This window comes from Siphateles boraxobius, unplaced genomic scaffold (assembly GCF_051911475.1).
Source record: "Siphateles boraxobius isolate OS27281-9 unplaced genomic scaffold, OSU_SipBor_1 104, whole genome shotgun sequence".
Taxonomy (NCBI): Eukaryota; Metazoa; Chordata; class Actinopteri; order Cypriniformes; family Leuciscidae; genus Siphateles; species Siphateles boraxobius.
The window spans coordinates 3,084,631-3,220,000 of record NW_027508705.1 but is presented as its reverse complement, the minus strand read 5'-3'; the positions used below and the strand labels follow the sequence as shown (position 1 = coordinate 3,220,000).

The 135,370-nt window shown below is 39.3% G+C and overlaps 4 protein-coding genes across 7 annotated transcripts in view; 1 reads left to right on the top strand and 3 right to left on the bottom strand.

Annotated features, from left to right (window-relative positions):
• The first annotated feature begins 3,499 nt into the window (after positions 1-3,499).
• prph2b (peripherin 2b (retinal degeneration, slow)) lies at positions 3,500-7,966 on the top strand. The gene is made up of 3 exons (XM_077247053.1): positions 3,500-4,474; positions 5,393-5,639; positions 6,778-7,966. Exons 1-3 carry the CDS (start codon positions 3,894-3,896, stop codon positions 6,976-6,978), a joined length of 1,029 nt encoding a protein of 342 aa, XP_077103168.1. The 5' UTR covers positions 3,500-3,893; the 3' UTR covers positions 6,979-7,966.
• A 6,227-nt stretch (positions 7,967-14,193) lies between these two features.
• Positions 14,194-67,860, bottom strand: ubr2 (ubiquitin protein ligase E3 component n-recognin 2). 3 transcript variants are annotated; one of them, XM_077247056.1, is made up of 47 exons: positions 67,648-67,860; positions 62,051-62,310; positions 60,030-60,108; positions 59,082-59,192; positions 57,948-58,078; positions 57,600-57,738; positions 57,434-57,496; positions 55,045-55,165; positions 53,553-53,660; positions 51,594-51,682; positions 48,826-48,924; positions 47,668-47,831; positions 47,215-47,314; positions 46,990-47,118; positions 46,715-46,898; positions 45,266-45,327; positions 45,069-45,179; positions 44,885-44,950; positions 44,302-44,424; positions 44,128-44,191; positions 43,910-44,034; positions 39,260-39,312; positions 39,077-39,179; positions 38,945-38,993; positions 34,488-34,642; positions 33,724-33,826; positions 33,460-33,569; positions 33,155-33,235; positions 31,507-31,688; positions 30,218-30,423; positions 30,039-30,132; positions 29,410-29,568; positions 27,010-27,101; positions 26,845-26,923; positions 26,581-26,729; positions 26,041-26,096; positions 25,788-25,884; positions 25,631-25,698; positions 24,409-24,544; positions 24,197-24,293; positions 22,252-22,382; positions 22,052-22,160; positions 21,885-21,941; positions 21,721-21,798; positions 21,432-21,602; positions 15,646-15,747; positions 14,194-15,563 (listed from the first exon to the last, which is right to left on the bottom strand). In XM_077247056.1, exons 1-47 carry the CDS (start codon positions 67,729-67,731, stop codon positions 15,422-15,424), a joined length of 5,271 nt encoding a protein of 1,756 aa, XP_077103171.1. In that variant the 5' UTR covers positions 67,732-67,860; the 3' UTR covers positions 14,194-15,421. The 3 variants fall into 3 exon arrangements, with proteins under 3 accessions (XP_077103171.1, XP_077103172.1, XP_077103173.1); XM_077247057.1 differs by lacking the exon at positions 48,826-48,924 and adding an exon at positions 49,008-49,106 and having other exon boundaries at positions 67,648-67,859; XM_077247058.1 differs by lacking the exon at positions 48,826-48,924 and adding an exon at positions 49,008-49,106 and having other exon boundaries at positions 33,460-33,563; positions 67,648-67,859.
• An 830-nt stretch (positions 67,861-68,690) lies between these two features.
• On the bottom strand, positions 68,691-87,388 carry LOC143754852 (transient receptor potential cation channel subfamily V member 5). 2 transcript variants are annotated; one of them, XM_077247069.1, is made up of 19 exons: positions 87,116-87,387; positions 86,852-86,990; positions 85,786-85,928; positions 85,607-85,693; positions 85,298-85,448; positions 84,479-84,640; positions 83,712-83,821; positions 82,720-82,848; positions 82,543-82,634; positions 82,350-82,461; positions 81,311-81,481; positions 76,488-76,558; positions 76,234-76,401; positions 74,275-74,393; positions 73,995-74,199; positions 69,675-69,885; positions 69,512-69,588; positions 69,229-69,398; positions 68,691-69,027 (listed from the first exon to the last, which is right to left on the bottom strand). In XM_077247069.1, exons 1-19 carry the CDS (start codon positions 87,182-87,184, stop codon positions 68,984-68,986), a joined length of 2,430 nt encoding a protein of 809 aa, XP_077103184.1. In that variant the 5' UTR covers positions 87,185-87,387; the 3' UTR covers positions 68,691-68,983. The 2 variants fall into 2 exon arrangements, with proteins under 2 accessions (XP_077103184.1, XP_077103185.1); XM_077247070.1 differs by lacking the exons at positions 85,298-85,448; positions 85,607-85,693; positions 85,786-85,928 and having other exon boundaries at positions 87,116-87,388.
• A 1,872-nt stretch (positions 87,389-89,260) lies between these two features.
• The window catches only part of prkn (parkin RBR E3 ubiquitin protein ligase), a 182,119-nt gene continuing 136,009 nt past the window's right edge, over positions 89,261-135,370 (bottom strand). Inside the window, exons 8-12 of the mRNA XM_077247072.1 lie at positions 105,198-105,259; positions 102,568-102,717; positions 92,032-92,118; positions 91,689-91,806; positions 89,261-89,567 (exon numbers count right to left, since the gene is read on the bottom strand). Of these exons, the coding sequence (XP_077103187.1) occupies positions 89,458-89,567; positions 91,689-91,806; positions 92,032-92,118; positions 102,568-102,717; positions 105,198-105,259 (527 nt within the window). The 3' untranslated portion in view covers positions 89,261-89,457. The remainder of the gene's footprint in view (positions 89,568-91,688; positions 91,807-92,031; positions 92,119-102,567; positions 102,718-105,197; positions 105,260-135,370) is intronic.

Here is a 135,370-nt window from a genome sequence, read left to right as displayed (position 1 = left end):
CTACTTTATGAAAGAAAAAAACTAAATAATTTACAGTAAGAAAAAGACAAGGGGCACAAAGAAAAAAAAACTAAATTAGAAAGAAACACAGGAAACACCCCTAAGTTGTGGTCTGTCTATATGCTTGCTAATTGATTACTGTATTCATGAGATGCACCTTTGAGTAATTTAGACAACTGGTTGATTGTTGGTTGAACTAACACTTTACATTCCTTCATGAGTGAGAGTCAATTTCACCTGCACGATTCATCAATTCACGTTTTTTTACAAAAGGTCTAATAGAATTGTGTAAAACTATGCTTGACAGTTATGACAAATAGTTCAACAATTTTGCATGTAATGGCTTATGCAAGGAACTAATGCTTAGATGTTTTTAGGGGTAAGATTATTCAACAGAGAACCATATACTATGTTTTGATCAACATGACATGAGCAATTGAAAATGTGGAAAAAAGCTGACACTTGTGCATTATCAATTGCAATATGTACAAAAGCAATTGCAATTTGTTCAAAGGAATAAGAAATTGCTTTAATGATGTGCACAAGTGACTAGATGATTTGGAATGTGTACAAGTAGTATCAAGAATTGCACTTTTGATCTAAGAAATGCACCAAAGCGACTGAGAAAAACTGTAAGGAAAAAGGCAGGTATATTTTTTACATACCAGAATTTAAAAAAAAAAATTAGAATTTGTAAAACATGTATTACATGAAAAATGCCAGGCAGGACTTCTGTGTTCATTTTGTAGTGAAACTGCAAAATGTAAAAAAACAATTTTTAAAAAAAATTGGTGTAACATTATATGAAGACCATGCTTACAATGAATTATAGCTCCATTTATATTTGTTTATGAGTATTACTTTTTTTATAAATATATTTAAAAAGACTAATTAAGACCTATACTGCATTATAAGAACAGCTATATACATTTATATTATTTTTATAATTACTTACAAGTCATGCATTTGGTTTTTCAGTGCGCATGCTCATAATCCATTATACACTGATTTATAAGTATTAATTAGTCAGTTGTATGGTTCCATGCAACCTGCATTGCTATAATATTATTATATTATAGGTACAATGACTTTTTACTTATTCAGATTTATTTATGTCAAATAAATGAATATATTGTTATTGATAGCCGTGTTATGTTCTTATAAAAACTTATTGTGAGTGATGATAATACAGTTACTAACCTCTATAAATGCATCATTAGGTGGCATTAAGTAAAGTGAAAACATAGGATGCAATTTAAAAAAAAAAACTGCAATAATAGATTTCAAAGTATAATTTTAAACTGATATAAGCAATACCAGGCATATGGCTGAGGTGACATTGATTTTAACAAATCAAAATTAGCAAACATTAGCCATTAAAAACATAATTGATAACTAATTGGTACAGCAAACAGGTATCTCTGGATATATTTTATATTTTTTTATATTATAAATCAGTGTATAATGGATTATGAGCATGCACATTGAAAAACCAAATGCATGACTTATAAGTAATTATAAAATAATATAAATGTAACTCTAACTGTTCTTATAAAGCAATATAGGTCTTAATGGGTCTTTATAAATATATTTAAAGATAAGTGTAAATGGGGCTATAATTCATAAGCATGAGTGTTTTTTTTTTCTTGAATCCCTATGAAAACAACGAATGGAGAAATATGTCCAGAACCAAGGCCACTGAAAAAGTTGGTGGTCGATGTTGTGCTCTATTCTCACAGCTTGCCAAAAGGTGTCATTACACACAGAGTTCACTTTACAGGATGTGTAGTAGTACAGCAGTATTACAGTAGTACAGTAGTACACAACAGCTTTGAACATGAACCTCTCATCTGCTGCAGTCATCACAACTATATACTACTCTGTCTGGAATCGAGAACAGATCAAAGCAATGTTCAATTTGAAAGAACACACAAGAGGTCATCACAAAAAGAAACAGAATATTATATTGAGCTCAGAATGCCCCACAATAATAACGGCCAACCAAGAGTTCCCTCCACACCAACAAATATGCACACTTGAGCCTCAATGTAAAAAGCTTCTCAATCTTCTCATTTCCTGGCATAGAAGCATTGCGTGCAATTCATCCAGTGCCTACGTGTCCTTCTAAATGGATTTGACAGTAAGTCACTCAAATCCTATCAGTCCCTGTAATCTTGTCACATGTGACCAACACACGCTAATTACAGGGGTGATGCCCAATTTGGTTGTCATATAGACATGGCTGCAAGGCAACTCTACAACTCAACCAATTATCTCTTAGCCCAAAGACAGGTCAAGTGCTCCTGCAAGAGACCCTATAAAATACTTGGGGTCAATCCACCAAAAGTCCTAATCTTCAGCCATTACCACCGAATGTTTAGGAATTTGATTCGGCTTAACCAAAGTGGCAAAGGACTTAAAGTTCACTACTAATTATAAGAGCTTGTGATTGCTGCAAATAGGTTTAGTAGCGAACATAGAAAGTTGATTTGCTCAAACTGTCAAATGAGATAATTGCTCTTTGACAAAGTACTTCGGATTGACTTAGGAGCCAAATCTGTCTGGACGGGTTATATGACTGGATCTCCCCATGATTTGTTGAGGAACAAAAAATAGCCAACTAGATAATGACATTAAAAACATGGCTTTTTCTCCTTTCATCATGTCAAAATCACTTCTGAAGGAAGAAGGAAAGCTGTCCATAACTTTGAAGTTGCTATGGGAGGATTGACCGGGGACAAGGATTATTAAATTACATGTCTGGGTGCTAATAATCTTAGGAGACCTGTCCAACTTCTGGTTTGGTTAGACAATAGGATAAACACATCGGTCACGTTTACCTGGCCTGTCTGGGGTCTATCATGGGAGCCAATCGCTCAGCTAAAGACATTTGTACATTTGGTTAGGTTACACTTAGCAGAAGTATCATGCACAGAAAAAGGTGCCTTCAAAAGTCTTTTCAATTATTTTTATAAATTAAATATTAAGAAAATGTTTGAACTACTGGTGCTTCAATCTAAAAAGTTTGAACATTTCACAACTATGATGAAGACTCAATATATTAACTTTTTGTAATGTTGTTTTTGTTTTCCGTTGCACTAGTAATGTGATTTGTGATGTGATACAAATTTATGTTGTATAATGTACCCTGGGAAATACATTTTTAACAAGAGGCGATTGAATAAGTAAATATATTTGTTATTGACACATGAGCTTGAAAATACAAACCACCCAGCGGTACATTTGAGCGTATTATCCAAACAAATCAGTGGTCTGAGTAGCCATATAAGGTACAAACAAAAGGCCTATCACACATGAATGCTTTGGTCTGAAGACTATCCAAAGATATCCCACAGCCCAGCAATACCAGCAGGTAAAAAAGGAAACTGATGCTAAAGTAACTAACCAATTACAGAGTAAGATAAAGGATTAGTCCTCGGCTCATCTGCAAATGGGATCAGTGCTGATTAGTGGGCTTTAGGATGACGTAGAGGAACTGGATTCTACAATCATACAGCTCCTCAGCAGGCCACCCCCTTCTGCCTGGAAGGGAACCATCAGCAAAAGCCACGTAGCCCCCCAGCAGGTCCATTTGGGTGGATTTATGAGAACTTCCAGAGGAAGAGGCCTCTGGTTGTCAACATTATGGACTCTCTTAAATTGTGGATGGTCAGAATGGGTATGAAGAGGGGAATCCTTGCTACAGCACGTTCTGCAGCCATACTTGATGACGGATTACTAAACTAAGCTTCTGGACTACAACGTTTCTGTTCAAGGTCTTCAAGAATTTCAACAAGGAAAAGAACACATCAAATCGTACAATAACAGGCAATCATACTGAAGAAGAATCCCTGTAAATATATCCTTTTGACTCATTAGATACCAAAAACAAAATGGCGTTGATGCGTATGAAATTTGACTTGGCCAAACGGGTCAAGCTTGCCCAAGGACTGTGGCTCCTGTACTGGCTCTCTGTCATGGCTGGAATCCTCATCTTCAGCATGGGGATCTTCTTCAAGATCGAGCTGCGCAAGAGAAGCGAGATTATGGATAACGATGAGAGTCATTTTGTGCCCAACCTGCTCATTCTGGTGGGAGTTGTGGCCTGTGGTGTCAACGCTTTTGGGGGAAAAGTGTGCCATGACTCCCTTGACACAGTCAAGTTCACCAAGTGGAAACCTCTATTGAAGATCTACATGTGTGGATGTGTGGTTTTCTGCATCGCCCTCTTTGTCACGGCTCTGCTGTGTTTCTTGATGCAGATCTCTCTGCACTTCGCCCTGGCTGAAGGCCTGAAGAATGGAATGAAGTACTACAAAGACACAGACACGCCAGGACGATGCTTCATGAAGAGAACGCTGGATATGACCCAAATTGAGTTCCGTTGCTGCGGCAACAACAACTACAAGGATTGGTTCGAGATCCAGTGGATTAGCAATCGCTACCTGGACTTCAGCAATGACGATGTTAAAGAGTGAGTACTGATATTTTTTTCCTAAAAAGCAAAATGTTTCAGTGAAAACGTAGATAAGAGGTGGCGAGGGATCTAAGTGGAAGAGATTCTGGATAATTTTTATTCAACTTCTTTTTTTTCAATGATTCATTATGATAGCGAGATGTATATCAAGTTAAGAGTTACTATATATGTAGACAAATTCAAAAGGTACAGGCATTAAACATATATGTCCAAGTATTAGGATAAAGTTAACAAGGCTGATGTTCAGTGGGATTGGGGGAAGTTATATCTTGTTCAAGGCAGCTAATCGGATAGAGATCAGCTGATGTATATATTATTGTCCTCCTCATGAAGCGCAACCCAGAAGGCGCTCTGTTGTGCAATAATTTACATAATAACCAAGGTAAAAGATAACACAAAAGTTCTAACGGAGACCTCTCACAGCAGACCCCCCGTAACCTGTAATATTGAATGCAAAAGGAATCAAATTTAAGGGGTTTGTTTTGAGAGATTCCTAAGTAGATAATTGGCAGGTTGGTTTAATAAAAAGGAAATGGGTAAAGGGGGCAAACGGGTCCATGGATTGGATAATCTGTCAGGATCCTATTCCAAAGTCCTTTAAAGCTTACTCTCCACAGCAATAATAACATTGTACAATCTATTGCCTCCCATGGAGTCTGCCCCCAATGTTGGCCACCCAAGGGGCTATCACCGTTTAGGTGATGCACGATCCCAAGGTTCATAAATCTAATTTAAAAAGTGGTGATGTTTTTATCATCAGATTGGAATTCTCATCTTTGTCCAGTAATCTCAAAGTTATTGTTTTGTTGAGATATGTTTCAAAGTCTGTCACTCCTGAAATCTTAAATGCCACACCCAAGAATATGGACCAATTAATGCCAGAGAGTTCTCAATCTTTTTTTTGGAATTTCTTAGCCGTGTCCAGAGCAACGTGGAAGGCAAATACTTGATGGAAAGCGTTCCCTTCAGCTGCTGCAACCCTGGCTCCCCTCGCCCCTGCATCCAGCATCACCTGTCCAACAACTCCGCTCACTACAGCTATGACCACCACACTGAGGAACTAAACATCTGGACCAGAGGTTGCCGTGAAGCCCTGGTGTCCTACTATGGAGGCATGATGAACAGTATTGGAGCTTTTGTGCTGCTGTTCATTATTTTGGAGGTGGGTATGGGAGAGGAACTGTAATCTTAAGTTGAACAGCTAACTCGTGGCCTTTGACGTAGTCTCTAGATTACACTCTTGGTGGGTAAAGAGTGTGTTGCTAGATTCTAAAGAGAGCTGCTAGATTATAAGGTCAGTTGGTGCGTAAAGAGTAATATAAATAGGTCTGAAAGAATCAGATTAATTAACTGCTTAATTTATTTAATTAACATTTTGTGTTAATGACATGACAAGGTATAACTGATCAACATTTAACATGTGGGAAGTTGACAAATAACATGAACTTGGCATAATCACATATTCATATTTTCCTCTTACAGAACTTGTCTACATTACTACTACAAAATACTATACAGTAATGCATACACAATTTAGTAGATATATATACTATTAGTACACAAGTTATTCGCCTAGTGGTTAAAAGAAATAATAAATACATGACCAGTGGTAAACTGTTAGCGAACATCCCAACCCTGCACACACTGCTGGGAGCAGCGTTTAGATGAATACATAAATATGTGCAGTGTGCTTTCCTCTTAATAACAAAATAATCAAACAACAAAAATAACAGTGGTGAGAAAACAGCAGTTAAGAAAGCATCCGTTCATAGCGATGTAGACATGTTTGCACAAGCTCTCCAGTCAAGTCACATCACATTTATTTATAACACTTCATACAATAGATTGATTTAAATCAAGCAGCTTTAAAGTATTAAACATAAAAATAAAAAAAGTGTCGCTTTACATTATCGTCACAGACCATTGGTAGTTCAAAGGCGTTTACTAGTCTGAGCAAATTTTTCAGAAATGTTCGCTTTGGAAAGCTGTTTCGAACTGCCAACAACTCCAAACGAACTTCGTTTTGGTCTGATTATGTTCTTAATGACTACACAACAGTTCATTCTTCAAATTTCGTGATTGTATAATGTAACGTGACACCAAATGCAAAAAATTTGTTCAAGAGGGTTAACCTTAGCTTGAACCGCAGGCTTAAGTCCTAGAATATTGATGCCAAACTGGATATTTCCTGGAAAAGTAGAGCTCAAGTGGATCGAAACATCAGAAGCACACAGCAATGATGCTGCTTTGAGCTTGTGTGGAACTTTCTAGAGATTTATTAACCTGAAATTTTGCTGCAGGCTGTGGTGACTGTCGGTTTGCAGTACCTGACTACTTCACTGGAAACCCTGGCAGACCCGGAGAATCCTGAGAGCGAAAGCGAGGGATGGCTGCTGGAAAAGAGTGTTAAGGAGACACTTTCTAGCATCATGACGAAGATCAAGTCCCTGTGTAAAGGCAACCAGGTACAGGAGGAAGATGCAGAAGCAGCTCCCACATAAAGCTGAGAGCCACGCCCCCTCCTGTCCCATCATGTCTGTAGCCACTCCCACTTTTGGGAGAAGGAACGCATGAAAGGTTGATTAAAATGTTCTCTCTTAAAAATATAGGTGTATATGCATACAGATAAGATCAATACACCTACAATTTAATGAGATTCCAACAGAAATGTGAATTTACACACTACAATGTAAATACAAATGTAACATAAATTAATGTTTATTTTATAATATTTTAAAAATTGAATATATCTGTACATGTCCGGATATTATTATCTAACCTTTTCTGATATTCCAACCAATCAAGCCTCACTTTCCACATTCATTTATAGTAGTTTCAAGTTTGACTCTCATATTTCCTATTTATTGGTTGAGCGGATGTTTAACCCGACAGCCTCACACATGCAAAAGCATATATTTGACCCTATAATATATTTTTCATCCTAAAGCCATTGTGTGCTATGAAATCAGAAATGACCTCTCTTGAAGGGGTCACATGGCAGCTTTTATCCGGCAGCTGAGGAAAAAGCGTTGAAAACAGTGGCACACACCTTGCTTTTTACACAACGCTGCCTTAGGTTGTCTGACAATCTTCAAAAGCATGTTGATGGTGATCTACTGGAAAGAACTCTGTAACAATGGGGAAACTCACGTTCGCCATTAATGTGTGTAGTTCTCGGGTTAAATATCTGCATCACTAGTTGAACAGATGTGAAAACAGGCTTTCTGCCGCAACTTGCACCATTTCAGAGCGTACAGCTGTGGGACAGTTACAGAAGTTGTCAAGAGTAACAAATGTAAAAGATTCTAGTCGATTGTGTGTGATTTGTTAAGTCAGACAACCCAATCAGTAGTTTTTTTTTTCATATTTTTGTGAATTTTTAATTTTCACATATACCTTTCTGTACATTTGACCTTGACTTTGCAGTAATGTCAGTTTTTGTGGATCGTGTAGGTAACTCCATTTGTGAGATAAAGATATTTAATGAGACTCAGCATTACTATGTGGTATTTTTTTTGCAAAATGCAATATATACTACAGCTTGTTCCTAATGCACACCTACCTGAACAGATGTGACTATTTGCTTCTGTTTAACTTTAGGCTTTAAATACTTAAAATACTTTAATATGAGGGGTGAATGAGGATTGAGGTAAGTGGCTGTAGAGCTGGTCACAGGTAAGAGACTTGGACAGTTGAATCCCAGCGGAAACAGCTTTACCTGATTGGATGAAGAGAAGGAAATGGTTTTCTCTAAATGGAAAAATACATTTTTCAGAAAAAGCTGAACACCCTTATTCTCAGAATTCCTTTAAGCAAAAAAACATGGATGGGAATTTTTCTTCAACATCAATATTTTAGATTAAAATATGTAAATATGTATAAAGGAAAGTGTATGGTTTAAAATTATTGTATGTCACAGAACTGAGACTGCTTTTAAATTACCCCTTTACATATATTATCTTAAAAATGTATGTCAAAATTATACTACACAAAATACCTGTAGTCAGTTTTAAGGCTAAAAAGTCATTAGAATTGACAAAAGCACTAAAATTGTCATAAATTAACTTGAAAATGTGTCTCTTCACCTCTTCGCTGCCTTACTTTCACTGTTGATGTGGTCCACAACGAAACTGTTCAATTAACACTGCTCTAGAATAGATATATTGTTGAATGTCACGAAACATATCAAGAACGTGTCATAATCAATATCCCAATCAAAAGGTATCTTTTCATTTTGTGTTAACACTTGAGTACGGGGAATACATTCACTATTAACGACGCCGTTTGCCTCAAGCCTAATCACTGCTTATTAATAGTTAGTAATGTAGTTGTTAAGTTTAGGTATTGGGTAGGATACAGGGATGCAGAATAAGGTCATGCAGAAAAAGGCATTAATATGTGCTTTATAAGTACTAATAGACAGCTAGAAAATATAGGCTACTACTAATACGCATGCTTAAGCAACTAGATTACCGTGAGAGATGGACCTTAAAATAAATTGTTACCCATTTTATTTTATTTTTTATCTAAAATGAGTAGCACCTGTTTTTGCACTTGGACTTTACTTTTTTTGCACTGAGATACAAATACTCAAATTAATCCATCCATCCAGAAGTAATGGGCATAGTTGTCAATTAAGTAAATTAACCAATTAAGTTAATAACAATTTCATATTAAGCTAAGTAAAATGGAGATTAAGAAGGGTGAAACAATTCTAACTTTGCATACAGGGAGAGCACTAAACCGAATATCTGTCATCTAGTATTTTCTCCAGGCCTGAAGTCCATAAACAGTGACTGGCTGGATAAAAGCTGTTAATCCGCTTTCTGGAGCAGCTTACCTTCTCAGGTGAAGCTCCGGCCGGGACAGTGCGTCTCTCACACGCCTAAACATCTGTGACACACAATTATCGCAGAAAAGTAGGCAGAAAAGAAATGTTATTATTGGGTAAGTTAAGGTTTTAGGCTGTAGAGCTGCATGCCTCCATGAAATTGAACTTTGGCTGCTGCTTAATTGCGTTTTAATTTCGTTCACGTTGTGCAGTCAGGGAAGTTCATGTGCTATCGGAAATGTCCTACTTACCACTTTAAGTCGTGATTACCAGCTCATCACATTCAAGTACTTTGTTGTCGGAAAGAACATGAATCATGGAGGACACAAGGTTTATTCTTGCCTATTTTCTGGGAAAAACTTATTAAAGCCAAAATGATATTTAGCGTCCCATTCCCTGATAAGCATTCACTGCGTTATTGCTGACAATTCTGAAATTTCGGTCAAATACAGGCTATTTTCGCTGTGTATAAGAGATTCAATATATACTTTAGATGATTATTTGTAGGCTAAATGTACTTTAACGACAAGAAAAGATCGACAATGTGTAGCTGTAGTGGGGGAAAAAACAAATAAAGCAGCAATCGTTCTCCCCGCCATGTTTAAAGTTTACGACGCACGCATCATGGGAACTCCTAGCTTCCCAGTGGTAAATAGACTTGGTTCATGAATTATGCCCAATATTTACCTAGGAAATTCGTATTTACGATAATTCCTATAGCACGTGAATGCGGTGGGGCAAACTGTCCAATCAGAATTAAGTATGCAAAGCATCAGGCAGCCAGTGGCGTTATTGCGGTCGACTGGTTTTAAATGGAGATGGTAATTTTTAATTTCTTCACACATAAGGTAAAACGTGATATTTGATATCAGGGTTCCCACTCTTTTTCAGCGATCATTTTCCAGGACTTTCCCAGTACATTTTCAATTTTACTATGGCAGGAATAAAAGACAAGGATCACGCGCTAAAGTGATATATTGCTCTCTAATCCTGAATCCGAAATCGCCCCATACACCCTCAGATAGGGCGCTATTTGAGGGGACAGCCATTTTGTAGTGCTGTCTGAAACCATAGTGGACGTTACTGAGTGCACTCATTCAATCCCACGTTGCACTGCAATAACGGGTGTACAACCGATGTAAGCTCAACAGCTGTCCGAATCGTTTTCTCACTCGTTTTCATTCACTCCTTCAAGTGAACAGTATTAGTAGACAAACAAAGAGAATAGTGAATGAGGGTTGAGGGGGCGATTTCGAATTCAGCCTAAAGGCCATTGCACAGTGCACTGAGTCCGAAATTTTTGTATGCGTTTTTTGTGATTCGGTGGCTCTGACCCAGCAAACACAGAACGTTCCCGAATGGTCCCATGAGGTTATTTTTTTGGGAACCAAACAAGAACGTTATAGGAACGTTCCATGTAGGTTATTTTTAGGTTCCATTTTTATAACGTAAGGAAAACGTTCCGGGAACGTTCCCCTAACGTTAAGGGAAGTTCTAGGAACGTTCTGGGAACCAAAAACTAACGTTCCCAGAACCTAAATTTGTTTGCTGGGGAATTGTCAAAACACCATTCAAACACCATTCAAACTGCTTGCTAAGGATGCGAAAAACGCAGAAAATCGAACCCGATCCGAATTTTTTTTATGACGAACGAAAGTTTCGGAGGCAGTGTGCATGCGTGATTGACATAACGTGAGGTTGATTTTTTTTTTTTTTACGTGCGAAAATTTCGGATGCGAAGCTCGGACTCAGTGTGCAATAGCCTTTAGTCTTTAACAAGTGTACAGTTTATTACCATGACTTAACTCTAAAATCAGTTTTTAATATGAGCTTTAATATGAGCTTTATATGATACATTATGACTATGGAAGCTTGTTTACGCCACAGAATAAAAAAGGTATTCTGACTTTTTTTCTTGCAATTGCGAGTTTACATAATTGTGATATAAACTCGCAACTGCAAGGTATAAAGTCAGAATTGCAAGATATAAGGCCCTATTTTAACGATCTAAGCACATGGTCTAAAGTGCAGGTTCACTTAGGGTAGCTAGTTTAACGACAGGTAAAATGGTTGGCGCTCCGGGCGCAAGGGTTGTACCTATTCCCTTAATGAGTAATTGATGTGTTTTATGCATAACATGCAATAAACCAATCAGAGTCTCATCTCCCATTCCCTTTAAAAGCCAGTTGCGCTCGCGCCGTGGCAAATTCGCTATTTACATTACGTAATTTGCAAGCAGGAAAACTGAACGCTTCTCTAGAGAGGAATCTTTTTATTTTTAATATTTAAAAATGTCTTCTGTGCTGCTGCCTTTTGTGTATAACTAACGCGCCCTTTGAATAATAAAACATTGTGAGATAAAAAGTTGCAATTACCTTTTTCATTTTTTATTCAGTGGCAGACACAAGTTACTATAGTTTATTGCCATTATTTAATTATAAAATCAGTTTTTAATATGAGCTCTTAATCATACATTATGACAAATTGTTCTTGTTACCAGTGTCAATATTATAGCAAAAAATATTGGAACTATTTGAATGTTTTATTTAAAGCTCCAGTCCATAACTTTTTTGGGTTAAAAATTATCCAAAATAAATTTGAGCAAGTATATAACCAGCCAGTGTTCAGAACTATCTGCTTGCCTTAGCTCGATTCAAAACTGTAAGCTTGTAATAATGTTTTTATTCCAGTGGTACTGGTGGACTTCCGCGGGAAATTCGAACATGTCTTTGCGTCATTGCGTCACATCCGTACACACAAAGAAGGTGTTTTGGCTAGTAGGCTATATTGTGTGTGAGGTTTGAGCAATATACTAATTGTTTTTGGCCAGTGATAATCTCTTTGTTCTCTGCTAAAGAAAAACCGAAGAACTATAAATATATATAAATATTTTCCAGGACAACAAGAAGATTTTCCGGACATTTTACATTTTCTCTAATTTTCCATGTGTTTTCCATGACTGGAAAGTTTATCAGTGATTTTCCATGTTTTCAAGGTTTTCCAGGACGAGTGGGAACCCTGGATATGTTTCCATTAAAATTCCCCCAGAATATACTTTGCACTCTCTGTGCCAAAAGGCCTATTCACACCAGGGAACTACAACAAAAGTAACTCATTGGTTTCAATAATTGTTTCAAATGGTGCTATCATGTCGAAAAGATCATATTTACAAACGCACAAAGTCATTGAACGCACATGAACACCACAAAGTGATAAATATGAGCCCTTATCTTATCTAGGAGTTGGGGGAGTGTCAGTGAGAAACGTGGTGAAATAGTATTTATATGCATTTAGCAGTCGACATTGTTAGGCTTTTTTTTAATTTACAACAAAATAAGCTAATTCCCTGCACAAAATATTATAGCCTTTAAATATATGTAACAGTAAATTTTATATGGCTTCATAAGTAGGCTAAATAAAACACGTTAAAAAGTAAAACACACCCGATGCACATTCTTGTTTCATGTAATTTTCTTAATTTAAAAACCTTGTGTAGTTAATTAAAGCAACACCAAGGGACTTTTCCTCTGCGGTCGCCCTACAGGTTGGAAGTGGAATTGTCCATTACCGCTGTCGTAAATAATTTAGCCTAGCGCAGCCTACTGTCGCACGCGCATGCTCTCTGTTTATCCAGCACCGGCTTTGGAATCAACAATGGCCACAGACAAGGTAGAGTATGATGCATGATTTTATGAAACACATCTCAGACGAAGAAAAACTATGTATGCCGTAAAGCAGTCGAATTTTGTAGTTCTTTTTGTGCTCCGGTTACTACCCGAAACCCGAAGTTACATAGTGCCAGTAAAAGCGATGCAGACGTGTCATTTAACCTATTCTAAGTCGATGTACCATCAAAAGGGTCTTGGAAATATATTATGAAGGTTGAAAAACTACATAGTGTGTCCTTAAGAGAAGGTTCACCACCATCTTGCTCTGACTGACTTCATAAACACGACTTCTCAACTCGTAAATACGAACTTCTCAGTAGGAGTTGAATGCACCATAATTCTCCGAGTCTACACCACATCTTTAATGATAATGACACAGAGGGACGATATAATTGGAATCACTTTGAGAAAGATTTTTCCAGTTGATGAAGGATAAAAACATTGACAGCAAATCAGAGTTCCCCCGACATTGAAGTCAGTGGTTCTCCATTTTGATGTTTATCCATGAACAAGAAACAAAAATGTTGGGCAGGACTTGAATCAGGACAGATCAACATATAATGACGTGCACAGATAATTCATTTATAATGGCCTGGTTTCACTGACAGGGCTTAGATTAAGCCAGGATTAAGCCTTAGTTAAATGAAGACATTCAAGTAGCTTTTATAAATGTGCCTTAGAAAACATTACTGGTTTACATCTTGAGACAAAACAACAGCATTGATATATTTTCAGATATACCAGTACAAGTTGCTTTCAGTTAAAACTGCTCAAACATGCATTTTAGACTGGGACTAGACTTAAGCCTTGTCTGTGAAACCAGGGGAATAAAAACGGCAATATTCTATGAAAAATATTAGCAGTTACCCTGCCAACCAGCTTAGGTTTATTTTGATTTTAAGTTATTGTTCAAACAATTAGTTTTGTGCATTCCGGTCATCCAAACCTGGACTAATACGACTCTGTAAGTCCAAGCAGTCAGAGCTCCAACTCTGCGTCTAATCTTCTTTCTAGCAGCGTTCCTGGATAAACAAGAGATTTGGACAGAACTAGAGCACAGCTGAGAAGAGCTGTAACCAGTAAAATGGGTCACACACACACAGTCCACGAAGCCTAACACTGGAACATACAGAACAAGAGCTTTACAACACACACATAACTCTTACATTGATGGTGCATCAGCTCATTCATCAATGCATTTTATGGATCACTTCAACACAGAGCTTTTTTTTTTCTTTTTCTTTATTTCATTAAGGTTTTACAATATAGTACAATGTACCCATTTATACAAGAATTCACAATATTAACAAGTCAGTTTGTGATGTAATACACTGCTGCAGCCACTGGAAGTGTCTCAGGAAATATGTTCACCACATTTGAACCAGGTGTTTCATCTGAATTGCACGAGGCATGAAAACTTGTATCTGAAAGAAGCATCGTGTGTTTTAATGTGTGTCTGCATCGCTGACAAATAAAACTTTCGATTCGGACTAAATCCTCAGGCCAAGGCCACTATAAAGAATGAACAGTCTGAAGGAGACCAAAGCTGAAACTGAATTAAGGATATGCAATTCTGCATCCATTACTGCTGAAAAAGAGTGCAGCAGTGTCAAGAAAGAAAATGTCCAAAATCACAACACCACACACGTCAAAATCATGTTTCAGAGTGGAATTGCATGATTCCATAGGTCAAGGTCGAATACAACAAACACCCGCGAGAAACACATAAATAACACGCTTCACGAAAGAAACAGAAACGAACAGTCTTGTAAAAACGGACCACCTTAGAAATCCACCATATTAGAAATATACCAACTAAACACCTGTACGTAAAAAACTCACTCAAGCAAACATACGTAACCCAGACAGACAGAAAGCAGGCATTCAAAGGACATACTCGTGCTCCTGGGTCTTCCTGGCGTTGGCTTGTATTGGATGAACATCGCTGAGCACATTAATTAGGTGGCCTTAACAAATGTATTGCAGCATTTGAGATGACGGGGCAGAGAAGATGCTCTGTCCTACAGGTGGCGCTATCCCTGCATGGGACATTTGTGCTTACTTGAAGGGCAGCACCACCATTCAATTCCTAAGCGATTCGAGAACTGTCTTGCCAAACCTATATATGTAACCAAAATACCTGGAAAATAATTTAATGTTACTTGAAGAAGAAATTAAATAGCATTCCTATGAAGAATATCTTTGTTGCGAAGGAACCCTTATTGTTAAGGTTCAATACCTTGGCTATGTGTCTCTTCAAATATGTATTTATATCATATTTAGAAGAAAAAAGGGAGCGAAAACCACACACCCCCACCCGCCCCCCCCAACAAAAAATGTCATGCATTCATCCTGTCAAAGGGGTGGAGGAAGAGCAAGAGGTCTTGGTGACGCCTTAGCAACCTCTAGCCCTGTGTGTTAAGTGTGAGAACACGTCATGTGACTTCACAGGTGCTGCCAGTCGATGCCCACCAGAGTCTGATTGGCCTCCTGGGCGTGGCCGATCTCCTCTGTGATGCTGTGCTGGCGCCACAGCTTCTGGATCTTTCTGTAGCGCTCTTGGCACAAGTGTAATGGGTTTCCTCGTCTAAGAGAGACAAAACAACACTTGATCTCACACAACTGTTAGAAATAACCAAATGTGTGAAAGATCAGAAGTAGAGGTGTACCTTAGCCCTTGGTCTGTTTCCCCATAGTCGTCCAGGTATGGGGGAGCATAAAAACAGCCCTTAGTTTTGCCAGCCAGGAACAGGACCTGACTTTCCCGCACCCTGACACACAAACATATACAAATTAAACCCTGCTGACAAATACAACGCAAAAAGCCACATTGTTGAGAGCTAAAGTGATCTGATCATGGGCATGAAAGGGAAAAATCCACCCAACTCCTTTTAATAAAATCTCCATAAATCCATAACAGCGTCTCAAAGCGAGCCATTGTGTCTATTGTATTGTCCATTAGGACAAGCCCCGCCCACGACTGCTGACGACTCTGCCCTATTAGCACAGATCCCACCGAGTGACTCGCACGGTCCATGTTTATATCCTCGCTAGAGATATGTCTCTGCTACGTTAACATTACAACTGTTCTGTTGTTGGCAGTAAAAATGAACATAAGATTCTCCATAAACTCCCAGCATCTGGGCCCCTGAGGACGCAATGGATTCATTTTATTTATGAAAGGAATGTGCCAAAGAACACAGGTCAATTTGTATAGTGCAAATCATTTTACGCTGGACTGCTTTGCAACAGGGGTCAGTGCAACGCAGTATTTGCAAAAAAACAATTATTTGGATCAAAGATGGATCAATACAAACTGTTCGTGATCCAACTTCATATCCAGAACACACAAGTATCACACTTTATATTTTATGAATGTTTGCAAATTGCCTTTCTGAAAGTGCTTGTCTCTGACTATTCGCAGACACCAGAGCTAGGTCTTTATTTTTAACCTGAAAACGCTCACCGTCAATAACTTATAAATGCACCCTTTTTATGCACAATTCAGTTTTGTTGTTGTCGGAGTCTCCGAAGCATGAGCTGTAAAGGCTCTGCCCTCTTCTGGAAAGGGGTCGGGGAGCAGCATTAAACAATAGATAACAGCATGTTTTTGCTCCCAACCAAGAAGGGGGATTTATGGTATGCTATAATAAATGATCTGTGGGGTATTTTGATCTGAAACTTCACAAACACATTCTGGAGACACATGAGACTTAAAGTACATCTTGTAAAAAGGGGCAAACTAGGTCCCCTTTAAAAGTCACAAAGTTCTAAAGTTTGTCCCATGTCAAATATAGCTATTGTACCTCCAAAGTCTGTAATGTGGCATATTTGAGTAAAGCAGCTAATAAAAAAAGGTGGACAGGACTTAAGAGCATACAAATTGGGTATTATATTGGAGAAGTCATTAAAGTAATTACATTTTGACCCAGCCCTGACAAATTTGTCACAATGAGACTTAGAATTTTAATTTCTTTAAAATAGAATTCAACGTGCAACCTCAGCGGCCATATATTGTGGCTATTTTACAATGGCTTTGAGCATGGCTTCCATTGTAATAGTCTGTTAAACTAGTTATGTGTCACGCATGTGTCTGTGTGGTCTGTCACCTTAAAGCAGTGGTCTCCAACATGGTGCCCGCGGGCACCTGGTAGCCCGCATGGAGTCTCTGAGTCGCCCGCCGAGCACGTTCTAAAAATAGCCTGAATTGTCTTTCATTTAGTTTTTTTTATTATTATTTATGATGATGGCATAAAATGAGAAAATAACTAATGGTAACCTTTCATATACCATTAAAACATAATAAAATAATTAAAAATATTTAGAATCTGCACGTCGAGCACGTTTAAAAAAAACGTAACGTAACTTCAGTGAGTTGAGGCGGTCGCGGGCAGACGGTAAATAGGCCTAGATAAGATAAATTGAACAATAAAAAAAAATAAAAAAAGATTAATTAGGGCTGACTATGCAGGTCATGCAAAAAAGAAGACTTATTATTTTAACGAGGAGTGGGAGACAGAATTCCTCTTCACTAATGTTAAAGATAAAGCTGTATGCTATGCCTCATCTGTGGAGCACGCATTGCGGTTGCCAATCGCAGGGGTCTCCAACACGTCGCTCGCGAGCTACCAGTAGCTCGTGGCCTGATTGGAGGTAGCTCACCAAGGGGGCATTCACATATCGCATCTTTTGCGCGCTCAAGTTCGTTATTTCAAATGTAGGAAGCTCATAATTGAAGCGACGCACTCATTTTTTCCATGCGCAGCAAGATGAAAAATCCATTAGCTACTAAAACTTCTTTGTCATTGTGGAGAGCGCAGTGCATGGTTGCATAGCAATGACAGACGCCACGGGAAAATCGGACTGAATTTTACTATTAATAATGAAAGATAAGCTAATGTGCATTGTGAACGTTAGTAATTTATCTTTTTTGACTCATTCTTTTTATAAAAATGATTTAAAGGCTGAAATATGCGAGCTTTTTATAAATCTTTTTTTGTCAAAACTTTATTTGAACTTGTAGGCTACATGTTATTAGATAACATGTCGCAAGACACTCCTTTAAAATCTGACCATTATTTTTAATGTTGTTATTTTGTTTATGTAAACAAAAAGTGCAAATGAATTCTAATTATATTTGTTATTTGCTGGTTTTCGACATAAACCTTGGTGAATGGATTTTATTGTGTAGTATTAGTACTTTTTGAACAGGATTCTGTGATAACTGATCATTTTGGTCACTATAATCATGAAATGAAATTTTTAGGCCATTTCATCTCTAGTTAAGATGCACTATAAAATCAACTATAATTATGTGTTTTTATAGTAATATGCAAAGTACAATTTTCTTTAAAAAAATTAATCTCTGATTCTGTTCTTTTCTCTGACATTTAAGGGTGACATATATAGGCCTACAAAAACTCTTTTAGGTCTAAAACAGTATAGATAGTTGTTATTATGAGAGTTATGAGACATTATTTAAGAGATTTAAGTATTGTATTAGCCTACATGAGTAGCTCTCGGCCACTATATTTTTTAAAAAGTAGCTCTCAAATGAAAAAAGGTTGGAGACCCCTGCCTTAAAGGGATAAAAAAGAAAATTACCTCATGATTTACTCACCCTCAAGCCATCCTAGGTGTATATGACATTCTTCTTTCAGACGAACACAATCAGAGTTATATTAAAAAATGTCCTGGCTAATCCAAGCTTTATAATGTCAGTGAATGTGAAGAAAAAAGTGCATCCATCCATCCATCATAAAAGTGCTCCACACGGCTCTGCGGGGGTTAATAAAGGCCTTCTGAAGCGAAGCTATGGGTTTGTGTCAGAAAAAAAGCTCAAGCTCCTCTTCTCATATCGAAATCCTCCGACATTACTCTTTAAAATGTTTTGTTTTAGACTTCTAATTTTTGACTGGTGTTTTGTTTTGCTCTATCCTCTGCACTTCCGTGTTCGTCAATGCGTCAGGTCAGGGGTCATGGCCCTTTCAGACAGGTCGCAGAATGCGCTGCGCTATGAAACCCATTTATTTCAATGGCTTTTGCACGCTGCGGTCAAAGTTCAAAATAATTCAACCTTCGCCGCTGCGCTCTGTGACGATTACCCGCGCGGCCAATAGAAACAGGTCATCAATCAAAAACGATGGACAGCTAGTACTGTGTGTGTCTGAATTTCCTCCTCTTCCTTGCTTCTCTCTTTCTTTTTCTCACTAGCAGGACTAGTGCTATAGCTCACATCTTAGCACGGGACAGATACTTAGTTTGCTTTGGTGCGGACCGAAAGGAGGAACAACAATCAAATAACTAGATGTATAGAACTCCCGCTAAAAATGTTTTGAAAACCCCGCCTACTTTGCTCTGGCCAGCGTAGCGCAAATCGCTTTGTATCTGAAGGGCTACACTGAACCCAGCGCCACGCATTCAGCGTCCTGTCTGAAAGGCGCTTCACTCTTTCGCCAAAAATCCCTTCGTACGGCCTTCTGCTGGAAGCTAGTTATTATAGCTAATAAAGTTTTAAATAAGGATATTTTTCTGACACAAACTCCTCGCTTCACTTCAGAAGGCCTTTATTAACCCTCCGGAGCTGTGTGGAGCACTTTAATAATGGATAGATGCACTTTTATGATGGATGGATGGACTTTTATGATGATGAATGCACTTTTATAATGATGGATGCACTTTTATTATGGATGGATGGATGAACTTTTATAATTGAGGGATGCACTTTTATGATGGATAGATACACTTTTATAATGGATGGGTGGACTTTTATGATGGATGCATTTTTATGATGGATGGATGGACTTTTATGATGGATGGATGCACTTTTATAATGGATGGACTTTTATGATGGATGGACTTTTATGATGGATGGATGGACTTTTATGATGGATTGATGCACTTTTATAATGGATGGATGGACTTTTATAATGGATGGATGGACTTTTGATGATGAATGCACTTTTATAATGGATGGATGCACTTTTATAATGGATGGATGGACTTTTATAATGGATGGATGGACTTTTGATGATGAATGCACTTTTATGATGGATGGATGCACTTTTATAATGGATGGATGCACTTTTATAATGGATGGATGCACTTTTATGATGGATTGATGCACTTTTATAATTGAGGGATGCACTTTTATAATGGATGGATGGACTTTTATAATGGATGGATGGACTTTTGATGATGAATGCACTTTTATAATGGATTGATGCACTTTTATAATGGATGGATGGACTTTTATAATGGATGGATGGACTTTTGATGATGAATGCACTTTTATGATGGATGGATGCACTTTTATAATGGATGGATGCACTTTTATAATGGATGGATGCACTTTTATAATGGATGGATGCACTTTTATGATGGATTGATGCACTTTTATAATTGAGGGATGCACTTTTATGATGGATAGATGCACTTTTATAATGGATGGGTGGACTTTTATGATGGATGCATTTTTATGATGGATGGATGGACTTTTATGATGGATGGATGCACTTTTATAATGGATGGACTTTTATGATGGATGGATGGACTTATATGATGGATGGATGCATTTTTATGATGGATGGATGGACTTTTATGATGGATGGATGCACTTTTATAATGGATGGACTTTTATAATGGATGGATGGACTTTTATAATGGATGGACTTTTATGATGGATGGATGCACTTATATGATGGATGGATGCATTTTTATGATGGATGGATGGACTTTTATGATGGATGGATGCACTTTTATAATGGATGGACTTTTATAATGGATGGATGGACTTTTATAATGGATGGATGGACTTTTGATGATGAATGCACTTTTATAATGGATGGATGCACTTTTATAATGGATGGATGCACTTTTATAATGGATAGATGCATTTTTATAATGGATAGATGCACTTTTATGGACTTCAAAACAGAAATGGCCATTCACTGCTATTAAAAAGCTTAGGAGAGCAAGGACACTTTTTAACATAACTCTGATTGTATTCTTCTCAAAGAAGTATGTCATATGCACCTAGGATGACTTGAGGGTGAGTAAATCAAGGGGTAATTTTAATATTTGGATGAACTATCCCTTTAAAGTCTTATAGTTTGTGATCCTCAATCGTTAAGTGTATGATCCCAGTTTTTCTCTGTACCCAATTACAAAGTCGACAAGTGATGGTGCAGTGTTTTAAAATCTGCTCCTATTTTAAAAGTCCTGTAGTGTATTTCAGCCTTAAGGCAACTCATTCCCTACACTATGCAATTCATGTGACTCCTAGCACTCTGTGCAGTCTCTTCTTACATAATAATAATAAATGCACATTCAGCCATTTAATTTTGCAATATAAACCTCAGGATCCCGAAGCAAAAGGCTTATCAAATAATAATCTTATTTATTAAATAATTGGCCCATTATATTGACAGGTTTTAATCGACATCCTTGCACAAACCTGAGGAAGATGCCGACACCGGCTCCACAGGCGAAAGTGTGTGCGGTGCACGCGCCCACGTCCTCTCCTTCCAGCTCGGTCTGACAGCAGTAACTCTGAGAGCACAGCATGGTCCCACACACCAGACACAGAGTAGGAGCGCGAGACTTATCCCCTCCAGATTTAGGACACCTAGACGCCGCCAGGATCAACAGAAGATCAATTATTTGACTTATGGAATCAGGACTGCATAGAGAACCGTCAGCTCTTAGTTATCGATCGCCTTTGATTTATAAGACACGTGACTCACGTGAAGCTGGAGGCCTGGTTAATCAGAGCACTGTAGTCGCACGGCAGCTCTATGAGATGATTGGACTCTCTGGGAAACCTAGAGCAGGATACGGGAGAATGAAACAGGTGAGCACTTGAATGTCATCTGCAGTGAACTGTTAAGTGTTGAGGTGCAGGACACACCTGATGAGAGCCACGCTGCTTTGAAGACCCTGCAGCACACCTGTGTGAGAGCACCATCTGCAGAGCACAACTAACAGTTATCACACCAGCATTCATTCAAGACACAGCACACATCTGGACAGTATGCCACAGTTTTCAGAGGTATTCATCTAGATATTGACAGTTACCCCTGCAGGAGAGTTTCCATGAGCTCCTGATTGTTGTAGTAGAGCTGTAACAGGTTGGAGGGCAGACACAGGTATCCACACAGAGCCTCCCATTCACCCACACCTAGAGCTGAAAACACAGTCATCATTAGAGATGGCACAAGGGCAGCGAGTAAAAGCAGTATCTGTGTGTAATGCCAAACGCAGTGCGATTCATTTACCATGTATCTCAGGTGGTGCTGGAGCTCCATTAAGATAGTGGAAGAACAGAGCGGTTGCCCTGAGATAAGGCAGGATTCCAGCTTTCACACAGTGCCACAGATGCCAGCCTGAGCTCACCTCACGCAAGCCACTGAAACACACACACACACACACACACACACACACACACACACACACACACACACACACACACACACACACACACACACACACACACACACACACACACACACCTTTTATATTAGGGTCGTGCAAGCTAGTCGGGTGAAAAACTTCATATTTCATTTTGCAATCAACAATCTCGGACAGTGACTACCTACATTTACATGCACCCTCATAAAGCGATTATAATTTGATTTAGGCAATATTGTGATGATACTTTACCTGACGTAAACAATACTTTGATCAAATTCATGCGATTAAGCTCATATTCGTAACAACCATTAGAGTAGTAAAACGTGGCGTATGCTGAATTTAATCGCAATAAACAGACACGTGAACACTTTAACCGCATCTATTCCACTCTGATCAAAGTGTGCACGTGAATTTTTGGGGTGTTGAAGAAATGGAGTTCATGTTGACTGTTGCACAACATGAATATAATGCAGTATATTGATGGTCAAAAAATTTAAATGGAGACATTTTAGGCACGTAACAAAGACAATGACTGAAGAATCCAGACAGGTACCAAAGAACCAGTGAACGAGCTTGGCCAGTAACACACCTACCGTACGTGAGTTCATCATTAGAGGTCTGATACCCGACCCAAGCCCAACAGCTCCCGAAAAACTCACGAGTTTCGGGTCGGGTTCGGGTTAATGTTTAATGAAAAGCCTCAGGTTTGTAACTAAGAAAAATTATATATGCTACACACATAGTTTGCATGCCGTACTGTGATCGTAAATATGAGCACGAAAGAGAGAAAGTACAGTGCGCAGTTTCAGCGCCACCGTCCTCCTCTGATTGCTGTGTTGTGACTGAAATAGTGCTCGCGGGAGTACAAGAGCAACACCATTTTGTAAAATGATATATGACAAAAAATTTTTTTTATTCAAATATCATTTTACAAAACTGTTTTGCACACTATTTCAGTTACAACACCGCGATCAGAGGAGGGTACGCAGAAACTGTAAACTGTCGATGCTGTTCTCTTCATAACTCGTACTGAAAAGGATATACATGTAAATAGTTGTGCAACTGTGCAGACTTTGTTTTGAAGTTTATTGTTTGAGTTCGAGTGGAATTTGTGACCTGTTCAACCACATCAAAGTTTCGCAATCAGGAAGTTTTTTCTTGTGTGCTGAGAGGGCCGCTGTGCCTTGGTGAAACAGTGTTTGTACATGTATATGCATTTAAATATCATTGCAAGCAATCATAAAATACAGCTTATTGAAAAAAAAAAAAAGTATTTATGTGAGAAACGGACCTCGGGTTCGGGCTTAAAATATAACCGTAATGGTTGGGTCGGGTTAAATGATTTCGGGTACGGGCCGGGTTCGGGCTTCAGTTTAAAGCCCATGCAGACCTCTATTCATCATCTGTGCTGTTCAGTGGGGTATGTGAATAATGCTGGTTAAAATTAACCAAAATAATGAAAATCATGTAAATGGAGTGAAAAGGGTTGCTCGTGTTATTTAAACATCTTACTACGATTAAGTCCTTACTCTGACTATTAGAAATTATTATAGTTATTGCTGAAAAATGTTGTCCTGGTGGAAACGGTGATGCATTTTTTTTCAGGATTCTATTATGAATATAAAGTCCTTTTGGAATAATGTCTTTACAGAACTGAACCAAAACTATGACCCCAGAACAGTGATCAAAAACAAACTGAGAATTTTGAACCATATGATTTCCAGAGACCATTTTAGACAGATTTCTTTATGATATAAAACCAAGTCAATCCCCAGATTTAACGGTGTGTGTGTGTGTGTGTGCTTTCACCTGCTCAGGTGTGTCCTGAGAGTGTTGTAGAGCATACACACTCGCTCTTCCTCCTCCCTCTCCGCTCCTCCACTCTCCTGCTCCATCCGCATCTCCTCTGATGGCACACAGGAGTCCGCAAACATGAATATACGTCCCAAAACACTCAGAATCATCTATGCAGTCTCTCTGGTCATGTTGCTGCTTGTGAAGGGGAAAGGTGAGCTTCTCACCTGGTACAGAGGTCAGAAGGATCTGGACTATGTGAGCAACAGTGACTAGGTGCAAGAAGTGCAGTTGTGCAGTGTCCTCGCTCAGCCCTGAGGAATCCAGACAGTGAACCGCTGGATAGGACAGCACCAAGCTTACCTGTCACACACACAAACTGGGGTCAAAGGTCATTCTGAACCAACTGACTGAGTATTAGGGCTGAATGATTAATTGCATTTGCGATAATATCGCGATATGATGAAATGCGATTTTGTAACCGCAAAAGCTGCGATTACACTGGTCACGTGACGCGCGAGAGAAAAGCAGTCTGCAGATCAAGCATCAACTTGGCACGCTACGCATAGGTCTGGCATACAGGAAAGAACAGTTTATTTTTTATGTATGTGATATTGTGTTATTTATTCTCTCTCCAACAATTCTGGATCTGGATCTGAAACAATTGAGTCTGAGCTTAGTTTTTAAACACAGATGCGTGATGACGCTGCGCGAGCTTTAGAAACAACTGTATTCTGATTGCTTTATTACAGCTTATCGTATGGGGGGAAATCACTCCAGCTCTTGAATGGAAAACGTTCAGAGAGGCTACTTTTAAATACTGAAAGCACTCTTTGTTTATTGCTTGTAATGTTTTTTTTTTTTTTCTCTATTTACTAGATTTTATATTTTGAAGCTATATTAGTTTATAGCCCATTTAAAATTCTTAACATGTAATTGGTTTAATTAAATGTGTTTATATATATATATATATATATATATATTACATATATATAAAGTATGTATTTACACATGTAATTAAATACATACTTTAAGTGTTATTAAGATTAATTAATAAGAAAAACATTAGATAGGATCATGAGCTGCCTGAAGATTCCCATCCCTACTGTACAATGATTTATTGCTTGACTTTGCGACTAATACAGAAGGTAAAGAACTTAAAAGTAATCGCATATTAAATCGCAATATTGGTTAAAAAACTCGCAATTACATTATTTTCCATAATCGTTCAGCCCTACTGAGTATGAGTAGGAACCTTTACACAGACCGTTTTTGCTGTAAAAAACAGTATTTTTATTGTTTAGAGGTGTGGACAGGATATGTGGTAAAATGCTACAGATTCACCAATTTGAGTTATTAAATTAGTAGAGATTGTATAAGGTTAGGGCACTGTGCAGTCTGACGCTTATGTGAATAGCAGATTCTGGGCAAAACTGGTCGTTTACCTACCAGCAAGTGGAACATGTCTATATCCAGAATGCATGGCGTATTCTCCACCCGAGGATCAGGAACAAGGGCTGAAGAAGCACAGATGTTCAAAAGAATGCAGTGAGGGGTTGTCACTCACTACTCGTTGTGGTTAGAGACTGTAACACTAATTCGTTACCTGCTAAGAGCCTGATAAAGTGATTCTGTACAGTGCTATGAGAGGAGGCTGTCCAGCAGGCGGAGCCAAACCGGGTCAGAGAAGTCAAACAGTCGTCCTGCATGCACAAAACATTTGGGTTATCAAAGAAATCAAAGTCAGGAGTAAAGAAGTCAAGATTAAAGAGCCCACTTGGATAGGCTAAACTATTAACTGATATTTATTACATGTTCAAATAACAAGCTTGAATAATTATTCAAATGTGTTTGATCACCTGTCTGCATGGTAAACTTCCAAACAAAGGCTTTTCTTCATCAACCAGCAATCTCTCTGTGTGGGAATGAAATGACAATCTGATTTTACTTTTAGCCCTCATAATTACATTAAAAAATTACAGGTGGAATTTAATCAGCAACTTATTAATGAGTGAGGGTATACATATTTCTCAGTTTTGGATGCTACGATGTCATTGCTACTTTTACACTTTTTATTGATAAAAAAAATTTTTATTTTACAAAATTTAGTCTCAGAAGTATGAAATATGGGAAACTTTAGCCTAATGCCTTGCCTAGTATTTTACCATAGTACTCTTAGATGTTTTAACTCTATAACCCGTAGAAAAAAGTCTGCATAGCATCATGTGTGAAGCCTTAGTTGATACCCAGTTTTTATTTTGTTTTGAATTTTGATTATGGATAATCTTTAAATAATAAAAATATAGAAAAAATGATGTGTAACTAAAAGATGGTTCACTTGCAAAGTACTGAAACAATGCATTAAAAAAAATTAAATAAAAATATATAGACTGACTGACCTATGGACTGAATGGTGTAGGCACAGCTGCCCCAGCACATGATTGGCACGCGGGGGTCCTGCTCATTTGGGTGCACTTTAAGACCCACTTTATATGTGGCTGTCCCAAACGTGGTCAACATCTCCTTTATGGTGCTTGAGTATGGGTTGCTGACAAATAGAAACATGCTTTATTATTGTTGTGTCTTTTGTTTGACTTAACAAGTAAAACCTTTTTGCTTGTATGAATGAACTATGGGTGACTGGTAGTGAAATGTGGTTTTACTTTGGAGTGTGGTCCAGTTTGAAGCCATCAGGTGGAGGATAGCTAATAACACCATCTGTATCATCAACACCTTCAGCGCCTGCAGACACACATTGATCATTTGGTTGCCTGTTAAGTCACTGACTCGATGAACAGCGGGCCGTTTTGAGGATTGGTGTTACTCACTGTTGGCCTTGCTCTTCCTGTGAGCAGAGATCAGGGCTTTCATCTGCTGAGAGGTGATGTTCAGCCACTGGCTCAGATCAGGTTGGTCAGAGCTGAAACAAACACAAGCACTCAATCAAACCCATCTGATGCCTTATATTTTGATAGAAAAGGGCAGAAATCATGCAATAAAATGTAGTCATGTTAGAAAAATGTTGGCGAAATTTTGCAGGAAAAAAAATGTTTATATATATATATATATTATTATATATATATATATTATTATATATTATATTCCTTGTTTATATTAGTTCAAATTTTTAATGTAAACGATAGTAGTTACCTCGACAAACTATACATCATTAAAAAGATCTAAGACTCAAGCTTCAGTTTTTGACATCGGTTTTATTATGAAAATCTTATAGTGGCAGTTAGGTCTTAATTTCTATCAGGAGTTATGAAAAAGAAAACAAGAGTAACCTTTAAAGGGTTAGCTCACATGAGCAGCGTCGGCCAATAATGAGCCGGCGTTCTGACGTCGAACCTGGAAGTGCTGCACTGTTTACTACGTGAACCGCTTAGGAGAATTACGTTGAAAAGATATTTTTGCGTTTGTGTTTTTGTACTTTTTTAATTACTTTGCATAATTTTTATGATTTTTTCTAATAAGTTTTATGACTTTTAGAAAACTATATAATGGACAGAACATGCACTTTTGAACAAGAGAACTCTAAGTTGTAATAATGTGTACTATTACACATGTAAGATGTTGCATTCCATTGGTCTTATTATACGAATTATATGAATTGGGATGCAGGGTGCGTCTCATTACCATGACATTTTTAAATCAATCAGTAGGACACCTGCACTTGCTTCCTTTTACAAAGAAGCGCAATTCACGGTTCAATGTTGGACGGCGCAAACCTCATCATCCTTCACCTGGAGCTGATTTCGGTAGGCTACTTGGTTTTCAAGGCAGTCAATTTTGAAAACCAAGCCCCGCACAGATAAACCTAAGTTGTGGTGGATTGGGAGAAGTAATTTAACTGAGGATATTCAGATATCACACTCAGCCAAAATGAAGGCAGAGAGCAAGAGTCAAATCAGCTCTCCCAGTTTCAGTTCCAGAGAAAGAACAAGTAGAGATTCACAAGCGCGCACATAATATCTGAGTGAGACCATGAGACCACTGTATATTTGCGAGCGCGCATCCAGTTTTGTGTGCAAGTAAAATAAATCCACCTGTGGGTGGAGAAACTCATACATGGATGCTCTATTGCGTTACAATAATGCGCTTTCGATATTTGTCATTAAAATAATGCCATAGAACTGGTCTACTCAAATGAACTTAAAAAAAAAAAAAGAGAAGTCAATCGTGTCGAAAGCTGCAATCATTTTTTATTATTATTATAGGTTATAACGAATGGAGAATGTTTTTCCGCTGTTTTTCGAACCCCCGAGCACCCACGGGATCGCAACTGCATCTGAACAAATGAGCTGAAATCCTCACTGAAGTAACGGCCGAATTCAGTCCTTCAACATGTTGAGCGACTGTGTTGATAAAAGGAGAGATATTTATCCCTGTCTCTTACACATAACAGCGAAGTTGGGTAACATGCAATATTTTTATTAATCAGCCGATCACACCAAAGATCCAATTAGCCAACAGATGCACTGAGATGTCTGACAGAGGCAAGGAGTCCTTTGCATCGATGTGTTCAACAAATTGAACCTGTCGAATATGTCTACAAGGCAAGACAACTGTGCTAACCACAGGGAGTCGTCCAGGTACCACGCAAGGTCAAACTTTGCATCAGCTCGAAATGCTCGACCTCTGGAGAGCCAGTGGGATTTTTTATGCAGAACGCATTTTTTTAAAATCATTTATGTAGTAAAATACACAGAGTACCCAAATGATGCCCTGCTTGTGTTTTTTTTCTTAAAAACAATTTGCACCCCCCTTGAGAACCACTGATTTAGTAAATGCTTTTATCTAAAATGACAAAGTAAGGTAAGGCCTTGCTCAAGGGAGCACTGGTTTTGAAGGCACCACCTCTATTGATAAATATAAAGGATGCACATTCATAATGTGCACTGTGTATTATAAAGTGCACTGGGTGCTTAGCATGTGGCGGTGTGAATTAAAATCAGTGCTGAGCTCATATGAGAGAGGCTTTTAGTCTCTTTATCATACAAAAGGATCAAAGGGATTGCCACATTTTCTACAGATGAGAGTATTACACAAACATGGTCCATAATCAGCCAATCTGCTCCTTTCATTTACTCATTCCCCTGTATGTGGCGTTAATCTGAGAGGTCATACTAGTTTATCAATTACGTGCACTCTGAGAGCTTTGTAAATTACAGTATTCATAAGTATTATACCGAATCAAAGATTGATCAGTGTGTTTGTTGCAGTACCTGCAGCTGGTCTTAGTAAGAGGCAGCAGTGGAATGACTGTGTTACTCAGACATTCGCAGAGTGGACACAAGAACTCTCCGTTCTCCACATCGTAACTCGTGTGCACACGTAGCCTCTGCTGCCTGCGCTGCTCTTTAGCCTGCACCGCTTCAAAATACCTGCAGGGGGAGACATTACACCGTTACAATGCAAAGGAATGATCCAATCATAAATGATGATAGTGACAAAAACACACACTTAAACTGACATTGTGGTTATTTTGTTTGGGGAGTGCATATGAATAGAAAATAAAAATATTTGTAAAAATCAGGAGGAAAAAAAAAGACTGTAGAGCTGAACAATTTTGAGAAAAAACTAAAAAATTTGGGTATTCACACTTAGGGGTACTCTTCAAAAGAACCAACTTAACCAAATAAAGTGAAAAGAGTAAAACAAACAGTGCTAGATGATCTAAAAAATCATAAAAAAGGGTGGAAACAATGTAATAATGACTAGAAAAAATACTCCTGGAAATGAGGCTGCTGAAAAAGAGGGCGTTTACGGTTACATTCTTTTGTCCCTATGATAGGAAGAGCACATTTTTTGGCATATGGAAGCATGCATACTTATTGTTCATGATGATTCTTACCGCTGCCAGCAGTGAGAGTGCATGATGTGTCCGCAGCTGCCGGTGTGTGTCCCGAACGACAGGTCAGGGTGCATGAACAGAGGGTCATACTTATCTATAGCACAAAAAACAATGGCATTCATCAACCCGAACATGTAGTACATAGTACAATGATTATGAACCAAAAACACAAGACATGCCTGGGTTGTGTGGAGGTCTCTTGCGGTTTTTGGACATGACGGTGGAGCGCTGGACAAAAGCAGCGAGCACCATTGCTTTGCCGTCAGCCCTGATTTCTTGCTCTTCCTGACACAAGATACACGTCACCACCTGCCTCCTCTCACTGCCACCCGCACGCCACCGCCGTGGGCCCACACACACCAGCACGCTATCACACGAGCTGGGGCTATGGAGCAAAGAGAGAGAAATTACAGGACGGCATCTGGAAACTAATATTTTATCCATGAGATTATGCAGTATGATGATGTGTTTGGATTATAAACGTTTCTTCCTTTGGTTTGCTTTTAGACCAGTATGTGGCGCTGTAATTCTGCCTCAGAGATACACTAAACAAGGAGAAGATAATTGGAAGCGTTTAATATTTGCTTTTAGGCCACATCCACACGAAGCCAGAGCTTTCCCTATCCAATCTTTTTTTCCCCTCGTACTACATTTTGTTTCGTAAACATGGCGTCGTCTGAAGAAATATATGCGTACACACGAAACCACTGAACCCGACTGAAAACGATGTGGTATACATGCCAGACCAGTATGTGGCGCTGTAATTCTGCCTCAGAGATACACTAAACAAGAAGAAGAAGATTTGAAGCGTGCGCGTAACCTTACGCGCTCTATACGAACCCAACACGACAGCGAGGTGAAGAGGAAGATTGCTCACCGTAGTAGCATAGGAGCAGAAGATTTTGCTTTAGTAAAGCTAATAGACTCAGTAGCTTCTGCAGCGCGATCACAAGCATACAGTCCGCCATTGTTGTTGCTGTTACGTGTGACGTACGGTGTGTGATTAATGCTGACACGAGGTGTGATGACATCATTGTTTCACAAAATGTATGGATTGGCCGTACACATGAAAACGCAAGGGTGTCGGTTTCATATTTATCCACTCTGGGACCCGGTTTAAAAAAAAAATAGCGTTTTCAGTGTCCCAAAACACCAGATCCGTCTCGACGAAAACCCAATACGATACAAAATGTATACGTATACACCTAATCATGTCTCTGTGTGGACAGGGCCTAATTAGGTATATTATATTCGCATTCTTTACTGTGGTAAAGTAAAAAAACGCCTATCTTATTACTTGCACGTCAAATTCTTTTTAACACAGTTTGTGCTTGTTATTAGACATGGTAATGCACGTCAAGATTATTTGAAAAGCGCGTTTCACACAAGAGAGAGAAATTAGAGGACGGCATCTGGAAACTAATGTTTGATCCATGAGATTCTGCAGCGTGATGATGTGCTTGTGTACCTGTGCTCCAGTGAGGAGGAGGTGGAGGGGTCGAGCTCATCCAGGCTCTGCTGGAACAACTCTTTGTTCTCGTTGATGAAGTGTCTTTGCATCTCTGACATCTGAGCCATGATCTTCTCCCTCCGGAGCCGTGCCATCTCTGCTTTCCTCTTCCGCTCCGCCTTATCCTTGTCCCGCACCGTCTACACATACACACAAATCCAGTGAGACAATACCTGCAACCTTACCGGGTCATGACTAGTGGTGCAACGGATCATCATTGATCCGTGATCCGTTCGGATCAATATCTTCGGTTCGGCACATGCGTGATCCGCGGATTGATTTATGAAAAAAAAAAAAGTTGTGCGCATATTCAATCCACACACAGCGTGATCATGGCGAACGGAGGAGCTTGAACGCCCCGCGTCATTTAAATCCCCTGTATGGGAGCATGTTGGCTTCCCTGTCAAATATAATGATGAAGGAAAGAGGTTAGTGGATAAAACCCGTGACGGTGTGTAGGCACTGTGGCAGCATGGCCACGCATTTGAAGCGACATCGCCCCGATGTTTCACTCACAGGAGTGAAAACGAAGGCTGCTCAACAACCGCTTATCACCGCGGCATTTAAGCAACCCCTTGTTGCACAATCAGAGCGGGCTAAAGCCATCACAAACGGCGTTCGCGCAGCACTACCCCTCGCTCGACCCTCTCTCTCTCGCGCGCACTCTCTCTCCCTCATATGAGGTGCCATCTACGGCTTAAATCAAACTTCATTCACGCACATATATATGAAACACTTGCATACACCTATACTAAGTAGTCAAACATGCATGTATACTGCTGAAAGCTCAAACAAATACAAATGAAATGCACAGACACAGCTAAAGTCGCTCACTCACGTACACGCAAACTTTACACACACGAGATGCGCGCACACGCAAACTCTCCACGCACATAATCATGAGAGACGCGCATACACACAAACTCGCGCACACACAAACTCTCCACGCACATACTCATATGAGACGAGCACACACACACAAACTCGCGCACAAACTCAATGAGACGCGAGCACACACACAAATTCTCCGCGAACATACTCATGAGACTCGAGCACACACACTAGCGCACATACTCATATGAGACGCATGCTCACACAGTACATGATGCATATGATTCTCAGTGTGAACATAAGTCACACATTGGTAAGTGCATTTTTTGTTAACAGAGAATGAGAGTCCATTGCTTTTATTGTTTTTGGTTTTGTTCATTTATTGCGGATATTTAAAATGTTTTCAGTGTTAAATAGTCTATAGAAATAAGTTTATTGATCTTTGAAAAGGTATACCTGCATTATTATGCCATTATCATTATTTTAGATGAAAATGGTCTCAGAACGACAATATTATCGTTTATTATCAATATTATCGTTTATCGCAATAATTTCTTGGACAATTTATCGTCCAGCAAAATTTGTTATCGAGAAAGGCCTAGCTATCAGTGTGTTTATAGGTGCAGACATGAGGCAATTTTTTTTTTTTTTTTTTTGCTGATCCGAAAAATGATCCGATCCGTGACTCTGATCCGGGAAACGATCCGAACCGTGAGTTTTTTGATCCGTTGCACCCCTAGTCATGACGCAAGTGTGTTGCGCTTCCTATGCTCACCTCCTCCTGACTGTGCCCTGAGCTGTCACTAGGCGGCGCACTGGCCGTGCACTCCCGTGTGGTCTTGATGGTGGCCACAGTCTGCAGATACACAATAAATATGAAAATATTTTATAGAAATTGAATATAATGAAATATATATATTGAAAATATTATATAATTTCTCGAAAATCCCTGCACCACTCTATTCCTTTGGCAATATTGCAAACATGCCATCTTTTGCTGGCCCCTAATGGAATGCGGAGTTGTTTAAACATTCATTCTAATGACAGGTGGTTTTGTAATGAGATTTGAATCAGCTTTACCTTGAGGATCCAGCGGATCATGTCCTTGTGCACCTCCAGATGAGGAGCGTTCTGCAGGGTTTCTAATAAAGCCAAGATACTGGGAGTGTTCGTAGGAGCCTCACCTGGTCCTACAAAGAAGAGATTTGTTCAGCTCATCTGTGTTGAGGTTCAGAGGTGCGTGTGTGTGTGTGTGTGTGTGTGTGTGTGTGTGTGTGTGTGTGTGTGTGTGTGTGTGTGTGTGTGTGTGTGTGTGTGGAGGAAGGATACAGAAGAAAGACATACTGGAGATTTTGAGGGTGAAGTTGAAGTTGGTATCGTTATCTTCTGCGCTGCTGATGAGATGCTGCTGTTCCTCCACCAGGCCCATGCCTATGAGATGCAGCACCTGCGGGACACATTCATGTAGAGCTCTGATTTGGATGGGTGATAAGAACAACGTTGAACATCATGGTACAAGTAAAATTATATCAAGAAAAAAATTATGTATTATTTAAGTATTAAGAAAACACATAATACTGTGATTTAAATTCTTTAAAAACCAAAAATTATGATTTTCATAATAGAGTTGTCAAAAAGACTTTCTGAAATTTTAAAACTGTGACGCTTTGAGCGCTGTTAAGCGGGATCGCAAACACCTCTGATTGGCCATTGCGTTCACACACTCATCGGAAATGTCTGTGATTGGCTACAATGATCAACGCACGGGAGCGTCTGAGAGCACACGGAAGTGTTTGAAAGCGTTTTAAAAAACAGGAGCGGGAGCGTTTGAAAGCACAAGCAGACGTCTATCAGCGGACCTGCTTTCAAACGCTCCGGTGTATCTGTGCAAGCGCTCGGTGAAGAGCGTCATTGATGTACATTTACAATGTTTTTGAAGCGCTGATGATTGTAGCCAATCACAGATATAGTTGATGAGCGTGTGTACACAATGGCCAATCAGAGGTGGTTACGATTCCACTCAAAGTTTGAAAATTTCAGCACTGACTTGGTACTTTTTGAAAACTCTAGTTGGTAATATGAGAGTGCTCCAGTTTGCGCAGACGTACCCTCTGAAGCATGGACTCAGACCAGTGTCCCCCGCTGGGCTCCATTGCCCACTGCAGCACAGCTCCCAGAATCCCTAGCAACTCGTCACACTGCAGCATGTTTACCAGACTAGCAAACAGCGGACAGAACCGAGGCAAAACTGGCGGAGGCAGAACTACAAGAAACAAACATGCAAATCAGTTTTGGGAACTGACATCACATATTGCCAGGGCTGCACGATTAATTGATATAAACCCGAAATTGTGACATGGCTTAGTGCGACTAACAAATCAAAGGCTGCCATTTTAAGTAAATAAATGTATGTGATGCATGTTTCAGAGTGAAGCGTGGCACTGCGTTCATTTACGCGTGAGCAGCTCATGACCCGCCAGTGTTTGCAGGAGTGCTGTTTAAATGGCTCGCTCTTATATAAAGTAGGGCTGCAACTAACGATTATTTTAATAATCGATTAATCTGACGATTATTTTTTCTATTAATCGGATAAAAAAAAAAACAGAAGGAAAAAAAGCATTCATTTCCAACCCTTTATTCAAAAACAGAACTGACAGTTCAAATTCACAGTGCAAAAGATCTTCAGAAAGTGCAGAAACAGGTCACTCCTTGAACATCCCTGAGCTGTTAAAGTAATAATAAAAAAATGGACTTACACAAAAAACAGACACATGTATGCTTTACATCTGCCAAATATATAGGCTTTTTTAAAATAGTGAACAAAAAGATGTATATTTTTTGTTAAAAGGGACCTGAGCTGTTAGAACAATAAATAATTTGATTTTAAAATGATTTGTTTGAACGTCAGAACTTGTTCTCTACACTTCACTCACAGACGCACACACTCACAAAGTCTCACACTAACAGACGCACACACTCACAAACTCACACACTCACAGACGCACACACTCAAAAAAATCTCACATTCACAGACGCACACATTCACAAACTCTCACACTCACAGACGCACACACTCACAAACTCTCACACTCACAGACGCACACACTCACGCACACACTCACAAACTCTCACACTCACAGACGCACACACTCACAAACTCTCACACTCACAGACGCACAAACTCACAGACTCTCACACTCAGACACACACACTCACAAACTCTCACACTCACAGAAGCACACACTCACAAACTCTCACACTCACAGAAGCACACACTCACAAACTCTCACACTCACAGACGCACACACTCACGCACACACTCACAAACTCTCACACTCACAGACGCACACACTCACAAACTCTCACACTCACAGACGCACAAACTCACAGACTCTCACACTCAGACACACACACTCACAAACTCTCACACTCACAGACGCACACACTCACAAACTCTCACACTCACAGACACACACACACTCACAAACTCTCACACTCACAGACGCACACACTCACAGGCTCTCACACTCACAGACACACACACACTCACAAACTCTCACACTCACAGACACACACACACTCACAAACTCTCACACTCACAGACGCACACACTCACAGGCTCTCACACTCACAGACACACACACACTCACAAACTCTCACACTCACAGACGCACACACTCACAAACTCACACTCACAGACACACACACTCAAACTCTCACACTCACGGACGCACAAACTCTCACACTCACAGACGCACACACTCAAACTCTCACAGACGCACACACTCACAGGCTCTCACACTCACAGACACACACACTCACAAACTCTCACACTCACAGACGCACACACTCACAAACTCACACTCACAGACACACACACACTCAAACTCTTACACTCACAGACGCACACACTCACAGACTCTCACACTCACAGATGCACACACTCAAACTCTCACACTCACAGACGCACACACTCACAAACTCTCACACTCACAGACACACACATTCACAAACTCACACTCACAGACGCACACACTCACAAACTCTCACACTCACAGACGCACACATTCACAAACTCTCATACTCACAGACGCACACACTCACAAACTCTCACACTCACAGATGCACACATTCACAAACTCTCACACTCACACTCACAGACGCACACACTCACAGGCTCTCACACTCACAGACACACACACTCACAAACTCTCACACTCACAGACGCACACACTCACAAACTCACACTCACAGACACACACACTCAAACTCTCACACTCACAGACACACACACTCACAGACTCTCACACTCACAGATGCACACACTCACAAACTCTCACACTCACAGACGCACACACTCACAAACTCTCACACTCACAGACGCACACACTCAAACGCTCACACTCACAGATGCACACAATCACAAACTCTCACACTCACAGACGCACACACTCAAACTCTCACACTCACAGATGCACACAATCACAAACTCACACACTCACAGACGCACACACTCACAAACGCACACACTCACAAACTCTCACACTCACAGACGCACACACTCACAGACGCACACAGACGCACACACTCACAGACGCACACACTCAAACTCTCACACTCACAGACGCACACACTCACAGACGCACACACTCACAGACACACACACACTCACAGACGCACACACTCAAACTCTCACACTCACAGACGCACACACTCACAGACGCACACACTCACAGACGCACACACTCACAGACGCACACACTCAAACTCTCACACTCACAGACGCACACACTCACAGACGCACACACTCACAGACGCACACACTCAAACTCTCACACTCACAGACGCACACACTCACAAACTTGTGTGTTGTTTTGTTTTTTGTCAAATATGTTGTAATCTTTAACAAAATGTTTGACATTATTTGACAAGCACATGCACACAAAAGACAAGTCTCGTGCAGTCGGATAATAGGTAATAATAATACCAAAAATAATAATTACAACAGAAGATAATATCTCTAGTCTATCCTAATATTAATTATAAATACAATGTATATAAAATATAAATACAATGGATTGACCACCTCATATGGTGTGTAAGGCCTATTTTGCAGCTCATCCATTCGGAGCACATAGTGAAGTTTCTCGGAGTCATTTAGAATGAAAAATTCAGTGCTGCAAATTGTGGAAAAAATATTCCTCTTGTAGTAGTACTTGGGACAGACAAGAAAGTGTTTTGATCTTCTGTCTATCTGATTGAAATCACAGTCTGCTAATTCAGTGTTAAAAATTTAATTGGTTTTATTTATTGTTGTCCATTAATCGAACTTCCATGCCTCTTAATAATTACATTCCTATGTACCAATTTACTAATGCTCGGACACACTCGGTCTCTCTCGCGCGCAAACACACTCTGTCTCTCTCGCGCGCAGACACACTCGGTATCTTTTGCACACTGTTGCTCGCGCGCTGACACACTCGGTCTATCTCGCGCGCAAACACACTCTGTCTCTCTCGCACGCAGACACACTTGGTATCTTTTGCACACTGTTGCTCGCGCGCTGACACACTCGGTCTGTCTCGCGCGCAGACACACTCGGTATCTTTTGCACACTGTTGCTCGCGCGCTGACACACTCGGTCTATCTCGCGCGCAAACACACTCGGTCTCTCTCGCACGCAGACACACTTGGTATCTTTTGCACACTGTTGCTCGCGCGCAGACACACTCGGTATCTTTTGCACACTGTTGCTCGCGCGCTGACACACTCGGTCTATCTCGCGCGCAAACACACTCGGTCTCTCTCGCACGCAGACACACTTGGTATCTTTTGCACACTGTTGCTCGCGCGCAAACACACTCGGTCTCTCTCGCACGCAGACACACTCGGTATCTTTTGCACACTGTTGCTCGCGCGCTGACACACTCGGTCTCTCTCGCGCGCAGAAACACTCAGTATCTTTTGCACACTGTTGCTCGCGCGCTGACACACTCGGTCTCTCTCGCGCGCAAACACACTCGGTCTCTCTCGCGCGCAAACACACTCGGTCTCTCTCGCGCGCAAACACACTCGGTCTCTCTCGCGCGCAAACACACTCGGTCTCTCTCGCGCGCAAACACACTCGGTATCTTTTGCACACTGTTGCTCGCGCGCTGACACACTCGGTCTGTCTCGCGCGCAGACACACTCGGTATCTTTTGCACACTGTTGCTCGCGCGCTGACACACTCGGTATCTTTTGCACACTGTTGCTCGCGCGCTGACACACTCGGTCTGTCTCGCGCGCAGACACACTCGGTATCTTTTGCACACTGTTGCTCGCCCTCTGACACACTCGGTCTCTCTCGCGCGCAGCGACCAGTCCGGCGCCTCATAGCTCTGCTCCGCGCTGAACACATTTTTTTATACTCAAACATCTCCGCGACTTATTGATAGTGGCGCGACACAACGAATCGATAATGAAATTCGTTGCCAACTATTTTAATAATCGATTTTAATCAATTTAATCGATTCGTTGTTGCAGCCCTAATATAAAGTGTTAATAGTATATAATATCATAGTACCTGAATCTTCCCCATTTTGCCTCTTTATCTTTCTCTGAGCCTCTTCAGCCTGAAAGGCAGAAAAAAAAATTAACATGGGTTTTCAACAATTGTTCTTTGTGAGTTTCAATTTCAAACATACATGCAGCGCACCTTAGACTGGTCAGCTCTGGAGTAATGGTGGAAATACAGGTTGAACATCTTAGCACACTCTGGCCTGAGTTTATAAAGTCCTCTTCCCGTCACACCAGGCTTCCTGCACAACACATTTCATTTAGGATTAGACACAGATCAATCTAATGCTTCGGATGAACATCTTTTATTCAGGACACTCACTTAAACAAAGCCACACTATCGATGACCCTCTCCATGCCAGTTTCCTTATTCTCCTGTGTGCAGATGACAGAAGCGTGAGGGGAATTCATTAGCACAAAGTACCACTAGGTGGCAGTCACATTAAAAAAAGATTTAAAAAATATAGCACTTTTTCCTTGACTATCATGCTTTGTGCATTTGTAAGTTGCTAAGTGAGCAAATAGATCTATTATACAGCTATTCTCTGCTCAAAGACCATGATTAGGGACAGGAATTGTACAGGATTTAATGATGGTTCCTGGTGGATTTAATGATACAGTGATTTTAGGTAGAAAGAACGGATGGCGCTTTAAAGCAATTTCTATCAGAATTAAACGGCTTTACACAGTTCTTGGAATATTGAGGTTAAAGGGATACAGGGTTCCCACTCTTTTTTAAGCTATAATTTTCCAGGACATTTTAAATTTTACTACAGTGGGAATAAAAGACTCACACCCTAAAATAATATATTGCTCTTTCCATACGTCTCCATTAAAAAATTTACAGTTTATGGTCATGACTTAACTATAAAATCAGTTTTTAATATGAGCTTTTAATTATACATTACAATAAATGGTTCTCTCGTTACCAATGTCAATACCATAGCAAAAATACGGTAGCCAAAACGCATCTTAATACAAGGTGTAAACAAAGCCTAAACATCATCATTCAAAACACTTCTCTCACATGTCAAAACTCAGCATCCCTGAACAAAGCACTTTCTGCTACTAATGTTAATAGTTTTGGCCCATACTCTTGGCTAAAAAAAAAAAAGGATGCATGGGAACCCTCGGAAGAATTCAGCCAAAAATTTAAATTATCTTATTTCTCACCCTCATGCCATCCCCATTGTAACATGACTTTCATTCTTCAGATGAACACAAAGTTAGATTCTTAGGAAAATATTCAATGTCTATGAGTGGCTGAAAGTGAATGGCTGCCACTCAAACCACACTCAGCGATGGTGACGATAATGAACACAACTCCAGTGGATGAATCAATGCCTTCTGAAGCCAAACAATAGGTGGAAGAATATAATATTCATATTAGGGATGGCGAAAACTATTTTCTTGACCCGACCACCGAGCCTCATTAGCCGGTTGAAACCGGTTAACCGATTAGTTTAAAATATGCCACGCTATATGAAATAACAGCCATTTCGAGCTGCGCCTGCAATTTCGCAACTCTCTGCCGCTCTGCCTCCCGCTCACTCACACTCACACACACACACACACACACACACACACACACACACACACACACACACACACACACACACACACACACACACACACACACACACACACACACACACACACACACACACAGACACAGACACACAGACACACACAGACACACACACACACAAACACACACACACACACGACGCCGCCCTTCCACTCACGTCACTTTTTTAAATCCCCTACAGCGCGAAACATGAGTCCCGCAAACGCGGCGCGAGGAGCTTGTATGTAATCGGAGGACAAATGGCTCCTTAGTTTCGAAATGGTTTGGGTACAAGGTGAATGCGTTGAAAATAAAGGCGCTAGTCTAGCGTTAGAAGCTCATTTGAAACATTGCCGTGGCTCATTTAAGAAAATGACAGCTCCGAAGAGACGCCGCTTTAGTTTGAGGTAGTGCTAACAATAATAAAGATAGATGATGATCATCATCACCTTATCTGTTACCACTGAAATGTAGATGTAATGTATTTCCAAATCTAAGCCTATCTTATGCGGAATGTTGCCTAATAGACTGCAACACGTTAAAACCAATGGATAAAACAGGCACCTTCAGAATGCGTGAAAGACGCACCGGCCAAGGCAGGTCTAACTCAATGTGTGCCTTCTAATAACGGACAGACCAAGTCGCGTTTTCAGGTGATACATCATAGATGATGTACTGTATTTAAGCCCTGTATCACACAAGTTGCAACTTACATCTGTATCATTCTTTTTGGTGAAATGGTCCCACACACTACGTTTCTTTGAACGCTTCATCCTGTCGTCCGCCCTGGCTCTAACCTCCAGTGTTTTAGCCTGTAGCCTTTACTTTTCGCAAACCTTGTGAGCACGCGAACCCAAACGCTGTGACCTCGCGCCAAATGTTTTTATTGTTTTATTAAGTACAAACAGGTGAGTTATGAAAAATTGAGTGTGAGGGATTTGTTCACTTCACACAAAAATATCCTGGAATGAGATGGCTAACTGTAGTAGCGTTTAGTCCACTGTCTATTAGGGTTGGGCGGTATTACGGTAATATCGTATACTGTGGGGTCTTAAAATAGCAATGGTATCAGTTTCAATACCGTCATTACCGGCACTTATATATAATATATAAATATAATTTATTCAATGCCTAAAAATGCTTATGTAGTTGTCATCAAGTGACAGTGTGGAGGAGAAAGAGAGAGAGAGAGAGAGAAGGGAGAGGCGGTAAATACTGACAAGGCAATTTGTAAATATTGCAATAAAAAAGGTGACCGCGAGAGATGGAAACACCTCTAACCTAATGTCACATCTCCGAAACAACCACCCACTCACTGCTGCGAGGATGCATTTTGCCCCGAGTTCATTAAATAAGTGCATTAGTTTATATTTTTTAAAATATAATAATGTTTGTTTTTTTTACGTTGATAATGAAAACTGAACAGCACGAGTAAGATGGGATCCATCGGGAGTCAGTCATTGACCACTTAATTAAGTTTCATTTTGTAAAAGGCCTTTCTTTAAAGTGAATTTCGTTTTGTATAAATTGTATCTTAATTTAACATTTTTTTTATCAACCAATTGCCTGGATTTAATAAATAAGAATCAAATATAGCAGACAACATAATCATGACATGATCGTGCGCGCCTCGGTCACTTGCATTGAAATCTCATCATAAATTAACCGAAACTCAGTGTATGTCTCACAGACATGACAGATAGGCCTATATCTAAATAAAGCTTGAAATTTCATTAAACGAAACAGTTCAAAACGAAAAGAAATAGGCCACTCGCTGATTATTTAATCCACGATGTGCATTTCTCTCTATGTGCGTTCATACGGAAATGGCGATCATCAAATTCATTAAACGAAACTATTCAAAACGAAAAGAAATAGGCTAGCCTACTCTCTGATTATGTAATACATGATGTGCATTTCTCTCTATCGTTCACTACGGAGATATCAATCGTCAATTTCTTTAAACGAAACAATTCAAAAGGAAAAGAAATATAGGCAGCATACTCTCTGATTAATCCATGATTTCTCTCTATAGGCGCGTTCACTACGGAGATATCAATCGTCAATTTCTTTAAACGAAACAATTCAAAACGAAAAGAAAAAGGCTAGCCTATACCTTCTGATTATGTAATCCGTGATTTGCATTTCTCTCTATATATGCGCGTTCACTAGGAGATGGCGATCGTCAACTTAATCTTTGCAGCACTGACAGAAAAGTTGTATTAATAAAAATCAATGGACGCGTGTCACCGGATTTACAAATGCACTTCTTGCTTGTTAATTTAATTTAAATTAATTAATAAAATGAATACTTTAATTGTCATAATAAAAATAATTAAATATTATTAAGTGTCCTATTTTTGCTCATTTATAAATAGTATTTATATCTACCACCCCCTCAGCACCTGGGTTAAAAAATTATTTGGCGCCACCATATTATAACGGCCCACGTATTAAAAATAGTCGAGTCTAAATAGGGCTCCGGCTCATATTACATTTAATGCCGTCAGCCGGGATCAGACACAACGTGCACAGGTTGGCCTTGATTTTTTTTTTTTTTTGCCCGATCTGGTATTCAGTTTCTGAACGGTGTAGGCACAAGCCAACAGTTTGGTGACGCTGTCTGAGCCTTATGTCATAATTTTTAATTCGTCACGGTAATACCGTATACCCCGGTAAAATAGGGAGGAGGTTTGACGGTATCAAAATGTGGATACCGCCCAAGCCTAATGTCTATAATAGCCTAATTTAGAGATCACTTTTTTTTTAACCGACTAACGACAACTTTGATCGGTAAAAGGTTGATACGGTCAACCGTCGGTCAAACCGAACTCGGTTAGCATCCCTAATTCATATTTTTAACTTTAAATCATCACTTTTGCCCTTTGTGAAGCATGTGTGCGAAGTGACTCTCCTCTGTGCTTCCGCATTAGTTCTTGGACGACCTTCACAATGCATTTACGTCATATTTCACAATGTTCCTCTCATGAATGCTCTTATGATAGTAGACTGGAAGCAATGATTTGAAGTAAAGTAAAATAGAATAAAATAAAAATATAAGACATTGATTCATTCACTGGGGTCATATGGATTACAGTCATGATCACCGTGTGTGGTTTTTCAAGCATCAAATGAGCGGCAGCCATTCATTTGCACTATATGGATTCAGAGATTAATTATTTTGTGTTCATCTGAAGAAAAGAGAAAATCATGTACACCTGGGATGGCATGAGGGTGAGTACTATCCCTTTAATACCTTCACAATTACTGCATCTTTTTTTGTTAAATTTCAAAGCCAACAATTGCTAAAAAACAAACAATGATAATAAAATGCAAGCAATTATAAGACAATAGCCAGCACTGCAATTATACCGGATACAAGTGAAGTCATGAGTGTTGTCTTACATTCTCAGGCAGGGCTTTGACCAGCTCACTGTGGGCCATGGGTCTAATGCATAACTGATGAACAATCTCTCTCCTTATCTCATCAGAGCTCTCCACCTGACCAACACCGGCAGTGTATCGCTCACCTGCAGAACAAAACATGAATGACTCTTTTTTTTTTTTTACTTTCTATGGTGTCTAATAAGCTCAATACACACCTAAAACAAATGATCACTCACCCACAATCATAATGACCAGGTGCAGCATCTCCTCAATTAGTGTGTTATTCTGCTGAACCACATCCTGACACAGAGAGTAACACACACATCATTGGCAACACAAGTGAGTGCAAGTAGAGAGAAATCAAGTGAAAAGAAAAGTAAAAGGGGAAAAAGAGGTTGAGGCAAGCGGACCTTGTTAGCGTTCTCCCTGCCGTATCTCTTTCTGCAGTCGGCTGAGCTGAAGATATGATAAAGCTCAAAACGGCTCAACACGATCATCAGGAAGTGGTTTGGATCCATCATTGAAGCTCCAGCCTAGATCCAAAACCATGAAACATGATCACTAAATTACAATGAATTCACCTTCTCAAAAGATTCTCATTACTCTAATCATACAAAAAAAAAAACGACAATGATTTTATTATTATTTAAATCAGCAGGAAGGCAGTAAAATAATGCACCATGATGTGCAAACACTACAATTTAAATAACAGTATTCCCACACTTTAAATTAATTTATCACCTTTCCACTGTTAATGTTAATTCATGAAAAGATGGGAACTTTATTTGTATTGTGACATTTTCAGCACATTACATTTACAAGCACATACATCTTCATTAATAAAATAATCCAATTACAATTTTTACCTTTTATATTATGTAAAAATATAATAAAGACTTATTTTATCTCTTTATTTTGGAAAGAAATATTCCCAGGACTTATAATGTATTGCTATAATTATAGCAATATTGCTATAATCTTGACTCTACTGACCTGAAGCATGATGAGGTCTTTATCAAACATCTCCACTCTACACTTCACGTTGTGATAATAATAGATCTGCAAAGACAATTCAAGAAAAAGTGTGATATTTATATGGAAATGCATTAACACTAACAATCACACAGTTAAAAAAAAAATGTCAAGAGAATTATAAAGAAACAAATAAGCTTCTTGCCTGATTGACCAAAGAGAAGCCATTTCTCCTCCACATCCCAGCATGCACCTGAGCACAGAGTACAAGGCAGCGGAGCGGGTGCTCGATCAGCATGGGTGGACTCAGTTCACTCTGTAGAAGACAAGAGAGGCCTCAGAAAGCGTTGAGAATGTTTGTGAAGAGCAAAAACTGACATAAATCAAAACTCCCAAACTCACCATTGGCAGCTGCTCGGGGAATCGATAGGCAGCCTCAGTTTTGCTCAGCAGAGCATGTAAACCTAATTGCAAGACAGAGCAAACTGAAGTTCAGTTGATATGTTGTATGTTTATCATCATCAACCACTTTTCAAGCAATTTCGGGAGAGAATCCTATATCCCGTACACACACAACAATAATGGGATTCAATAATCAAGGGATTCGCTCGATATTTATTTCCTAAACTGCAGCTTGTATAAGACCTTCCTATGGAAGCTTGTTTCTGCAACGGAATAAAAAAAATAAAAAAGGTAATAGCGACTTCTTTCACAATCTCAGAATTGAGAGACTAATGCTACGTTCCAGGCAGGTTCTTGAGCACGTAAATCATGACTTCAAACCACGACTCACAACTTTGCAGCGTTCCAGGCCACTCACGCCAAACTACCTGAGCGCAATATATACTTATTGTTTCAGAGACACATACAATTGTAATACATAATCATGTGTGTATTATTATATTATTATTAGACTATTATTATTTGACTGAAACGTTATATTGTCCTAAAGTGTATTCTCGCCGTGTGGGGGGGGGGGGGGGGGGGGGGGGTTTGCCATTGTTGTTTTGTATGGTTTCGCGGGCTATGTGACGTTAGAGCTCGTAACTGGGAGTACATCGATCTAGTACGAGTTCACGGGTGGGAAGTCACGGGTTTGACTGCCGTTCCAGTGAACTTTCACGGGTATAAGGTTGGAAAAACACGGGTTACAGGTTGCCTGGAACGCGGCATATATCTTGCAGTTCGGACTTAACTGGTGAGTTTATTTCACAACTCTGAGAAAAAAAGTCAGAATTGCGAGATATATTCGCAGTACTTTTTAAATCAAAATTGTGAGATATAAACTTGCAATTTTGAGTTACAAAGTCAGAATTGCAATTATATGTATCACGCAATTCTGACTTTATAACTCGCAATTATGAAAAAAAGTATAAATAGCTAAAAGTAAACTCGCAATTGCTAGAAAAAAAGTCTGAATTGTGAGCTTTATTATTTTTTTATTCTGTGGCTGAAACAAGCATCCATACCTTCCTGCACAATGGATTCTGCGGGAAACAATAGAGCTTATGTAGCCCCGCCCCTTTTCAGCACTGCACTCATTGTGTTTTGTCTTCAGGTTTGCATTCCCACAGCTTGAATGAAAGATCTTACGGATTTATGAATGAACCGCTCGTTTTAAAATCTTTCTGGTCTACTGACATTTGTTATGACATCATCTTCAACCATTACCATGCTCATGATAACTTTCGTTAACTCTACAATAAGAGAATCCACTTCACCTGCTAAATACTCTTCGACCGTGATGCCATAGAAATACACAGAGCTACCGCAAAAACAGAAGTTCAAAGACAAAATTCAAACGATATCTGTGCGCCAGTTTCTCTGGCGCATAAGCTCTTTAAGAGTCACCTGCTAAAAGCCGTGACACAGGCAGGTGTATGCTGACTTTCTCCTGAGAGACGCAGTAGCGGATGGTGTCAACGGAGTGGCCGCACATGCTGAGGGTTATGGGCTGTTCCCCATCTGTGAAACCACTGTGGCAGTGAGTCAGCGCGATCAGGCACTTCTTATAGGCTTCGATCAGCACTCTCTCCTGTACACGTGACAAACAACACACTTATATACAGGCTCAATCATGGTGCATTATGGGTACGAATGTGACTGTGTCTATAACATGCACTTACATCACTAGCACACCATTCCTGCATCATAGAGATGATATGTGTGAGCTTCATCTGTAAGGTGAACGCTGCCTCCCATTCTGGCTCCATCTCTATGTGTTGCCCCACCTGACGTACTACTGGGTCCATTCCCTGCAAAGAGGACACACACACACACGCACACCTGGTTTAATGCCCAATCTCAGTTACCCTAGACACACAACCCTAAGAACAGATTGCTTTAGTCACCTGCATGCATTTTAGCAACTCCAAGAAAGCATCAAATCCCTCCAGATACTTCTCCCTGAGTTGGTCACCCCACTCTGTTGGACGGCTTATCAGGACATACCTGCGTCCAAGAGAAATGCATTGCATCTCAAAAAATTGACATTTTAGACACAGATATAGCATAACTGTGTACGAAATCGTTCAAATGAGTGCAAAGCAGTGTACTGCAATGATCCAGTCTTATTTTCAAAGCCGAATTTTTCACAGAACAAGTAATGCATCTATATTCAGAACTCTCTTTAAGTCAATTAAACCTGGATTCATATTTGGTATGAAAACTTTCAAAGAAAAAAATAATTTATACTTATGTAAATTTAGGGATTGATGGTGCCAGGGATCTCTCATAGTCTGTTCTTGACCGTTTGATGTATATAACGGCAGGGAATTGCCACACACACACGCACGTGATCTTACTTGAGGTCGCCGATAAGGCTCTGGACTCGGCGGAACTTGAAGGCCTGTTGTGCGGTGTAGCGTTCAAACTGAAAGCGGCCCTGCAGGTCTCGGTGTCTGAGGTGGTCAACGAAGGTACGGATGATGGTGGTCATCAGGTTCTCTTCTGTGATCAGCATCCGCGCCTGAAAATATCAAATGCACCGTTCATTGCTGTATCTGACAAATCCGCTGGTGGTTTGGGAGGAATGCTGGTAATATATATATATATATATATATATATATACGAAATTCATATTATATGAAAATCCATTTTATTGAGAGGAGAAGGGACAGAAGAGAACAGAAAGACAAAGGCAAAGTAAATGAAGGAGAAAGGAGAATGAGAAAGAAGATGAGAAGGGGAATTGAAGAAGAAAAAGGAGGACAAAAAAAGAATTGACCAAAATGGTGATGATTATTTAGTGTCCATTTCGTTCACACAGCTGTAAACATGTTTGCTGTGTGGATGCTGGAGCTGGGTTAACATGATAATCCATAACTATAATTAATTATATGAATCAATTTCTCATTTTTAATCGATCTTCATTTTGATGAACCAAGATCTTTAGTCTATGCTGCATTCAGTTGATGTGTGAACAAAACTTTACTAAACATTATTTGTAGCACATCTAGCATTCATTAAATCCAATAAGCTTTGTGGCTTGATATGAAAAAGCACATTTTAAAACAAAATGCAAACAATAAATGAATAAACAAAACAAATGCAGCATGTGGACCGATCATCTCTTCCTCTTTACTACTAGTTATAGCACCAAATAAACTGGTTTACATAATACATTTCATTAAGTTGTACTGTATCTTTCAACTTATCTTCTTATTTTCATTCATGTTATTACAGCCATAAATATTTATCTTTCAACAACAAACTGGAGCAGAATCGCATACATGCTGATCTAAAAACTGCCTTATGTGGAATTTAAATGTATATATGTAAACAGAACTCTTTTTTTGAGTGTTGATAATCATTTCGGTGCACCGCTAGTAAAGAGGAAAGTGAAAATGAAATACGAAGATGGAAAGGGAACAGAAGAGTGAAAAGAAAAAGTGAAATGAGAGAAGAGACCCCAAACAAGCCCTCTTCCTCATGGCAGGCAGTCTCTCCTCACACGTACTCACCAAAGAAGGCACGGTGAACATTTGCACAGAGAGGTCAGTGACTGAGAACTCCCTGTCGTGGTCGTCTTTCACGTAGTCGCTCTGCAAGCGCTCATAGTTCTGCAGGTAGTGTCGGAGGAGGCGGAGGAGAGGAGAAAGAGGCAGAAGAGAGAGCAGAGGAGTGTGGGATTGATGGTACTCACCACAGTGGGGGCGGTGAAGAGCTGCACTGACAGAGAGGTCACTGACACTACACGCTCGTGATCGTCCTCCATAAAATCTGTCTGGAGGCGCTGGTAATTCTAAAGGAAGGGGGCACATTCACCTTCCGGGTCAGAGGTCAGGGGCCATCTGCAGTTCTGTCCCCCGACTCAGTTCTCAGCTCTGCGGCACATACGGCTTGAAGTTACACCGCGGCACAGGTCAAGCTTTGAGAACGGCACGTGTGGAGCCGGGGGACTGGAGTTAAAGCTGAACTTTGCACATTGGTTTATTAGTAGACTTTCTAGAGTTGTTTTTAATCTCTGTCAGTGACACCTGAGGAAGGGCCCTATGATTAACGTAATGTGGAAAACGCACACGGAATTGCAGAATCTAGTCATAAAAATGGAATTTACAGTAGAACACGGAATGTCACAGAATCTGGCAAATTGTGGATGACTAAATCAAAAGTGGGACTGTACACTTAAAAAAAGAGATACCACAATATGTTTAGTAGTGTTTGTGAATATTAAAGCACAAAAAGACACAAAAAGGTGTCTCACTATATAAGGACACTTAAAAGTCTCCAGGAATATCAGCCAAAATAAAAGTTTGGCTTAACGAAGAATGCATGACAAATATTTTACTATTGTACTGCAGAATGCACCTTTTAAAGTACCTAAAATAACAACATTATCAAAACTTTACTTTTAAGGAACATCACACATTTTTTTCTGAATGTTTTAATTTTAACAGTAAACCTTTGCTGTGGAACTCTATGTTTACCAACATACAAGAAATTGTTACATTTTAATTTGATTGCATCTTACGATTAATTAAATTGTTAATGTTTTATGATTTCATACGATAATTGATACTACATTTGTATTGAATCATGAACCCAGAAAAATTAAAACAGAATTTCTGGAGAAAAAGAAAAAAAAAGATTTTTATATATATAATTTATAATAATAATTACATAGGGCCAATTTTCATTTATAAGTAATGAAATTGTTCAATTTTTACGAATTTAATTGAGTAGACATGCCTTTTGATTATTACAGTTTGATTAAAGCATTAAAACAAAATCCGGGGAAAAAAAAAAAATCTGAAAACATGGAACTTGGGAAAAATTAAATGGAATTTGGTAACAAAAATAAAACTGATTTCATATGGCCCTAAACATTTCATTTGTTCAATTTTAAAAGGAAATGTTAAGTTATATAAGTTTCATGATTTCAATTAATTAGACATGCTTTTTGATTACTTAAATTTTATTTAACCATTAAAACTGAAACCAAACAAAAGGGATTTCATAGGGCCCTACACCTGAGTGCTGAGAGAGGTTTCCTGCGGTCAGATGGGGGCCTGCAGCGAGCAGCGAACCAAAGACAGCTAGAGTAATACGCCAAGTCAAAGTATCGCTCTCTATTACTAAGACTCTCTCTCTCTCTCTGAGACGATTCCCCTCACTGAACAGGATTCTCAAACTCTTATCCTCACAGATCAGCTGAATCAAACTGAGTGAACTGGATGCTCTAGTGTGAATCACAGACTTGGCATTTTCTGGCCATGCCTTTGGAAACAATTCTGTCTCACAGGATGGCGCAATCCAAGTCTAAACTCCATCAACAGAATCTATAACATTTTTATTGATTATCACAGAAAATAATTTTATATGAATAGTTAGAAGGAAATCGTTTTCATGCTAGACTTATGTTATAAAGTATAAAGTTTTCTGGCAATGTTTTTTAAACTGTGTGCATTTTAATGTTTATGTGCCTTGGCCTATATAGAGTTTCAGTGTTACAGCATTAAGGCAATTTAAGTAATTTGAACTTGTAATTTGGAGCCAGAAAGTTCCTTCAACATCATGTACTCTAAAAACAATACTTAAAGGGACAGTTCACCCAAAAATGAAAAAGCTATCATCATCATTTACTAACCCTCATTTCAAACTAATGAGGTTTGTTCTTGAGTGTCAAGGGAGTTTGGCTCATGTATTCATGTCCTCCATTTAGTGTGTTCATCAATGTTTATATGTGATCTGTTCATCATGCGTCTCTTAAAAACACTTGGATTAAATTGCTCAATTTATATGGATTACTTCAACAATGTTGTAATGTTTTCTTCAAAGTTATCTTCATTAGTGTTAAATAAAAGGGTGAGCAATTGATGACAAAAATCATTTTTGGGTGAACTATTCCTGTAACATACAGGTTGTCATGGAGTCCCAGAAAGCGTAAACCCTGTGGCAATGTGTTACATTTATGCTATTTTTGCTTTATAAATTGTAATGTTTATTTTCCTGACTCTTTCCATTCCTCAGTAAGCATGAGAATGTACGTGAGAATGCTGGTGGGTAAATGAACCAACTTTTTACCACTTTTTGGGGCTTCATGGCCTACAGATAAAGTTCTGGGCTGTACTACAGAAACCTCCTATCTTGAGATTTGAAAAAGTTCTGCTTCTTAAGTTAAACTACTACAGTTAGTAACCAGATAAATTAGGATGTTTCTGTAATACAGCCCCTGATATTTTCCTGTCAATAAACATAAGCACTGTGCCATTGTGAATGGAAGTCTTACCCTCGCAAACTGGATTGCAAAAAGTTTCTTGTACTTTGGATCCATGAGTAGGCTGCTCATAAAGAGCTGGTGGTAAACATTTCTCGCTCCTGCAGGAAACACAATGTAAGGTACAGCATGAGCTGAATCTCACAAAACCAGGCAAGAACATGTCTCAGTCATATTTTATCCGCCCAAAAAAAAGAAACATACAAGACATTACGGTTAAACTTTATTTGAAAATGTCCTTATACAAGTAAGCACTGTATTATTAAGTAATATAAATTAACAAGAAGTACTTGTGGGGTTAGTTTAGGTTCAGTTTCCTGTAATTATGCACAATCTATTGTTATTACTATGTAATGTACATAGTAGGTCACTGTTAAAGTGTTCCCTAAATTGCATTATGATTTAAGGAAATGTGTTGGATCTATTTGTTTTGTTTTTTTGAATAACAATTAATCACATTTCCATCCCAATCCTCATTAATGTAGTGCAATCAAATCTTATTGTTATTCATTTAATTTTAATATATTTGTTGATTTAAAATTTTTAATTGAATGTAAAGACACTCAACTGAGAATAAAAAGAATAAAAACTCAAAACAAAACAGAAAGACACATTACAGTAAAGAGACTTTAGAAGAAAATCAGTCTTGTCAGTCAATAAATGTCACAATCAAATACATTTTAATGTGCCCCAATTATGCTTTTTTGAATATAACCTTTTATGCAGTCGATAATATAATATAAAATAATATATACAACAGTTCTTTCTGGTTATCGAATCTGACTGGCTGAGCGCCTTTTCCAGCGGTGAGATATTCACAGTATCAGCGTTGGAACGTTTCACCGTTTGTATCACTCCACTTGCGGCGACTGTCATGGCGGTCGAGCAAATCCACAGTATTTTTTTTTTTAAATACTACTTTTGTGTCATGAAATGTAGTTTGAAGAGTTTTTACCTCGAATATTTGACTCATTGATAATCATAGCACCAATTTTACAATCGGTTTAGATGCTTTCCCAGATGCGAGCTCAAGGATGTCAGTTGCGGTTCAGCACTTACGTACCCGCAGACAACAGCGTCATCTCGGCCAGTAGCTGGCTCTTCACACTCGTAGCCGTGTGATACTGCTGTACGTTATATCAGCACACTGTGATTACCTACGGCACTCGGGAGACACAATGTCTTCTAAAAGAAAAAAGCGATTCTGAACTGCCAAAACGAGTTGTCGGCAATTCCATCTACAACATCTACATAGTTTTGTAACATTTGTAACATAAACATTTGTTCAATGGTCTTCATTGGCTGCCTGTGAACAACATCTACTTAGTACTTTGACCCGGCCTCAAACACTGTAGCTAAGAAGTAACATGTTGTAACATGTCATGTTATCGAAATGTAGAGAAGATGCCGTTTCTGTGCTGTGAAAGCAAATCTACTTTGCTGCACTTCCGGTAATTGATACAGTAAAACCGACGCCATCGTTACTGTTCATGTATACAAGTGCCGAGGAAGCCTCCAGAGCTGAAATTCAGATGGAAATGGGAATTTAAGTTTACGCCACGCACTGCAAGTGGTCGATCAATCACAACAGACTGAGCCATCTGACCAATCAGAGCAGAGTAGGCTCTCAGTAAGGAGTTTAGAGAGACTGAATCCTTTATCCTTTAGTGAATCCAATGTGAGAAAAGAGGTGATGCTACAATGTATATTATGAGAAAATTAAAGTGCTTTTTGACCTTGGATGCATGTAAACCTCAGGAGACTTAACATTAGGAGACTCACAATTAGGAGCTTTTAAAAAAGCATAACAGGCGCAACTGTAATTGTCCTAAAAGATGCTTCATTTCTCCAAGTGTTTATTTTGGGGTGAATTGTAAGCTGGAAATGTATTCATGTCATTCACTGTGCTGTGTGTTTCTGCAGTGCTGCAATATCTCAGGAGAGCTGATGTCAGCAAACGCATTCACTCACCTTTCCACATCTTGGAGTCACAGAGCATGAGCGTGTCCACTAGAGAAGAGTTCTCTCCCTCCGGCCCGCGCTGCAGTCCCACCTGACACAGGATCCTCCTCAGAGCATCTGCTGGGCGGCAGTAACACACTCAGGCACTGATTCACTACAGCAGGCACCACATAAGCAGATTTTGATAACAGGCCTCGACAGTGTGAGCATTTCACTCACATTTGCGACTAAAAATAGATGTGGGCGAACTGAAAATGTATTTAGGTGCATGTGTGCGAATAAAGTTTTTTAAACAATGACGTTATTTCTGACCTGAACCTATGTTGTCTGTTCAAAAAAAATTGTAAAAAAAAATCAAAAAAAAAAAATCACATGATCGACACAAACGAAAAAACGAAACGAAAAACGAAAAAAAAAAAAAATGAAAAAAAACAACAACGATATAACATTAACTGAAAGACCAGGCGGCGCCTGGGATATACCAGTTCATCCTCCATTGCCATTAATCCGCATTGGCAGAGAACATATAATATATATGCAAGGAGACATTTTAATTGTTTATTAACAAACTAGTGTTTTCTGTGTCCGTGACATTCCTTAATATTTGGTGGTTTAAATGCTTGCTTGAGATCTCTGTGAAAGTTTTAAAGCAGTCTTTTAGTGCCACTTTCAGAGTGGTCACGTCCGTAACGGAGAACTGTCACGTCCGTAATATTGTTTTTTTCCTCATAAATGCAAACAGGAAAAATAAAATAAATATAATATTTTATGTTCTGTGGAGATCCAACCCTTCTTCATTCGGTGGATAGTATTACTTTTGGTTTGTGCAGTGTAGGCTGATTCACAGAATTCCTATAAAATGTTACCACCTTTTTTTTTGTCACGTCCATAACGAATGTGTATTTCCCTCATCTAAAATATAAAACGCGTGTGTAGACTGATATTTTTCTAATGTCTGGACTACTTTATTAAGGGATTATGGATATATAAACATATAAGACATTTTAATATATTGGGAATGCATTTTCTGAGAATTTATGTTTCAAGTTTCGACTGCAAATGTCACGTCCATAACGCTGGAATTGTCCTGTACTTTTTGCATTCAAATGAATTAAATAATTTTGCTTATAAATGTCTCCTCGTATCCCTTTATTAAGGAAAGACACACTTTATAATACATTTCCATTGCGCCCCTAAAGCATTAGGGCCTAATAAGCCTGCGCCTTATTGTGCTCCTAAATTTTTCAACTTAGTAGCACGTGCTGCTCCTGAGACAAGTTAATGTCAAGCCCAGGATAAACTTAAGATTACTGGAATCATAGCAAAATACCAAAATAAACAGCTGTAAAATCCAAATGTATGGTAATTGCTAAATGGAGAAGATTAGAAAGTTTGGCTTTGCACAAGACAAAGCAGAAATTAAATAATATGACTTCTACAGAAGTGATTAAAAGGAAAGAATCAAAGAGAGGAAATGAGAGAGAAAGATGCAGAGACAGACCTGAGTATCTGATGATTTGTCCAAGCCAGTTGAGAGCTTTGAGCGCAAAACACTGATGAGCCACTATAGAGGAGTGCATGACCTGAACCCGCAGAGGTTTCGTCTGACGACTCGTGTTCCTCTGAAAAACAAGTGTACAAAGAGGTTCACGTACAAACTACATTTATAAGAACAATTACTAATGCTTTAATTTCTGCAAAAGTTACCCCCACAATGCAGAAGTGTTGTGGATAGTTGCCAAAGTGTGGCTATGAAGTTGCTATAGTGTTTCAGGCAGTGTTGGGGTAACTCATTACAAGTGACTTGAATTACGTAATCAATTACTTTTTCAAATAACCAGTAAATTAACTTTTCAATTTACAACAAAATATCTAAGTTACTTTTTCAAATAAGTAACGCATGCAGCTGAGCTGATTTCAACTGTCCGTGTGATGGCGGCGTTGCGATAGGCTACGGACGATTCCTATCCGACAATTCCAGCAGAAGTTAGCGTTGCTATGGTACTGTTAAACAAACCTGAATTCTTAACTTTTAATTCAATAAATTATGATTTTATAACGTTAAGTTGTCATGTCATTTTTTTATTTTCATGATTTTCTAACGTTATTAGCGTAGTTAATACAATTAAAATGAAGCCTATAATTAAATGTATGTAATAATATTGGATATTATAATTTATGTAAATATATTGTATGTATAATCTTGTATGTATAATTATATTTATGTCTCTATAACCCTCATCAGAGAGATCATACAGAATTGTACATTCTGGCACTGACAGAATCATCCTTTCTAATCTCTCCGCCATTTTTGTACTACTCGCTTCCGGCGCTTTTCAACGGTGTAGTACGACGTCCGCTGGGGGGCGTATTGCGTATTACGGAGCTGATTTTAACTGCCCGTGTGAAGGCGGCGCAAGAGTTACATTTTTTGAACGCACCCGGATGACCAACTGACACGATTTCTTCACACCGCAATCGTTCGGACCCATTCGCATGCGGTCTGCGAATCTCCATAGGACATGAAGGACTTCCGGTAGTTTCGGAGCCGTATCTGAGCTGATTTCAAGTGCCAGTGTGAGCGTCAAGGTTGAGAGGTCCATCTATCACTGTTTTTCATGTTCGTAGAGTTAGTTTCTGGAGTAAATATATAGGCCACAATCTGTGTTTCCACAACCTTTTTAAAAATGACAGGTGATGGTGTTTCCCGTGCGTTTGGCCAATCCGCGCACACTTAAGTCACGGATAGTTCCTATAGTGCTGGTTTAGACCCGACTCTGAAGTAGGAGTAAATTAGTTCCTCCAAAAGAGTTCCTAGAACTAAAATCATTCCTAGTTCCTGCAGTGCGAACGCGCCAAAAACCATGAACTTCCGCCAATAGTTCTAGGAATTATGAAAAGTTTCCTCCGGTGCGAAAGCCCCTATTATCTGACAGATGAAAATCTGACAGCTTAAGAAAGTAATAGCACATCTTTACTCCACAAGCCACATGAGATTTGAGCCATCACTTATGCCGGGAGTACAAACAATGCAGGACATGTAACGCATAGAAAAATCTCCACTGAGCGATAGTAAAGGCGATGCATTCTGATGAATTACTAACAGAAACAGTGAAACCAAAATTTAAGTTTTCATTTAATTTAGCAGAAAACAGAAAATAAAGTTAATAATCAACTAATTCATCAAATGTATTTAATAATGAACACTCAAATAAAAAATGTGTAATTTAAATGGCACAAGACAAAATATCAACTTTTTAAATATATAATTATGATTTACTCCAATTCTTTAAAATAAACAATTAAACAGTGGATATAATAAAAAAATGTATAAAAGATTTATTCAAACAAGAGCTACATTAAATAAAGAAGACATCACTAACTGGATAAGTAAAAATATGATGGCTTTCCTAAGGTAAATGAAACATTAAATAACATATTACAAGATGTCTTACTGATGTCTCTTCACAGTTGAAACTGAATGAGACATGCTAAAGTGTACAGTTTCTCTAAACATACCTTCTGATGTTCATTCATGTGATATAACTAGTAGTAAAGAGGAAGAGATCGTTGGTTCATGTGCCGCTTGAACTGAAGCGAGCATCAAATGCTATTTATTGTATGGATTTTGGGATACAACTGTCAGATATTTAAGCTGATATTTAAGGTGCATCAATGATAATAGTGATGTTTGTCTAAACAAAGACAACTAACAATCTTGTTTGTGAAACGTGTGATGAAATAATATGCAAATTGGGGAGGATTCCTTCATAAAACTTAATTGAATGCCCTATCTAACAAGAAAAAGTTCTCAGTAAAAAGAGTAAAAAACCCAAATGATTTCCACATCTGAGGCAAACTGATGGGATTTGTGATTGCAGAGAACTTACCACAATAATAGATTTGGCCTGCTCACAAAACTGAAAGTCCCCAAAGCGAACAGACTTCCTGCCCTGAATACGGTGAACAGAAGTAATCAGTGAACAAAAGCAAGAGCCTTAAGCCTGAATTGTGGCTCTGGCAGGTGAACTAACAGCAGGTTAAGCTGGCTCTTACATCTCTGTCCACGGTGGTGGCAAAACTGACTGCCTCTTTCTGAGTGCAGTTCACAGCTTTCTGTAGAGTGTAGATGACCTGCTCGTACGTGTGGACCTCATCATTGAACAGCATGCAGTAGTACGTGTCTCCACGGGCCCTTCAGAAGAAAATAAGCAAGTTATACATCTCCTAATATACTGACATGCAGCTTTCAAAAACATCACATGCATGATGGATGATCATGAGGGTCTAGAATGGGTTCTTCTCCCACCCAAATGCTAAAAATTGTGTCTTCTGAGTGGGGAAAAAACATTTAAGGGACATGTCATCACATGACTTCAAGCTATGAGTGATTATATATCTTACGGTGGCTCGAGGCCTTCAGGTAGCTCGTCTTCTTTGTCCCAGGTGAGCATGGCCACAGCATATTTGAGAATGATGGCGAATACATTATACGTGCGAGCGATCATCTCAGCAGACAGATTAGCCAACGGATCCTGCCAAACAAGATGGGTTGTTATTGTCAACTAAAACTATTATAAATCATTTTCACCAATTAAAATAAAAGCTGAAATGAAATGAAATATTAAATGAAGAATTAGAAATGATAACTGAAATGAGTTTAAGTTATCCTAAACTAAAAATGAATTAAAGACATATATAGAGATATATTAAAAAAACAATTTTAATACTGTTATTTTACAACTACAATACTACTGTTTATGGCTGTCTTCATTTCTGTGCTTTCCAACATTAAATCATAGAGCAGGGAGACCTTTTGTTGACAACATAAACATTTCTCATTACAAATCATATAAAATGGTTGGCACATGTTGTTTTTAAAATGAAAGTTATAAGCGACCCAAACTTAAAGTACTTTCGGAGTTTTGATGGACATACCGCATACAGAAGCAAACAATGCATGAAATAATGGTATAAGAAAACACAGAATTTGCAGTTTGTTTAGTAACAGTTTGCGGTAATTTCAGCATCCATACAGTCAGATTAACACAGCTAATGCAGATCCCAGGATGAAAAACACTGAAATCCGTATAAATCCGGAAAAATCACACCCCTGATGACTTTGACGTGTGGCTCCATTAATGGTCTTTGAGCGCTAGCAGAATTGGGATCATTAAATGCCTCATTATTCCCATCCCTCCCGCTTAGTCACGGAGGAAGAGGCTTGTTTGTTTGTTTGTTTTTAATGCCATGCCAGCTCCTGTGGCTATTTTCATGGCGAGCAAAATTCATGGTAAAACTACATCAGTTAAAAACTCTAAAACTATATTTGGTTTAACTTTGTTTAATTTCTTCAAAAGAGTTAACTGAATAAAAAAAGGTTTCTCACGAGGTTAAAACCATCACAATCTAATAAAAATGTTGCAATGATAAAGAGTTTTGACAATATTTTGTTGGTTCTTCTCCTAGTATTAAAAACGTGTGTCATCCAGGAATGGCCTATTCTACAACGGGTCCACGGAGGAAGAGGTCTCTTACCTTCTGGGAACAGTCGCTGATATTGGGCTCGTGTTTCTGACAGTAAGGGCCCTTCTTCCAGGCCTCTGTGTCGCCACAGTCACAAAAGCCTCCTCCTCCTGAGGTGGTCATCTACAGGGAGCACAACGACAGCAGCACATGATCTCAAGTCTCCTATATCTGTTTCTTATAAACAATAGACCTGTCATTGTCATGAAGTCATGAATCAACCTGCAACACACATGACTCTCTCCTCTAGTGTTCCTTAAAACAAACACACTTTTTTTCACAACCTATAAAGCCTACTGTATTGTATTTGCTATGCAAATTTATATGGCCTCTAAATGATCAACATGATCAAAAATGTATTGACAAAACTGTCTATTACATGCCTTCTGTCATCTGATTAATACTTTATAGCAAGTAAAAGGCCTTTTTTTAGTATAATTGTTAAAACATCCCACTTCAAATCATGGTTAAAGTCTCTTTTTACTGTGAGCCATTTTATCTGAGACACATTTTTCCAATGGCTTTTGATCAGCTGGTGTCAATGTTATTTTTAAATGAAGATGTCTCATTTCAAACAAAATGGTTACAAAAAGGGTAAAACTGAAACAGTCCTTAAATAATAGAACAGCTAACTGTGTTAGATTGATTTCTCTTCACAGACACAACAGCCCCATCAGTCCTGTAACCTTAACATAGAACTGTACCATGAGTCATAGCCCTCAGTTTTAAATGCTAAAATGCTTCCGGGTTGAGCCATAACAACAATCTTTACAGTGGACAGCATTTGGACAGGACTGTTTTGTTACGGAGAAGTCAGGGTCCACATGGCACTAGTGGAGACGGGTCCATACACTTGGTTTCTGACACTTTCTCTGCGACTGTCACACCAACATGCCGACACACCAGAGTGAGATGTTTAAGATTGTTAAAGTGGCCACTGTGCATCTCGTTTCCTCTTACCCTGTAGCGATGCTCTTTGTGAACGCTGCCTAAGAAGCACTGCATACACAGCACACAGGTCGGATCGGCCGCACACTCCCTGATAAGGAGAAAAAATATCAAAATGTAAATTACTTAAACAGAAGGACAGCAGCTGTTAAAACCCCAGTGAGCTGCCTACAAACAAACACGAATGAAGGTTGTTATAAATGCTAGCAAAATTATGCTGCCATTAAGATTCCTCATGGCATGCATCGTAAAGCATTCCCAGAATGCACTGCAACTGAATAGCTCTCTAGCTGCATCCCGATTCGCCTACTTATACTATGCCCTAAAAATATGTACTGTTTTTCTGATGAAAATGTACACTTTTAAGTGGATAGCTAAAGAGTAAGCAAGCTTTAAGACATGCTACTTCGTCATAATTAAATCTTTAACGGACCGATCTGTCACTTAATTAAATGCATCCTCAAATCGTCAATTCATTGTGACATTCAATTTAATTTCATTTCTTACAGTATCAGAGAGAAATGTAGCAGCACAACGTTGATCTGCCAGACGTGGGTCTTTATGCGGAGACTCTTCTCATGCGTTTGCATAATGACTCATTTAAAAGTTTATAACCAACGTGTCATTACAAAAGTTCAATTTGAAGTTCTAACTTTTCATTTGATCTTGTTAATTCAAGGTTTATTTAACTGAACAATATTTGAAGGGTCTAATAATGATTTATTTACTTATAATCATTAATAGCATTAAAAACAAATACATTTCATTTATTGAATTTGTTTGTTAAATCAAAAGATTAAATATAAAAATAGTTACAAATGGTAGCATTTGGGTTCCTTCCCACTGTTGGTTATTATTGATTTGACAGTGTAGTATATACTAGTACTGATAGCATTGGATAAGAAAGTGAACTGAGCTAGAACTGACATCACTGTTTTCTGCAGAGCTGCTTTATAGATGAATTGAACATTTCATATTTGATTAACTTTACATAGCTATTGAACTGAACTTAATCAACATTGAACAGACCTCAGCTGAAAAATACACGCATTTCTTTTTCGAGATCCTTTAAAGCAGAATTGAAGAACTCTGGTATTTTCCTGTTTATCACAGTAAAGCTGCTTTGAAACAGTCTGTATTGTATAAAGCGCTATGGAAATAAAAGTGACTTGACTTTTGCACACTGATTTTAGACACAAATTCTTGCGTACAAACGGTGTACGAGAAAGAAATCAAATTCAAAATCACTCCGCCATTTCAGAGCAAACATCAAGAAAGGATTTGTTAAAAATCATGAAAAGGCTAAAGAAAACCATCAACAATATATAAACGCTATATAAATGTTTTTTATTGGTATTGTTTTTAAATCACCCAGCACTAGTTGAGTGAAGCTTTATGAAGCTCCATTGGCTGGACAAGATGTAGCCCATGTAGACAGCAAAGCAGATCACTAGAGTTTTGGATCAGAGCCAGTAACACATTACATGACAGGATTGTAAAAAGATCTGCACAAAATCTTAAGATGCAAGATATATTTCACACAACATTCACATCAGTCAGATCAGATTCCAGTCTCATAAAGCCAGCGTGATAAAGCATTTGGGGATCTGCGTGAGCCCTTTAATTTGTTTCTCAAAGAAACAGAGCAGAACAGTCCACACTCCAGTCACCTCCGGCCTCTTAGCCGGCTTACAGTGATCTTGCCTAAAGGACTTAACCTAGCAGCAACCTGACCCAATTCAGCCAAGACTTCCACGTCTGTGGGAACACAGTGACCCACACTATCCCAGGTCAGATGGCTACAACAGCATACATGCATGGGGGAAAAATAAATAAATACATTTTGACAGAAAACCCACTAAATCATCCGTCTAGGCAATAGACAGTGAGCAGCTCACAGAGCCATGTTCACTAGTTTTAATGCCTTTGACATCAACCGAATTGAGAATAATTGTGGGTGCAGACTAGATGAGAATCAACACCCTTCTTTGGGTGGATCAGAAAGAGATGATGATGAAGTGTTGACAGTGTACCTGCAGGAATACGTTGGCTCTCCCACTTTAAACACATGGCCACAGAGCTGTGAGGGCTGGTTGTTCTGTTCCAGCTTGGCCAATCCCACGGACGGCTCTTCCCCGCACAGGTACCACTCCAGCGGGCCCTGGAGCAGCAGCTGAGCCAGCAGATCCTCGTTCTGGGGGTTCAGGTTGGGGCCCAGGCAGTAGATCTTGGGGACGAAGCAAGCCAAGTGTTGGTACACCTCTTTGGGCAGGTTGCTCACCTGTAGCCATTTCTGTGGACAGATGGGTCAAATATTAGAGAGACACACACAATAGGGCTGGGATGATACACCTATCTCCTGATTCAATAGTAACACGATACTTGTAACTTTGGTGCCGATATGATATGTATTGGGATTTTTTTAAGAATTGCAATTCAACATTGCGATTTTTTTTTAACACCAGACCATGGGGAAAACTTGAATCATACACTTATACAGACTGTACATTATGTATAAGATGAGTCCTATTTACAAAATCAATTCATGACATCTTTCTGACTTTTATTTCAAAAGCATCATACAGTACTACATTCTCTTGAATAAATGATTCAATAACAAATGCATTTTTTAATAGTCAGTTGTTGCCACCTAATGGCGAAACAATGTAATCGATAAATGCGTTATTTTAAGCGTCAAGTTTCTATCAAAAGCTGATTTACTCTATTTTTATTATTCTATTCTATTGCATAGTGTTTATATTTGAACTTTTATCCAAGTACTTCTATGATAATTTGAACTATTGTATCACAGAAATAATGATACTATGAGGTTGAAAAGAATGCGGTTTCATGACTACTCTCTCTGGGTCAGCAGCAACAGATTTAAATGTTGCGATATGATTTCGTCAAAGGTTTGAGATGAAATGGAAGATGATCGCGCAGGTGTTTGAATCATGATCAGTCTTTTAAAGATGAATCGTGAAGCTCTATTGTCTTGTCTCTCTCTGCATACGAGTAGCGGCGAGAGCTCTTCAGTGCTTTCAGTCTCATGTCACTATCACACGTCCACTTGAAAGGGATATTACGTCACTTTAACACTCATAGATAACGACACATTTCATCCTGTGTTGGAACAAAAGTGGCTAACTTCTGTCAACCTCATCTATAAGCAAGGACGAAAATAAAGCACTTTAATTTGAATTAATATCGATTCTGTAATAATTAAAAAACTCGATAGCGAGGTGAACCGATTTTTTTCTCCTAGCCCTAACACACAACTGTCTGAATATTAGAACTGCAGCCTTTTTATTTTAATCATTTTAAATCTGCATAAATTAATTTAGTCAATTAGTGCTACAGTGTGAAAGCAGACACAGAGATAAAAAAAGGCAAGGTAAATAGATCAGGTGGACAAAGGTCAGGTTTGAAAAAGGAACACTAGTAGTCTGTGTTTGATTGCATTGCTGCATCCACTGTTTTATATTTGCATGACCTTACAGGACTACCAGTTATTTAAAACATTTCTCAACAAAGTTTATATTTAGCAAGTACTAGGCAGAACACAATGTTTGTTCTAGAAGTGTGAGGTTGGAGCTGCACGATTCTGGATACATTGACAGTCACGATTTGTATAAAAAAATTTTAAACTGAGATCAAGATTCTCCAACAACTAAACAAAATAACGTAATTTACTAGAGGTTCAGCCAAAATATTAATTGCTGAGGTCTATTTAAAATGTTTCATTATTCTGAAATATTTAAAACACTCGGTTTGAATGAATGATTCAATGACTCATTCAAATACTTCACGTTTCATAACTGGATGAATCAGCGTTTTTGAACGAATCTGACAAATACATTTTTTCACTTGTTACCACATGGTGGCACAAAGGTGTAATCGATTTAATCGTTATTTGAACCACCAAGTTATGCCGAGTTCAGACTGCACGATTCTAGCCCCGATTTTGGCTCGCCGACAGGTTTTGAGAAATCGCAGACAAATGCCCGAAATCACAGGCAAATCTGTGCTCGTTCACGCGAGTGACAATCACGCAGTGTGAATGAGCAAAAACGCGATCTCAGAGAATCGCCGATTAGTCACCGACGCCCGTGAGATATTTGGCATGCTAAATATCTGGACCTGTCGGCGATTCACAATCCTGCTGTGTGAAAAGTGTTCTGACTGAAAACTACATCGGAGATGACCGACAGCCAATGAGAGAGCAAGATACAGGACAGCAGGGTGTTCAGGGAGCAGTTATAGACCAGAATATCAGTATTTTAATAGATAGGCCAATATTTACAATTATATCAAACAGAAGTTGTCGGCGATTCTTTCTTTTGTAAAGTCATGCAGTGTGAAACCTCCTGTTGCCGATCCATCGTGCAGTGTGAACACACCAGCAACTGAATGTTACCCCAGATAGTCACGCAGTGTGAAAACAACAGTCACACGATTATTTTGAAAATCGTGAAGTCTGAACTCGGCATTACTTTAAAATCGGGGATTTGCTCTATAAACATAAACATCTATGAAATATAAACTTTGATCCCAGACAGTACTTCTGTGATAGAATATTTGTAACAGAAATAATGATACGGTGTGGTTCGTGAAGCCGTTTCATACCTAAACATGATAACTGCTCTCTCTCGGCCAGCAGCAGCGTGCCGTAAACACAGATTTGAATGTTGCGGGGTGTGTTTTGTCAAAGGTTTAATAGACAGAAGAATCGCTGTCAGTTAGTAATAAGATTGTGTGGGTGTTTGAATCGAGATCTCAATCTTTTAACCATTAATCGTCCAGCTCTATGTGTGGTGTAACCAAATTAGATTTATGTGGGGTTTTTTTCTAGATTACACAGCAGACATTACAATATGGACATTTTTGATGGAAATTACATTAAATAAACATTTAATCCAATTAATTTCATCTGACTATTTTTCATTTCATTTAGAAGTTTTCAAACATACTAGAAAATTCACAACACAGAATTTGTGGAAACAAAAATTTTCGTAGAATTTTTTTAAATTTTTTTTATTACTAAAATGGTTGTTTTTATTAATATTCAAGCATCACCGAAAATGACAGACAGTGACCAAAGGTAGCTCTGGCATAATGTCAATAACACTTCTACAAAATTAGTTTGTTTACAGTTATTGAGGTAAACATGCCTAAATTACCACAAAAAAAGGTACCGGCACCAAATTACCGGTTAAAATATGAACGGTACCCAACCCTAGTGATGAGATGATTGGTTCATGTCCGCTTGAACTGAGGCATTACATTGATCTGTTAAACCTTATTAAAGAGCACGAAAATAACTATTGCTTGAATTTCATAATAAAATCAACAGAAATTTTAAGATGAGACTTAAAGCTTTTTTCGATTATCGGATGGCAGGCACGCTACAAATGTTTAGTTAAGTTTTGTTACGCATCAACAGAAAGCAGCAAAGACTAAAAGATTTTAGATTTAAAAACCATACCATTACGGATTAAAATCAAGAATTTTATATTGTCAATCCAGAGCAAGTGCCCACACAGCTGACATGTTTAACTGATGTAATTTATCCACGTTGTGCGCACGAAATAGACGCTGAACACAGTGAAAATGTGCCATCAGAGAAGCGCTGACGAAACATCTGTTTCAGTCACTGATTCAACCCTTCAAAACCATTTCAGACCGAAACTGAAAGTTGCTGTTTCGGCCGATAAATTTTGGTAGCTGCAATCTCTAGATTACAATGGCAGTGATCTTTTACTGCTAACTACCTACATATTGCAAAGTTTCTAGATCGACAACCGTATTTAAATGTGCAATTGAATTAGTTGTCATTGACACTAATAACAACAAAACAATCTGATACAGTATGTCAAATAATCCGTATTAAGTCTTGGAGTGTACATGCAAAATAATTAGACCCGCAACTTTATATAATGTTAAACTTTTTCAGTTTTTTATTACTAACATTTCAAATCAGACACTCAGTGACTTTTTACATTTAAATTTACAGATTTTTAACTAAAGAAAAGCAGAGAAAGTCTCATGCGAAGCCAGGTTATTCCATCTATTTTTCTGTTGATATGAAAAATCAGGTACATTTCGCAATATAGCGGGTGAATGTATATTGCGATGTAATGATGAACTATATGCCTTTCTCCACTGATGTTCTAAGTTGTTCAAAATGTTTCTATGGATGCTGTTTTTTAGAAGGCCGCTGTCTGACTCTGAGATGATGAACGGGAACATGGTTTGTGTAACATACAACATAATATTAGCTATTTAATAACATAGTCAAGGCTAATCATGTTAATTTCCGTTATGACGTTGTAGAGAGCGATTCATAAAATGCATTACCATTCTTATACATACTTGTAGACGAGCCTGTATGAGTGAGTGAGCCCTCATTTGCATATTCATGTGTCCACATATACTAATTTGCACAAAATTGCACAAATAAATATGCATGCTTTAGATTAGAAGACAGCCATGTAGTAAGCTCACTAGGTTTTGTAACTATATTATGCAATTATTTGTTTCTAAAGAAATGACTAATAATAACCTAGCTGATGTCCAACAGCAGGTATGTGCCACAATCACATGCTAAAAGGAAACACAGGGATTACATATGCACAGTAAGCGGAATTTGGCAATCTCTGTTACTGTCTACATCGACCTACTAACCTGGATTTATTGCTAGAGAGCATATAGCCAAACAATCCAGCATCTCTTTTCAGACAATTCACCATATGCATGAGTTGATTTGAGATTGCCAATCAGATTGTAGTTTTAGCGCTATAGACCTATAACACAAAATGATCCATGTTTTCATGCACATGGTGATTAATAGAGTCTAATATAGTCAGGATAATGTGCACTGCTGTCGTTCAGTCTATCAGACAATACAAACCACGTCAAATTGAGGTATTGTATGTGGTTTTAAACAGCCACCGCCTGTGCTACATTGAAAAAACAAATCTACTTGTGTTTATCAGATAGACGTGGCATGGCAATATAGTGGTTAAGCCGATAAGCAAAAATGAAAAACAAACACAGGTAACTGAAATATGTCAAATAAATCAATGTTTAGTTTGTTAACCACAACATTATTCAATTAAATAAATACAGCTCTAATGTTTTTACAGGAATGCAGAAAATCTACACAAATAGACAGGCTCGGTTTGCTTGTCTAAATCAATTTAAACGGCGTGTCAAAAGAGCTGTCCGTGAAACAATGTTATTAGAAGAAGGCAAAAACGTAAAGATAATGAACAAAGCCAATGTTGTTTTTATCCAACTCTTGACAGATCATTTTAAAAGCTAATTTCTTTGTAAGCAAAGCCATAAGTCAGACACCAAATGTGAGAAATTAAAGCATTTATAACGTGTGGATATATTACAGAAATATATGAGTAAACGTAGTGTTAAATGCGTGTTTTGGAGCTTGAGGTGTGAACATTTCTCAGGCTAGCTTGTTAGCGCGTTAGCAGGACAACACTCATCAAAACAACCCGAGATGAGGAGCGAGAAAAACAGAAAATTCATCGCCCTCGCAGCGACTTCCGCCAACAAATATATATAATTCATCAGGATAGAGCATTTGCAGAGTCTTTATAAAACTGTCGCCTACCGCAGCGGTGTCCTTTGCGGAGAAATTGAGGAATTCGCTACACAGAGCGGACGGTACATCGCGATCAGTCTCGGCCGCCGCCATCTTTCCTTCAGTGCCCAGCAGCAGCAGCAGTGACTGTGCGGGAACCGGAAATCAACCCTACTTCCGTCACAAACCTGGAAAACTTTTCTGCTGACTAATGGAAAAGTACGGTCTGTGTCCCTGCTGTTGCCTTGGTGACAAGTCACGATAGTAGCCAGCCACTCCTTCTCACAGGTTTTACCAAAACATCTGGTGTTTCTAAAAGGAAATGAGTTGTCCTTCCAAACACTGTATGCTGTTATTTCTCTAATAAACTCCCTACATAAGCAGTCTTTTAAGGTTTCATAGAGGTGCTCATGATGTGAAGGCTGTTCTAGAGCATTTTTGAAAAACCATTATGCAGTTATTTTTCTATCAACCCTTAAAGGCCAGTTGTTGGCCTATCAGTGATGGCATGATATCACATTTTTGAATCTGAACACAGTAAGATTATTAGTGAATATGAATAATAATTACATGTTCTTTCTGTTCCTCCTGATGAAATATTATAACAATTTAAGATAACTATTCAAAAGAAAATAATTTATTCCTGTGATTAAAGCAGATTTTTTTCAGCATGATTTCTTTAATCTTCAGTGTCACGTGACATGATCCTTCAGAAATCATTCTAATAAACAGATTTGCAGCTCAAGAAACAATCATGTGACACTGAAGACTGGGGTAATGGTGCTGAAAAGTCAGCTTTAATCACAATAATAGGCCTAAATTACATTTTACAATATATTACCAAAGAAAACATTTATTTGAAATTGTAATAATATTTCTTAATATTACTGTTTTACTGTATTTTGATCAAATAAATGCAGCCTTGGTGAGCAGAAGAGACTTCTTTCAAAAACATTTAAAAAATAATATTAATTCCAAACTTTTGACCGGCAGTGTGTATTAACAGCATATGAGTTTTGAATGGCATGAGGGCTTGTACATAATGAAAAAAAAATGCATGAGTGAACAATTCCTTTTAAGTTTTCTGGGGTTCAGAGAAAAAGACTTGGTCTTCTCTCACTTTTAATATTTAAATAAAAACCTTAATAATTAAGATACAGTCACTTTAATATACACAGATGCAAACCTATATTGTTACAGTAACTTGGTACAATGCATAACTTAAGAATAATATAATAAAATAAATGTTGGTCACAAAATCATGTATGTCTTGCTGGACAGAAATCCTTTCCAAGTCTTGCTCCTGGTTGATTCGGTGTTGATTTCAGTAGTTCATTGATCAGTTTCAGAGGTTCTGCTATCCGGTTTAAAGTTGTTTTGTCTCTGAGTGTGTCTTATCCTCATCAGTGGCTGCAGAAACACCAGTAACATTACTTAAAGGAATAATGTGGATCATGAGCCTAAGTTGCACTTTGTCATTAACCATGCACAGACAATATTTCAGATTCAATGACTACCTCATTAAAACCAGTAAAACTGGGCAGAAATGAACTTGCAGTGAACAGCATGTTTGCCCCACAGACTTCCATAATAAGTGCATAAATCTCTTACATGATGTTGAGTTTGTCCAGGGCTGGATCAGATTGAGCAGCAAACTGTGGAGTCCCTTCACTTCAGCCTTCAGCTCACTCAGGTCCTGACTCTGCTTCTGCTGGTCTTTCTGAAGTCTGTGAAGAGTCTTGAGATGTTCTTCTCTCTCTGGAGGTGCGACGCTTCTCCTTCTGTTAAAACAAAAACAACATACGTATGTTAGGCAGCTGAGGTGCTAAGATGGTAGCACGAAAAAATGGAATAATCTAAGCCCAATAAGTTCCAAGATGTTCAATCTACCAACCTTGTGACATCTCTGGCATCTGCATTCTGAGGTGAGATTGTCTCTCTTTGGATGTTCAGATATTTATCTAAAGTATCCTGCAGAGCATGAAAAGTTTCAGTTATTCTGCGATATAAGAAAAGACATTTAAAATATAACTTCCAGTAGTTGTTAACGAAGAAACCTTGATCTGTTCCGTAAGCTTCTTCATCTCTGCATGCTGTTCTGGGTTAGTGGTGACATCATCATCATCAAATAATTCTCCAAGCGGGGCGCAATGGCGGTGGATGTGCTCGTTGTCATAGCAACGTCTCAGACAAGGCATGGATTCCTCTATCTGCAGAATGATCGCTGCTTGTTGCATCACAGCATTGGCCAGTGCGTTGTCATAGACCCTGCAAACATAAGCGTTCAGCAAAAGGGTTAAAGGAATAGTTCTCCCAAAAGTGAAAATTCTACCCAGGTCGTTTCCGTACAATGAGAGTTCACAGTGAGCATATCCTTCGTGCCCAAAATGCACAATGAACGTTTCATTACGATATGATCTAGCATTAATTCTCTTAGCCAGCAATACAGAATTTGCAGATAGCTCAAAACATGGCGCCAGAGATTAAAAATTGTATTAGATCCAGGAGCGTGCAATCAATATATAAATATAACAATAATATGTGCCTATTTTACACAACCAGTTGCATTTGCACAAAAAGTCTTTGAAAACTGCAAATCCCTTATCCCATTTTTCCTTTATCCCATCAAATCTCCATGAGATCATCAATTGTTTGAGGATTAGGGCCGTCCCTAGGGCGGTGCAACTGGTGTGACCCGCATGGGGCACCGTGCCAAATGGACAGAGGGGTGGCCCCGCACCAAATGCCCCGCTCATCCCCGGAACACGATTGTGAATGGACCGACGGGAACATCCCTACTACCCAACCCTCCCAAACGGACCACGTTTAACTACCTAAATGCCCCAACCCGAAATGCAATCACAAACAAAAACAAGAAGGACATCCCCACCTGCAACCCTACCAAACGGACTACTTCCAACTCCACCAATCAGAATGCAATCACGAACAAAAACAAGAAGGACATCCCCACCCGCAACCCTCCCGAACAGACCACTTCCAACTCCACCAATCAGAGCGCAATCACGAACAAAAACAAGAAGGAAATCCCCACCCGCAACCCTCCCGAACAGACCACTTCCAAATCCCCCACTTGGAACGCAATCATGAACAAAAACAAGGACATCCCTACCCACAACCCTCCCGAACAGACCACTTCCAAATCCCCCACTTGGAACGCAATCACGAACAAAAACAAGAAGGACATCCCCACCCGCAACCCTCCCGAACGGACCACTTCCAACTCCACCAATCAGAACGCAATCACGAACAATAACAAGAAGGACATGCCCACCCGCATCCCCTCCCGAACGGACCACTTCCAACTCCCCCACTTGGAACGCAATCACGAACAAAAACAAGAAAGACATCCGCACCTGCAACCCTCCCGAATGGATCACTTCCAACTCCCCCACTTGGAACGCAATCATGAACAAAAACAAGAAGGACATCCCAACCCACAACCCTCCCGAACGGACCACTTCCAACTCCACCAATCAGACCGCAATCACGAACAACAACAAGAAGGACATCCCCACCCGCAACCTTCCCGAACGGACCACTTTCAACTCCCCCACTTGGAACGCAATCACGAACAAAAACAAAAAGGACATCCCCGCCAGCAACCCTCCCGAACGGACCACTTCCAACTCCACCAATCGGAACTCAATCACGAACAATAACAAGAAGGACATCCCCACCCACAACCCTCCCGAACGGATCACTTCCAACTCCACCAATCGGAACGCAATCACGAACAATAACAAGAAGGACATCCCCACCCGCAACCCTCCCGAACAGACCACTTCCAACTCCACCAATCGGAACGCAATCGAGAACAAAAACAAGAAGGACATCCCCACCTGCAACCCTCCCGAACGGACCACTTCCAATTCCACCAATCAGAACGCAATCACGAACAATAACAAGAAGGACATGCCCACCCGCAACCGTCCCGAACGGACCACTTCCAACTCCCCCACTTGGAACGCAATCACGAACAAAAACAAGAAGGACATCCTTACCTGCAACCCTCCCGAACGGACCACTTCCAACTCCCCCACTTGGAACACAATCACGAACAAAAACAAGAAGGACATCCCCGCCAGCAACCCTCCCGAACGGGCCACTTCTAACTCCACCAATCGGAACGCAATCACAAACAATAACAAGAAGGACATCCCCACCCACAACCCTCCCGAAAGGATCACTTCCAACTCCACCAATCGGAACGCAATCACGAACAATAACAAAAAGGACATCCCCACCCGCAACCCTCCCGAACAGACCACTTCCAACTCCACCAATCCGAACGCAATCACGAACAAAAACAAGGTCATCCCCACCCGCAACCCTCAAGAAAGGACCACTTCCAAATCCCCCACTTGGAACGCAATCACGAACAAAAACAAGAAGGACATCCCCACCCGCAACCCTCCCGAACGGACCACTTACAACTCCACCACTTGGAACGCAATCACGAACAAAAACAAGAAGGACATCCCCACCCGCAACCCTCCCGAACGGACCACTTCCAACTCCACCAATCAGAACGCAATCACGAACAACAACAAGAAGGACATCCCCACATGCAACCGTCCCGAATAGACCACTTCCAAATCCCCCACTTGGAACGCAATCACAAACAAAAACAAGAAGGACATGCACACCCGCGACCCTCCCGAATGGATCACTTCCAACTCCCCCACTTGGAACACAATCATGAACAAAAACAAGAAGGCAATGCCCACCCGCAACCCTCCCGAACGGACCACTTCCAACTCCCCCACTTGGAAGGCAATCACGAACAAAAACAAAAAGGACATCCCCACCTGCAACCCTCCCGAATGGATCACTTCCAACTCCCCCACTTGGAACGCAATCATAAACAAAAACAAGAAGGACATCCCCACCCGCAACCCTCCCAAACGGACCACTTCCAACGCCACCAATCCGACCGCAATCACGAACAATAACAAGAAGGACATCCCCACCCGCAACCCTCCCGAACGGACCACTTCCAACTCCCCCACTTGGAACACAATCACAAACAAAAACAAGAAGGACATCCCCACCCGCAAACCTCCCGAACGGACCACTTCCAACTCCATTAATCGGAACGCAATCACGAACAATAACAAGAAGGACATCCCCACCCGCAACCCTCCCGAACGGATCACTTCCAACTCCACCAATCGGAACGCAATCACGAACAATAACAAGAAGGACATCCCCACCTGCAACCCTCCCGAACGGACCATTTCCAACTCCACCAATCGGAACAAATCACGAACAAAAACAAGAAGGTCATCCCCACCTGCAACCCTCCCGAACAGACCACTTCCAACTCCCCCACTTGGAACGCAATCACGAACAAAAACAAGAAGGACATGCCCACCCGCGACCCTCCCGAACGGACCACTTCCAACTCCACCAATCAGAACGCTATCACGAACAACAACAAGAAGGACATGCCCACCCGCAACCCTCCCGAACGGATCACTTCCAACTCCCCCACTTGGAACGCAATCACGAACAAAAACAAGAAGGACATCCCCACCTGCAACCCTCCTGAATGGATCACTTCCAACTCCCCCACTTGGGAATGCAATCATGAACAAAAACAAGAAGGACATCCCCACCCGCAACCCTCCCGAACGGACCACTTCCAACTCCACCAATCAGACCGCAATCACGAACAATAACAAGAAGGACATCCCCACCCGCAACCCTCCCGAACAGACCACTTCCAACTCCACCAATCAGAACGAAATCACGAACAATAACAAGAAGGACATCCCCACCCGCAACAGTCCCGAACGGATCACTTCCAACTCCACCAATCAGAACGCAATCACGAACAATAACAAGAAGGACATCCCCACCAGCAAACCTCACGAACGGATCACTTCCAACTCCCCCAACCCCACTTCACCCGGAAAGAAATCGCAAACAAAACCATTGGGGGCATACCCAACCCCCAACCACTTTCTAACTCCTTTCTCTTAACGACCCCCCCCCCCTCCCGTACAGAAAAATCATCAGTGACAATGACATCTTCTAGGGTACTGCAGCACAATTGTGGCGTTTGAACAGATTAAAAGAGAATGCGCAATTTGATGTAGAATGATCGACATACATTGTGTGCAGATGTAACTAACATAGTTTCGATAGCGTCTTACATGAAAGTTTCAGTGCATCTTAAAATATATACAGTAGTGGCCAAAATTTATGTCCGGCCTTGGAAAATGTATATCTTCACCCTTTATTTAAAACATGAAATGCTTGCTTCATTTGCTGGCATTGATTCACATTGATATATCGTTATTCGTTACACCCCTAACATGCATATCATAAAAGTACATATGACTTATTAATACCTTTGGAAGGTATCAGAAAGCAGAGCAATCAGTAAATTAACACAGAGAATAGCAGACAGGGCCAGAAATGTTCCACAGAGAAGGTAGGCCATCACTGCGTCCACATCCATCATGGCATCAAACTCATACTCATCCACCAGGGTGATGCGGTACAGGCTGTAGAGCAGCTCAGGAACCGTCTCCATACTGGGCACCTCAGCTAAACCTGAGAGCAATAGAGGAAACGTTTATGTCTCATGCATCATGTCTTTAACTATACTGAAATTCTTTGTGACAGTACCTCCAAATATGATCCAGAAAGCACAGGCATATGGAATGTAGATCTCTATATAGAGAAAGAGGAAACGCAGCACGTCTCCTGCAATCTTCCCCAGCATGACAATGAAGGGACCCATAGCTCTAGAGAATAACATCACATTTACCTGGAGTACAATCATGTGTCACGGTGTTGGCTAATAGAGTGCAAAGATCAGGTGGAAATCATTCAAATGTCATCTTTACTCACCCTCATGTCCTTCCAAACCAGTATGGCTTTCTTTCTTCTTTAAAACCCACAAGAAGATATCTTGACAAATGTCTCAATCTTTTTTGTTCATACAAATAAAGTCAATGAGATGCAATGTTGCTCTTCAAAATATCTTTGTGTTCCTTCAGAACAAAGAAATGTATAGGTTTGGCACAACATGAGGGTGAGCAAATGGCACAATTGTCGTGTTTGAGGAACCATCACTTTAATTGACAACATAGACAAATTGTACTGTAATTTTTGTCTCAATTGCATCTTTTGTAAAGTTTCATTCACTTTATAATAGTACACTACTCTTTGAAAGTTTAGAGTCGCTAAGATATTATAATGTCTTTGAAAGAAATCACTTCCGCTCACCAAAGCTGCACTTATTTGATACAATAAAAAACATAAATATTGTGAAATATTATTAAAATTTAAAATAGCTGGTATACAGTATATATATTAAAAGGGCATTTATTCCTGTGATCAAAGCAGCATCATTACTCCAGTCTTCAGTGTCACATGATCCTTGAGAAAACATTCTAATATGCTGATTTGCTGCTCAAGAAACATTTCTGATTATTATAAAAAAAAATTAAACAAACTATTTTTAATATTGTGAGTTATGTTGGAGCTGGTTGATTTGATTCACGTCTTAGTATTTACGGAGTTATTTTTGCAATCCCTATGGAAACAATGTGAAAAGGCTGGAAAAAGTGGCCAATTATTACTTGAAAAGTGAAATGATATTCCATCATGTGGAAATACTGCAGTAACATTTAGAAGAAGTGACTGAGTACATGGTGTGCTGACCACATATTCCCATGGTTACCTAGCTCACGAACTGGAGGCCACCTGTGGAGTCTCAGAGAAACCTGAGATATGCAGGCACTGTTGCTTGGGCCACTGAGCAGCTGGGTCAGTTCGGCTTCAGGCGCTCTGTGTGCCGTAGCATCCAGGAGACTGTAAAGGTGTTGTCATTATATCTGAGGGCCTTGCTTTGCAGCACAAGTATCTATGGTAACTTTCTGCCACTGACCAGGTGTTCCTACGTTCTCCAGCTTTCTCTCAGACGCATAGACGCTTCACGACTCCCTTTAAAACTGTTTATTTCACGCATACATCTTTTAAAACTGAATTGAGAAATGGAGAATTTATGATTTAGCCATTTTGAAAATGAAAACATTGTGAAATATTATTACAATTTAAAATAACTATTTTCTGTTCGTATATTTTTAAAATGTTATTTATTGATGCAAAGCTGAATTTTCAGCATCATTACTCCAGTCTTCAGTGTCACATGATCCTTCAGAAATCAGAAATCAAAAAAATAAATGACAAATTAAAATATATTCTAATAGGAAACATTTATTTTAGATTGAAATAATATTTCACAATATCCACGTATTTTTCATCAAATAAAATCAGCCTTAGTGAGTAAAAGAGACTTCTTTCAAAAACATAAAAAAATCTTAATTATTCCAAACTTTTGACCGGCAGTGTACAATTGGATGATCCTTTCGTCCAATTTCAACTTTCGTTGAAATTTTATTATTAACATTCCAGATTACATTTTCATTTTTCATTTAACTCCACAAGGAAAGATGTGTTAATAGTATGGGTTATTAGATTTTTGGAAATCATAATTAGTTCCTCTAAAATCAAATAGTCTTGACCTGCAAGAGCCAGTGGAGGTCAAGATCCCAAAGTTACTAACAAAACAGTACATACCTAAAAGCTCGGACATGCTTCATTAGCCTTAACCACAGGAAAATAATGGAGACTGCGAAGAGGCGAAGACTGTTCTGTCGAAGTACGTCAGACACTAGAAATATGTCCGACAAGTGGATGCCCAGAACGGCCAGCAGCAGCAAATACACTAGCCAATCAAAGATATTCCTGAGGGTGACACATCAGCATACTTAGTGTATTCATTTTCTGCACACTCTTTCACATTCTACACTGGCTTATTCTGTGTGCATTACCAGGGGTCTTGAGTGTAGGTTCCTTTCAGGTTTCGAATATACCTAATTTGGCCTTCTAAGTAATTGCGTTCCTGTATTATAAAGCAAAACATTAATTATTACAATTCTGTATTTTATTATTGTTTATTTATGAGAAATTAATGTATACTGTACACCACAGTCAACTTTAGTTGAAAACTTTTGAGTTGAAAATAAGTCAGGCCATAGCATCATTTACACTGAAAATGATTTCGACTCGTCTCTCAGTTTGTAAAAACAAACACAAATTGTGCTGACAATAATGCACTGAAAATTGAATTCTATGGGGAAAGCAATGCAGAAGGGTCGTTCAGCCAAAAATGAAAATGCTGTCATCATTTATTCACACTCATGTCGTTCCAAACCCGCGAGACTTTCATTCATCTTCAAAACACAAATGAAAATATTTTTTAATGAAATCTGACATTTCTGTCCCTCCATTGACAGCTGACACTTTGACGCATCAAAGTTCATAAAGAGATCATAACACGAATCCATGAATTGGGTCCAAATTTTCTGAAGAGACTCAATCGCTTTACAGTTGTGGTCAGAATTATCGGCACCCCTGGTAAATACGATCAAAAATGGCTGTAAAAAATAAATCTGCATTGTTTATCATTTTGATCTTTCATTCAAATAAATTTTCAGGCTAAGTCAACGTTTTCTCAAAACTCCCTACTGCAGCTTTAATTCTGACCACAACTGTATATGATGAACAGTTTGAGTTTAGGCTCGATTGTACTTGCGTTCTGCGTAACACGAGAATTAACCTCATTGGTTCTCGCACCAGTCTCATTTTTTATTTAAATTGTACAGACAAGGCAGTACAATTTTATCATAAAATGTGGACACATATAATGTTTAAGTTTTACATTTTAAAAGTTTGTATTTTAACACATACAGGTGCTGGTCATATAATTAGAATATCATCAAAAAGTTGATTTATTTCAGTAATTCCATTCAAAAAGTGAAATTTGGATATTATATTCATTCATTACACACATACTGATATATTTCAAATCTTTATGTCATTTAATTGTGATGATTAAAACTGACAACTAATGAAAATCTCAAATTCAGTATTTCCGAAAATTAGAATATTACTTAAGAACAATACAAAAAAAGGATTTTTAGAAATGTTGGCCAACTGAAAAGTATGAACATGAAAAGTATGAGCATGTACAGCACTCAATACTTAGTTGGGGCTCGTTTTGCCTTAATTACTGCAGCAATGCGGCGTGTATGGGGGTAGAATTGTTGCATTATTCCAAATAAATAGATTAGATCCACAAATAAACGTAAAGAGTTTCACAAAAAAATATAAAACTCACAAATAAATAAAATTAGCTTTGCAAATAAAAATATATATTTACAAATGTGTTTTATGCCACAAACAAAAATCGGCCTGGTATTTATTTGTGAACCGCTTTCTGTGCATTTGTAAATCCCCCTCGCATTAGTGGATTTTGAAACACTTCTAGTGTTGACGTGCAGACAAATCCACAAATAAGTGGACTCCACCCACCCTTTACCTAAGCCAATCAGATATCTCAGTAAACAGATGCCCGTTCTTCTTCTGAAGTAGCGGTTACACGCAACTACGGAGGACACATCATTTGCCCATTTGCTCCTTTGTCCAATGTAGAAGCCTCCACGGGGTAGGCACGATGTAATAAATTTCAAAACGGATGATTTTGTCTTTTAAAGCACAATCGTTGTGACAAATAGCTAGCTATAGGACATAAATATTATGTAGAATACAAAATATCAGCCCAAACGACCATCATAGAAGATTTAACAGCGGTTTTGAGTGGATAATGCAATGCTGAAAAAATACATATTTGCATTTATATTGGATGCTGTAAGTAACTTTTACAATACAATATTATTAAGTCTGATTCAAATGAAATATTATTTGTGTGATCAAGCGTTTTAACGGATAAATTCAAATCGCTTGTCTGCTGGGCATTTCACTTTTAAATGCATGTTATAGCCTATATTAGATCCACGGACCTGCTATTTAAAACTTGACTGAAGAAGTGGGAAAAGCTGTTGTGACAATAATTTCCCCAATATTACACAAACTCGTGTATTTATCACGAGGTTGAATCCAGTTATTCATTAGTCAGCAACGTATTTATCCTTTTCTGTTTTATCATGAATAACGTGACGCTTCCATAACGCGTTGTTCCCATAATGTAAGCGCTGTTTCTCTGCCATTTTCAAAGGCTCATAAAAATGTGTCTTGGCTTGATACGCAGTCTAATGGTCTAACTCTATCAAAATCCAAATTTTAAAATATATTTTCCTGAAGCAATATTATGGCCTTAGCAGCTATAGCCTTACACTTCCATTTGAGCCAATGCAGATGAAGGAGCAAAGTTATTTCAGGGCAAGACCACTCTGATCGTAAAGCCTAACGTGACTAGTTGTAGCGAGAACGTGCTACGATTAGTCAGCTAAATGTGGCCGTTATCTGATTGGCTTAGGTAAAGGGTGGGTGGAGTCCACTTATTTGTGGATTTGTTTGCACGTCGACGCTAGAAGTGTTTTAAAATCCACTAATGCGTGAGGGGATTTACAAATGCACATGAACCGATTCACAAATGCGTGAGGGGATTTACAAATGCACAAAAAACGGTTCACGAATAAATGCCAGGCAAAGTTGTGTTTGTGGTATAAACAACATTTGTAAATATATTTTTTATTTGCAAATCTCATTCTTTTTATTTGTGAGTTTTATAATTCTTTGTGAAACTCTTTACATTTATTTGTGGATCTTAATCTATTTATTTGTGAATTTGATATATTTTTGTGAATCTCTTTACATTTATTTGTTGATCATAATCTATTTATTTGGAATAATGCAACACTTCTACCCCCATGGGCGTGGCATGGAGTCGATCAGTCTGTGGCACTGCTCAGGTGTTATGGAGCCCAGGTTGCTCTGATAGTGGCCTTCAGCTCTTCTGCATTATTGGGTCTGGCGTATCGCATCTTCCTCTTCACAATACCCCATAGATTTTTTATAGGGTTAAGGTCAGGCGAATTTGCTAGCCAATTAAGAACAGGGATAACATGGTCCTTAAACCAGGTAATGGTAACTTTGTCACAGTGTGCAGGTAGTAAGTCCTGTTGGAAAATTAAATCTGCATCTCCATAAAGTTGGTCAGCAGCAGGAAGCATGAAGTGCTCTAAAACTTCCTGGTAGACGGCTGCGTTGACCTTGGACCTCAGAAAACACTGTGGACCAACACCAGCAGATGACATGGCACCCCAAACCATCACTGACTGTGGAAACTTTACACTGGACTTCAAGCAACATGGATTCTGTGCCTCTCCTCTCTTCCTCCAGACTCTGGGACCTTGATTTCCCAAAGGAAATGCAAAATGTACTTTCATCAGAGAACATAACTTTGGACCAATCAGCAGCAGTCCAGTTCTTTTTGTCTTTAGCCCAGGCGAGATGCTTCTGACGCTGTGTCTTGTTCAAGAGTGGCTTGACACAAGGAATGCGACAGCTGAAACCCATGTCTTGCATACGTGTGTGCGTGATGGTTCTTGAAGCACTGACTCCAGCTGCAGTCCACTCTTTGTGAATCTCCCCCACATTTTTGAATGGGTTTTGTTTCACAATCCTCTCCAGGGTGAGGTTATCCCTATTGCTTGTACACTTCTTTCTACCACATCTTTTCCTTCCCTTTGCCTCTCTATTAATGTGCTTGGACACAGAGCTCTGTGAACATCCAGCCTCTTTAGCAATGACCTTTTGTGTCTTGCCCTCCTTGTGCAAGATGTCAATGGTCGTCTTTTGGACAGCTGTCAAGTCATCAGTCTTCCCCATGATTGTGTAGCCTACAGAACTAGACTGAGAGACCATTTAAAGGCCTTTGCAGGTGTTTTGAGTTAATTAGCTGTTTAGAGTGTGGCACCAGGTGTCTTCAATATTGAACCTTTTCACAATATTCTAATTTTCTGAGATACTGACTTTGGGGTTTTCATTAGTTGTCATCATTAGTTATAATCATCAAAATTAAAAGGAATGAACACTTGAAATATATCAGTCTGTGTGTAATGAATGAATATAATATCAAATTTTCACTTTTTGAATGGAATTACTGAAATAAATCAACTTTTTGATGATATTCTAATTATATGACCAGCACCTGTATTCCAATGATTTGCCCCTGCAGAGACAGCCACTGCAAGTGCATCAGAGTAAAAGATCAAAGGACCGGTTCTGTAAAAGATTTTGAAGCCTGATAAAAATTTTTTTTGACAGAATGCCACAGATTATGTGAATACAGCTTACATTTAAATTAAATATAGTCTTTAGTATGAGAAAACTTCTTTTTAATGGGTTAGTTTACCCATTAATTGAACATTCATGTCTTTCCTAACTTTGCATCATCTTTGAAACACAAGTGAAGATTTTTTTAATGATTTCTGTCACCTCATTCAACCAAAACTTCAAAATGTCATACACTCCTCATAAAAGTAGCCCATATGAATTGAGTGCAGGTTTAATCCAAGTTCTCTAAAGAGAGATGCCTGCTTTATAACGACAAACAGATACAAATATTGATAGATGCACATCAAATATGGCAAAAGGAAGCCCAAATATGCTTGACGTGGAGGTGAGTAAATGACGGTTCATTTTTGGGTCAATCAACCCTTTAAAATACATACCAAAACATGGGATCCATTTTAACATCAAAAGGCTTGAATTAAGATTGTGAGCTCAGTCCATAAGGTTATTATATCTTTCTCTCTTGAATAAGAGCTGTATGGGTTCATCATGTTACCTCAGGCCACATGGGGTGCGAGCAGCTCAAGTCCTCATTGATCTTCTGCACAGTCCAGCACTGCCAGCGCTTCAGTTTCCTCCCAGATCTCACGATCTCCATCACTTCCCTGTACACTTCGGTCACCGTCAGCACCAGAGCCAAAACCACCAGCAACACACGCCACCAGTCCTACCAACAGCAGTGCGTGTACTGGATGAGTGTGTGTGTGTGTGTGTGTGTGTGTGTGTGTTTAAGCAAGAAAGAGGAATATTCCAGTGCTCGCACAGCTGTTTGCATTGCGTGTTCTAAATCATGTTAAATATGTCCACGAACATCAACACAGGACAGAGAACTGTGTTCATCAGGCGGTTTCATGGGGTCTTTAGCCTACAGTAGAGGCCAAAAGTGATGTGCAGAGGGAATAACTGATTTGAATGACCCTATAAGTTCGATTAAACCACCAGAATATAAGGGAAATGTGTTATTTTTAAAACACTATACTTGGTTCGGGTGTTTTATCTGACTAAATCATTTAGGGGAAAAAAGCAACAGGTAAGCTACAGGATTTATTTTACTGTAAAAAAATTAATTAATAAAAATCGCAAAGCAAGAAGCTCACAGGAAAAAGCATACATTGGCTATTTTTGCCAGCCTGGGTAAAAATTATGATCTCACAATTTGGCGTGATTCATTGCGTTATCACAAATTGATTCCAAGCACAACTACAAATTATGTTTACAAAATCTTTTAACAAATTTGTAGTAATATTTGAATAAAGGGTGAAGATGTAAATTTTCCTGTCCATCATTTTTGCCACCTACTATACGTATCAAAAGTACTGATCTATTAGGATTAGGTTACACTTTATTTGAATGGTCCACTTTAGACATGCTATTGACTGTAAGTAAATTTGCAACTACATGTGAACTTATTCTACTTCCCCGAACCTGAACGTAACAGTCTACTAATACTCTATTGAGACAAGTAGTTGCAATGTACTTAGAGTAAGTAGAATGTCTAAAGTGGACCATTGACTATAAACTGTAGTTAGTCTGACCTGAGGAAGATTGTAGCGATCTCCATTGGGACGAACTGACACAGATATGGCTACTGTTGTCCAGGACACGATAAACAGGAAGTTGAAAAGCAGGAGTATCCAGGCGCCCGTTCTGTAGGAAAACATTTCATGTGATGCGAGTCAAGCCCATGTTTCTCCATGCGTCAGCGTTGGACTTTGATAAACGGTTTACCTGCCATATAAGTTCCATTTGACAGTGATGAGTTTGAGCACCACGGGGTGCATGATGAGGTCCAGTTTACCTTCATTGACAATAAACTCCAGCTGTGGACAGAGACAGCTCTCATAATCCAAGGCAGCAACACCTGTATCGAGGAACTTTATATGAAAGATGTTTAAAGATGTGTACCGGTGATGATGGATCAGAACCTTTTGGGTCTGTCTTGTCAGCCGGCTTTGGCTCCAGAAGATGAAGGTAGTAGAACTTTTGTCGGGCCATTCGGTCTTTAATAAGGAACTGATTCATTGCCTGATCAGCCTGTCGACACCAACATGAACTGACAAGTTCACTGAGAATAGTACACTACCGTTCAAAAGTTTGTGGTCGGTATGATTAATTTGTTAAAAATACAGTAATATTGTAAAATATGATTGCAGTTTAAAACAACTTTTCTATTTGAATATGTTAAAATGTATTTTATGATTTTAAAATGTATGTAGCTGAATTTTCAGCATCATTACTCCAGTCTTCAGTGTCACATGATCCTTCAGAAATATTTCTAATATGATGATTTGATGATCAAGAAACATTTCTGATCAATGTTGAAAACAATTGCGCTGCTTCATATCTATGGAAACTATAACACAAATTTTTTTCAGGATTACTTGATGAATAGAAATTTGTTCAAAAGAACAACATTTACTTGAAATAGGAATATTTTGTTTAAGAATGTTTTACTGTCACTTTTAATCGGTTTAATGAATCTTTGCTGAATAAAAGTATTCACTTAAAGGCTCCAACTTTTTTTTATAAGCACTGACATGAATATAAAATAATGTAAAATTATTCACTTATTTGAGTTATATTTAAATTATTATACTAAAAAAATATTTTTTTTAATGTTTTTTTTAAAATAATGTATGAATTTCACTAGACTTCATAATACCATATGATTGCAATCTCCAAAAAAACCTTGCAAAACTTTTGCACTTGCGTCTCCTCTAGTATTGCATTACTTGGGTATTTCCAAAAATTTTGTAACAATACTTGTAATGTATCCATCTTGGATTAATGGCCTTTTCTAGTATTGTTTTTCATTCGACAGTCACTTTGGAAGCATCTACTAATCTCCGAATGTTGATTATCTTGCACTGTAACCATAACAGTCCTTGAGTACTCACCACGGGACTCATTTTCGTGATCATGGCCGTAATGCAGAGCTGTCCGTCAGAGTCCTGCACTCCAGCATCTGCTCCAAACCCCAGCAGCAAACGTGCCGTCTCACTCCGGTCTGCACATACAGTAACAATAACTCTCATCTAGAGACTTCTTCGACTGCAGTCATCAGACTTGTCCACTGTTAGAGCTTGAGGACATGCATTAGATCTGACCTCGTGGATACACTACTGACATGTCTAGTTAAAGGGATAGTTCACCCAAAAATGAAAATGCTGTCAGTTATTACTCTCCCTCATGTTGTTCAACCCCGTAAGACCTTCGATCATCTCCAGAACACGAATTAAGATATTTTTGATTAAATCTGAGAGCTGGATCACTCCTCCATAGGCTTCTAAGGGATTGAAACTTGTTCCCCGAAAAGTTAGTAAAGACATCGTTGAAATAATCCAAGTGACTACAGTTGCTCAATCTTAAGTTTATCAAGCGACGAGAATACTTTTTGTGCGCAAAACCCCCCCAAAATAAACAAGTTTCAATCCCTCAAGAAGCCTATGGAGGAGTGATCCAGCTCTCAGATTTAATAAAAAATATCTTAATTCGTGTTCTGAAGATGAACGAAGGTCTTACGGGGTTGAACAACATGAGGGGGAGTAAATACTGACAGAATTTTCATTTTTGGGTGAACTATCCCTTTAAAGACCAAAAGGTCAGGTGTTTGAGCCCCACTCGGGGTCAATCTGTGCATACAAACTGCTAATAAGAGCCTTACCGAAGTTTGCAGCCAGCTGTAGAGGCGTCCTCTCTTTATAGTCTCGAACAGCGATGTCCGCCCCGTTCTGCAGTAACATCCTAACTCCAGCAACTGCGTCATTCTTAGCAGCGAAGTGCAGCGGCGTCTGCTTGTCTTTCAATGTGCGAGCTTCAACGTCAGCTGCGTTACAGAGACAACATACACATTACTGTACAAAAGTTTTGATTTATTTAATTCATTCATTCATTTTTGAGAGAAGTCTCACCCAAAGCTGCATTTATTTGATCAAAAATACCGTAAAAACAGTAACATTGTGAAAATCTTTATATATGTTAATTTTTTTATTTATTACTGTGGCGAAAGCTGATTTTTTTAGTGTCACATGATCCTTCAGAAATCATTCTAATATGATGATTTGATGCTTAATAAACCTTTCTGATTATTATCAATGTTGAAAACAGTCGTGATGCTTCATCATTTTGTGGAAAACACATTTTCCATCAAATGGCAAAAGAACGGCATTTATTTGAATGCATTTATCATAAATGTCTTTGCTGTCACTTTTGAACAATTTCATGTGAACCTGCTGAATAAAGGTATTAATTCCTTCAAAAAAAAAAAAAAAAACTTTTCACTGACAGCAACCTTTTCAATACAGTATAAAGGCCTATGTGGCTCGTCTTTTTCTTTAAATGAGTATGAATTTAAATGCAGTAAATTCATTTTCCTTTCAAAACCCTATATATTATTATGGCCAATTTATTTTAAAATCACAATTTTATCTTAAATTCCTGATAGACAAATCCTGAATTTTGCTGAGTCCTGATAGACACAAACCTCCTCTTTCTAACAGGAAGTGCATCATCTCCTCATAATCCAGAGCTGCCGCCACATGAAGAGGCGTCACTCCAAAGGCATCGGCCCTCTGAAAATCAGCCCCTCTTTCCAGGAAAAAACGCATCACGTCCACGTTCCACGCCCGAGATATCTATCATAAGCACAAACATCTGTGAATGTTTTACAGCTGTTCATAGGCAAGGCGTGACTTATATTCTCAATATTTCAATACAAACATCAGGTGAACATTTACATCACAGAATGACAATTTATGGCATATGTGTCTTACATAAGGAGTCAAACATTAACCTCATGCAGGGCCGTTTGCCCGTATTTGTCTGCTGAGTTCGGGTCGGCTCCATGTGTGAGGACATCATTCAGCAACTGCAGGTCCACCTAAAGCAAAAATCAATATCACTGTGTGACTCTGACAAATATGACAGCATGATCCCGAAGTTCACCAAAGTGGAGCATTTGCTTCATGTTACCTCATCTGTGTCTTTATTGCTGGCCGCCAGAACTCGAAAGTGATCCAGAAGCCTTTTATTCAGCTGGATCTTCGTATTCTTCAGTCCATCTACAGCGTCTTCATCTGTTGCCAGACCCTTGTACTTGTTGCCCACATATTCCTCTAAACAAACACAATAATTTATATTTAGGATTGATATTACGCCGAAAACTAAAGTACCATAGTGTTTTTTTTTTTTTTTTGTGGACATGTTCAATGTATATACCTTGGATGTATATTGTAAAATACAATGCTATATATTTGACAAAAATATAGTATATATATATATATATATATAAAATAATAATAAAAAAAAAAAAAATATATATATATATATATATATATATATATATATATATATATATCATTGTTTTTTTATTATCATTCTTATGTTAAAAATAATTATTAATCAAGATGTTTATTTTGAGCATCAAATCCTCATATCATACTGATTTCTGAAGGATCATGTGACACTGAAGACTGGAGTAATGAAGCTGAAAATTCGGCTTTGATCACAGGAACAAATTACATTAAAATGTATTAAAATAGAAAGCAGTTCTTTTAAATTGTAATAATATTTCACAATATTATTAGATTTACTGTATTTTTGAACAAATAAATACAGCCTTGGTCAGCAGAAGAAACTTAACGTAATTTCCCAAATTCTTGATCGATAGTCTAATTTTTCAAATTTCCATATACTGTGTGCCATGATAATGCCATGGTTTTCTTTTATGTACAAAGATATATAGCACTCATAAATATAATATAAAATACTATACCCTGTGGTATTTGAAAATGATAATACTTCATGGAATACCACAAAAAAAAAAAACATGGTATATTTCAAAGTACCACATTATTACCTTCTGATACATCAATGCACTACGGTACAACTACAGAAGCTTTTTCTAAGAGTAATCGTAATCAAATAAATGTTCCATCATTGTTAAAGTTCGCATTATCACAACCTTCTTCAAAAACACACTGTACAAAGAAAATAAAAAGTTAGAAAACACTTTATTGTATATATTTACTGTAAATACCAGTGTGTTTCTTCCTCACAGGCCTGCGGGCAGCATGTCTCCAGCGGCCTCTTGCATATGACGCCAGGTGAGCGACTGACCGTCCCACATCTTTAACTGAGGTCACGGATACCCGAGGAGCAAACATCGGCTGCACTGACTACAGCAAAAGATACAAAATTCATAAGTAAAAAAAACATCACCAGATAACACAACAGTTTAAAATGTGAGTTGTGCTGAACTCAACAGTTCAGGAGATGGGAAATAATATTTCAGTTTCCTCACCTGACTCGAGACTCCATCAGTCAGTTCGAGCTCAATGTTATCATGCCCAGCTCGCCCAACTCTCTTCATTCTGCTCCTGTACTCATCCGAGAACACCCGAGGATCTCCTTAAGATGCTAAAAGAGTGAAGTTACAGCCCCAAACATGAACTCAGCAGAAGTGTAATGGAAGCAGGACAGCAGAAAATGTGCAGCTTCACGTCAGTTACCCTGATGTCTTTAATAACAGGCTGTGTTTGTCTTCACATGATTTGTTTCTCAGTTACCAATACTGTGAGTCGTAAAGCACGTGTGTGTTAGACACTCAGTTAGCCTACACCCTGCCTGTAATAAATCTTGATGAACTAACATTTATCTCATAATGTTTAACTAGAGGTCGCAGGGCAACACAAGCACAGGATTATGTTTATGGCACCAGTACTGAGTGTCCTGTTTTAACAGATAATGACCATCAAGGGCATCTAATCACCATATAAACCAGATAACACACACACAGGCTTGTTTGGACACTCTTCATTAGGGTTTGGATTTGGACCACTCTACATTACCAGCAACTACATTAGCTACAATAATTTCAATACTTTGTTGTTAGCATGTTGCTAAGCTAACAAAACAGAACTCTAGTAATAGCATAGACAGGTGTTAGATAATTGCCTCTTCATGTCAGACCGGCCTTCTGGTTTTTAAATCGCGACTTAAAACACATTTTTATTCTTTGGCTTTTAGTCCGGCTGCTGTATCAGTCTGGTGTTGTGTTTTGTCTATTTATTGGTTCATGTCAATCAATGTACAGTACTTTGGTCAACCTGGTTGTTATAAAATGTGCTTTAGAAATAAAGTTTGATTGATTGAGGTAAAATAGTCAATTTTAGGTAGTCTAAACTATTTATTATCAAGCATATGTATCATTCAGCCTCGGCCTGTGGTGTTTGAAGGCCCTGGTGTTCAGTTTCTCTGTGGCCCCGTCGGTTCGGTTCATAATCCGGCCCTGCTGATACTCATGATGAGAGAACAATAGTGAAACACTGGAGGGGTAAATGATTGACATGCCAGGAATGTGATGACATCATGCATTGACAGATGTCAAATTACATCAGCAATGGAAGATTGAATGCAAAAAGACAAAAATAATAACAAACATACAATGAAAACAGGTGGATGTGTTATGTTCATTTCATATGATGCCAATATAGTGAGATGTTTTCAATTTGAAAAAGAATCATAATACAAGTGAATCATGGTCAGAGCTCAAAAATTAAATAAAATATAAATAAGTTAAAATATAAAATAATAGTGTCCCAGTGTCTTGAAGAACATAATACACATCGAACCGTTCAGTAGTTCTTTAAAAATTCACTTTTATTCAGCAAATCTGTTTTCAACATTGATCATAATCAGAAAATGTTTCTTGAGCATCAAATTAGCATATTATAATGATTTCTGAAAGATCATGTGACAAAGAAGACTGGAGTAATGATGCTGAAAACTTAGATTGATCACAGGAATAAATTATATATTAAAATAGGAAAGAGTTTTAATTAGTAGACTGCTTATGATATAATTGAAACTGTCCCTGTTGTTTATGTTGATTATGCTTTTATTTATTTATTTACCCTTGTTTAAATTTATATGTATGGGTGTATGTATTACAATATACAATTGTATTCACTGTATATTTTGTTGTGTATTTATTATTGTCTATTCTGATAACTTGGTGGTGTAATATTTTCATTATTCTTTGTGTTTAGTTTTTTTATTTGTTGATGTACTGTAATTTTCTTTTGTTTTTGTTATGATATAATTGTGTTACGTAGTATGCTACTGCCCCTCAGAAACAAGATGGTACATCTCTCTATTAATACTAATAATAATAAAGAAGAAGTGTAATAACATATTTTGGATCAATCAGTTGCCTTGTTGAGCATGAAAGACTTCTTTAAGAATCTTAAAAAAACGTTCCGACCCCAAACCGTTGGACAATAGTGTATCCCACTGCTAGATTTCGAATGTCAGATTGGATCAGGTTAGCATAACAATCAAAGCTGGATTGAGGAAAACTTTCATTGTGGTTATTGGGTGTAGTCAGAAATACAGCAACACTCCCATTAGCAATTTATGGACTCAAAAAAAAAAACTCGACTCAGAATTTCCTTCAAACATTTTAATAAAACTAGAATTTTTTTCCATCGCACCCAAAATATTTGTGGTTACCACAACTACCATTGAATGTCAGCAGCATTTCATGATATGTACCTCACAACAGTGATAATGATTTAACAATGTCCTGCAAGGTTTCCCATTGGTTCAATTCCCTGAGTTTCAGAGCGTGTCCAAAACAAGTCTTCATCCGAACCAGTGGTTTCCCATACATTCCCTGTTCCACTCCACACGACAGATCCAGCACCACTCAAACCTGCACTGTGGACGCGGACACACCATGTGCATACAGCCACCTGAGGAACACATGACGAGAGGCTCAGTATCTGCACTGAAGGAGATAACCGCATCATTATGATACACTCTTCAAGTGTAAAGATAAAAACAAAGATAACCAACCTATTTTTAAAATGTGAAACAGTATTCAGTATATAATGCAAAACATTTCATACAATAATATGCTCACGTGACCATATATATATATATATATATATATATATATATATATATATATATATATATATATATTTATATAACCATTTATATTTCTGGCATTTACTAGACGCAATTTGCTGAATTAAACGTTTTTATACATACATACATATTTATATACACTCACCGGCCACTTTATTAGGTACACCTGTACAACTGCCCTTTAACACAAAGATCTTATCAAACAATCACCATTACAACAACTAATTGCATTAAGGCATGTAGACACGGTCAAGACGATCTGCTGAAGTGCAAACTGAGCATCAGAATGAGGAAGAAAGGTGATTTAAGTGATTTTGAACATGGTTTGGTTGTTGGCATCAGACGGGCTGGTCTGAGTATTTCAGAAACTGATGATCTACTGGGATTTTCACACAAAACCATCTCTAGAGTTAACAGAGAATGGTCCAAAAAAGAGAAAATATCCAGTTCTGTGGGTGAAAATGTCTTGTTGATGTCGGAGGTCAGAGGAGAATGGCCAGACTGGTTCCGCTAATAGAAAGGCAACATTAACTCAAATTAGCACTCGTTACACACGAGGTCTGCCGAAGATCACCTCTGAACACACAACAAACCGAAGTAGAAGAGCTACAGCGTTCAGATGGTCGGGTCAGAATTTGACATTGACAACATGAAAGCATGAATCCATCCGGCCTTGTATCAGCGGTTCAGGCTGCTGGTGGTTTAATGGTATTTTCTTGGCACACTTTGGGCTCCTTAGTACCAATTGAACTTCGTTTAAACACCACAGCACACCTGAGTATTGCTGCTGATCATGTCCATCTCTTTATAAACACAGTGTACAGTCTTCTGATGACTTCCAGCAGGATAACGCTCCATCACAAAGCTTGAATCATCTCACACTGGTTTCTTGAACATGTTCACTTTACTCAAACGGCTCCACAGTCACAGATCTCAATCTAGAAGAGCAGCTTTGGGATGTGGAGGAACGGGAGATTCACATCATGGATGTTCAGTTCTGACAAATCTGCAGTAACTGTGTGATGCGATCATGTCAATAGAAGGGAAATCTCTGAGGAATGTTTCCAGCACGTTGTTGAATTTATGCCACGAAAAATTAAGACAGTTCTGAAGGCAAGAGTTGCCAACCCGGTACTAGCAAGGTGTACCTAATAAAGTGTCCGGTGAGTGTATATTAAAAATCCCACTGTGAGATACAGTATTTCATGTGGTGTGCTCTGTATACAGTGGATAATAATTGAGATTAGGGCTCTTTAACAGCAGGTTTGTAACCCCTAGGTGTTCGTAGTGGTACTGCAGGTGGTTCACAAATTATTGTTTGATTTAAAAAAAAAGAAAATCTGTGTGGAACAAAAATTCAAAACAAAAAAGTCCCTTCCATATTAAAATGCATAATTTAAAATGAAAAGGCTTATTTTTATCAATAATGGGGGATAGAAGTACAGTTTCTTACAATAGCATGCACTGTATAACGGTCCTAGATCACATCATTTTCACGACTCACAACATTTCATGGAGTTTTGGTTTACTGAAAGTTTTTTTTTTCCCTCAGAAAGATTAGCTAAACAATCGGTGTGTTGTTAAACAGTCCGAAACATTGAACACACTGCACTTCTACCCCTCACAGCCGCGTATTCATTCCTGTCAGAAATGAAATATGACGCTACACTGTGCATTAGCAGTGCTGGGTAGATTACTTATAAACTGTAGTCTGATACTGATTACAAATCACATGACATAAATTATAATTAGTAACAGTGTATTACATTACACATTTTAGGTAATATAATTGATTATGATACATTTAATGCCGACTTTAATTTTTGGAATCTGATTACGTAATCCAGGTTACATGTAATCAGTAATAGTAAGAGTAATATGGTAGTACTGTATTCTGAAAAGCCCCTGAGAAACTAGAGAAAGGTAAAAGGTCCCATCCGTACCGTTCTTTTCCACAGGAACTTGGCATTTGGGACAGGGGTGAGTGGTTTGGGCTATAGTGTCCTGTGAGGCCTGATCCCAGCGGGCAAGACGAGCCGCTTCTTCATCTACAATATAACCCTGAAACACACACACACAAGCACGCACGCACACACACACACGCACACACACACACACAGGTGATTTGTGAATGGTTTGCAGGCATCGTCCTGCACTGACACTCTTATGACTATAATCTCAGGCTGCTCAACCCAAAAGAGAGATGACTGATGATATCTGGCCAACATAAATTGAACTGTGCCCATGCACATGTGATGAAGTAATATTAAAGTGTGTGGTTCTCACCTGTAGGGCACGTCCCGTTGCTGTGGCCATCGTGTGTGTGCAGGAGCCCTCGTGATACTCTTCCTTACAGTCCCTGCAAAACACCAACTGACACAAACAGAAAATCACTTACTATATGCCACAGCTCTCATAATGATCAGTCATTATTAGTATTATTATTAAAATTGTTATTTTCCATCACAATAGAAATAGGTCAATTTAACTGCATTGTGGGATAGTATTATGTGTGCGTGTGTGTGTGTGAAACTGTTTTCTATCTGAATATATATTTTTAAACTGTAATTTATTCCTGTGATACAAGCTGTATTTTCAGCTTCATTACTCCAGTCTTCAGTGTCACATGATCCTTCAGAAATCAGTCTAATATGATGATTTGATGCTTTTTGTTAACCGGAAACATAACCAACATATAACCTTTACACGTGAAGAAGGTGATTTTTACAATGGTAAAATAATGTAAACTATTCCAGAATAATGTGCAGAGACAACTAAAAGCCGTGAAACTATTTTAGTATTAATTGTCTACTATTTTGTATTAATAATTTAAATTAGCTTTACATATATATATATATAGACACATACAGTATATTATAGTATAAATTCATAATTTGAATTAGCATTAAACTATATTTTTTGTAAACATTTCAGGCAATTTAGATAGTATTAAAAGTTGATGAATGTTATTGCTTCTGCATTTTTATTAGGGTTAGATTTACTTTACTTTTATTTCAGTTTTAGTCATTTTTAGTACTTCAAAAAAAAATTTTCATTTCAGTTAGTTGCCAAGGCAATATTTCTAGTTTTCCCACTAATGTTTATATTATATTTGATCACAAGTAGCAAATATCTTTAAAACGTTTCAGTTAACGGCACTGACTAGATGTACACCATTTATCACAGGTTTAATTCCCCAATACTTGCAGACACTTTGGCTCTGATTTCTGAGCGAGTTCTGATACGCCTCGGTCTGTGTGAATTATCATTACGTTTACAATACCAGTTTATGACTTAAGTAGCACAAATGAGTATATTCCTGCAGCATCGGAGGGCACACAAGAGGGCAGTGTTTCTCCGTGCCGTGTGAAGCTCCTGATCTGGAGTTTCAGGATCCAGACTGTGAAGTGGGGAACATCACATCATCTTTCTGCATTATAATGTCATCTCTCGTGACAGATCCTCCTCTCAAGGTCTAGAGACAGATGCTGCTTTGTTTTCCCTCTCTCAGTAATGACGAGAAAACACAGTTCTTTCGACAGCCACTTTCTTTCCTTCGTTCTACTTTTTTTTCACCCCGGCTATCATTTGTTCCCTCTCAGACGCGCCACCCTTCATGTTTATTACCCTGGTCGCTGTGTCCTTCTCCAGCACACTCATGTCTCCGGAGTGTGTGTGTGTGTGTGTGTGTGTGTGTGTGTGTGTGTGTGTGTGTGTGTGTGTGTGTGTGTGTGTGTGTGTGTGTGTGTGTGTGTGTGTGTGTGTGTGAGAGAGTGCGTTTGATGAGGAACAGTGTGAAACCCTTCTTAGTGAGGAATTAATGCCACTTTGCAGTACTGAACACAGTGTGTCGGTTTCTTTACTTTTCCAGCAATGGGATATTAATAAGCATTTCAACAGGTGACATGTTCCCGCAGAACTCCCAGAATCCTCAGCAGATTCAGAACATCATAAAGCTGATCATCGCTCTGTGCTTTTGTTTATGAAATATCTGAACTAATTATGGGATCCTAAACCTCCTGACTAATTATTTGTCATGACTTTTCCAATCATTCATCATTAACCGGATAGAGATTTTAAAAAGATTAGAGTAATCCTACTGAAAAAAATCAAATACAAAATCCTTGAACATAACTATGTATTTATACAATTTAACCCATGATGTCTTAGGATTTATCATTTTATTTTATTAAATGTTTAAAATCAGCAAAAAATGCTGGGGAAAACACTAACAATTGCACATACTTTTCTATTTAAAATTATAATCTCTTCCTGAATTTTCAGCATCATTACTCCAGTCTTCAGTGTCACATGATCCTTCAGAAATCTCCAGAAACATATCTGAATATTATCAATGTTTAAAGACAGTCGCGCTGCTTCATATTTTCCGTGACACTGTTTTTCAGGATTCCTTGATTGACAGAAAGTTCAAAAGAACAGCATTTATTTAAAATAGAATACTTTTGTAACTCAATTTAACGTGTCTGAATAAAATAATTTCTTTTTTTTCTTACCTTAAACTTTTCAAAGGTAGTCTTCCCACAAAAATATTAATCAGCAAAGACAGAAATGCCACAGGAAAAAGTTGTATCTGTTCTTTAAATGTGCCCGTCCATAACAGACTTATAGAGCGCAACATTGTCACTTATACATGCTGCACACGAATAAAGCATTGTGGGCACTATGCTATAGGACACTTTGATCTGGGCTCCAGCGTTTATAAATGCAGTCCACTCTGTTTGCACGTGTGTGTGCGTGTGTGTGTGTGTGTGTGTAGACTTAGACAGGATCTGACAGTGGCAGCCTGATGTGTGTTAAATAAGAACGTCAGAGTGAAAGAGCTCTTAGAGAGACTTCTCTGATCATCTGCCAGACTGATCTCTCTCTCTCTCACACACACACACACACACACACACGCTCACAATCCTGACCCAAATGTATGGCTTCAGTGCAATAACAGCATCTTTCTAAAACCTGCGCGCTCAGAGCAGAGCCAGAAACACAATGAGAGAACAGACAGATCGTACAGAACAGTTTCTCACTCTGCATCCATAAACATTTATAACAATAGACTTCATCCAGTTACCTGACATTTCCTACAATTAGGGCACAAATCAGGGCTTGAAACTTTGAAACACAGTCAGAGTTTTGATATTTTTCAACTAAGTTGAAAAGATGAGTCAAAATTAAATCTTACTTATTTTATTTTGAGTCTACAAAACAGTATGTGAAGTGTTAAATTTCTTTTTTTAAAGGTGCAATCAAACGAAAGGTGATATACTGTGATTTTCCCCCGCATGATTATTATTATAACTGAACTGCCAAGGCAACATTTCTCATATTCATGTTGTTTAACTTGATGAAAAAAAAACTGAAATAAACACTAATAAATAATAAAAAATATAAACATGATAAAACAACAAAATAATCATTAAAACTTAACTTTTTTAAATGAAATAAAAACCAGACAAAATCTCATTAAAAAATATATATATATATATATAAAAAGTATAATAGTACCTCAATTATACTATAATAACACTTGTTAAGAGTTGTAAATAAAAAATAAAAAAATTTGTTAAAAAAACTTTACATTCACATTTAATTCAATATGTAACCTGCTGTTTCATTTTAATAATTAGTGAAATTCGTTAGCAATTTCTGGGTGAAAATTGTTTTAGATCAACTTTTTTCAGTCCATTATTTTTCTGCTTCAGATCACATTATTATTATTATTATTATTATTAATGTCTTCATTTTGCATTCCTTTTTCCCCCCCCGCAAACCAAAAATGCCTGAAAAAAGTGTAAAACACTTTGTAATTGTTTTAGAATTATTTTAACATTCATCACACACACACACACACACACACACACACACACACACACACACACACACACACACACACACACACACACACACACACACACACACACACACACACACACACACACACACACTACAATTTAGAGTAGGTAACATGGTTGATCATGTAGCTTGGAGGTTGCTAGCTATTTTGGCACAAAATACAACGTAATATACTAAACATAAAATAAATTATATTTTATGATTTGAACAACTGAAAAGCATTATTAATAACAAAAGTTGTTCCAGTAGCTCAGTTGTTACAGTGGATCTTTCTCCATCACTAGAGACTGGTGAAATAATCCTGATTCTCGTGAAGCTGAGAGCTGACAGTTCACACTTACTATACACACAAACCACAACAGCAAACCCTGCTCAATTCACACACACTACACAAACTGAATACAGCGAGATCAACTCTAGTTTTCAACACACACACTGCTGATACTAAACCCCCAAACAAAAGAGAGGAAAGGGCCGAATAAAACGGAAGAGGAGATATAGAGAGGGGATGTATTGATTTTCCTGTAAGTGAAGTAGGACAGGTTGCGAGGTGTCCCTCAGGTCCACAGCGTGTAAAAACCTGTCTGTGTTTTTATGTGCCATCGTTGGTATATGTGTGTGTGTGCTGGTGCCAACGGTTCATTAACACCACCTCCAATAAAGCCTTTATCTGCAGCTCACAGACGCAGCTCTGACCACAGCAGAAACCGGACACACACACACACACGCTCTCACACGGACACGGCAGAAGTCGGTGTGGTTAGAAGATAAGGGACAAGCTCTCCAAATTCAAACTTATTAACAAACACAAAATAGACTAAATAACAGCTAAAGCTACACCTGTACGTAACCATTTGCCAATGTGATCTCACTAGCAAAAATAGATCAGACGATGTATCATTAAAATATTGCAAATTTATTTCCATTTGAAAGTCTTGAGGTACCCACTTATCTTATTTTAAAGGTTCCTAATTTTGTTTTGGTTTCTCCTACAATAGGTTTACATGCATTCAAGGTCAAAAAACACTTTAATTTTCTCATAATATATACACTGCAGCATCACCTCTTTTTCTCAAAGAGTCTGAAACGGTTAATTCAAAGATTCAGTCTCTCTAAACTCCTCCTTAATGAGAGCAGACTCTGCTGTGATTGGTCAGATGGTCCAGTCGGCTGTGATTGGTCGACCGCATACATCAAGTATCGGAAACAAAATGCACATTACTATATCTGAATAATACTCAACTCTGGCTCTTCCTCAGCGCTTGATACACAGTCATACAAACAGTAACGATAGCGTCCGTATCACTTCCAGTGTGAGTCCTCATTCTTTTGAAGCGCAGGAAAGTGGATTCCCAGCGCTGAAAAAGCTTCTTCTCAACATGTCGACAGCATGATCAAAACTCATCCAGTCTCAGATACAACTACAGTGTTTGAGGGACAACGTAGACCTTGTTCGCGGGCAGCCAATGAAGACCATAGACTAACATTATGCATATTTGTTACAGTTACATAGGTTTGTAACAGGAAGTGAGACTGGAATTTCTGATGACTCGTTTCGGCAATTCAGAATCAATACGTTTATTTGTCGTGCATTTTTAACTTTAAAACTATGCAGACCCTTCAGCATTCACAAACAGCTATATTGCACACTGCATGAAAGGTAATATTCAAAAAAGCATAATAGGGGCACTTTAAATATAAAGTGAAATATAAAGTGAAAATATATCAGAAAAAAATAGAAAATACTGATTGCCTGTAAAGTTCAGTTTGGTTTCCGTTTTGTAGTCCAGGGGCCGTATTCACAACACATTTTAAGGCTAAAAGTAGCTCCTAACTGGCGAATTTAGGAGCAACTCCTAAAAATAATGGGCGTGTCACTCGTAACTTTAGGACTCCTAATTTTTTTGACTAAGAGTAATTCACGAAGCATTTTAGCCCTAAAAGTAGCACCTAAGTCTGGGACAGCTTAAAAGAAGTCGAGAGGACTCCTAACTCACTAAGACCTATTCACAAACCGCTTTTTGTGGCATTTCACGTTGCGATGTTTTGTAATGCGTATGCGGCGGCTACAGGAGCTTCCAATCACGAGGGAACAATTTTGCATTGTAGGCATAACTAGGGATGCAACAACGCCACCAACAACAACCAAAACTACTCACTGCATGTAAACTAATTGTAACATTTCATTGTGAATCAAATTAAAATGTTCTTCTCTTTGCAAACGTAGGCAGAGGCATAGTGACAGATTAATTCAATAATGTTGCAAAGATATTGCATCAATCCATATGTTTCATTAGGCTACTAGGCTATTTGTTTTTCCTTACTCTTTATTCATTTAGGCTATTTATTCAGTTATTCATCATCTTCCGTCCTTCGCACTACTTGTGTAGCGCACGCATTCTCAGACCTGTCACCTGTCACTCATCATCATAGGGGAGGTGTTTGGAATCATTCCCGCGTTACAATCATCAGCCAATCAAGGTGGTCACTTCAGTCAAGCTCGTGCATGAGTAATGACGTCATCCATAGCAACGAAGACTCACTCTTAGTTTAGGAGTTGTCATTTTTCTTTACTAAGAGTAGGTCTGAAAGGCATTGTGAATAACTTTTAAGAGAAAACTCCTAGCTAAAATATTTTAGTGCGATTTAGGAGCACTCCTAGTAGTAAGATAAAATGCTTTGTGAATACGGCCCCTGGACTTTTAGTTTGTAAATCATTGTATGCAGTGTTTCTTTTCTGTTTCCATGGTTTCTTAGCATGCTTTTGTTTGTTGCTATGGTTACTCATTGGTTCGTTGAGTTGATCCACCTGCTCCTTGTTTAGCTATTTGGTTTCTCTGTGCATTTATAGCCCTGATTGTTGTTAGTTTTCCATTCTCGTCTATGTTTAGTTGGTTGTGATTCTCCTGAACTGCAGTGCTCCTGCATGTACTGTATTTTCTTTTGGTTTATTGTTAAATAAAGTGACTGTTGCGTACAGATCCTCCCTCACTACTCTCCTTGCTGAAACTAACTGTGACACTGCCCAACACAGGACGGTTTTTGTTTTGCCATTCTGTTACCCAAATCCTCATCCTTCCCTTGTATCCTGTAACAAATCCTTCACCCGCGGGTCCAAATGTACCTTTTTGTTGTTGTTTTTTATCATAAAATCTTTTTTAATGCTTTTTTTTGGGTGAAATTTTGTATTATTATTTTATTTTATTAATTTTTATTTAAATTAATAGATTTTATCAATAAATAATATAATATGAGCACATTCTTCATATTCTTTCAACTTAAATTTTAAAATAACTCTGCAATACATGCATAACCAGCTCAAATCAGCTCAAAATATCTGTCACATTGGGTCTATTTAGGTGTCTCTGTCGACCGCTTGTGGGAAAAAAATAATAATAACATAGCATGATATTCAATTAATTTTTCCACTAGATGGCCTTATAGCTCTATATAGAGCACATGCACTCTTCCGCTGGATCAATTTCAAGTCAATTTCTTGAGTTTATCTCTTCAGTATGCATTCAGATACACATGCAATCATTATAAAATCAATTTTTGTTAAAGTTTTTGCATTTTAGTTTTAATTTTGAGCAATTTTTAGAATTCCTTGCATTTCAATCATTCCTAAGTGGGTCAAACTGACCCGCAAGGAACAAATTTGTTACTATTTTTATTACAACCAAATAAACTCCTTGAATCCAGTCAATTTAGTTTGTTTGTGTATTTGTGGTTTAAGTGCGACAAAAGTCCTAAGGTATTTGACCAATCCGATGAAAAAAAAAAAAACGAGTTTCGGGTCAAAATGACCCGAGGGAAGGATGAGGTTTTGAGGCAAATATCTCTCGGTCTAATGCACATCTACAGTTCAAAACCATGTCATGTTATCTATAACAACAGCTAAAACTTCACCAATGTGGTTATTCGACATCGCATTAGCATTCATAGAGATTCATACATAAAGTGTAGTTTTATTTTTATAAAATTTAATAAAATTAAGTTCAATTTGTTGTTTTGCAAAAGCGTATCAGTCAGAAGGAGCCTCGACTTTAGAAATTACTGTTTGGCCGTTACAGGATGTTTTGTTTTGTGTTGTTTTACAATGTTGTGCTGCTGAGATGACGTATTTCTCTAGCCGAAACCCAGACACGAGTTGGCATTTTAGCACTTCCTGTTCCACCGTCCCAAAGTCAATTGTTTTTTGAATGAATCTTTGAATGAGAAACTTTTGCTGATCACAGAGTTTATTTCCTGCAATAATCCAAAAGCCAGTGGAAAAATCATATTGTTTTTTTGCAGAGGGAACCAGGGTGATGCTAACTCACGGGTTGGCCAAAAAAAAAAAAAAAAATACATCACTGCAGCACTCTATTCTATTGCCAAAATTGTGTTATAAAACCCTGCTTTGTATGCTTTTCTAGCAATCTACACTACATTTTATTTGTTTGGATGAACAGTGAAATGATAATATAACACAATATTTTATTTTTAAAGTTTTGAAAGTCTTAAATTACGTTTTTTTCGCAAAAACGAATGAGTGAGAAGGTGTTTCAACTTCAGAAAATACTGTTTACCCACAACTAGATGCATTGATTTGCAATCCTGCTATATCACGTTTGTGTCTTAAAACCATGCTTTGTGTTTTGTTGGTGATCAAAACTAAATGTGTGCTTGTTTGGATGAACACTGAAAAAAATTCTCAAGCAAATGTAGCCTGGTCTAATGCTCAAAGCCCTGTCCATGACAGCAGAAGGGTGACTCTGACTCAGGTCAACAGTTGCACCCTGGACAGAGTCAGAGAAGCGCAGATACAGGGTTTCCTCACACTGGAATGATGATGTTTTTGTTTGCAAACATGCAATCAGTCAGTGCTAATGGCAGCTGAACTGCACCCTAATCTTTAATCGACTGGCTAATTAGAAAACATCATGCAAATTGTGTGGTAATTACATCTTAATCGTGCCGTGATTGGACGAGTGGAGTATGCAAGCGATAGAGGGCAGGGATGAAAAACATCGTCTCACACAGGAATGCCATCCTAAACAAGGGATATACTCGCTCAAAGGTTTGTAGAAATGCAGATCGGTGTCATTTCAGGCTGACTGTGTTACGTCTGTATCGCATGAGACTGTATTGTTTGATAGATAGATTTATAATTACAGGCAACACAACGTATAAGGTAAAGTGTGTCATTTCTGAGCCGTTACAGTCTTAGAAGAAAAGTTTTATACAGACCTTATTCAGAGCAGCGCCATGACAGGTATGAAAGTGAGGCAGTGAGGGATACACTTACTGTGTTTTCAATGTCATTCGCTGTATAAAGCTTCCAGATCACTTATAATTTTCCACAGCTCATGTTGTCTGGAGTTTTTTTTTTTTTTTTGTCTACTGACATTTCTTCAAAAAGATATTTTTTGCAGTGTTTAATCAGCAGAACAATCGAAAAAACACTGAAGAGATGTATGTCTGTCCCTCACAGCCTCGCATTTATTTCAGATACAAATCAAAGATGGCGCTGCTGTGAATCATGTCTAAAGAGCTTAAAGGGTTCCGTCAGACACTTCACATACAGATCCTCACGGGTTCCCGTCATGGGATCATTTGATAAATTAAGTTTTAATTTTTTTATTACATTTTATGAACTAAAAAGCTCTTAAAAATTGAAATAACCTGTCATACATGAAAGTATTGCGCAATCATTGAAGACATTTCTCTTATATAGAAACGTTTTGGCATAAAGCACTCTTTAAAGACTCCCTGTGGTTAAAGTCACGTTTTCAACGTTGTTTATATGTCTATGTGGTGTTTTTAATAAGACAAACCATGTGCAAATTCATTAGTCAACACCATTGTTGTATTTTTCTCTCTTTAAAACTTAAAAAGACAGTCTCAAAAACACAGTTCCAAACCTCCCGTTCTCTATCTGTCAGTCACTTCGACGTGATGTCATTGACTGACACTAGAGCCAGATTTACTACCAGCTTGCGTCAGCACAAACACTCTTTTGGCATTCAAAAACACTGTCAGGATTTACTAAAGACTGATCTGATCTTATTGCATATGCATTTGTAGGAGTTTCCCTTTCGGACTCAAAAATGTGTGTGAGTGTCACGTTTTGGTTTGATCATGTCATGTTCCATGTCTGTCATGTGATTTCCTGTTTGTCATGTGATCCTGCCATGTGTCTTGTCATTGGTTAATCGTCTGTTCATTGTTCACAGGTGTCCCTTGTTTTGTCATTAGTCTGTGTATTTAAGCCCTCATGTTTGCCATGTGTCGGGGTCAAGTTTTTCTGTAAGGATCCACTGAAGGCAAGTTGTAGAGAGAACCCAAGTGCAGTTTATTACAAACAAAAGCAAACATAAACATGAACTCAAAACGAAAACATAGAGTGGCATGAACTTAAAAACAAGGACATGAACAGAGCTTACCAAACAGTGGTACAGTGGAACAAAACTTGACCAAGACACATGGCAAACACGAGGAACATGACATGAACAAACCAAAACGTGACAGAGAGGAGAGTTTTTAAATGAATAATGCAAGTTGATTTAAGTTTTGTGTAAGTCAGTTTACTGGTATTTGCGCCATTATTTACTGCCCAAAAAAAAACATGTCTTAAACCAGACCCTAGCTGGTAGATTGTGTGTTATGGATTTGATCCGGCTGTGTCTGTGTTCTTTAATGTGGGTGTCGTCAGTAGATCACGTGCTGAACTTTACACTCACATCGACGCTGTTTGGGAATTGCTCGCTAATTTGCCCCGTTTAGTAAATCCGGCCCTAGGGGCCAATGAAACGGCCAATGAAAATAAGCGAGTGGAATTTGCATGCGTCACTCCTCCGGACATTGGGTATAAAAGGAGCCGGCGTGCATTCACTCATTCTGACAGCTGTCTCTGTAAATTACAGTAAAAGCTGTTGTGAGGACAGTGAAGTAATGTTCAGAAGATCTTACCCCACAGCCGAGTCCATTTCCTAACTCACAGCAGACTCTCCGTCCATCGTCCACAGGAATCAGTCCGGCACCACATCCGGGAGCGGGACACAGAACTCCCCCCATCTGAAGAACACACTCCTCTGCCGCGTAGCGCTGGTAGCGCTCGTACTGGGAAACAGAGAGGGACCGAGGTTTAAACACAGCTCGTAGTGTTAGAAAGGGATAGCTGATCCCAAAACCATGTCATTACAAACATCTATGACTCTCTTTCTTCTGCAGAAATAAAAAAGAAGTAACCAAACAACTTTGACTTCCATTTTATGAAAAAAAAAAAAATTTCTCATAATTTTTCTAAATATATTATTTTATGATCCACAGAAGAAATAATGTCTTACCAATTTGGAATGACATGAGGGTGAGTACATGATGTCAGAACTATCCCTTCAAGTGTGTTAAAGATTCTTGTAAAAAAAAGTCAAACACAGTTCAAAGACTGGATGATTATACAATTTTTTTTAATAAAACGGAGTCATAAGACACATTTAATTAGCATTTTACTGAATTTATTTGTTAACCCCATAAGACCTGGCATATAAAATAATAGTCAGTTAAAATCTATTTATTTTAAAATGGAACAGTTTATTAAATGAAAAAAAAAGTTTGCATATGTGTTTTTGTTGAGTATCATATTTTATACATCAGGCTTAAAAAAACAAAACAAAACAAAAAAACACCTACATTTTATTTAGAAACCCAAAATGAGCAAAAATTAATGGTATTCATATGGAAAAAAAGTCAATTGAAATTCTGTTAGCTTGTAATCATTGAGATCTTTAACAGTCTAGCAGAATACTTACATAAAATGCATATAAATGACACTTTATATCTTTTAAAAATGTCTTAGCAAGATGATATTTAAATGATTAGTCTTATGCTTAGATCAAAGTTCTGTAGTTTTTATTGTGGGGAAAAAACATAAAATGCAATGCAATACAATGATGATTGAGAGATTAACCTTTTTCTTCATTGGTTGTTGCATTAAATCTTACCCAGATACAATAGTGCTATTTTCTGATTGGCTATTGTGTAGCCAATTTCTTTTTTTTTGATTGGCTGATAAGTGGCGGGCTCGACTAAGAACTCCAGGGGAGACGCGCTTGGTTCCTGCCGGTTTCACAGTGAGAGCGGTGCGGCCAGAGACATTTTGGGCGCTGCGGTATATTAAATATATATATTATAAATAGATTTTCTGCGTGAGAAATACAATGTGTGGTGGGAGTGCGTGACAAAAGGCCGAAATGAGTGACTGTCATGCTCAATGCTTGACACTGAGAGCCCTGGAATATAGAGAGTCTCCACAGCGGATTGAAGCGCGCGTCCGAGTGAAGATTGTGCGCGAGCCACAAGAGAACGAAGTATCTGCGCCACTGATCGCAGCGGCAACGAGCACTTTGATCCAAAAGAACACATTTCAGCGCTAGACCGCCTCTTGTTTGACAAAAGAACTAAATGAATGCTCTGCTAGTTAACTGGAGATTTTTATTTATTTATTTGTATTGGTACATTCGTGCCGCGAGATGTTTCAAAAGTGGTGGGGACAATATCGACCTTAGCAAAAAATTTCCCTCCTGCAAATTACACCGAAAGAGCCAGTACCAAATCCCTCAGGGGCCGCCAATTGAATAGCCCGGCTATACTGTCAAAGAGCACCGTCCTTCAGATGAGATGTTAAACTGAGGTCCTGACTCTCTGTGGTCATTAAAAATCCCAGGATGTCCTTCGATAAAGAGTAGGGGTGTAACCTTGGCATCCTGGCCCAATTTGCTAATTGGTCTCTGTCCATCATGGCCTCATAATCATCCCCATATACTGATTGGCTTCATCACTTCTCCTCTCCACCAGTAAGCTGGTGTGTGTGTGTGTGTGTGTGTGTGTGTGTGTGTGTGTGTGTGTGTGTGTGTGTGGTGGGCGTTCTGGTGCACTATGGCTACTGTCGCATCATCCAGGTGATGCTGCACACTGGTGTTGATTGAGGATATTCCCCCTTCTATGTAAAGCGCTTTGAGTGCAGAGAAAAGCACTATATAAATGCAACAAATTATTATTATTATTAAAAGTATGGTATAAAAACAACCCCGTGTTCATCCGGCATAAATCTGGTTGTGACATCTGGCCCGCAAGCCAAGCGTCCCAACAGGACAGGAGAGAGTGAGATGAACAAGATGCACACAGATGTCAGGAGAGGACACTTGCCAAGACAACATGTTCAGAAACATCCCTAATGGAGCAAAGGTGCCACGTAACAGCTCCGATTGGTGTGTAAACTTCAAAGACAAACACTTGGTGAAGATGGAGGGAGGAATGAGAAAAACGGTTGAGAAGACCATTTTTCACACCGCGAGGACGGCTGGTGAGACGCACGGTGCGGTGGTGAGGTCTTGTTGCGAGCGCAGGGCTTAGTGAATGGCATCGAGCAGCCAATTAAGAGAGTCGCATGTTACCATCTGATGACCAGGATGAGCGTGGGTTTCTCATGAGCCGTGATCAGGACAGGGAAGGTTTCTGAGAAGGTGTGTGTGTGTGTGTGTGTGTGTGTGTGTGTGTGTGTGTGTGTGTGTGTGTGTGTGTGTGTGTGAGACCAAACCTACCTGCTCATCTCCCAGGACTCGGAAATGATGAACCTCTCTAATGAGTGAATCAGGACAGCCGGCTGGAGACAGAAAGAAAGCTGGCACATTAACAGATGTGTACAGCAGATAGTTTGCACATAACTAAAAACATCTATCATCATTTACTCACCCTCATGATATTCCAAAACCTAAACACGTTTATTTCTTCTGTGGAACAGAAAACTGTTTTGGGGTTCAAACAACATTAAGACTCATTTGATTGTGTGGACAATTTTTTGTTTGTTTTGAATATCCTCTTTTTGTGTTGCACAGAAGAAATAAAGTCATACAGCTTTGGCAGGACAAGAGAGGGATTACATTATGAGCGAATTTTCATGGTATGAATATGTTATATGCTAGTTAGTGTTGGTTTTGTAGTGGTCAATCCAGGTCTATGATATGATACTCTTTTTCTGTGTAAATCTATTAATTTATTCAAAAATACATTAAAAAGGCAATTGACAATGACATGAATACACATCAATTAACACATTTTGTAATTTCTAAAGATAAAAAGTTCATTTATAATTTATTATGAGCATGAAAGATAATGTGTCATTTAGAACACACATCTGGAATATTACCGGACATTTGATGAAGTTTTGACAGGTGTTATAGGTTCTCATTAACCATTTATATTGAAGTAATTTAAACCTTGTATTTATTGTATGTTTGCATCTTTCCAGGCTGCTTCATCTATAACTTCCTGTATATCCATTTTCCAGGCATTTCATTTGTCCAATGTTGATTCAGTACTGTGTTTGACCAATAATTTACAGTGCACAGATACGTGACCCTTGCCTTCTAAATTTCCAAGAGTTATTTCTTTTAATTTCTATAAAGATGGCATACAGATTATCCGTTCTTCTTTTGATAACATGTAACTTTTCAACTGTAAATACTTAAATACATTTTTTTTTGGTATTGTATATTTCTGGCACAGCTGATCAAATGAAAGTAAAACTCCTGTAATAGATCCTGATAATACATTTTTAATGAATTTAACATTTATTTCCAAGGTAAGGTTATTTCACAAAATGCATTTGTCACGGGGCAGGTTCAGGTAGGACAGGAGAAGAGGTATAATCCAAACGAGTTTAATTCAAAAGACAGGTAGACAGGCAAACGGGTGCAACAGCGAAACAAAGTGGAACACACAAACAATACCAGACACTGAACAGAAGACAGGCAGAAACTAAATACACAGTGATGATGATTACAAAATAACAGGCAGCTGTGAGGGAGGTGATCAGTGTCCATGGAAACAGATTGGTGGCGGGAAACTCAGACGGGGAACACACGTGGCAAATGAAAAGTCAATGACAAACAGAAAGTCCAAAGCAGCCTAATGGTGAAAGCATTAGGATCCCAAATTAATATAATTTATGAATTTATAATTAATTATATTTGTAAAAAACATTTCTACCTACAAATATATTTCAAATCTTTAAAAATAATAATTTGGATTCAAGGTGTTTAATTGATGGTTTTACAACATTACATTTTTTGAGTCTTTTCAAAAATAAACTTTTGTTGAGTTCTTAGTTAGTTACTCTGGCTGTTAATTAGTTACCACACACCTGTTTCTTTTCTCCTTGATTTGTTTAAGCCTTGAGTTCTTTCTTTTCGGTTTCTAGTATCGTCTAAGTTAACATGTTTGTGTATTTATTCTCCTGCGATCGAGCATTCATTGTTTATTTCATTAAGACTCCTAGATGTTCCTACAGCCACAACGTTACAATATGAATCCAACATAAGTTTTAATTTGTTTTAAATAAAAAAAAATGTTAGCAACATCTTAGCCACTTATTTATCACTGACCCATAGCAAAACATAGCTGGTGAGCCTATGAGCTTTCTAGTCTCGCTACTATGAAGTCTTGCGAGTCAAGCCAAGAAGCCTGTTTGGCACGCCACCATCCAAAACACAACATACAGTATATACTGGTCATTTCTGCAGGACGTTCCTTATCAAAATGCAACAAGAATTGACAAGTGCATGTATTAACATACATTACGCTCCACATCCCGTACACGGGCGCACACAAACGCTAATGAGCGATGCTCTTCAGGACGCCCAGCACACGCACACCCAACATCACCTCAGGGTCACGCTCTGAGAGGAGACGCTTTCATTCGAGCCACCTAATCTCAGGAGGAGAGGAGAAGCACCGTAATGGGGACCAGAGCCAAAGAGGTCCTTCGTATTCCTGGCCCGCAGAAAAAAAAAACTCGCTGTTAAATCCACACAGGACAATTATGGACGGCAAATGAGTGAAGATGAATGTGTGTGAGCTTAGGCAGGGGTCTGACCCCAAAGTGGCAGTCCAATCCTCTCCTCTAACAACCGTGATGTAATGATCTGGTCCCTTTTGTAGGGAAACGTTTTGCTTTGGACCAAAGATTCTTGCTACACACCAATTATCTCCTCGGAGACTAATGACTACTCTAATCTGCATGTGACGGCACTCTCTCTCTCACACTCACACACACACACACACACACACCCTTGGACTTCTCTGTAAACCTAAGCAGAGTGGAACTTTAAATGTGATCTCTAAAAAGATGAATGTAGATATGAAGGCTGATAGCATCTGAGTGCAAACAGTACAAAACACATGATAATCAAAACGCCAATAGGAATTTCCCATCATCACAGGCGATCTGCTCCCCACCGACTTGCTTTTGAGTGAATAGATAGAGAAAATATGCAAGCTGTCGGGGTTGATTTGTGGCCACTAAGTAACATCTTCACAGCCACAAAAGACAGTAAATTTAAACCCTGAACATCAATTTTAATCTTAATATAATCATTTATTTACTTTATTATTCAAAGGCTTTAAATTGTTCATCTAAGGGTGATTTCAAACCTGACTCGTTTGTTTCGGAATCTGGTGCGTTTTCTCGCTTAGTCCGGTTCGTTTAGGCATGAACACAGCAATCGCTCTCGGATCCACACCAAACCAATTGCTCCGAGATCACCTGGACGAGGCGGTCTCGGCCCGATTGCAGATGAGTGAGAATCATTCCGACCCAACGGACCAATGAACCAAGCGGCATCATAATTCATAACGGCAAATGTGTTATATAAAAATCAGCAGTGTCTGATTCTGTGAGTAAGCAGTTGAAAAAAAGTAGTGTAATTGCTCTTCTCTGTCCATTGCAAGAATGCTGTCCCGACGAAGCCTTGCTTCCTGCATTACATAGGTTATATAATAATCAGGGAATGACAGCTATATTCGTGTAGTGTTTGCGTGTGTATCTGTTGACAGTTACAAATAAGCCACAATGAGCTCATGGAGTGAACTTGTCAATCATCTTGATGGATGACGCAGAGGAAACTCTGACCAATAAGAGGACAGTTTTACTCGCATGTGACTTGCATAAACGCATTTTGGTACGGTTTGAAATGTTGCCTTGTGAAAGTGAACCAAACCAAGAAGAAAATACACAATTGTAACAAATTAAGGTTCTGTTTCAGAACAAAACAAACGATCTATAGGTGTGAAAATGGCCTTAAATGGTTAGTTCACCTAAACATGACTGGGCTCTCCAGGGAAGCAGAAGGAAACAAGGATGTCATCTTAGTTTTTGCGTTGTGTTCTGCATTGTTCACTTGTCTGACCCCATCTGAAGTTTTTGGCCAAATGAGCATGTTGTATTGGAGTCGGGCAGTCAGTGAGACAGATCACTCTGATTGGCTGTTTAGATTAGCAAACCAGTGCACGAAAATAATCCCTTTTTGATGGACAAATACAGACTACAGCTCCTACTCGTAGACAGTTATTTCCTCTCATGCAGGCGCTAAATGTGCATGCTAATTGGCCATTGGTTGTGGTCTTTAGCACGGACGCAGACGATGCGAGTTGACAAAACAGTCGCTTTCGTCGCTGCAAATTCTTTGATATCGGTTTAGTTTGTAACAGCCTTTTAGTGGAATGGACTTTCCATGGTGGGCCAGAAATCTCTCAGGTTTAATTACCTTATCAACATTGTGTGTGCTTCAAAGATGAACAAAAGACTTATGGAACAATTATATGATAACAGAATTTTCATTATTGGGTGAACTGACCCTTTAAATTCGTCTTTCTTCTTTACAATTTAAAAAAGTGCAGACACAACTACGGCTGTGTCCGAAAGCTTAGGCAGTGACTTGTTGCCTTGATGCCTAATCAGGCAATGACTTGGCAGGCAGAGTTTGTACACAAAGGTGAAAATAAACTGATTTGTGACAGACCTCTGAGACAGCGTAACGGTTTAATGATCTACAATAAAATAAAGCAAGCTTTTGTGAAAGCGAAGCGAATATTTAATTACTACAATACCAATTTCTTGAAATGACATCAAAAGTGGAAAAATTTGATAAAAAACGTACATTTAAAGACAAACTAATTACTAACTGGAACTTTCAAATGGCATTATTTTATTAGCTCAACTGTCGCGGAATGGAACGCACAGCATTGTGGGATATCAAAGGCAGTGAAGGATACATCTATGTTGCCTTCAAACATCCATCAGATAAAGGAATCTCAGGAGACAGGAAGTGAAGCTAATATTGGATTCGAACGTGCCTTTGTAACCGGTCCTACTTGACCGGCTCATAGCAAGACTTGATCCCGGGTCTGCAGCATGGGAGGTAGGAGCACTAACTAGGGCGCTAAAGTGTTTTAGTAGTTTTGTGTTTTAGTGTGTTAGTCTAAAGTAGGAGCGCTAAACTAGGGCGCAGCCATAAGTGTTGTCATAAGTACTAACTTCGGTACCAAGTCGGTACTGAAATTTAAAAAATGTGACACTTTGAGCGCTGTTCACCGGAATCGCAAACACCTCGGATTGCCTATTGTGTTCATGCGTTCATCAAATATGACTGTGATTGGCTAAAATGATCAGCGCTTCAAAAACATGTTGTAAATATACATCGATGACATCTTCCCCGAGCACTTACACAGATAGACACGGGAGGGTTTGAAAGCAGGCGTCTATCAGCGGATCGGTCCGCTGGTGCTGATAGATGGCTGCTTGTGCTTTCAAACGCTCCCATGTGTTGATCATTGTAGCCAATCAGAAACATATCCGATGAGCGTTTGAATACAATGGCCAATCAGAGGCGTTTATGATTCCGCTCAACAGCGCTCAAAGCGTCACAATTTTACAATTTCAGTACCGACTTGGTACTAAAGTTGGTACTTTTGACAACACTACTCTAGCGTCAGTTGCTAAAGCACCTCTTGAGATAAGAGGTTTACACGCACAGCTCTTACTGGCCTACGTCGGTTACAATCACCCCCCTAAACCTCACTCTCATCCGGGTCAAGGCACAAAATGTAACCGGTCCAACTCGATCTGCTCCGATCGGTATTCAAACTTCTGCATGGGAGGTGGGAGCGCTAACAAGGAGGCTAAAGACTGCAGGCTCTAGCGTCAGTCTCTAGCACGCCTCTTGAGATCAAGGGAGTGAGGTTTACACACACAACTCTTACTGGCATACGTCCACTACATCTGATGCCTCCCAACCTTGGAAAGCATCCCCGGAAGGCAGTATTTTTCAGCTTTCGGATGCAGCCTTTAAGTAAGACATTCACTGGTTTCCCTAAAAACATTCCCCTGTTACAACATACATTTCCTACCCAGACAGTGTTCACGGCCATATTGCATTTACACCTTCATTCTAATGTGTCTCCAGTGTGATGGGACAGAAGCAAATAGCCACATATTACACTGAAATTTCCACAACAACAAAATGGACAAAGTTCTAAAGGTCACTCAGTAGAAAGCCTGTAGCAGAGTTGAAGCCTCGAACGCACACACCGTCCTGTGGACTGCAGAATGCTAATGTTGCTAATCCTCCTCCAGGGCTGCTAGCGCAAACGCCGGCTCACTTTTCTCATGCAAATGAACGCGAGCGCACTAATCGCACTGGACCCGCTGGGGGACTCGCAGGCTGCCAGCAAATATTAGAATTATAAAAGGGAAAAAAGGCTCACATTTGTCTAAAAATAATTAAAGATAAAGAATTCAGAGGGATGACATGTTGTTACCATGGCAACGAAGGAGTGTAGCATACTGAGACGTGAACTTTTCAGGACACACACACGCACACACACACACGTACAGAGAGAGACATATGGAAAGAGACCAGTTTGACTAGCGTATCTCCTGTGGAGTTACCTAAGGTCAGAGCTGTGGCACAGCTGTTAGCGCACATCAGCTACAAATACTGTCACACAGTTTGAATCCCATACCCACATTATCTATACAATAAAGAGGCCACATGCAGGTGGAACACATAAGGAGTAATTATCAACGAGTATAACTGCTCTTTTCCATTTAATATACACTACCGGTCAAAAGTTTGGTGTCAGTACAATTTTATTTTTTAAAACTTTTATTCAAAAAGAATGCATTACATCAATCAAAAGTAATCAAATTTAACTCTTGCACAAAACTGGAATATCGCATAAAACATTTGCGAATAAAGCAGCGTTTCCATCATGTATTGAAGAGAACAAAATCGTCACTTCCTGGGAAACTAGCGCTAAATCTCTTATAATAACTTCAACTTCAGAAAACACAAAGAAATGAACCATTTAACTGCATAAATCTGATTGGTTAAAGAGTACGACTGACCCGGGTGGGAGATGAGCGCCTCCAGGAAAGTCTCAAAAACACACACACACACACACACACACACACACACACACACACACACACACACACACACACACACACACACACACACACACACACACACACACACACACACACACACACACACACACACACACACAAATCTAAGGCGATTCACACATGAATTATAATTTACACATTCACATTCAACGATAAACTCATAAATTTTAAACATTTCAAAACTTTTAATGCAGTTTGTAAAACGTATTTTATGAATACATCATTTTATTTCACGCACATGAATTGCTTTTTGTGAATTCATAATTTTTTATTTGCGCACATGAATTAGGTTTTGTGCATGTGAAATTGGCTACGCATGTGTGCATGATGTCTTTTGCGTGACATATTATTGAGACTAAATCCACTCCATACAAATCTGAGGAATGTACGAACCGTGACTCCTGTGTTCTGTTACACCCCTAATCTTTATACATTCAAATATCCTGTATTAGCTGCCTTTATATTTTAAAGAAGTGGTTCCTTACAAGGGGATCATTAAACTTGAGAATTTATGAAGTGTCATTGCATAATGCCACACAAAAGGCGTCTGATAGTCCTGCAGGGCAAGCTAGCGTATCAGAAAAGAAGAGGCTCTGAGAAGTAACTTTATGGAAATGTTAATACAGTACCATGCATTTGACATGGTCAACTTAGAATCATGCAGCATAATAAAACCTGAAATGGCAAATGAAAGTTGAAGTGATATACTGCAAAAAGTAAGAGGGGAAAAGTCACACAGCGAGACAAAGAAACTTCCATTGATTTTATGTTGTCATGCTGGAGGATCCACCATCTGCCAGGCACAACTATGATAAAATGTCTGCTAAAGAAACAAGCAAAAAAAAAGCCTTTACATCTCATGCTTGACTGGTCAATATCTGTTTAGTCTCCTGTGCAATTCCATTGATCAGTTGTGCTGTGTTGTACAATTCAATTTTGCTTGCAAAAGAAAATGTATGACAACATAATGAAATCAATACAGACACACGCTAATGACTGCCTTTGCCTCAAACAGACATCTTTTGTTCGGCGTGTAAACGTGCGGTGTCACGACAATTTGACTAGTCGAACTATAGAGCACTTCAAATCCTCAGAGCTCAAACAGTTTCTCCTGTGTACGGCACATTCGGGAGGGATCAAAAGATGCAAACAAAAGCAGGAAGATCAAAGTTAAACTCCCACCCTTCTTTTTGATCTGTACCGAAAGATGTTTGACGCACACACACAGATTTACAAAGACGGCCTCATAAGCCTGGCACGACTGTTAAAGCCTCATTTAGCGACTTTCATAGCTTAATTACTATTCGCAGTTTGCCAGCAGGGAGGCGTCTTAATGTATAGTGCGTCCCGCTGACTGACACATCTGTTTGAGTCACGCTCAAGAAATGTTTTAGGAAATGAAACCAGCGGGTCCACGGCAACTCTAAATTTAATCCAACCGCAGGGGTTAGTTAGCTACTTAATGTAGCTACTTAATACTCTTATGCATCTATCACACTGCAATGCTGATAAAAGCTTGTGTTACAAGTACAATAACACTCGCCTCCACAGGAGATAATGAGCCAATGGATGTTCCCAACGTGACCATGGGCTTACCTTTTACTGCATATTCAAATATTTTACAATTATTTACTCATCCTGATGTCGTTCTAAAGCCATCTAACTTTCTTCCGTGGAACACAACAGGAGAAATCGTGAATTTTGAGTCATGTTCGAATTTGTGTTTTTCACATCGAACTTAAAGGGCTAGTTCACCCAAAAATGAAATTCTGTCAGTATTTACTCTCCCTGATGTTGTTCCAACCCCGTAAGACCTTCGTTCATCTTCAGAACAACACAGAAGCGCTGCGCTGTTAAACTACGTTAACTGACTCGAGGCCCACAGAGAAGGAAATGAATAGTTGAAATAAAGTCGTTATTTTTTGGGGGTTTGCGCACAAAAAGGATTCTCGATTGCTTGATAAACTTAAGATTGAGCCACTGTAGTCACTTGGACTATTTTAACGATGTCTTTAATAACTTTTCGGGGAACAAGTTTCAATCCCTTAGAAGCCTATGGAGGAGTGATCCAGCTCTCAGATTTAATCAAAAATATCTTAATTGTGTTCCGAAGATGAACGAAGGTCTAACGGGGTTGAACAACATGACGGTGAGTAAATACTGACAGAATTTACATTTGTGGGTGAACTATCCCTTTAATAGTCGAGTCAATTTCATTTGTATAGCGCTTTTCACAATAGGCTACACACTTTTTCAAAGCAGCTTTACAGAAAACCATGATGTTAATGCTTAAAATATCTTAATATATTCATGCCTTATAGTTATATTTAGCTGATTAGAGATACTGATAAAGATAGATTTGCATGTATATTTGCATTTAGATTTGCATTTGCATTTATTTAGATTTTGCAACAATATAAACAATCAAGTTGAGATCTGCTTTACAGTATACAGTATATTGCTTTATGTGAGTGTACAGCAATACATCTAGATGTGAATATGCAAATGAGATCTGAGAGATTTAATGGAGGAAAAGACTTAAATTCAACACGAAACCTATACTGACCATTTCCCTTGTTTAATGCGCATCTTATCCCGCACGATTGATCAGTGAACATTACTCCAAAGAAAAACAATCTTTTGTCTTTATAATATTTAATCAAAATCAAAAACTTGCTATGGGATATAAGGAATAATCCAACCAAGAATCAATTCTGTTATCATTTACTCGCCTTACTGCCATTGCAAACTCTAAATGACTTTCTGCTGCGGAAAACGTTGGGAGACAAACAACATTGGAGGCCGTTGACTTTTACATGGACAAAACAACAAAAAACACTGATTCTCAACATATCTTCTTTTATGTTCTACAGAAGAAAGAAAGTAATCAGTTTTGGATTCATAAATGATGACATAATTCTGTTTAATTTAAACTATTAATTTAATAACATTCTGTTATGGCCACTTTTTTACAATCCAATCTTTTCATGATAGATTCAGACAATGAGTTGTGAATGGCATTTCACATAGACCATTCATTTTAGCCTGTTTACCACACAAAGCTGTCATATGGGTATCAATTCACAATTAGAAATTATACAAAATTATTTACAATTTAATAGTCATTATGACATTATGGCTACTTTTTACACTATATACCATTTTTATACTTTAGTATGAGCGAATGTTGTGGTAATTATTATGACTGTTTAAATAATAGTTCATGAATTTATTATTTAATAAAATGAATACAATTGTTTTGGTTAACATTTTACAATAAGGTTCCATTTTTTATAGTTAACCAAATGTGTTAACATGAATTAACAATGAAAAATACAAGAAACAATGAAAAATTAAGTGTTTATTAATCTTAGTTCAGGTTAAATTCTATTTATACTAATACATTATTAAAAGTAATAGTTGTCTCTGTTAATCTTATTTAATGGACCTGAGCTAACATGAATTAATAATAAAGATTTGTATTTTTATTATTTAACATTAACAAAGATTAATGAATACTTTAACAAATGTATTGCTCATTGTTCATTAATGTTAATGCAAGTTCATGAATTTCTTAAGAAAACAAGTATTATGTATTTTTACATTTATGACAGTTTAAAATAACAGTATCACTTGCTTTTCATACATTCCTTAATAATCAAATGACGGATGGGACAGGTTTACCACACAAAGCTTTGCATAGTGTTTGTTCTTTTAGGAGTTTGATAGTTGATAGATGTTCATTGTATGCTTTCATAACCATGGAAATTCTTCAAAACGTCTAATTTAGTGTTAAACAAAAGAAAGCAAGTCATAAGTGATTGGAAAGACATGAAGGTGAGTAAATGATGTCACATAAATTGTGAATTCACCAGCACAAACTCTTAATGCGAGTTGTAATGAATGCATGCTAATCTGCCTCGACTCTGAAGAGTGAGCAGAAGTAATGTCACATGTGAGACGGGACTGGAGAAGTCTGGATTCGCAGTGATCCACCTCTTATATCACCATCTACAACACTTACTCATGACCCTTGAGCTTAATGTGCTACAGCTGAACAGAAATGACCAGAGGCACACAGACTTTCTCATTTCAATTCTGGCTTGCATTACTCCCTGTGTGATTTCGATCTTAAATGCGATCTATTGTTCCTACTTTGAACTGAAAGAAGATTTTCTTGGTTCAGCTTGCCTTGAGGACATCGATCAAAAATAACATTACCTTAGATATAAAAGTAATGAATGGGAAGGGCTGAGTTTTACAGACCCATAAAGAAGTGTTTTTCATATCTGATTCGCAAAGAACAGATATGCTAGTAAACAGGTGCTGATGGAGGTGGGGTGTGTGTGATGCAGTGACACACTGATGACTTCACTCATGAATATTAATGTAGTCAGGGTGACATTGCTGTGTAACCTTCCAGGAGTGTGTTTCTCGAACAAAAGACGTAACTCGCTGCTTAACTAGTGCAATACATCGTTGAAGAAATCAACTAGCTAGTCACGACTGTTTCACGGAAGCCGTATTGTTGCAAATTTGTTGTTCAACCACGTTGGTTAATGTCACGCAGGCGGTGGAGAATTAACTACTTTTAAATACTTTCTATTTTTTTTCTCAGTTTTGCTTTATTTCCAATCATAGCCTTGATCATAACCCTGATTTGAGTTAATTAATTTTATACGTTTTTTTTTTAGTATTTAGTTTTTTTTACATTAATGACACTTTAAAATAAGAGTACACATTATATAAAATGTTTCATATTCTGTAAAAAATCAAATGACGAATGGCACGAGTAAATTGTAGACTAAATTAAAACCAGTACTAAATTACCCCTTCAAAACCAATGAATAGAAAACATATTTTAATATCATCAAACTAAGCTCACAGGTTTTTGCATCACTTCTCTTATCAAAATGTGCCCATTGAGCTCTTCGCTGCAGATTTGACACTCAAGGGACCCCTGACAAAGGCTCATAAACTAGTCTCTATCATCTCTGGCCTGCAGCCTCATAACCTTTGATAGCCTGGTGCAGGGGCCAAGGTCATGTGTGTCTGACACCTCACATCTGACAGCCCTGTGTTGCATTTCCCTCCTCTCTTGCTCTCATTTTTGGAAACTGGCTAAAATGCAAGAGGTCACCCTTGCAACCCTGCCATACTCCATTAACATCACCTTATCCCAACAAATCAAGCTCTGATTGTTCTGCGTTCTGAGACAAGCGGCCAGAATTAGCATTTGAAAGCCCAATCAAAAGCCATGTACTTAAAGAATACTTAATTATGTAGATAATCAATACCCCCGCACCCCCGCCCTGTGAACCCATGACATTTCCAATAAAGAGCACGCATAAGAAATGACAGTCAAATGCCTTCTCCTGTTCTCCAATCAAATCTCTCTGCAGTCATGGCTTATATTTGATGTCCAAAAAAAAAAAAACAGGCAGAGGTTCAGCTCGCAGGTTTATAGCAGAAAGGGACATTTGCTCATTTGAAAAAACTGATGTACAAACTGCGCCTAAATATGCAGTTATTTCTCTTCTTTTCTTTTCTTTTCTGGTTTAGTTTTCTTTTAAAAATAATAAGAGTTTATGTTCTTATGATGGATTTTCATATATTAAGTTGGTCAGGGACATGGGTAAAATAAAATCTATCCAAAAAGAGCATATGAAAAGTAACAAATATAAATGCTAAAGTAATGATAAAAAGTTTCCAATTCAATTTTAATTTAAAAAATATTATATAAAAAAAAGTCTAAAGGACATGTTTCGCCGTGGACTTGATGAGCGTATACCTCACACCTGCCAATACCCCTCACAGCACACTGATGCAGTATATGGACTTTGCCCTTTTGTTGAGTGGCTCATCCTTTACTGTGGGCTTTGCGGATGACGAGTCCCACAAGCCCACAGTTTCCTCTCAGCCAGAGCCAGCTCATGCCAGCCCTGCCGAGCCTGAGCTTCACGTCAGCCCTGCCGAGCCTGAGCTTCACGTCAGCCCTGCCGAGCCTGAGCTTCTTCACGTCAGCCCTGCCGAGCCTGAGCTTCTTCACGTCAGCCCTGCCGAGCCTGAGCTTCACGTCAGCCCTGCCGAGCCTGAGCTTCTTCACGTCAGCCCTGCCGAGCCTGAGCTTCTTCACGTCAGCCCTGCCGAGCCTGAGCTTCACGTCAGCCCTGCCGAGCCTGAGTTTCTTCACGTCAGCCCTGCCGAGCCTGAGTTTCTTCACGTCAGCCCTGCAGAGCCTGAGCTTCACGTCAGCCCTGCCGAGCCTGAGCTTCACGTCAGCCCTGCCGAGCCTGAGCTTCACGTCAGCCCTGCCGAGCCTGAGCTTCTTCACGTCAGCCCTGCCGAGCCTGAGCTTCTTCACGTCAGCCCTGCCGAGCCTGAGCTTCACGTCAGCCCTGCCGAGCCTGAGCTTCACGTCAGCCCTGCCGAGCCTGAGCTTCTTCACGTCAGCCCTGCCGAGCCTGAGCTTCACGTCAGCCCTGCCGAGCCTGAGCTTCTTCACGTCAGCCCTGCCGAGCCTGAGCTTCTTCACGTCAGCCCTGCCGAGCCTGAGTTTCACGTCAGCCCTGCCGAGCCTGAGTTTCTTCACGTCAGCCCTGCCGAGCCTGAGTTTCTTCACGTCAGCCCTGCAGAGCCTGAGCTTCACGTCAGCCCTGCCGAGCCTGAGCTTCACGTCAGCCCTGCCGAGCCTGAGCTTCTTCACGTCAGCCCTGCCGAGCCTGAGCTTCTTCACGTCAGCCCTGCCGAGCCTGAGCTTCACGTCAGCCCTGCCGAGCCTGAGCTTCACGTCAGCCCTGCCGAGCCTGAGTTTCTTCACGTCAGCCCTGCAGAGCCTGAGCTTCACGTCAGCCCTGCCGAGCCTGAGCTTCACGTCAGCCCTGCCGAGCCTGAGCTTCTTCACGTCAGCCCTGCCGAGCCTGAGCTTCTTCACGTCAGCCCTGCCGAGCCTGAGCTTCTTCACGTCAGCCCTGCCGAGCCTGAGCTTCTTCACGTCAGCCCTGCCGAGCCTGAGTTTCTTCACGTCAGCCCTGCCGAGCCTGAGTTTCTTCACGTCAGCCCTGCAGAGCCTGAGCTTCTTCACGTCAGCCCTGCCGAGCCTGAGCTTCTTCACGTCAGCCCTGCCGAGCCTGAGCTTCTTCACGTCAGCCCTGCCGAGCCTGAGCTTCTTCACGTCAGCCCTGCCGAGCCTGAGCTTCTTCACGTCAGCCCTGCCGAGCCTGAGATTCACGTCAGCCCTGCCGAGCCTGAGCTTCTTCACGTCAGCCCTGCCGAGCCTGAGCTTCTTCACGTCAGCCCTGCCGAGCCTGAGCTTCTTCACGTCAGCCCTGCCGAGCCTGAGCTTCACGTCAGCCCTGCCGAGCCTGAGCTTCTTCACGTCAGCCCTGCCGAGCCTGAGCTTCTTCACGTCAGCCCTGCCGAGCCTGAGCTTCACGTCAGCCCTGCCGAGCCTGAGCTTCACGTCAGCCCTGCCGAGCCTGAGCTTCACGTCAGCCCTGCCGAGCCTGAGCTTCTTCACGTCAGCCCTGCCGAGCCTGAGCTTCTTCACGTCAGCCCTGCCGAGCCTGAGCTTCTTCACGTCAGCCCTGCCGAGCCTGAGCTTCTTCACGTCAGCCCTGCCGAGCCTGAGCTTCACGTCAGCCCTGCCGAGCCTGAGCTTCACGTCAGCCCTGCCGAGCCTGAGCTTCTTCACGTCAGCCCTGCCGAGCCTGAGCTTCTTCACGTCAGCCCTGCCGAGCCTGAGTTTCACGTCAGCCCTGCCGAGCCTGAGTTTCTTCACGTCAGCCCTGCCGAGCCTGAGTTTCTTCACGTCAGCCCTGCAGAGCCTGAGCTTCACGTCAGCCCTGCCGAGCCTGAGCTTCACGTCAGCCCTGCCGAGCCTGAGCTTCTTCACGTCAGCCCTGCCGAGCCTGAGCTTCTTCACGTCAGCCCTGCCGAGCCTGAGCTTCACGTCAGCCCTGCCGAGCCTGAGTTTCTTCACGTCAGCCCTGCAGAGCCTGAGCTTCACGTCAGCCCTGCCGAGCCTGAGCTTCACGTCAGCCCTGCCGAGCCTGAGCTTCTTCACGTCAGCCCTGCCGAGCCTGAGCTTCTTCACGTCAGCCCTGCCGAGCCTGAGCTTCACGTCAGCCCTGCCGAGCCTGAGCTTCTTCACGTCAGCCCTGCCGAGCCTGAGCTTCTTCACGTCAGCCCTGCCGAGCCTGAGCTGCTTCACGTCAGCCCTGCCGAGCCTGAGTTTCTTCACGTCAGCCCTGCCGAGCCTGAGTTTCTTCACGTCAGCCCTGCAGAGCCTGAGCTTCTTCACGTCAGCCCTGCCGAGCCTGAGCTTCTTCACGTCAGCCCTGCCGAGCCTGAGCTTCTCCACGTCAGCCCTGCCGAGCCTGAGCTTCTTCACGTCAGCCCTGCCGAGCCTGAGCTTCTTCACGTCAGCCCTGCCGAGCCTGAGCTTCACGTCAGCCCTGCCGAGCCTGAGCTTCTTCACGTCAGCCCTGCCGAGCCTGAGCTTCTTCACGTCAGCCCTGCCGAGCCTGAGCTTCTTCACGTCAGCCCTGCCGAGCCTGACCTTCACGTCAGCCCTGCCGAGCCTGAGCTTCTTCACGTCAGCCCTGCCGAGCCTGAGCTTCTTCACGTCAGCCCTGCCGAGCCTGAGCTTCACGTCAGCCCTGCCGAGCCTGAGCTTCTTCACGTCAGCCCTGCCGAGCCTGAGCTTCTTCACGTCAGCCCTGCCGAGCCTGAGTTTCACGTCAGCCCTGCCGAGCCTGAGTTTCTTCACGTCAGCCCTGCCGAGCCTGAGTTTCTTCACGTCAGCCCTGCAGAGCCTGAGCTTCACGTCAGCCCTGCCACGCCTGAGCTTCACGTCAGCCCTGCCGAGCCTGAGCTTCTTCACGTCAGCCCTGCCGAGCCTGAGCTTCTTCACGTCAGCCCTGCCGAGCCTGAGCTTCACGTCAGCCCTGCCGAGCCTGAGTTTCTTCACGTCAGCCCTGCAGAGCCTGAGCTTCACGTCAGCCCTGCCGAGCCTGAGCTTCACGTCAGCCCTGCCGAGCCTGAGCTTCTTCACGTCAGCCCTGCCGAGCCTGAGCTTCTTCACGTCAGCCCTGCCGAGCCTGAGCTTCACGTCAGCCCTGCCGAGCCTGAGCTTCTTCACGTCAGCCCTGCCGAGCCTGAGCTTCTTCACGTCAGCCCTGCCGAGCCTGAGCTGCTTCACGTCAGCCCTGCCGAGCCTGAGTTTCTTCACGTCAGCCCTGCCGAGCCTGAGTTTCTTCACGTCAGCCCTGCAGAGCCTGAGCTTCTTCACGTCAGCCCTGCCGAGCCTGAGCTTCTTCACGTCAGCCCTGCCGAGCCTGAGCTTCTCCACGTCAGCCCTGCCGAGCCTGAGCTTCTTCACGTCAGCCCTGCCGAGCCTGAGCTTCTTCACGTCAGCCCTGCCGAGCCTGAGCTTCACGTCAGCCCTGCCGAGCCTGAGCTTCTTCACGTCAGCCCTGCCGAGCCTGAGCTTCTTCACGTCAGCCCTGCCGAGCCTGAGCTTCTTCACGTCAGCCCTGCCGAGCCTGACCTTCACGTCAGCCCTGCCGAGCCTGAGCTTCTTCACGTCAGCCCTGCCGAGCCTGAGCTTCTTCACGTCAGCCCTGCCGAGCCTGAGCTTCACGTCAGCCCTGCCGAGCCTGAGCTTCACGTCAGCCCTGCCGAGCCTGAGCTTCACGTCAGCCCTGCCGAGCCTGAGCTTCACGTCAGCCCTGCCGAGCCTGAGCTTCACGTCAGCCCTGCCGAGCCCGAGCTTCTTCACGTCAGTCCTGCCAAGCCTCAGTGACTGCAAGTGACCGCTTGTTGGAGGGCCCCGCGAAAAGGTTCAGTTCCCGTGCCAGGTTGTGCTGATAAATGATGATCAGAAGATGATCAGCATCACCTGACCTAATAAATGATTAGCAATTATTTTTATTATTAAATTAATAGGCTATTAGTTGCAATTCAATTTCCCCGCAATCATTTTATAGCCGACGAGCTGCGAGGAAAATATAAGATTATAGTTACATTAGCTTACTCCTCATTTCAAAAACAACTTGTTTAAAACGAAAAACTTCTCGTCTATTTTTTTCACTACTTATGGGCCACAGGAGAAATATTAAGTAAATAAATGAAGACAGTTACTGTATATACCGTTATCAGCAAGTTAAAGTAGATTCAGCTCTCATCGTCTCGGAGAGAATATGAACCGTTAATGCAGCGTCAGATGTTTTTACTTTCACTTTCTGTAGTAAATAATTGACTGGGGTTTCAGACTTCTCTGACTTCTCCACTGACTCGCCTTCATGGTTTAAAATGTAAATATTTCTAATATTGTGCAAAAAATTCCGTTATCAACAATTGCTCGCAAAATGATAGACAGAGATTTTGATTTTGCACGCGTCAGTACCCGTGATAAAAATGAGTAAATAATTAAATAAACGAGTAGCTAAATAAACAAGTGCACTTTCGGTTTGCAGGGTGGCCCTGTGGATTTGCGTTATGCCACTGATGATATAATGCATCTGAGGTGAATTTACCCTTCAAATGACTCTTTAAGGCACACTTTAGGTGTAAGACGTGTGATTAGCATGACAGGTGTTTACCTGTCGATAACCAAACCAGATGTGTATCTGGTCAGTGGGAAGCTGCCCTGCATGCTGTTCTTTTGTGATAGCAAAGAAAGACACTGTGAGAAGTGTAAGAGGAAGGTTTTGGCTCCTGAGCCAGTAGAGTCAGAGGAGTCTCAGGTAAACCTGATGACACAGCTGCTGTATGACAGAGCTCTGCTGGTGGCTTTATACACCGAATTATGAAAAGGGAATATGAGAGAGATAAAGAGAAAGCATGCGATTAGAGGAAGAGAGCGACGCTACAGCGGATCAGTAATGACCCAATAGACTCGTTAATACTCATTCAGGCAGAGATGACTCGTGTAAATCAGACTGCATGAGGAGAAACAAAGAGACGAGATTAACCAGTTCCCACAGATAAGACATGACTCATTCATGTTCTGCTCAACCGTTTGAACTAGTTTAAAAAGAAATATACTTGTGTGTGATTTAAGGGGGTATTATTATATTTAAATATAATATATTTATTATAATATCATCATCAGAGCTTTATTAAGGACATATATGGTCCAAAACACAAACAATAACAGACAAAAAAAACAACAACATCACAATATTCAAAGAGGGGAAGCTGTATGAATGAATGAATGAACAAACGATCATAAAAAAAGATATTAAACTCGACGGAGGAAATGTGGGAATTAGGTTAAACTGAAACAAGGAATGTGGTGTATAATTGTGTGAAATGTATGATGAAAATTGGCAAGCAATTTCACCAAGCAAATACCAAGAAATAGGTTGCAGCAGTTTGTCTTTTGACTACACTTGCAAAATCCGCAATCGGACTTAGCTCGAATAGCTTCAGCGTCAGCAACCTTTTACTGAACAAAATCGCTGTCAATTAAACGGAGATGCAGTCTTTTGACAGACCCTCCAATCATCACGCAGAAGCCAGGAGTCCAGCCCCCCCCCACTCCATTCTCCCCAGAGATGCTGAGCGTCCGTGGGCGGGACATAATCGCAGTATTTATCCAATGACTGTGAAGTTTCGAAGCACTGAAAACATCTGTTCAAAGCAGCCCCATTGAAGTCAATGGATGCTCGGCTTCAACAGGGAAACGCACTCTGACGCTACGGGAATGTATGAGAAGAAAATCGAGTCAGCCGACCTGGTATATGTAGCTGATTCTGAACGAACTCGTCTTCGAGATGAACGTGTTTTAACACATTTTTAGTCAATAAAATGTTAACACAATACTACATATTTGACCATTATTTTTTTTACATTATAGGGGAAGCCAAGCTTCCCTTGGAGTCTTAAAGAAATCCCTACTGATATATTCCCCACTGATGAATCCCCACTGAAAACTATTCCAAAACGTATTGTCCGGACCTCCATCTGAAAGGAACTATAGACACCGCACCTCTTAAGGCCCTGTCCACACGGAGACGCGTTTAGCTGTATACGTACAAATTTTTTATCGGATCGGCGTTTCGTCCAGACGGATCCGGCGTTTTGGGAGACTGAAACCGCTATTTTTTGAAACCGGGTCCCAGGGTGGATAAATCTGAAAACGATGCCCTTGTGTTTTCGTGTGTACGGCCAATCCGTATATTTTGTGAAACGATGATGTCATCACCCCACGTGTCGACTAGTCAGACACGCTAAATTAGTAACAACAACTGCGACTACTTGCTTGAGTTCATGCTTCAGAAGCTATGAGCCTCTTTTATTTCTTTATTTATTATTTAGGGCTACTTTAATGTATTTTTATTTTATTTCTTTATTTTACTTCTTTATTTATTTATTTATATTTCTTTCTTATGCTATGATGCTTGTATTTTGTCTGATTAAGACATTTCGTATTTTGTAGGGATGGGCATTTCAAGCAAAAATAATATTCGACGATCGCTGGGAATTATTTTATTATTATTCAAAAAACGCATCTCTGCCCCTCATGCTCACCGGTGACACGACGTTCGCTCCGACATTACATTTCTCTGTACTGTAGGCCTACAATGTTGTAGCCATTGAATAAAAATTAGTTTGATATTTATGTTTAAATATTATGTTATTTTTTTCCATTTCATATATGTTGATTATATGAAAAGTGAACAGCGTGAGTAGCCTCATCATAAGATGCGCAATATCGAGACACATCATTTTGACCACTTCATTAAGTTTTGTTTTGCATAAAGCCATTCTTTAAACTGAATTTCGTTTTGTATAAATTGTATCTTAATTTTAATCAATGTTTCATCAACCAATTTCCAGGATTTAATAAATAAGAAGCAAATATAGCAGACAATAGCCTATAATCAGGACACGGTGGCGCCGACGCGATATAACTTGCATCGCACGTGAACTGGAGCTTGTCTCATAAATGAACAGGAACTCAGAAATAAATCTAAGCTTGAAATATCTACTTTTAAAGCTACACTGTGTAACTTTTTTAGTTTATTCTTAGCTAAAAACACTAAGTTCTTTCAAAAATATATGTGCTCATTAATGTATATTTACTTCGTTCAAGTAATAAAGTATTCTCGTGAGTGTATAATATGCCATTGAAAATACATACGGGTGGGGGGTTCTAATGTCGGTCGCCATGTTGCCCCTCCATCTTGAAAGTACATTAGCCAAAGAGGGACATACGGTTAATTCAAGCTTCACCTTTCACTCATGGACGAGGTCGAACTGGAAGCCATGCTAATCTTGGACTACATTGGCCACCGTAGGAGTTAAAACGAAATCGGAATTGAGAGGAACAGAAACTAATATTCACTGGATGGTCATATACCTTTTCACCGCTAGATGGGGGTAAAAATCACACAGTGTAGCTTTAAACAAAACAATTCAAAACAAAAATAAACAGACAACTCTAATAATCCGTATGAAATGCGCATTTCTCTCTATAGGCACCTTCACAATACTGCGAAGGTGGCGAGTCAGCATCGTCACAGAAAACAGTAGTTTATTAATAAACAATTAAAATTTCTCCTTGCTATATTTGACACATTCATAATGATTAGTCTATTTGCCGGTTCTTTGTGGCAAGCTTTATGCTTTAGCTAACTAATCGAATATCGTGACTCATCCCTATTTTGTACCAGGCCATTTATGGTTTTTCATATTGTTAAATAAAGTTCTTGGTAAAAAAGAAAAGAAGCTACTGTGCCTAATATTACATTCTGTATATTATTGTATACAGCGCGCAAGGTTTATGCGCAAGTCTTCTCTGTTTTTAGTGTATCTGTGTCAGAAATACAGCGCCTCATACTGGTCTGGCATGTATACTGCATCGGTTTGAGTCGGTTTCATGTGTACGCAGATATTTCCTGAGACGGCGCCGTGTTTACGGAAAACATTTTTTGAACGAGGAAAAAAAAGATCGGATAGGGAAAGCTCTGGCTTCGTGTGGACGTGGCCTTAATTAAATCCCTCTGCTCTAGAGACCACTTCCAGGTTTAGTCTCAAGGACATTCCCCATGGAGGACCCTGAGGTGCTCAAGGGCAACACTGTGATCGCTATCAGTAGAAGGTTGATTGTCCCATATGGGATTTTAACCTTTATAGACCCCATGAAATCAATAGGTTTTTGTGGCATTCAGTCCATGTCAATTAGATCTGAGCCATCTATACAGTATGTTAGTATACTCCTAAATTTTGACAAAAATAAATCATCTTGTTAACAAGGGTGAATTTTTTACCAATAAAATGCTATGTCCCCACCCACTAAATTATAAATACGACTGTCATAGAAATCATGGGTCTGTTACGCCTCTTTGTTGGGCACTAAAATCTAAATAAAATTGGGCACAAAAACAGACAACATACATTAAAAAAAAAAATGGTTTTGTGGCACTGTTCTTTTTACACAAATATTTTTTTTGTTAAAATAACACATATATATTTATTTTACCACCAAAACACTATTGTATTGCGTTTCATTAACTTAACCTGCATAATTTTCCACTATACTTAATTACAAATACTTAAAACAAAAAAACAACTGATGAGACGAAGAAGGTGTTAAGGTGGTGTCAGAGCTAGAAGTATCAGCCAGGTAAGAAAATATAAGTTAATCTAAAGGCAAAGTCTTTAATTTCTGTTAGTATTTCGGAAAGTCTGTTCTAGCATGCTTTTAAGATATTGCACTAAAACATTTTTATTTTGGCTGCTTGTTCAAATTGCTTCATTAAAATTAGCTTAAGCAATACAATTACAATACATTTTGTACAAACTTAATTTGATTGTGTTCAATCTGCTTAAATATATGTACAATTTAAATTGACTTAATCCGTTTGTGTTGGATTAGATGAATGATTTGTGTTGCATTAACCTGAAACTGGGCGGTGCTAGTTAGTTCCCAGCATGCTTTGCATGTAGCTGAATTAAGAGAGAATGAATGTTGAAATTAAGTGTTATTTTATGTGTTTTTGGAAAAATGAGAAAAGGGGAAGACTTGATAGTTTGTAATTGTGTTTAATGTTCAATTACATTAGAATTATTAGAACACTGTAATTTAAATGGTTCTAATAATTCCAATGTAATTGTACACTTTTTATTCAGTTCAGTTTTAAATAAACTTAAGCATGTTAACTAAACTTAACCGGTTTAAGTTAAAGGGAAGCAATTCCATTGATTTGGTTAGACATTACTATTTCACATACATTCTTTCTCATTCAGTTGTGTTGTCACAACACAAGGAGATTAAAAAAAATCCACTCATGTTAATAAAAAATAATTTGCTTGTGTGGAACCTCAGTCCATAATTGAATTAAGTTAGTTTAAAGAATAATTTTTTTGAGTGTGTTAATGTATGATTTTTCAACTTCCTGTTTCAAAATGAAATACACTATAACTGAAAATAAAACTCCTGGTGAAAGTATTTCAGAGCGTCTTTAACATCTCAGCTGCACCAGCAAATGTCAGCATGTTCAATGCAATAACAACATTAAGGCCCCGATAAACATCAAGTGAACTAATGTGACTTAATTTTGAACAAAATCACTCCAAAACAATGTACGCTTTGCGTTTGTTTCAGCTTGCCAAAGCAAACTTTCTAGAAAGGTTTGCTCCCGCTGGTAAACACTACGTGTACCATTGGTTCTTGGTGATTATGTAATAAGTGGGTGTGGCTATGAAGCCCCGCCTTCTTTGACTTGGAAAACTTCTTCCGTGTAATTTGTAAATTTTTTCTGTACATTCGAGGTCAGACTGGAGAGGCACTTTATAGTAAATTCTAATTGAAAGAAACACTGACATTGTTTAGTCATGTTTAATATTGTAAAGCTGCTGCTTTAAAGCAATCTATACTGTATGTAGAGCCATACAAATAAACATGATGTGACTTGACTGGAGAGCCGGATTGTAGAGCTTGTGCAAATATGTCCATATCGCTATGATCAGATGCTTTCTTAACTGATGTTTTCTCACCGCTGTTTACTTTGTAATTGAGAGGAAAGCGTGCAGCATATATTTACATATTCATCTAAAAGCCACCCTCAGCAGTGTGTTCGGGGTCGGGATAATCAGTAACAGTAGATCACTGAAAAGGTATTTTGAACTTTTTACCCCTAAGCAAAGAATGAAAGTGTTAGTTATTGATGAACTTGACATCAATAACTAACATTTAGAAGGGGATTTGTATGTTCTCAAAAGTTGCATTATAAGAACTCCATGTGAAAGTTTCATATAAAAAAAAACTCTTACATGGGCCTCTGGCCTGGTAAACATCAATTCCTTCTTCTCTATATATAAAAAATAATATTATGTTTTTTTCAACAGACAGCGGCCAGTCTAGACAAGGTCAAGACTTTGACAAATGACCTCAATTACACCCACATCTCCCTCCTGACTAACACCAGCGAAGCTCCAGAAAGCCTGTCCACGGCCATCAGTTAATCTCTAACACACACAAACAGAACAGAACAACTCACAGGACGAGATCACACACATTCACACTAGTTCCCCAGCTCCCAATGTTGTCTCCACTGACTTTGAAGTAGCAACCGAGTCAGTGGAGGTAAACAAACGAGCACGGAGGATGTTTCTGCGGTGGTTTTATCAAATCAAATCCTTCTGCTGCCGAAAGACAGCGAAGAGCGAGAGGCTCCTGGGATGAGAGAGTAGGAACTGCCAAACACTAGCCAGCTTCGAAATGTGATTATTTCTGGAGGAAATAGGTGCAGAACAAACGCGAGCACTTTGGCGGCACACACACGTGCCTGCCTGAGAGGAAAATATACTTGAAGGCTTTCGAGTGCCAGAGATATACAGAAACAAAAAGTCGGAAAGCACCTTTGAGAGGGAATATGGCATCATGAGGTGATTTGAGTTTGTTAGAAAACCTCCACAGATATCAGAAGGACATGTTTATGACAAAGAAACTGACAACAAGAAATAGAGATGGATGACTTTCATCCTTCCACTAAACACATAGACTTGTACAACAGGGGAGGAGAAAGGGCTGCACAATATATACAGTATATATATATATATATATATATATATATATATATATATATATATATATATGGGTTGTCGTCAAATAACATATATTAAAATTAAATTATTGTCAATTTTGCAAACACTAAGCCATATCACCATAGATGGTTTTATTTCAACATATGTTCTTTTATTTTATTTATATATAAACTCAGTTTGGTTGGAGTTGGTTCTTGTAAGCCCATGTATGAATGAACACCCAAATTGTTCAAGTTTTTACCAAATCGTTTAATCTAAAAGGATTTTACCCTTTTAAAAAGCCTTTTTTTTATTTTCTAAGCAGATGCACTCCCCCACAAAATCGCAAAATCTTTCCAAATATAGCTATTCAAGTTCTCTGGTGATGCTTCCTGTATTTTTTCATATCACAATATATATTGCAGACATACAAATTTCACAATGTCAGTTGTTTTCAATATTGTTCAGCCCTAAAAGGAGACTCGCACACCTCTCACACTTACAGGACGGACCCCAACTGACTTCCAAAGATGCCCTCATATTACAGGGGACTCTTTGTGAATGGCAGAGTCAAATCGTTTCCATGGCAATACATGCAGCAAGAACCAATTGCCTCCACTTCAAAGGCTGATCCACTTAAAAGTGCTGCAGCCAGAGAGGGGGAGAAATACAGAAAGTGAGAGAACACCTTATCTCCTCTCCTGATGGCAAAACCCTTTACCAAGCATTACTCTCACGGCCGCTTCCAGTGCAGAAAACGCCCAGCTCATCAGCCCAAACACAAAGCCTGCGCAGACTTTACCTCTCGCCCACAGGATACACTCTCTCCCCCTGATACCTTTGTAAGGGAGTTAAACTCTGGTCATCATGATACTATCCAGAACTATAACAAAAAATATGTCTTATAAAAACTCTAGCAAAAGGCTTGAGATCATATGTGGTAACGTAAGGCCAGAAACACACTTTACGCCAGTGGTCACCAATCTTTTCAAGCCCAAGATCTCTGACCTCAGCGTTGATGAAAGTCAAGATCTACCTATAAAAGCAAATTGGCCAATTCCAATACTGCCGTTTTCTTCTTCTTCTTCTTTAAGCAAATTTATTTGTTGTTAATTTACTCTATAATAGTCCAATCTGAAAAAAATAAACTGTAGCCATTTGAAATTAGTCAATCACTGCATTTTAATCACAATCCAAACAAAGATGCTACACACATGTAGCATGTTTTTTTTATTTATTTAAATAAGATTGCATGATTTCAAGACTTGGCCTGACAAAATGGCCTGACTTCAGCTTTGTGAAAATGTTACATAAGACACACCTGCATAAAACAAAAACAGACAGACAATGAAAAAGCATATTGACTCTCTGACAGAAGGTGGTGCTCATGGAAAAGAAGCGTTTCTTTGTGTACCGCTGTAAAAAAGCAGCTGCACTTATAAGGAGGTAAGAGGAAAAGACAATCTCCTTCAGAGATACATTCATATAAATCCCTACCCCAATTCAACATTTATATTTTTCTTCCTATATTTTGAGCATCACAAACAGTGATCTTGCTGTTTGGCATTTTCTCTGCTGCGCGTCTGCACACTCTTTGTGTCCGTCTCTTTGTCCATCTCTGGCCTATGTTAACGTCCTGTTAACAGACTTTAAAATATTTTCACACAAATGCTATTTCGGGAAACGATTGCAATGCAGTTTGTGTGCAAGTCTGGTATAGAGAGCATCCAAAGTGAAAAACAGCCTAGTTGCCGATTGTGTGTTTGCAGCACAAACTGTCCGTTTCCGATTTATGGCCGGTCGATCGTTGCATCTCTTGAAAAAAGGTTGAACCACAACAAAGCAATCGACGGGTTGGCGACCACTGCTTTACGCAAATCCGCAAACACATTGGGTCTCATTCATGAAACACTGGAAGAACAAATTTTTGTGTAAATCGTATGTAAAGTGGTTCTGGTGTAAATTTTCGGATTCATTAAAATGTTCGTATTTTCCAAATGTTAGTTGGTACGCAAGAAATCTACACATGCTCCCAGCCACGCGTAAATAATGCGCTTAACACCCGAACGTTTTGCTCATTAATAAGGCTGCATTTTAATTCACCTTAATCGGGTACATATTTACACAGCATTTTGAAAAAATATAATATATAGTAATTATGTACGGTTTTTCTTATTATGATAGCCAGTAATAGCATCTGCGATGGTGGTCCTTCTCCAGTTTTAATACGATTTTTCCGAAGTGAACTAATTCGATTTTTTGCTCTCAAGCTTAATCTAATTTTGCTCTCAAGCTTAATGTCGAACCATTTTCTTCTCACTTCTGGGAATGTTCGATTAACATTAAAAGATAATGATTAACAGATGAAACTCCATTGACTGCATCTGTAATATGCTGCCAAGCTTCCTTTTTTTTTCAGGACCCGATACGCCACTATGTACGCTTGAAAATAAAATGTGCCGTTTTGAATGAACTTCTGATAATAAAACTTCAATTTCTGCATCTGAGAAATTTTGTCATAATATGATGCCCATATATAGTTGTCAGTCGGATTTAATGGGCGGGATTTATGGTAATTGAAAATGAACGTGCACACGCATGCCATTTACGACTGATTGGAATTCATTAACACACACACACATTTCACGATCACATCTGACGTTTACGAAGTATTTGTGAATCAGGAGAAGAGTTTTCGGGAAGGTATCTTTACGCACAAATCACTCGCATATTTACTCGTATATTTACGAATGTTTCATGAATGAGACCCATTAAGTGCATACCTACACTCTTGCAGTAACCAACCTGTATATTGAAGGGGACGATAGAGCAGGGCTAGAAATGATATGTGGAATGGGTCAAAAGTGCCACCAAAATGAACAAAAAATACCCCAAATTCAAGATAAGGTGGAAAAAAGGCACTTGCACAGTTAAACTATATATGTATTTAGGGAAGATACATCATCTTGATGCACTGGGACGCATCATCAGCGATGTTTCCTGGGCTCAGCGGGTGTTTCTTGTCTTTCAACATCAGACACCCTCTCCAGGTGACCCGGCTGGGGTTGGTCAGGTCCCAACCTGCACCCCAGTAGCAACAGCTCATGGATCAGCCTTCTTGATCGAAAGCCACCCAGTGGCTTTTTCTGCAGCTGCACATATGGATTTGATGGCTGTTCTCTATGCCACCCTCGTAATCATGAGCCAGCTGAAGACTTTGCCAAGTGATCACCCTGCGAAGCCCCTACAACCAACCTCTATGGGCTCACAGTATGGCTTACAGCCTTTGCTCCGGCAAGACATGTGCCTCTTCCATCCTTCCAAGTTTCTCTAGGGCTTACAGAATCCACCTGTTCCCTGTGACAGACATTGTTGTAATTGTCAAGTCATCCATGAATGCTCTTATCGGGTACTGTCATACACCAGACTTTGTCAAGGGGCCCCTGCACTCTATCTCGGATGATTTGACCACCATATTCATAGCAAGAGCAAAAAGAACCAACAAAATGTTGAAACCTGTTATTAGTCTTTTCTCAAGACTGTGCCAGCTTGGTTTTTCTGACCCAGATGTGACCCTCACCCTTAATTTGCTGTAATAATCCAAGATCAAGGCAACTCAACCAGCCTATGTGGTATTGACCCATAAGCATTTGCCAAGTTCGACCACAGAACAACTAGGTCACCTCTGTTTTCAAAGGCTTCTCTGATGAGCTGTTTAACTACTCTGGTATCCTCCAGACGCCCTGAAAATCCTGAAACCCCCCTTTTCTGCACTTAAGGTTTAAAGTAGCTGTTCTTGAAGAGAAAGGAGGAAACAATGCTGAAAAACAACTTTCCTTCAATGCTATATCAACAGTAAGATTGCCTGGAATTGGTTGAGATCCCTTGAGGTTTCTTCTTTGTGAATCCAAACTCCCTCAGCACACCTTCACTTGTCCGCTACTCTTCCCCTATGTCAAATTACCCTCAAGATCTTCCTCAGGTTTTGGCGAAGCTTGGGGAAATGCTTATAAACGATGTAGGATACTCCACTCGGGCCTGGAGCAGAGGCTGAGCACAGCTTAATGACCTCCTCAACCTCCTTTAAAACGTGGCTCTCTTAGATCAAACTCTGTTGTTGGGGGTGCTGGACTAATGAGAACATTATTGGGTTCAAGCTCTTGCTCCCCCATTGCATCGCTCAGAGTCTCATGGAGAAAACGATCTACCTCCTTCTTTGGGGACGAGGCGGCCACTTATGAGAGATCTTGAGGGAAAGGCTTATGACCCTCCGAAGACCAGGGGGGCACAGGAGAAGGGAAAGAGAGAGAGCCAAGCAGCGCGTTGCATTTATCAAAAACACTTTCGGTTTTTCCAAACAGCTGCTTGGAGACAAATGGCTGCAGTTTGCAAAATCCTCAAGATCTCTCAGAAGTTGGCTATTGCTGGCTTTTCTTCTTCAGAGGCAGACTTATACTGCTTCTTTGGGGTTCAAAGCTCCTGACGCAGTTGGTGCATTTTGGTGGCTCTTCGGTTCATGGCATAAATGGTGGGCTTAGATTTTCTTTTCTCAATGTGGCCAAACCTCTCAGAGGCATAACTGATGATTATGGGTGATTCCTGGCTGGACTCCTCCTGTCTCCTGGGAGTATCTTTCATTGGGCTTGTCCGTAGCATGCTAGGTTTAGGTAACTAAATCCATTACGGCTGTTGTGCTTACAGTAAAATGTGAAAATGAATGAAAGGTGTTGATTAGTGTATTGCATTTAAGATCTGCTCACACGTTGCATTAGATTTCCCTTTACATGTTCTTTTTTAGTGTTGAGTATTATGACCAATCACACATTTCTGTTCAGATCAGAGTCATTTAGATCAGATAAAAAAAATGCCAGTTTTGTCAAGTGCACACACTCACTGACTGAATTCTGCACTCTCGCAAATTCTCTTATCGTATACAACAAAGTGCAGATACGATGTAAGAGATTCATTTTGCAGTTTAGACAACTTTAGTAATTGTAATTCAAGTATCTAAAATAACTGGAAGCATCAAACTCCAGAAGTCTTGCATATTCAAGTTATGATGGCCCATTCTTACGTTAAAAACAAGTTTGATAAATATGTAGACTTTGACTAAATTGCTCAGCAGAATTCTCTTCAAACAATTTGCTTCAAAGTACAGTATTTGAACTAAAATAAACGGTCACCGAAAGTTAGGAATATGATCAATATAGCACCCCCTGTGGTGACACTGAGAATCCAACATGTATTGTAACTGCACTGTTTTATAAATTGCAGGCTGAAGCATTTCAGAGTGCAATGATGCACAAAACCAATCAATGAAGCCATAAGCACCTATTTTTTTACATTGCAATATGGGCCATAATAAAACCCACAATCAACCTTACCGCAAACAGCTTGAGGTCATGTACACTGCATAATCATCATTATTACTGGGGGATTTAACTTGTAATCATAGTGTGAGTTTGGTTTGCTATAAAAGTTCTCACTCATTCAAATGAACCACTCTGATCCTAAAGAAAGGTATGCAATGTGTGGTCTTTAAGAGACTGATGGAAAATGCTGAAATTCTGTATTGATTATTGTAAATGAAAATAATATTTAGGTAAAGACGATCATATATTTGTGAACAAAATCTGATGTAAAATATGGAAGCATATGGGTAGCAAAATTCAATTTGAAATTTAAAGTCCCTGTAAAGTCAAAATTAAGTTTGTGCTCTGAGTTTGTCACACCACAGAAAAATGTGTTATTAGCCACCCAGCCAAATTTGAATGATAAGAAAAGACGGCAAGTATATAAAATAAGCTATCAAAATCTTTAAAAAATGAGCAGTAGTCTCTGCTCTCAAACGCTTGGGGCGTGTCCGCTGTCTGCGCTGAAACCACGCCCACTCGCAGGAAAGCTACCGTCGCCACACTCAACTGTCACTGTTAGGGGAGGGGCCAGCCTCAGTAGCTCCAGTGCGTCATCATGTAGGGGCGTGTCCAGGAGCTCAGGGGCTCCAGTGCATCATCGAGCCTCTGTTTTAGCCCCGCCCAAAAAATTCCGAACACAGCAATGATGAAAAACTGTTTAACGGTCTAATTCAGTACTTCACAGTTCACAGTCTTTGTAATATGTTTTAGCAATACATTTATAACATTTATAATGTGTTTAGAATTTTTTTTATAGAATTGCTTTTACAGGGACTTTGCAAAATGACAATGCAATATGTAAAATGGCAATGCATTTCTGTATTTAAATTTACATTTTCCATTACATTTGTGCAACGTTTGGTGCAAAATTACATACACTAGTTTTAATATGTAAATTTAATACATATTTTAATGCTTTATAGTAGCAAAATGAAAATGAAAATGTATTACAGAAATTATTAGATATGTTTAATATGTTCAAGCAAAAACTGTAGCAAAATGATCATTTAAATGTTAT

What these genes read in the sequence shown, in the direction of transcription:
- prph2b (XM_077247053.1), top strand. Translation starts at nt 3,894, where the DNA reads ATGGCGTTGATGCGTATGAAATTTGACTTGGCCAAACGGGTCAAGCTT. An exon ending in AGCAATGACGATGTTAAAGA is followed by an intron (nt 4,475 to 5,392) that starts GTGAGTACTGAT and finishes GGAATTTCTTAG; the next exon opens with CCGTGTCCAGAGCAACGTGG. An exon ending in TGCTGTTCATTATTTTGGAG is followed by an intron (nt 5,640 to 6,777) that starts GTGGGTATGGGA and finishes ATTTTGCTGCAG; the next exon opens with GCTGTGGTGACTGTCGGTTT.
- ubr2 (XM_077247056.1), bottom strand. Translation starts at nt 67,731, where the DNA reads ATGGCGGCGGCCGAGACTGATCGCGATGTACCGTCCGCTCTGTGTAGC. An exon ending in TGTTCACCGTGCCTTCTTTG is followed by an intron (nt 47,832 to 48,825) that starts GTGAGTACGTGT and finishes TGATATTTTCAG; the next exon opens with GCGCGGATGCTGATCACAGA. An exon ending in AAACTGGACCACACTCCAAA is followed by an intron (nt 26,730 to 26,844) that starts GTAAAACCACAT and finishes TCTATTTGTCAG; the next exon opens with CAACCCATACTCAAGCACCA.
- LOC143754852 (XM_077247069.1), bottom strand. Translation starts at nt 87,184, where the DNA reads ATGAAGAGAGTTGGGCGAGCTGGGCATGATAACATTGAGCTCGAACTG. An exon ending in TCACGAAAATGAGTCCCGTG is followed by an intron (nt 82,849 to 83,711) that starts GTGAGTACTCAA and finishes TGGTGTCGACAG; the next exon opens with GCTGATCAGGCAATGAATCA. An exon ending in GATGCCAGAGATGTCACAAG is followed by an intron (nt 69,399 to 69,511) that starts GTTGGTAGATTG and finishes TTGTTTTAACAG; the next exon opens with AAGGAGAAGCGTCGCACCTC.